The sequence below is a fragment of the Dermacentor silvarum genome, chromosome 4, assembly GCF_013339745.2.
Source record: "Dermacentor silvarum isolate Dsil-2018 chromosome 4, BIME_Dsil_1.4, whole genome shotgun sequence".
Classification (NCBI taxonomy): domain Eukaryota; kingdom Metazoa; phylum Arthropoda; class Arachnida; order Ixodida; family Ixodidae; genus Dermacentor; species Dermacentor silvarum.
In genome coordinates this window covers 54,232,134-54,376,312 of record NC_051157.2, presented here as the reverse complement: position 1 = coordinate 54,376,312, position 144,179 = coordinate 54,232,134, and the positions used below count along the sequence as shown (strand labels likewise).

The 144,179-nt window shown below is 43.6% G+C and overlaps 4 protein-coding genes across 10 annotated transcripts in view; 2 read left to right on the top strand and 2 right to left on the bottom strand.

The window, feature by feature from the left end:
* LOC119450065 (X-ray repair cross-complementing protein 5-like) overlaps window positions 1-15,941 on the bottom strand; it is a 37,411-nt gene extending 21,470 nt beyond the window's left edge. The window contains exons 1-10 of one of the 4 annotated variants that reach the window (XM_049665619.1): window positions 15,693-15,941; window positions 12,416-12,489; window positions 9,773-9,886; window positions 8,875-9,055; window positions 7,633-7,804; window positions 7,016-7,138; window positions 6,437-6,551; window positions 2,745-2,996; window positions 1,979-2,041; window positions 988-1,125 (exon numbers count right to left, since the gene is read on the bottom strand). In XM_049665619.1, coding sequence (XP_049521576.1) covers window positions 988-1,125; window positions 1,979-2,041; window positions 2,745-2,996; window positions 6,437-6,551; window positions 7,016-7,138; window positions 7,633-7,804; window positions 8,875-9,055; window positions 9,773-9,886; window positions 12,416-12,475 — 1,218 coding nt within the window. In that variant the 5' untranslated portion in view covers window positions 12,476-12,489; window positions 15,693-15,941. Of the gene's footprint in view, window positions 1-987; window positions 1,126-1,978; window positions 2,042-2,744; window positions 2,997-6,436; window positions 6,552-7,015; window positions 7,139-7,632; window positions 7,805-8,874; window positions 9,056-9,772; window positions 9,887-10,595; window positions 10,660-12,415; window positions 12,491-15,692 lie in introns of those variants that run through there. The other 3 variants (XM_049665622.1, XM_049665620.1, XM_037713422.2) reach the window with 3 other exon arrangements.
* LOC119450066 (cytosolic non-specific dipeptidase) lies at window positions 11,073-43,713 on the top strand. 3 transcript variants are annotated; one of them, XM_037713425.2, is made up of 13 exons: window positions 11,073-11,211; window positions 19,928-20,020; window positions 20,833-20,956; window positions 23,316-23,486; window positions 24,211-24,366; window positions 24,746-24,903; window positions 25,423-25,497; window positions 29,163-29,307; window positions 29,786-29,885; window positions 33,183-33,354; window positions 35,724-35,809; window positions 41,209-41,375; window positions 43,325-43,713. In XM_037713425.2, exons 2-13 carry the CDS (start codon window positions 19,977-19,979, stop codon window positions 43,370-43,372), a joined length of 1,446 nt encoding a protein of 481 aa, XP_037569353.1. In that variant the 5' UTR covers window positions 11,073-11,211; window positions 19,928-19,976; the 3' UTR covers window positions 43,373-43,713. The 3 variants fall into 3 exon arrangements, with proteins under 3 accessions (XP_037569353.1, XP_037569352.1, XP_049521580.1); XM_037713424.1 differs by lacking the exon at window positions 11,073-11,211 and adding an exon at window positions 16,344-16,486; XM_049665623.1 differs by lacking the exon at window positions 11,073-11,211 and adding an exon at window positions 16,462-16,486 and having other exon boundaries at window positions 19,912-20,020.
* A 10,702-nt stretch (window positions 43,714-54,415) lies between these two features.
* LOC119450064 (WD repeat-containing protein 48) lies at window positions 54,416-116,577 on the bottom strand. 2 transcript variants are annotated; one of them, XM_037713419.2, is made up of 20 exons: window positions 116,368-116,572; window positions 112,589-112,729; window positions 111,652-111,727; window positions 109,464-109,546; window positions 108,313-108,442; window positions 94,971-95,161; window positions 93,529-93,633; window positions 92,822-92,941; window positions 89,418-89,483; window positions 87,079-87,166; window positions 85,846-85,943; window positions 84,940-85,047; window positions 83,827-83,923; window positions 81,073-81,153; window positions 78,625-78,718; window positions 77,973-78,087; window positions 77,374-77,450; window positions 64,769-64,822; window positions 59,966-60,167; window positions 54,416-59,320 (listed from the first exon to the last, which is right to left on the bottom strand). In XM_037713419.2, exons 1-20 carry the CDS (start codon window positions 116,428-116,430, stop codon window positions 59,228-59,230), a joined length of 2,082 nt encoding a protein of 693 aa, XP_037569347.1. In that variant the 5' UTR covers window positions 116,431-116,572; the 3' UTR covers window positions 54,416-59,227. The 2 variants fall into 2 exon arrangements, with proteins under 2 accessions (XP_037569347.1, XP_037569348.1); XM_037713420.2 differs by lacking the exon at window positions 64,769-64,822 and having other exon boundaries at window positions 116,368-116,577.
* A 5,534-nt stretch (window positions 116,578-122,111) lies between these two features.
* LOC119448610 (uncharacterized) lies at window positions 122,112-135,735 on the top strand. Its single transcript, XM_049666431.1, has 7 exons — window positions 122,112-122,456; window positions 133,802-134,290; window positions 134,343-134,627; window positions 134,676-134,849; window positions 134,910-135,029; window positions 135,066-135,119; window positions 135,156-135,735. The coding sequence occupies exons 1-7, from the start codon at window positions 122,112-122,114 to the stop codon at window positions 135,465-135,467; spliced, it is 1,779 nt and encodes a 592-aa protein (XP_049522388.1). The 3' UTR covers window positions 135,468-135,735.
* Window positions 135,736-144,179: the final 8,444 nt, after the last annotated feature.

Below are 144,179 nucleotides of genomic sequence, written 5' to 3'. Positions count from 1 at the left end.
TTAATGCAATCATGGTAGTGCACACTATTACAGTGGCAATATTGTATCCTTGAAGAACAAGTAAAAACAAAATTCTTGAGAAGAACTCAGCACTGCCATTCATACAAGATTAATAAGAACTATAACTTCTAGAATAGTGCACAGTCGAAAAACGATGTTCCGAACCCCAAAAATGTTGACAGGCTTGATTATTCAAACATCATAGTGGCACCGAAACTAGTCCCTGAGATGTAACACAGAATTATGACCGAAATTATCCATGCCTTACAGTGTGCAGCACAATTTTTCGTATTCTTATTGCATAATGGTCTTCAAACTCAGCAGCTGCAATCATCAGGAGTAACATTTTTGTTCCTATACATTTCCAGCTCCTTATGGAAACAGAGTTGAGAAAGGATGCTCTACCACAGCCCAGATTGTATGTTTTGGCCTAGCCAATCCAATAGTAACCAACTGCTAGTTGCAAACAAACTCTAGGACAAGCCAACCAAGCTGCCAAGCTTGCACACGTAACGTACAAAGTTGATTTTGTTTGCGTTTATTGTTTACCGTGTGTGTCCAGTTATTTTTGCTTATAGTGTGAGACACTCCTGGGGCAAATTTAAAGTATTTTTTGCAGTAATGAAGCTTTGTTGCTCAGTCAACAGGGAGATTGACGGCAAAGTGCTGAAGCCGGTGCATGCAAACTAGGATGAAGTTGTGCTGTCGACAACGCAGCCACTGAATGCAATTTAATGCAGGCATAAAGAGTACTTTTGTCTCGACAGCCAAAATACTGGCTAACTTGTCATGAACAAGCATAGGTGTGTACAGCAACGGATCAACGACTTTTCCCAGTCACTCATAGAATAAAAGCATTTGTTTTTTGGTGAATCTGCTTTTTGAAATCTCGATTACTCAGACTTTTTGTCAATTTCTGCTAAGTTTATAGTTTGTTGGTGATTGGTGTAAATCATTCCCCAAAGAGCAGAGTACAAGCACTCCCACCTCATAGCGTTCCTTGATCCGTGGGCTTAGAAAGCCCATGCGAGGTGCACTTTTGTCAGAGAAGGCGTACCGGACGATAGCCACCATCTTGGACTTCTTGAGGGCTTGGATCAGTGCAGATAGGGCAGCACCAGCAGACTGCACATTTAAACTCCTATTGTCTATGCAAATATGCAAAATAAACAGTGTGGGTGGCTTGCACTTTAGTGAAATGCAAGGAAATAAAAAATTGGCTTCAACACTTCTTTTTTTTATTGGAAGCCTGTTTTTTTTAGCTGGCACAACTTATCCTGTAGCATGGTAGTTCTAAGCCACCACACTCTTACGTTTAGCCACTTTTGGCCACAAACAAAGCTGTGTTTATTGGATAGTAGACTGCATAAGTAAACAAATAAGCTGAATTAAGCAGATTCAGCATATCTACTGAAAACACTTAGGCAAATGATGTTTTAAAATTTGGTTTAAATAATTGGCAATACAAAATATTTAAGGTCTGAATGATTGCGTGCCTACTGTATTATGTGCCATACCAAGCCACATGCAACAATGAACTGCTGTATGTGCCAAACGAATATATAAGTACTCTTACCTAATCAATATTTATTGTTAAGCAAATAATTTTTTTTTATATTTTCTTAACTGCATGGTTAAGAATCAAAACAATTTTCTCAGCTTAGTGAGAGCAAGCTTACATTATTTAAAACAAGGGGCATGCCTAGACCACTTGAATTTCAACTCAAGAACACTTGAATTTTTGGAACTGGAAGCAACAATAATCGTGTGCCAAAACTTCCAGACATTCTGACCGCTTGTGTCAAAAATACGCCAGTACTAAAATATGCATTACTTAACACCTAATTTTGTACAAGAAAACACTTCATTGCTAGCATTTTCCCTACAATATCTTCTAGAGATATTTACACTTCAGAATTTTCTGATACAATGCGTAACATATTGCCTTTTAAGAATGATTTGCAAAAGTATAACACACCTCATCTCCTTTTCTGGCAACCACATAAGAAGTCTTGTCACCCATATAGTAGTGTCTCTTGATCTGAACAGAAAAGTGAACAAGCTGTCACACCATACCTATTCAACATTGTCTTCGTACTCACATACTATAACTTGTACAACTCTTTACCACATTGTACACCAGGTGTTTCAGCAAAGACTCAATAACAGTGCAGAAGAAACAAGGTTATCTTTTTGCTATGGGTATGCACATAATAATTTATGTGACCAAATTGAATACGAATCAAACAGTGCAGTATTGAATAGTTTTTTTAATAATGAGCAACTGTTTCATGAAACGACGTTGACATCCTAGTATGACCACAACCTAAGCGAGCTTCTGTCATTACATTGCCACATTATGAAGCATCGTTAATTAAAAGCACAAAGGAAGCATTAGGAACAAGGTAGTAAGCAGTTTGATTTCACACTCTGGACTCACTGGTGAGCATAACTGGAAATGTGTGGTTCCCGAGCAACATATATATAGCAAGCGCCACAATGCAACTTCTCATGTTTTATGTCTACTATGGCAGATGGGATTAAATTAGTCTCACTATTGCTCTAATTTTATGTTTCACTGCGCACAGTTGAGAGTTTAAAATATTGGAAATCCACTAGAGAAATATTCGTGTTTACGAATACTTTACGCAGATGGGGAGGGAGTTGGGGCACTTGATTGCTGTGCCCCCCCCCCCCCCCGGCTACGCCCCTTGATAAAAGAACAAACAAGAATAAAAACTCACATTGGCCTCATCGGTGAATCCGAGTACCTGGAGGCCCCGGCCGGAGCTTGCCTTGCTTCCCTCCATGGCTTGCCGGTTTTCGTCGGTGAAAGGCACCAGAGTGGAGCCGTACCGGTATGCAGGTATGGTGCCATCTCTCTCCACCTCCGTTTCCTTCTCATCGTTTCGGTAGTAGACGGTGTCACAGCGCACGGGGACCGCAGTGCGCCTGGCAGTACACTGTTTCCATGGCTTGGGCTTGACCTCTACTACCTGTGCATGACAAACAATATCAGTTAAAACGAGTTAATATGACTTGTACTTGCCCTGAGGAAGCCACAATGGAGAAACCCCACGTGGCCTTAGCACTGGTGACGGGAGGGATACCTTTATTACAAATGCTGCAATATTAGCCTGAGAAAATACAGGCCAGACATGATGCTTATTATAACAGTGCTTTAAATTATAATAAGGACCTCGAGCAATATCCTGTATCCATGCCCTGAAGTTAGGTCAGTGGACGAGATTAAAGCCCCTCCATACACATTTCCATCGATCAATTTAAGTACCACCAACCTACCCTCCTCCTCTCTCACTTATCCCTTGAGTTTCCTGCGTCCAGCGTAACTTACGCTGTTTCAGCTTCTGGTTCCAAGTGGAAGCGACGTTACCTGCCATCTGCTACTGTGGCACAGAGCTGCGAGTTCGCAACAGCAGTGATGTTTCTTGGTGTGTTCACCTTGCAACCATTATTTGCATCTTTCCCCCCTCTGTAACATCCCCCCTGCAGCAATGCCTTTGGGCAAATTGTAGTATCATAATAAATAATTTTTTTTTAAAAACGAGAAATTCAGTAAGTGGAAATCCCAGAAGCACAACTGGTGCAAAGGATTACTTGTGGAATAATGGCGCATGTCAAGGCTTGGCACTACTTATCAAAAGTGTCAGCGACGCGTGGATGGAAGGGTTTTAGGTAAGATGCACCCTAAAGGAAGGTTCATTCTTCAGACTTTAGCATGAAGGAAAAAAATATGTCACAGTTTCGCCCTAAGGGCGAAGCAATGAATGCGATAGCAACACAGCAATGTCATACGAAGTAAGGTGAGCGGCTTTGGTAGCAATATGAATTGTAGTAAACATGAGCTGATTAAGTAAGCAGGTGTGCTGCGGCGTAAGTAGACCGACATGAAGCGAGACTTAATGACCACGAGAAGGCGCGTGCGAAACGGTGGTGTTGATGAGAAGCGCTTCCTGTGGGCAGCGCATGCGAAGGGACACACCTGTAGCGCTGCACTGCCGATCCGGGCAGCATTGCATGTGTAGCGTGCGTTGGAAAATGTGGCCCGACTATTACTAACTGAATGAACAAGCGTGGTGTGAGCGCGCACAAACAAACACGAGTAGATCACACTGAATGACTGCAGACAACGACTGTCAAAACGCTGGCAGCGAGCCCATACGCCGCAGCGGGCGAAGGTACGTGCGGTCTATCGCTTCAACGGAAACTGAGCGGCGAATGCACGGCGCATAAAGGTCAGAGCCGTGTGGAGATAAGAGACGGTGCGGGAGAGCGAGCGACGAGCGCGGTTGTTGGCAGAGTAGAAGTGTGCCACCCCCCCCCCCCCCCGCTCCCTCCGGCGCTGGCTTCCTGCTTCCTTGCTTGCACGTGGGAGATGAGTGCGTTCGCTCTCCGTGATAGCGCGCGTCCCCGCACCGCTCGGGAATACGGCGCGCGGTGGAGATTTTATCTATAGGGAACCTCACGGCGACGGCGATGGCGACGCCGACGGCAGAAATCCGGTTGAAGTGTCCGTATAATTGCTATCGCAATAAAAGAACTCAGTCTATGATTAAAACAGCACCAAATGAAAATTATTCATAAATGGAAGTACACTCATTTTGCACAGCAATTCCAAAACTTGGTTTTGAGGATGGTTCTCTTACTCTACAAGTACTCCAAATTTATTATTTTTATAACACAAAGCAACAATAACTAATAACTACAAGTTCGTTATTGTCTGACTGAGTGGTTTATGAGTTGCTTCCTTAAACATTCCTAAAAGCAGGCATTCTGCATGCTAGCCTAGACAAAAAGTATGGGGAACAAACAAGTAGACAAAGCAGCTGATTCGATACTGGCTCAAAGTTCCATTGATCTGCACATTAATTTTCCTTAAAGGAAAATGGGCACACTTTTTGAAGTGACATTAGTGCTCTTTTAACTCACGTGTTACTTTTTAAAGGGGCCCTGAATCCACTTCTAAGAAATAAGCAGAATATGTCTGATAATAAAGAGCACCACGCCACTAACCTTTTCCAACAAGTTTATGAACATTTCTTGAATGAAAAAGTTATCAGCAACCAAATGTTGCCTTTGCCATGTCGGACAAAACCCCCACCTCATCCCAAGCTCATCCAAGGGACAAGAAGTCACCTGGCGCCGACTCTAAACGCACTCCTTTCCCAGCCCACAAAATATACGCACACTTTTACCCTGACTTTACAGACCCACACTGCTCATTATGTGGGTCCATAGCCTCCTTAAATCATATTCTCTGGGACTGCAGAGAAGATCCCCCCCCCCCACCAGATCTCCTGGCCACTCCCTCGCCTGAAGCGTGGGAAGCGATACTTATGAACCCGAACCTGGAGTTTCAACTTCGGGCCATCAAAAGAGCCGAGGAGGTGGCAAAATAAAGTTGTTTCCTCCTCCTTTGCCATGTCTCTGCAAATTCTCCCTCCATTTTGCAATCCCAAGTATGCTGGAAGCTGTGTTCCAAACGTTGCCTTTGCCATGGCTTTGCAGCTTCTCCCTCCATTTTGTAATTCCTAGTGTGCTGGAAGCTGTGTTAAGAGAGAGGAATGCCAGTGATGCTTCAAATAACTACATGTCGGTCAACTCAGCTTTGGTACAAGTGCAATGGTATCATTCCCAATGGTGGCTCCACTACATCAGTGATGAAATATGATTTTGTTTTGCAATCTCTTGCTAATAACACATTTTCGTTCATTTTGAATAAAGCCCAGATTTATTGTTGCTAGTCAAAACAAAACATTCCCAACTTTTAAGCTGTGTTACACTCAACGACCAATGAGGGTGCCACCGCCAGCATCTATGTCTGCGCAGATGAGGGCGGAGATTAAGTGAGGAAAATTACTAACAATGACTGTTGTGAAGAAACCCATGATCATTGAGCTATAACAGCACTGTCGACTTCTATTATGTTATCAAGGAATGGAGATTTCGTTGCATGCACTGACTCTACTTTCGTCTATCTGTAACGAAAGCATGACAATGGCCGAAATACAGACTCACCAGGTCACAGGCAGGTGTATGTTTGCTTGGATGATGCATTCACCTAAGCCTTCCAAAACAGATGGTACAGCTTTTACCATGCGTGCATTCTGGATGCAAATGAGCTAAAGTTTTCTCCAAGAGTAACCACTGACACAAGTGCTTCTTTTTTTTTTTTTGTTACTTGTGAAATAAAGTCACTTATTTTCTGGCAAATCTAATATTTCGGACTCAAAAATTATTACGAATTTTTGGCGGTTCCCGTCAAGTCTGAATTATCAGGCAGTGCAGGTGTAGGGCAACAATCAACTGACTGCCCTGACAAAATCCCCTTTTCGAAACTTTAGCTCCAGAAACATCCCTTGTTCGCCCACTTTTGATCAAAGCTTGGGTGCATGCGTCATCTGTGTCGCTTTACCTTGATGTATGACGAGATTGGTATCGAGATGTCAGGTCCGATTTCAAGGTTGGCATTCCAAGGTGTAGGGCGGGTGCGTTTCTTCTCATACGACATAAGGGCTGGCATGGCCTGGCTAGGATCCAGAAAAAGAAAGGGAAAGTGGATAGAGAAACAACTTTTCTTGACAGCAATTCAAATTGGCAACCTAACACCTATCTAGAACACAACACACAAGTAAAACTCCTTATTTAACTGCATGCCCACCGTGGATATGGCTTGAGGGTAGCCTTATATTTTTCGTTGAAATTTCGAGAAGTTGACTTTCCAAAGCAAACTTTTCTTTGGCTAATATGAACATTTTTTTACATAAATGTTTCAGATTACCATTGCTCTCATCTCACCATAGCGCACTTTGGTTTGCTTAGTCCAGTTGGAGCAGCCATGCCAGTGACACAAGATGTGAACAGGGATGATTGGCCCTTGCTAGAAATGTACAATAGGTGACTGGCTGTAGTATGTTTCGAGGTTGTTTTGTGCTGTGTTCCAGCACAAGATAGTGGCCCTCAATCTTTATAGGACAGACTTCTTAAGGCATACCTAAATGTGTACGAGTCACCGTTGACTGCTTCCAGGATTTTGCCAACATATTTAACTGCTTTCTGCTGGCCTGCAGACAGCTTCTCCAAATCAACTCCAACATTCTGAACATCGAATGGGCAGCTGAAAAGTGAATGGTAAGAACAATGCAGTTACCAAGAGCATCTGTCAGCAAAACTAATGGTATTCATATGTCAACAATCTTTTTTTGTATGAAGTAATTTAGAACAGTCACATATCCCCCTGGTACTTCAGTCAAGTTTCAATTACAAAAATCAGCCAGTAGATTTGACAAAGAAACAGCAGGAAAAATGCTACCGGTAAGAAAGTACTTATTCTAAAAATGGAATGCTAGTCATTCAACTATCAACTTTTGTCTTAGTCAGTAACCAAGGCACAGGCTAATGAACCGTTTCCTGCACCAAATGGTCTGATGACAACACAAAATAATCTGTCATGCCTGCAACACTTGACCTTGATAACAATGTAAGAAGTGCTTGGTTTCTTACTATAGATGTCCTTTAACATAGAGGCATGCGAATAAAATATATTCAGCAACCAATGTTTCAATTCTGCTATCTACTTAAAACAATTACAACAGCATACTAATTACTTACACGATGGTCAGAGACAAATCAGAGTTCTTCATTCCTTCAGCAATGATGTTTTGCTGGCTGTCATTGAAGGTCCCACCGAGATTTGACAAAAGCACCACTCGCCGGCTGCTGAACTTGAGGTTCTTTGTCTTGTCCACAATTACATCGAGAGCGACTACGATGGCATCAACAACTTGGGACATGTGAAGTCAAGGAAACTGCAGACAAATCTACACCTTTCACTAATGAACATAATGTGACTATGCAATATTTCTCTATTAGAATGACAAAAGTAGCTTTTGAATCAATGCATACAACAGTTGCTTCTTACTGACTTGCATACTTCAAATGAATGGTTAGTGCAGCATTAACCCAAGCCTTCCAAAATAGATGGTACAGCTTTTACCATGCGTGCATTCTGGGTGCTAATGAGCTAAAATTTTCTGCAGGGATAACTGTTAACATTTTTAGTGAGACGGTATATGCAACATTAGAAAAATTATGGTTACACGTCACTAATGGTGGCAGTGCTTGTCATGCTAATCCCATTTCCTTTCTTCCCCGATATCATTGGGTTTTTTTTCTCGCTCCGAATGATCATGTTTAAGCTTTATAAACCTGCCCATATACTGTAAAACTCTATAATTTTGCAGCCCCAATTTTTGGCAAATCGGAAACCTCGGGCATAAACCTTGCAGCTATTAAACTTCATGATTTTGGGCGTGTGCTATATGGCTCACCTGGGCCTCAAATATTCCTTTGCGTTTTTTTTTAACCATTTTCATACAATCTTGATGCAGCTGAAACAAGGCGAAGATGACAAAGTGCCTCTAACAGCCTCACTGCTGAAGCCACTGCACGCTGCTTGGATTGTCAAAGTGCGGCACCCCCTCTCTCTGCAAGACCGGAGATTTCCCATACAGCGTTTGACAGGACTGGCATAGCACAAGCTTGCGGAGCCAATTAAATCAAGTGTACCACATTTCAGGGAGTACAGCCAGCAGAACTAGCTGGTAAAGTAAATTTCAATTTTTAACATAGTTTTCACCACACTCTGTCACTTTCAAGCCCGAGACAATGTTAAGCAAAGTACAATGTACCAGAAGAGACAGGCAGGATAGAGTGCCAATTTAAACTCTGTCTGTTTCTGGTCTGTTGTATTTCTTGCACTTAATTTTGTCTCAGCCTTCAAAACTGCACCAACTAGCCCAATAGTCTCCGGCAACTATGTCACTTTCAAGCCGAAATTATTGACAAGGATACAGTCACAAACATGCTGCGTGGCCTTAACCTCGGCTAGCTTATCCAGCATGTCAAAGCTAACTGGCTGCAGGCCACACAAGACATCAATATGCTGGTACTCGTCGTCGCTCGACAGGCTGTTGTTTGTGCGCTGGCTACCGCAGATTACCACGGCAACCTCGTCCTTAGACTCCGAGAAGATCTGTGCATAAACATGAAAGTGATTCTGACGTGATGCAATTATTTCGTTGAGACAGTATTGGTCCTTTTGATAATGCAGACTTTAACCTCTTACCACAAGATCTATACTTTCGCCAAGTTTTTTAGACAGTGTGTCTAGCTCATCAAGGTTTACAAGGTCCTGAAGGCATTTGTTGCTCATCCATATCTCTGCACTTGTTGCAACTGCTATAGTTGGTGACAACCAAAGGATGCATAGGCAAATACACTGCTGCCCAACTCATGAAATTTGTGTAGATGCGCCAGCAAATTATGTTCAGGTTATTGCCATGATGCCACAGAGGAGACAAGCTACTTTCAATATTGGCATCTCTCGGGAAGTATTTTTGGAGTGTCGAGGCAGAAAAGGCGGATGCAGCGCAGCTTTGTGGCCGGACCTTGTACAAAATTTTTACGTTGTCACCAAGTACTGTACTATGGTTGTATACTATGAAGTTACTGTGATTCGTTCATCTACCACTGCATGTCCTCTGCTCCAATTTCACCTCACCCTCTACACTTCTATTTTACAAATCAACTGGCCAATAAAAAGATCTGAAGGATTGAATGGCTCATTTTGGAACCTTCGGAACCTTCTTCCCAGTGCAAACCAACGATAACAGTTCAATGGTACTGAATTTTAGGCTATGAAACTGGATCTGCCATACTATCTAATAGGTAATCAAATTCCTTTCCTTACCCTGCGCTGTATCATAAGCTCGGCGCAGGTTTTGGCCTCATGAAGGTCTGTCGGTCCATCAGGAGGGCCTTGGTTCATGTGGGGGCCAACATCCAGGATGATGGCGACAGCTTCCTAGAAAATGTCAGGCAGCACAGAATTATCAATGGAATTGTGCAGTCGACAGAGATAACTGACCGCGACTACTTTATTATTCTTTCCAACCCTTAACAGCCGAAGGTAATCGAGTAAAGGACGTTACGAAAGACGTAACAACTGAAGTGCGGTTTAATCGCACAGGTCAATAACTACTGCACCGTGGTTCACATAGCCGTGGCAGCCACTCTAGACGGCATAATTCGTGCAATATTATAATCGTGACGAAAATGTAACTGCTGCAACAACTAAAGCTTTGACAGCAACTCCCGTGGACAACCACCGGTCCCGTCACCAGGCGTTGTTAAGCCGACTGAAATGCATCCTCTGCCAACCGTCTCATTTGTGGCGCCAATTCCCACTGCCTTCGCTGCGATGAGTTGCGATGAGTTGTTGGTATAGCGTTTCTGCAACTGCTGAGAGCATACTTTTCGTCGCCGTGTGCATGCCTTGAGCAGCCATTTTTAAAGGCAAGCATGGAGCGTTTGTCAACAAGAGCGCGTAGTAAGCGCGCGCCGGTGACTTTCACGGCGTAGAGAGAAAAAATAATAATAATAACAGTAGATATATGCCATCGATTTGAGCTATGTTCTTGCGAATGAAAACCATGCTATGTTGTTTAATATAACATCAGTAACGCAACAGCATGCCGAAAGAAACAATTGGCAAGCTCAATCCGATAGCCCACCTTATTTGCCGCCATTGCGATTGCGCCAGTCTATGTAGAGAAATGGAGCGATGATTGACCCTTCTTTGGCAACATCTTTATTGGCTCTTTTTTTTTTTTTTTTTTTGCCGCAGGAAGTTATAAGACGACAATTTGCAATTTTAAAAATAAATGTTGCCTACAAGTGCAAAATTAAAATAATGTGCAAATTAACTAAATAATTGAGCTGGTATCTGATAACAACCCAATTTCACTGAGAAAAATAGGTGGCAGCAGCCACTCTACTGCACCAATGTGCACCAGGCCAACAAATTGTAGCTTTCAGGTCCAGTACATTCCAGCATAAGCGAAACAAACGGAACAAAAGCTACTTTATGACTTTACACTTTATGGCTATGTTTTACAGCATGGCCAGTATGGCGAAGAGCCGCAGCCGAGCCGCGACAGCAGCGATCAACAGCTGCTATAATTTGACTGTTGCCGAGCGCAAGTCTGTCCATAACATGATCCATAGGTTATCTAATGTGCCGTGTGCAATGAACCGGTGTGGCAAGCGCGGGACGCGGGGGGCGGTGCCAGTGCTCTCTGCGCTCGTTGCTCCCTGAGCATCGTCGGCATCGTCCCGTGGCCCGTCTTGGTAAGCACCATGCAGACCGCTGTGCTGCGTTCTTGCTGGGCACGGTATAGTTGTTTCCATAAATATGCCGTATACCTTTCGTGCTTTTCTCTAAGCAGAAAGACGCATCGGTTACTCGTTCCGCGGCCTTACATGCATTGCCTCCTACGGAGTGGTGCGGCGATCGCATTTTGCACTGGCATAACCCGTGTTTTATTCTTTTTGATGCGGTTATGTAATCGTCAGTATTTTCTGCGGCTGGAAATTATTTCAAGGCTTGAGTTTTTCCATAACATTTCTATAAAATAATTAAAATAGTGCAAGCATATATAAGTGCATGGCCTCATTTCTGTACTTATATTCGGTATAGCTTGATGACATTATTGTGCCGCGAACCGTAAAACCGGAAACTGACGCTCTGCCTAAACGAACGGAACGATATGACGCTATCATAAAGGTGCAGTAGATCTCGCTCTGAACTGAGCGCGTTGTAAAGAGCGTGCACGTCTGTCGCGCTTAGCAAAGCGAGTGACTCCTTTATTGCCGCAATCGTGAGTCTGGCACCTAGGTAGCCTAGGTCTTGAGCGCTGAATCGCGTTTCGTCTGTCATCGTAACGACCGCGGTCAATTGCTTACGCGCGTGCAATCTCGATCTGCGCATACGTGGCATGCTTTGTCGTTTCCGTGTGGTAAATGAGTCAGTATATACCTCAGTATGAGATAAATAGCAGCGACAGCATTGGTTCCTGCTTTCATAATAAAGCAGTTATCATGAAAATTCTGCAGGGGCTGCAGAATGGGCACCCGACGTCGTACCAAATACTGGATAGTTTTATATAACTTAATTTACTTGAATAACAACCAGGAGACCTCACAAATTTCAAGTGTACGCTCAAGCTAATTAATGTGCGTTCAAGTGAAGCATATATATATATATATACACACACATGTGCACACACACACTAATACACATTGAGGAACCGCTCTTTGTGCTTACGTGTTCGTTTACCTTCCGATCTGCTAGTTCGATAAGTGGTACATTCACCATATATATTGAACAACACATGAAGTGCAAGAAAAAAAATCTGAAAATTGCTAACATATATGTCCTGCGGTTCCACCCCTAAACCATATTTTTTAATACACATTTTGCGTGCATGCACTGGCCTATGTAATAGTTCAGGAGCTATAAACTCCTGAACATGTCCTGAATGAGTTAAGTTACATGCGGGGATGATCGACTCCACTTCATCAGATTGAGTATCCACGAGCATCTAGTGTCCATTGGAACCAGTAGACCTGAGGGAGAACATATAAATAGAAATTTAAGGTACGTCACCCTCTTTTCATAAAAACACTTCAGATCGTAAAATTATGTCATGCCCGTCTTCTAAAGTGCACTTTCACAGGCTCTTGAAATGTGCTAAACGATGAAAAACCTAAGTTTACCTAGATATACCTGTTATGCAACAGTCATAACTCTCAACTGGACTGTAAGAATGAAAAACAATTTGGTGCTAACAGCAAAAAAAAGCAAGCTGCCCGATTGTTGTAGCCAAAAACAACACAAAAATCTGCCATGTTAGATTGCGACTTAATAATTGAACTGTATATTGTAACATAAGAAATTGTTTTAAATAATCAAATTTCATTGATTCTCCTATATTGTGTAAGGAAGTAGTGTAAGAAGCTTCATTAAAAAAAAAATTAAATTCTGGAGGAATACGTGCCAAAACCACAATCTGATTATGCACGCCATAGTGGGCAGCTCTGGATTAATTTTGACCAATTGGGGTTCCTTAACGTGCACTACAACGCAAGCACACGGGCATTTTTGCATTTCGCATCCATCGAAATGTGGCCGCCGCGGCTGCTCTGAGATACAGACATTCATTCATTTTTAGACATTCATTCAGCAATAAATTTTATGACATTTTTTTGAGAAAATTAACAAGGAAAAGGTTTTTAATCACCAAACAGATGCATTTGCCAGTATTTCGAAAATTACTATTAACTACACAGCTCCTGCTGTAGCACACTTTCAACTGCTTGGAGGTGCCTAAAATTGAAGAAAAAAAAATCAATGGTAGTCATATATTTTAATGGACTTGGTAATCAAATTTCAAAAGTCAAGTAACAGGATGTATAGTAAATGTTGTAAGCCTGACTTGTACTCCGGTTGGCATTGAATGCACATCATATACTACGCCTTGGGAGGCCAGGTTTTTCTGTTTCATAGATATCGAGCAAGCAAACCTACCTTATTTCACCACTGAGTATTTGTCAGTAAAGAAAACAAGCTTCTTCCCTCCGACAACACAAATACACACACAAAAATCGAGCTGCATTGGATCTTTGGGGAGCTTTTCTGGCTATGTTAACCAATCTTCATCGTTCACAACATTGCCTTCGAACTACTTTTAGGAGAGCCTCAGACGCAGAAGCCAGCTGAAACAAGGGGGGAACCTGCAAGTAAAAACTTGCCTGCATAGCATGACAGCAAGATATTGCAAAATCATATTTCAAACATATAGAAGCCGTCGCTGTTCTTACTGTTTTACAATGGACTGAGTCGAAGGGCAAGAAATTGTTTACAGCACACTGGGATGGTACATCCAACAGAGACAGCGTTGTCAGAAACATGCAAGTGTGGACAAGTGTAATCTTACCTCAACAGGGATCTTGTGTGGTAAATTAAGACCTTTGGGTGTTCTTTAAAGACATTTAGATCGTCAGATACACTCTGGTAAAACGACATAGTAGCCTCTTTCCTTAAAGCAATTATAGAATCAATTATATAAGCAATTATATATAGAATCTGCCATTATCTAAGACATTAATTCTGTGTTGATGCTGGCAAACAAAATTTTACTCTGCACTGGCACCATACTTGTTCTGATACAAATACTGTACTTCTGCATGAACAACTAATTCCTAAAAGATGCACCAAGTTAGAATCCTGGAAAAGCTAAAAAAAACTTTCTAGTGGAATAGCAGCACCATTTTGGAATAACTGTAGTCACCTTGCACGGGAAGCTTTGTGAGATGTAGACTTCCTCCTCAAATATTGAATATAGATGCCAATTGAGCAATTATTCTGGAGAAAAGATACTATAGCAAAATAGTTACTTGGTAAAAATGAGTCAGTCAGTTAAAATGAATTCAGCTTCTTCAAGGGCTTTTCGCTTGGAAGTCTTTACAATAAAAAAAAAAAAAAGAAAACAGTAAGGGCTATGGCCTGTGCAGTTGTCCTTTCATACCATGCACCCAATGTCATCACAAAACAACCCTGTTTATCAGCCACCAAGCGAAGACCACTATATGCTTTAAAGAAGTTGCCACAATTTCAACAGGCTTTCTTTCTTTTTTTTTTTTTTGTGAGCAGGTCTCTGTTATCCTCATGAGGCTGTGCACTCCCTCCAGCAGGCATTTTCATTGGTCCTCTGGCTCAGCCTTGCTGGATTCACTTCATTTAAAACAAAAGCAGCTTGTTTGTAGCAATCCTTGGCGGTGTCCTAAACTTTGGCCACTTGTTTGAGGACCTCTCCTGCATTCTGAAGAACCTGGACATCACGAAAAATTATCCTCAAGCCCTTAGGCAGCTATGTTAGCAGTAGTCATTGCCACTGGAATTCCGTGCACTGTGTAGTCAATTTCTTCAAGGAATGAAATTTTGCCTCTGTCAACTCAACTGGGATTTGAGTTAGCAAAGCATTTTAACCAGCTCTGCAGTAACTGCACTTCTTGACACAACTTCGAATGAAGAATCTTAGAGCATATAGTGCCATCTATGGCTTTACACTTTGGATCAACATGAATACATCACAAGGCCATTCTTCAAAAAATAAGCAGATAGCCTTGCCTTTCTGTATATGAAAGAAATATAGCTTCTCAAAACATTCAAGTCGGGAATAGATGAAACACGCACAAAAGGATCAACTGTTTATGAAAGGTAACCTAATAGAACACGTTTATGCCATAGATGATGCGGTTTTATATTTGAAAGATGTGGAATATGCGAAGTAGACAGTGATGACAAATACAGTGTTGGCAATGTTCTTTTGTTGTGTAACTTTTTAAGCCATCACAATTGAGGCACTACACAAGTATCTCAAGTAATCACTTCAGTCCACACATCTCTATAATTCTGCAACATTAAAAGTGCATGCTATCAGTGGTTGCTGTACAGTGATAACATTTATTTTTGATTAGAAAAGAAAATATGTTTGTTTGAGTTAACAACAGATTCAAAGAAAGCAACATGAAGCCAAAACGACCATCGTTGACGAGCATTACAGCCATATCTGTGCTTCAAGAAACTTCACTTGCTTGCAAGGTTGACAACAATACACTCGCACCTCTGTGATTTGCTGGAATGTGGCCATTTATGCATCAGCAGTACATGCGTTGGCTCCTCACCCACTTGTTTATAGCACTGCTACTGCAAATAAACAACATTCTTACTGTTCCCTCTTACTTTGTCTGCCCCCAAGCCAGCTTACCATGGTGTTCAGGTTTTGTGGGTGTACAGTCTCATACGGTCACCTTCTCAAGGGGCCTTAGAGCCCCGGAGGCATCCAGCTGCAGTCGGTGGCACCAAGTGTGAAGCGCTGCCAGTGGGGCAAAAGTCGGTCAGGCTGTCGGGGCTGTTTTAGCTTGATGATGATGACTCTAGTTCCAAGCATCTTCGCAGGGTTTTTCGCAATTTTCACTCGTATATTTGTTCAGCTTGTGCTGCACAATCTTCGTTGCCCACCTGTGTTTCTGCTAACAACGGCAGGAGTTCTTGATTGCGCCGTTAGCGCTCTTATGACACAAGCTCGCATTTTGCTTTGTTGCATTGTTCTGCATATTCGGGGGCTGCTTTTTTGGAACACTGTCTCTCCTGTGATAATGGAGAGGCGTTGTTACAAGTACCTTTCTATTCCATATATTGTCATAGTTGCTCTAGAGCAATGACGTTTCACTTTTTCTTGTCTGTTATAATGTTCTGTATCTTTATCATAAAAGATCAAAAAAGAAGGCAAAAGAAAACCTTCAGACTGAAAGGGAAAAGCACATATGCTGCGAAGAACTTCCCTTGCTAGCAAGATCAACAACGTTGTGCCATGAATTTGCGCACTGTTCTTTATTAGCTGTGACAAATGGGAAATAAGCCAAGCGGGCGGATGCAGCGACCAGCTAAGTGCCAAAGACCGTTTCCAGCTGTGGCTGGTGCCGCCCACAGTGTGACAGACAGATGCCAAGTTCCCAGGTCCACTGGCAGCCTTGCGCCAAGTGTGAATTATGGCCAAAGGTAAACAGGAACTACGTAAAACCGCTGCTCCTTCACGCTGTTGCTCCTTGCGACCTCAGAGTTTCTTTTGTTTACCCCTCACTTTTTTATTTTGTACATGAAGGTCTGTACTGCATTTATTTCCTGCCTCAAGGGCGTATTTGTGACTTTCTCCATCTGTACTTGAACAGGCTCCTCATTTTCCGGCATTGGTGTGCGGACGACAAAAATTTTAATTGAGTCTTTTGTTCCTTCTTTTTTGTCTCGCAGCGAGACTCCTCTCTCTGTAAAGGTTTCTCAGGCAGCTCTGTGATCTGAAGGAGTGTGGCCATTTGTGTATCTCTGCATACTAAAGAACAACAAATTTAACCATGTCGCCAATAACCCAAACCACCTCTTAGGATGAGTTTGCCTGCTTGTAGCGGCACAAAATGAATTAATGAGCAGTGCACAGTGGTGCTCAAGGGAAGACCAATCTTGAGCATGTGCTTATGCAAGCATTCGTTGGGTTGTTTGATGAATAGCTAGGTCATGTGAAGGGGGTACATTGTAGTGGAGCTGCTTTGCACAGTCCTTGGCTCAAGGTTTCTAATTCTGTCTTAATTTTTTCTCTCTGTGAAGCTGTTTGTTTTTACACATTTACATAATTAGTCAAAAATCGTTATAACGAAATGGTATGTAACGAAATAACGAATATAATACTGTAAGTGAAATTCCCCTTGAAATCCCCACAGATTCATAGTGCAGTACATGCAATAATTGATCATCATCATCATCAGACTATATTTATGTCCACTGCAGGACTTCGTTATAACGAGGTTTTACTGTATTCCAGGAGAGTACTCTATCCATATAGCTTCCCTCATTATTAACATTTCATCTCCCTTCAATTTGTTGCTTAACAACTACTGAAGCTCTAAAGTGATGCCATTTCATTGTTATTATAGTGATTTATAATGAATTACAATTATTTCTGTGAGAGACCCATAAGTGGCATGCTGTTTATATGAACAGGGAGGAAATAAATTGATGTAGAAGCTCTCTACATTGGTGTCTCTCGTAGAGCAGTGTGCGGCGTTAAGCAAGAGTACGGAGAATCGAGGGGCAAATCTTTTTGGTTACAGCCACATAAACCCGCCGTGGTGGCATAGCGGCTATAGCATTGCGCTACTAATCCCGAGGGTGCGATATCGAATAGCGGCCGTGGTGACTGCATTTTGATGGGGATGAAATGCAAAAACGCTTGTGTACTGTTCATTGGGTGCACGTTAAAGGACCCCAGGTGGTCAAAATTAATCCAGAGTCCCTCACTACGGCATGCCTCGTAATCAAATCATGGTTTTGGCTCGTGAAACTCCAGAATTAAATTTTTAAGAGTCACATAGAGCCAACAGACAATGAGAGGTGCAGCGGAGAGGTGCAGATCATTATCAGAAAACTTGGAGCACTATGAACGCATAGGACGTAGAAAAGGAACACACACCACACATGCTTCGGTATGTCTTCCTTTTCTACATCCTGTGTGTTTATAGCGCTCCAAGTTTTCTAATAATGCATTACCAACTAGTCCACCTATCCACCCTATTGCAGGTGCAGATCAGTTTTTTAACCTGTTTTCTTAAATCAAAGCAACCCCTTGAAACGTGGGCGGCTGCTGCCTAGGCCTGCGTTGTAGTCTTTCTAGAGGGCAGCTTCACAAGTGCGTTCACTAGGACAAAGGGCAATGCGTTATGGGATACAGACAGTAGCAAAAACAGCTTGTGCCGCAGCACGTAACTCCATGTCAAATGAAAGCACAAATGTGTGGCTGTTAAATGAATGGCAGAGAAATAAATTCTGTGGCTGATTTTCTTCCTATTTACATGGTGAAATGAGGGCATTTTATATTAACATTTAGTATATCTATAAATGTATTTCTTGCTCGTACTTTACAATAAAATGTTTTATTTGCTTTGAATCTGAAAGTCCTTTTCCACTTTGACCACCACAGGGGCATGAAAAAAAATGAGGCTGCTTAGATGTCATGCTTGCTGCTTAGATGGCAGTGCTGTTGTTTTCCAGTGTTGCACAACTGTAAATGAGGGGCGGCTGTAGACGTAGCTGACTTCTTGACAATGGTTATCTTGAAAACTGTGCAGCCTGCTGGTTTGCGATTTCTTATCACTCTGACGTGGCGCTTTGAAATGCTTCTTTTTATCTTGAATTCTCGGTGCTGCTTTGTCCTCTGGCTACATAACTGCTTTGAGATAACGACTGCAAAAATATTGCTATGAGACAGCTGAGCATTTACAAAGAGAAGAGCCTTTGTTCTCTAGAACACTTAGCTTTTACTTCAATAATCTCTGTTTAAACTTGATGATCCTTAAGTATAGTCATTGTTTTCTGATATCATTTTCTGATATCATTTTCTGATATTTCTGATATCATTTTCTGATAGTGTAGTGTTGTAGTTCCTTGTTTTCCAGGACAAGTAGCTCTTACTTCTATAATCTCTTGTTTAAACTTGCTATCACTGTTGTCACTATTTACCCTTGTGACAGCATGGCGCAGACAAATTCTTTTGCTGTTTTTTTAGCTTAAGAATTTATAGCAATATGTGTGCCTGATGTCCATTTGACTCCCACAGTGTTTTTTATTCAAGCCATCCTGCCACATTTTTCATAGCACAAATAGCATAGGGGCAACTTTGATTGGTATAGGGTATGTCTGCTAGGTAAAGAAGGCTCTTAGAGTTTGTTTTTTCGCATTCATTGAGCTTCTTACAGTAAGAAATCAAACTACGGCATCTATGATTTCGTACACTGAGCTGCCACCCTTGCCCCTTGCCCCGATATCCAAAAAAAACATCATACATAACGAATTTCTTTCCCACGTTTGAGTAAGTTGGTTGCCCTGGAGAAGAAAAAAAAAAAACTTGTCTCAGATTTCTGACTTTTCCCATTTCTGATCAAAAGCAATCGAGAATGTCATTAGAGCAATAGAGAATGTCCATAAGCCACTTCGTAGTTTCAGTGCTTTTAGTTCTGAGCAGTTATTGGTAGTGCAATTTATGGAATACTTTACAGAAATGGGGAAAGACGTAGCAGCAGAATCAGACAAATTGACAGTGGCAGCATGCGTTTCCACGAGCATTCTGTATTTGAAGTAGGAATACACTCTGTGAACAACAGCTTTTGTGGATGCAGACCTGTGCAGGGCAGCCAACCTGAAGAAATATAAGAAGTGTCCCTTTCATAGGTGTCCAAATTAAAAAGTTGACAGTTATAAAAGGTCAGCTGTGGCTGATCCTTGCCATTGCCAATATTGCACAGAACAGGTTGTCCTAATTTTTAAGAAAGGGAAGATTGTTGCATATGACAACACAGGGAAGCTTGACAACTTGCAGTAGAGCTTTTCTGTAAGGTGCAGGTGGGCACTAGGCAGGTTGCTATTATTGCTGTAATTAGGAAATTTTTCTTTCAGCTTTGTCTCTCCAGTGCAACACAGAGTAGCTCAAGGGAACTGTACCAAGATGGCTCAGCAAAAAGTCCCTGAAGTCCTAAATAAGGTGTTCAGGTGAGCATTTACTAGCAGAGTATTATATTGTTATAAACATATACTTCTTGTAGCCTTTCAAAAGTTCACACATCATTTTCAGCCATGCACAACAGCCTGCATAAATATGAAGCTTTTGTGAATAATTGAAAAGGTGGGCTTAGGACTTGAAATCATCACAGAAAATGTGATCTGTGCAAATATCATGTTTGTGCATTGAATTGTGGCTGTAATGAAAACAAATGACATTAGTTATTACTTGTGGCAGAACATTGTTGTAAGATTAACGACTGATGAGTTTTTTTTTTACTCCTGGCGAATTTGTACAGCACATCTTGACACTGCACCTCACACCTCTCATATTTTGCAAGTTGTATTCATTGCAAAATTTTTGCAATGAATTGCAAACCTTGAGCATATTGTCATGTAATATTACTGTTGCTAGCAATGGGATATGGCTAGTAACAATTAAAAAAAGAAAAGCTCATTAGTTTTCAGAGCAGTGTACCCTCAATATTTCATTCCCGGGTTTTCCGCACGTAATGGGAGAAATTGGCCACCTAATCTGTTCATCAATTGCAGGCCTTTATATCAAATTTAAGGTGCTGCAAGTGCTAGGATACAAATGAGGCATTCTCCCAAACAGTTTATGACCCTGTAGAACATGGCTGGGTCATTTACATTGTGACACTCTTTTAAAGCTGAAACAATGTGTGTTATACTTCTTTAGAATTATAAATCTCCATAATTCTGGAAAGATCTGAATATGAGGACACCAATCGACAAGACATGTTCATCATTGTCATTCACATTCTCTTTTCTGTCTTGCCCAGCATTGTGGACAAGAGGAAGACGGAGCTGATTGACATTTTGCGTGAGGCAGTGGCCATCAAAAGTGTGTCCGGCTGGCCTGATGCACGAAATGAGGTTGTCCGGATGATCAATTGGATGAAAGAGGTGAGTGCCACCTGCGGGTTTAGATGAATTATCTGTTTTTCATAGTTGAACGCCTTCATACCGAAGTGCTTGGGGATTCTGAAATCATTCGTTGTAAAAATTGCGCATTGCACAGCTCACAATAGAACCGGGACAAAATTATTCCTTCTTTATTAAGTCATTTAGTTGTAGAGGTATTTGTTGTAGAGGCACTTGACTGTACTTCACAGTCCCAAATCTTTTATTACATAGCTCGCATTCAATCTCAGGCCTGTGCTGACATTATTTTTATTAACTTTACTATTCCGTTACAGACCACCCTTCTGCTTATGCGCGCGCAGCAGCCAACCTGCATTCCACAGTGTTAAAATCTCATCCCGTGGTTGCCCTTCTTGGTCCTTGAAATTCACTGAAGGCTGTTGAGATCTTCTGTTATCCACTGCATCGATTCTAAAATAGAAGTGTGTTAAGGCACCCTTTGTGCTTCACCGAAAATGATGTAGCAAGTGCAGGAAAATAAATTTAAGTGTGAATTGGGCATCCTATGTAAGGAATCGGCCAGCTCATCTAGCATTAGTTGGTATATATGTACTGCTGGGGTGCACCGTAAAGGTTGGTTTATGATAGAATTGCCAGATTCCAGTGGTTCTCTTGGTCTCGATTTAACACTTGCAAACATCAGTTATATAGGCTCCCTACAGCAGGGTACGTTTAGCGACTCCCATGTGATCTTGAGAAGAATCTCTCGCACTCCTAGAAGCCTACAGAAAAAGCCTGCAGCTTGCATGCTGAAACAAATGTGTGCTGTGTGCAGCATCATCCATCTTCAAGCAGGACATATGAGACATGCCCATTTACCGAGTCCACCACAAGGTGTCTTTTATTGAGTGCCATCCGATTCATTGCCAATCCTTCATAATGTGTGTGCAGCACTCTTAGGGGAAAATCAAACCACATCACAGCATCTTGGTCAAGGTGAAGTGCTTATTTTGTACACAGCTGGACGTTGTCGGCAATTCTCTTATCGCTGGCTGATGATGGCGTCAGAGGATCGAGCTGACTGGCAAACAAAGGAAACGTGTGCACCGTGTGAAGTGGGGTGAGCAGAAATGTAGATGCAGGCAAAGAACGGAGCAAGAACTCATTTTAATATCACTTCGGGGAGTATATATAAGGAGCAAGGAGATGTAACGCACACTTTCTACATATGGGCACTTAGGGGCACCCCATACCACCTTAAATCGAAACCCACGATAATCAGAGATTCATGACACTACAAATTCCGTGTCAGATATCTTTTTTACATGAAATTAAGCTGTGCCTGAGCCAAAGTGTGATGAACAAACACTGTCAGCCTATTTTCTAGCTCATAAATGTTATCTGCAAAAAAAACTTTTTTTTCTCAGAACTTATGTAAGTGTTAAAAAATGTGAATCTCTTTATTAGAGTAATGCTAGAGTAACATGAAATTAGCGCAAGCTTGCCCTCCCCTAGGTTCGGAGAATGTGTAGGGTGAGTTGAAAAGAGGGCTTTCACTTGGCTTCACATCACAATTCAAAGTGACCACAAAAATTTCGAGGTTTTTAAAAATTGATAGGAGTCCCTTGCATGCATTGTGGTGCTTGCTCGTAATGTTGTTGTATGTTGAAAAACTAGTGATTCAATTTGGCCTCTCCATCCGGCCAGAAAAAGTAGGGAGTTTCAATAAAGGACAAAGGCTTTACACAGAAATCGTGGTGCTCACAGACCACCATTTGTGAACTGCTCTTGCTCTACTGCGTTGTGGTATAATTTTCTGCTCCTGGAAAACCAAATACTTCGGCTGTGTGCCTCGTGATGCTTTTATGCATGGTGTAAAACAGTTCTGAAAAGAGATAGACAGCACAAAAAGGAACAAAGACAAGCGCTGTCATCAGCTGACACTTTAGTAGGTGAAGAAAACGGGATAGTGTAAATCACACATTTACGGCGCAGTTCACTGTACACCCCACAGAACAAACGTAAGACAGCTCTCTTAATTTTTTTTTTTTTTTTGTTATCCCCGTCCCACACATGCGTGCACACACAAATGCCCACACATACTTTTCACATGGTTCATTGATTTGCTACTTATTTACAGAAAGTGTTACTGATGACATAATAATGCATTTTCCACCCCTTACTTCTACGGAAAGTGCGTCATAAATTTTCCCATGGACTCTGGCTTGGATTCCCTGATGTAGGAAATAAGACCAACCTGGGCACAGAAGCCAGTACTATTTGAATTTTAAATAGATATTTTTGCCACCACCGCTAGCCTGCTCACTGCTTCATTCGTTCCAGTGAGATTGAACCAGTAACATGTATGTTGTCTTCTGAGCAGTCACCATCTTCTTTGCAGAAACTAGAGAAGGAGGGTGCCAAATGTGAGCTTAAGGAGCTTGGCGAGCAGACATTGGCCGATGGAACCAAGCTCAAGCTACCTCCTGTCCTGCTCGGCCACCTGGGTGCCGATCCTGCCAAGAAAACTCTCCTTGTATATGGGCATCTCGATGTTCAACCTGCATTACTGGTACATTCATTCGTCTCCTTCGCTGTGTTTCTTTAGGTGTGGTTCAGAAGGAAAGAGTGACATATGCTATGAGGACCAGCCTGCATTGGCACAGGCGGCACATTGAAAGTGATAGTGTAGTTCAGCACTGCACTGAAGGCTTCTCAGAAAGCTGGCGTGATGAGGAGCACCGCCAATGGCGTTGTAGGCATTTCATCGCAATGGTGCACAATATGAGACTGAAGGAATGCTATCTGCATTGTCTGATGCCCAAAGAAAGGATTAGATAGATATGCGTACCTTGATAATTAGGCTACTGTCCATTCCCAGTGTATTCCCCATGGCGCGGTTTGCCCCAGCTGCTCAACAGGAGCGCTAATGTGTGTGCGCAGAGTGCTCATACCAGCAGCAGGAGCCAGAACGCTACCCTGGCTCTGGTAGAGTCGATTGAGCACAGCATGATGATGTGTCCACTTGGCAACATCACTTTTGCGACCATATGCACTGTGAGTCTCTATGAAGACCTTCTGACCCTCCACGCGCAGGCCGCGCATGCACCTCGATACCGTGATAGCACAAGAATGTCGACAGCGGAGCAAATGGTGACGGCGCAAATGTGCCTCCAACATTCGTATAATTGCTACTGCAATAGAAAAATTAAGTATGTCAGCCTGTACGTTATATTAGTTAGCTTTCATTATGTACCGACACTATGTGCCTGGCTGCATGCAACGAATTTGTGCAGGAGGATGGCTGGGACTCTGATCCTTTTGTGCTGACGGAAAGAAATGGCAAGCTCTATGGACGTGGTGCTTCAGACGACAAGGGTCCAGTGCTGGGCTGGTTGCATGCCATTCGTGCATACAAGGAAGCTGACGTTGATATTCCAGTGAACCTGAAGGTACGTGCTTAATTTCCATTGTAAATTTCTACTGGAGCATTTGTGGCAGCATGGTTGGAAATATTTTTCAACTAGTGGTAAATTTGACTTAGGACATTTTTCCCAGGCTAATATTGTGGAATTATTCACACTTGTCTGAAATGTTTTGTCGGCCTGAAGCTACGCCTGTCTGGAGAGAACATTTATTTTTTGTTATTCTCTTCGCTTAGTTTATTAGAACACTGCTTTGGTGAGATAGGTTGTTGAAGACAACACTGTTTAGATGAGTGCATAACAGACCCTGTCCTGTGAATTATTCTGCTCCGATGAGCTGTGTCCTATCAGGACAGTATGGCAGTATGGTATTTCAACACTTTTTCTTTATGTGGATAATTTGCAGTTCGTTTTTGAGGGCATGGAGGAGTCTGGCTCAGTTGGGTTGGATGAGCTGCTGTACAGCCTCAAGGACACTGAATTCTTCAAAAAGGTGGACTATGTCTGTATTTCTGACAACTACTGGCTCGGAAAGGACAAACCGTGCCTCACCTATGGACTAAGGTAAATTGCAAAAACGGGTTGTTTTGGGGCTATGAGATTCACATTCTTTGTTTTGTGAGTACTATGTGTATTTATTTTTACTGCGCTGATTTAACTAAACCAATTGGAACAATTTGAGTTGGCTGTGTGCCAAAGATTATTTATAGTTTGGGTAATTAAGCAGATGCAGTGAAACACTAAAACGTTCTGAGTAAAATGTATTATCTGGGAAAACTACCCCTTCATCATTTTTGTGATAGCATGGTATGGTGAAACAGCATTGAATTAAGGAGCAATAATTTGTTTCCAGGTAAGCCATGTCAGAGCATGACAAATGTGAAGGTGTTGTCTAGTTGGTTTTGCATCTTAACTGGAAGAGCACTGAAAGGGTTTGCAGGAAGAAAGACAGCACACATCACTGACAAACAACTAATTTGAATGTTAAAATAATGAAATGTACATTACAATCAAAATGGCACCTGTATGTACTAGTATATGTAATGCGTGTTGCATGCATATTTTTGTTTTATTCCATTTCAGAGGCCTGTGCTACTTTGCTGTTGAAGTTGAGTGTGCCAGCAAGGACCTCCATTCAGGTGTCTTTGGAGGCTCTGTGTGAGTGTCTTGTTTGAGACAGTATTCAACTGATTTTTACTTGAGCCGTTATCATTTAGTAGAACTTGTTGGCCAGCAGTGGGTGCGAACCCACTGTCGTCCAACAACACTGCAAACCCGCTGTCAACATTGTAGTTTCGGCAGCCCTTTGTTGCAACATGCAACAATTGTTGAAAAGTATGGCTTTCATTTGCTGCCGACAAGCGGCCACGACATAACCAGTGACAGTCCAGATGTTAAAGAACATGTTTTAATTACATCAGCAGCCTGGCTTCCACATTGGCAATTACCAGAAAAGCTTTTGATGCGTTAAAGGCACCGCCGAGTTGCAGTGTCGGAATATCTGGCGTGGTACTATACTGCCTTGCTGTTAGTTGTGATGATTAGTTTTATTGACCTCCTTAATTTTTTTTTGTAAACATGTTCAATCAAGCCTTAAAACCTTATCAAGGTGTCAGTGAGTTGCAAGTTACAGACATTCTTGAGGAGCCCCAGGATATGCCTTAAACATAATTTTTTAGTCTTCTACGAACCTAACAGTTGTTGAACTGAGCTAGTTTGTACATAATATAAAAGGAAGAAAATTCTAAAAAATGGGACGAGCACGGGATTCAGTTGAGTGCAGACTGTCAACTGGTTTTATAATAATAAACAATCAACATGACCACTGAAATGTGTAGTTGTAGGCTAGCCCCACTACGTCATCTCTTTTGTCTTGTTGGTGATCATGTTCTTTATCACTCTTGTGGCATCGTGACAATATTAAGTATAATGTGTGTACACTGTGTGCAGGAGCTACTTGACAACATAGATTTGGATTGATGTAGACAATAATGAATTTTTATTTATAAGAAAGGCAGAAAGGTCAACCTGAGCTGGTGCACTCTAGTCTGATACTCTGCACTGGAGAAGAGGAAAGGGAGTGAAAATATATTGAGATAGATGATGATGAGGAGAAGAGGAATGAATGCTTATGTACAGTAAAGCCCTGCTAACTAGAAGTTGTAAAAAACTGGAAAAAAATTTCGGGATAACGAAGTTCCAAGATAAGCAAAATCACGAAAATAGAAGCCTGCTGGCCACACATAGATCACATGGAGCCTTTCCCAAATGCTGCCAGTAATATTCTCGGTGACTTTCGCATGCATCAGCACCGGACACGCCAGCGTCTACGGGCAACAGCATTAATGGCACTGTGCCAAGCACGCTGTCTTGGCGCTAAGTTAAGAGGATTGACCCTAATGCGCCATTTGAAGCCAGTCACCCGAGCATAACCAATTCCAGACATCTAAAAACTCGACGCTCTTACTCTCTGCATCGTAATGTACTACGGACAATTGTACTTCGACAACGAAAAATGAGGTGCAAAAGAGCCCTTTGCACCTTTAGCAGACGCCCACGAGTGACGTGGCATTTACACCTCGAGAGGAGAAAAAAAATCTGCCTTCATTCCACCCTGTGAAAGTGGATGGACAGAGAAGCTGTTTCTGACGCCTAACGTCGCACCGCCACCACAAGCGATGTACGTCACGCGCGAACACACGTGTGCGGAAGTGCTGCATACATTCTCATTCTTCTAGGCCCTCTGCAAAGCCCAAGTGCCTCAATTGAAGTAATTGAATTTTTCAAGGTAAATTGCGTCAGACAATTCGTAAAGTATGACTTACACACAAGCTGCAGACATGATAGCTTTGGATTGCGATTCGAATATACGACAAAACAACATATTTGTTACGTGGAGACTCTAAGACAAAGCCCTTTTCCAGCTGCCATTTGAGGTATGTCTGAGTGAGATGACATCATGAGTGACAACCCAGGAAAGCCAATGATGACCATTTACGAGCAGCTACAGGTGGCAGAGTCGACAGTCAGGCTTTATGTGTGCTAGGATATTAGTTACCATCCCACACCCATGTGATTGGTTTACTTTCTGCCACATAAACTTGCGTAATCTAAGAGCAGTTGGCTGTCAACCTCTACAGCCGTGACACCTTCAGTGTGGTGTCCTAATTCCAAAGATTTAAGCTTGTTACACTACTGTTGTTTCATGGATTTTTACCATTCTTGGTTTCAATGTGTCATTTGTGTGGTGTCCCTAGCACTCATCCTCTGTAACACCTTGTGACTCTCGGCGACACTACTACTATGTATGGGTGTCTTTCTTGAAAGGGAGACTAATAATTAAACAGATGCAGAATTCTCTGACAGTGGCGAACATCATCAAGCACCATTCGATTTGAGCATGCAGCTGTTTTCAAAGCCACATTCAAAAAATTCTTTATGCTGAAGATTCTTTTATTGAACAATCTTTGAATCTTTGAAAACACCAAAGAAAGAAACACTAAAAAAATTTGGCACAAATATATGTCTAATTTTATTCGAAAGATTACTGCTCTTCCTGAAGTCGTCATTACGTTCTCAAATACTTTGCGCATGTGGTACCTCGTGTTAAGTAACACAGCGTATGTTTGTGCTATTTATTGTGATGTTCGTTCCTTTCATCCAAGACTCAGTGTATATTTACTACAGATCACAAAATATAAAGGCACCAGGCCCTTGGACAGGGTACTGCATCTGTTCTTGTGAAGCTCTGCCCATAGTCAGTTGTGTGTTTTCCAGACATGCCAGAAGAAATGGCACAGAATAAAAATTGTTCAGAGCGTTGAGCAAGCTAAAACTAATACACATTGTCTGTGTTGTATTCTCGTGTAGTACTGCAAATGTTTAACTGTGTGTGTGCCAGAGTTGGCAACTGCACAGCTTTGTTTTCTTGTTAGACCTCCTTTGAAACAGTTATCTTACACTGTGAGGAACTGACCAGAAGCATCATAAACATAAAATTCTATAACGCTCCCTTGCTACATGTTTTTTTCTCGGATAGAGCTTAGTGTATGAAGAAAGTTTAGTGGTAGAAAATATCATGAGCAGTTTTCTTGTAATAGTTGTATAACTGGCTTTTTGATCATGCTATATACAGTGTCATGTCACATTTTGATCTTAATATTGCATCTTTTTATTTCCTAGACTTAAAAAATGTCTACCTTCATCATTATATTTGTGGTTATTCCATGTAGGGGATATAAAAGTTCACTGCATATTTTATAATTTACATGTAGTGTTATGCATTTCAATGTGCTCACAGACTCAGAGTGCGGGAACCCAGTTAAGAGGCTATATGCATTAACCACATCGCAGATGTGACTTGCACTCCATTATTGCCCTATGCTAGGTAACTACTGTATTTTCCGGTGTACAAGTCACACCCTTGTATAAGTTGCCCCCCCCCCCCCTTCCCCCCAAGAACAGCCACTTTTGCAGGAAAGTTAATATATAAGTCACACCGTATAAGATGCACCGACGAAAATTTTGAGAGAAAACCGCGTCTTCTACAATGGAAAATATGGTAGTCATATTGGGCAAACTTTGCCTGTACAGCTGTTTTACACTTCTTGAGTGTGCAACTGTCTCACTTCTTCGTAGCTGTGTTACAGCTCATATCCATAAACATAGAAAAACCTAGAACTTTCAACTGAAATTGTTGAACATCTGCGCTCTGCCCTGTGCATTCTTGGCGTTCCTACATTTATATGTGCTGTAACACTGCTACAAAGAATGCATCACCAACTAGCCCACCAGCAATCATTATTGATGTCCCGCTTCCCTAGACACGAAGCCATGTATGACCTGACGCATCTGATGAGCAAACTGGTCGACCGCACTGGCAAGATTCTGATCCCAGGAATTATGAATGACGTGGCCCCTATCACTGACAAGGAGCGTGACCTCTACAAGAGCATCGACTTTGACATGGTGCGAACAGTTGTCGATGAGAAATGCATTTTGTCTCCTACTTTGTTTTTGCCTTTAGAACCTTGCATGGTTGTCCAGAGCTTGGTGCATGATGACAGTGGGGGAGTATCTGTTGTCTAGTTTCATTCAATGTGGCATTGCTCACCCTAGCATGGTGAAGTGGGTATAGCAGTTTACGTAGCTGCTTCATCATGCCCAATCAGATATTTTTTGTCCACTCATGTTAGCACTTCTGATGGTACTCTTGGATTACTAAATGTATAATTAATACAAGGTAGACCATGTCACCTGTTAAGTTCACTTTAGCACACATGTACCAGCTGTTCGCATGCTCTGCATTGGCTGAAGTTCAGGACCTTGTATTTGGGATTGCATGCTATAGCAGTTATTGTTACTTATGGTATCCTCTCATCGTTACTTATTCTATGGTAGCCTCTCAGTATCCCCAGCCCAGTTATTGTCAAATGTACTTGTGCAGGATGGATACTGCAAGGACTTAGGTGCTTGTGGACTCCTACACCCAACAAAGGAGGAAGTTCTAATGCACCGCTGGAGATTCCCATCACTTTCTCTTCATGGTGGGTACAGGCTTATTTTTTCCTGTGTAAAATGCTTATACACTATGTTTAGCAAAGGCCCAGACTTATTTGCCTTCAAACTAATCATGCTGCTGCTTTTTTGATGCACTTGAACCTCGATTTGACAAATTTCAGCATAATAACCTTTTAAGTTTAAGGAAACGATTGATGCACTAGTATCGTGCTTATAGAGGACCACACAGTATTTCATTCATATAGCAAAGTACTTTTACGATACATTCTTTATTTGTCATTATATTTGCACACTGCTTAAGCACCTTGTCAGCCTTTACAAATGATGACCAGAATAACGCCAACTACAGTGGCACCGTAAAGACAGTGTGTGCCATGCAGCGCAGTTTAGCTTGACCCTGGCATTGGCGAGACTATATAGTCGTGGTTATACTGTGTCCCGACAGATTTGGTGAACCCGAACTTTAAACTCGCACCTTGCATTCAGCCTCACTGCTCACCACCTGTCATTATGTCCATTTATGGCTTGAAAGGTTAGGCCTACAGAAGATAGACGTGAGAGAAACAAGGAGGACAACACATATTTCAACTATGAGTTGGAAGGTCGCACAGCAGCAGAAAGTAAGGAAGACACAAAAAAAGTTGTCGCAGTTTCACCCGAAAGGCGAAGCATCAATTGCGATAGCAAATTTGTAGAGAGCTATACGGAGTAATGATAGTAGCTTTATCAGCTGTGTAAACTTGGACATGCAGCAGCACCGGCAACACGCAGAACTGTTGTCGACGCCGTCGGCGTTATGCCCGCGTTCGCACAAAATGCGTGCGGCGTTGGTAACTGTTGCCGGAGCCTCTGGGGGCGGCTCGGTTTTCGACTACATCAGAACGGGACACTCGTCGAGATGCGTCGGAAGTCTTTACCACCTTCTCGCCTCACAACGTTTTTACATAAATACGCACTTGGTGCCGCAGCTAAACGCCGCCTCCCTCCCCCCCCCCCCCCCTCCCCGCCTTTCGCGCGTCGGAAGAAGGTGCGTATGCGCTATTGTAAGGAGGAAAGAGACGCCTACTTCTGCAGCCCTTCAGGGAGCACTGGCGCAGAACGCGCATTTGCTGTCCGACGTGCGTTCGCTCCCCGTGAAAGCGCGCGTACCTCGCACCCTTTCACTCGCACATACAGCGTCCGAAGCGCGGTGACGATTTCATCGCCGCTGACGTCATACGGAACCTCACGGCGACGGCGACGCTGACGGCAGAAATCTGCTTTGGAGTGTCCATATAATTGCTATCGCAATAAAACTGTCCATGCAAGCTCAGGGTAAGACAGCACCAACTTGTCAATCGTGGACATCTGTGCCCTCCCGACAGATAGGATCGAAAGATGGACGAGTTGGTACGGGGGGTAACATAATCTTGTTGCAGCGTGAAAGGACGAGTGCTGATCGACAGCGCTTGATATTTATCTCATCTACGTCTTCGTCCTTTTGCACTGCAACAAAATTATGCTCCCGACAAATTCAGGCACGAGAATTCCATGGCCACTATTGATGTCAATGCTACTCCTCTTCATCCACGAGGTTGGCCTTGGTATGGGATTCTGCTTGCCCAGCAGTTGTGGGGTGCCAGAATGTTTCAATGCTGCCATATTGGCCCCTAAACCTTTGCTGCTGGTCTACCCAACTTGAGGCCCAATTTAAAGTCCAGTGCATCACCAGTGAAAAAATGGAAGTTTCTTCACACATTTTCTTCTCCTTGCTGCCTATGGGTGCAGGTACATTTTGTGGACATTGTAAATGACCGCCCATGAACTGTGAAACGTTCCGATCATCTGAAGGGGCAGTGATAATGAGCTACAAGGCCAAATCGGAGCACAGGCAGGTGCAACATTTCCTCGGGATGGAAGAACTCTGTGATCAGAGATGGTGTGAATTAGTACTTCATAGCATGCAACAGCTGCTCGAAAACCAGTCCACTGGCACAAATGACCAAATTCTGTGAGAGCTGGTCCTATGTCTCCTACCAGGCCTGGTTCTAGCTGCAATAGACATAGCCCTTCCTGAAAAGCTTGTCGAATTCTATTCCAAGTCCCCCCACATTGGTGCAGTGGCTGATGGGCTGCCTTACTGCACACGAAGAGATTGCTCTGCCTTGAGGAGCACATTGACGCATTTGGCAGTCAGTTAGCTGCTCTGGCACACGTTTATCAACCACATCACTGCTGCTCGTAATCAGTCCCACTCTTTCCAAGAGCACCAGACTCCTCACACCTCCGAGGTTAGTGCACCAAATGTTTGCTGGTATTATTAGTGTACCCTTGCTAACAATGCCTGGTTGTGCACCCACCTTGCTTTTGGTCAGGAAACTAGCATTCTGGGCACTCGCAGAAACAAGTGGCTCTGGTCAACCCAACAGCCGCCTCCTTTATGTCACCAATAGGATCGCAGGCCGTAACTTCCTGTTCAACGCAGGATCTGAGGTCAGTGTCCTTCTGTCGTCACTTTAGGACCGACAGCCAGATAACTGGGGTCGTGTGGAGTGTTCGGTGCATTGCACTGAGGGTCAACGAGCTCTCATCGATGGCTCCAGAATTTGACTGCTCCATGCCCTCGTCGTGCGTCATTAAAGGCGCACAACGTACCTGGGCCACAACCTCCAGCGGCAGTGATGCTTAAAGTTGCTGTCTCCCTGCTTCAGAGCTCGATACTTACAAGATGGGAATTGATTGCAAAATTACCTGCCTGCTCCAGGCCATCCACAACACCCATATTTTGGCCTGTCCTATTTGGACTGTGCTGTATCTTCCACTGGCTCTCCACAACACCCTTATGGTGACTAGAGCAGCACCAACCAGTGACGCTATAAAAAATCTACACCCCAAGCAGCATGGTCAGCTCGAAGTTGCGTGACTGTGCGCTCCAAGCTTGGAATGCGCACATCACTAATAATTTTTTATCTTAACTCTGCAGAGTCTGATCAGTCACACAGAATCTTGACAGGCCCACATGAAAAGAGTATGCATTGTTGTACCCTTTGTTCACTGACACTCCAACCCTTGACTATGTAATTTGCAGTGTGGTAGCCAGTGGATCACTGTGGCTCTCACTCTGCTAATGTAACTGAGCACTGCAGTACAGCAGTTAGTATGACAGTGCAGGCACTTATGTGGGCGTCACACTTCTTTGAGGTTTAAGAATCAACCTGCGTGCTGGAAGTATGACAGTTTTAACTTGTAGGGTTAACTGTTAGCATGAAAATATTTTAGAACGAACTGATTCTTACCTTCAGACTGTTCTTGTTCCTTGACTCTGAATTTGTTCCATCCTGCAGGTGTGGAGGGTGCCTTTTACGGAGCAGGCGAAAAGACTGTGATACCTCGCAGGGTAGTTGGAAAGTTTTCAATTCGCATTGTGCCTAATCAAGAGCCAGCCAAGGTGGAGGTCCAGGTCAAAAAGTACATTGAGGAACTGTGGAAGCAACATGGAAGCCCCAACAGGATCAAGCAAGTTTTCACTGAATGTGTTTTCGTGTATATATGCTGCTGCAAACTAAAGTCCTCGGGGCACATGTTGTGACTGGTGCTCGTTTCTGGAAGCAGGACCATCTGCTGTCTTTCCTGGTTTGCTGTACGTCTTTTCCATTGTCACAAGGCACGCAAAATACAGCTACTCACTGTTTATTGAAAGCAAGGTGTAGGAACAGTACATATGGGGTTCTTTATACATGCACAAAACACAGAAAACTGTGTCCATCGTGGTCTTTCTCTTTATTTCTTTCATCCTTCTAGGTTTTCAAAATGTGAAAAAGGGTGAGGGATGAAAGAAGGAAGGTGACTGAGTTGTCTGCTTATGCTTGGATGCACGAATATGCTCTGTTCCTGCACCTTTCTTTTGTAAGATATTTTGTAGTGGTGCTTGTGTGTCCGTGTTTTCTTTCTTGCCTGTTTCAAACTGTTAAAACGAATGTGCAGCAATTAAACTGCACAATCTCATCTAGCAGAATGCATTTTTGAAAACTATACTATTGCATGATTTCATGACTGGACAAGCATGCTTGATTGTTTGACTATGTATATTCTTGTATTCTCTCTGTGTATATCTCGCATACGGGTGGAGGTAGAGCTACTGTTTCCTTTGTACAACTCTGTAAGCACTATTGCATGCATCCATGATGACTGGTTATTTCCGTAGAGCATCTGTCATCACCATGGCAACCAAAGTCAGACATGTCACCTGATTACAATGCAAGAGCTGTATGACAACGTAGCGCAATTACAGGGACGACAGAAGTTCACAGGAACATGGACACTCGGAAGAGATCAACAGAAGCGTCAGCCTGGAGCCAATGTTTTGATTCGGGGGAATAGTCATTCCCAGTTATCACCTCGACGAACGCTTGCTGATATGTTGGCTCCAGGCTAAGGCTTCCCTTGTTTGGCCACTATTGATCAAAATAGTGCGTGAGGGTGAGGGTAGCTTGTTAATAGTGCGTGAGGGTGAGGGTAGCGTGAGGGTAAGCTCATTAAGGCACAACACACATTCTTTGAAGTTTTCAAAACCAAAGAAACCATTGACAGATGATGCATCTGGTGTGTTCAGAGGATTTCTCAGTTATTCCACTAAACTGCTTTTCTTGATGGCACATTAGAGAGTTTTAGCTTGTCCGTATATGTATAATTACCATATGCAGAATGCTGGGTTACTGGGGCATAACTGAGAGCGGCCAGGTTGATGGCGCCATCTTGTGGCACAGGTTTTAACCAGACAGGACACAGCTATTATTACAGTAACCCAACCATGATCTACTTATCTGCTTGTGTAATGCATTGATAATGACACAGTCGACAACGTGCAGTCTCTTTAGTTTTATATTGCTTGCAAAATAGGGGGAAAGCTAAATGGTTATGTAATATGATTTTGGTGTACACTAAAGAACCCCTAGATTGCCACCCTTAAGCCCCATACACACTAGCGGAAAAAAGTGTGCGGCACGCCACCGGCGTTAAAACGCAGCTGCAGCAGCGCGGCCACACCAACTGGTGGCGAGCCGCTGCAGCAGTCACGTGAGAGCATGAAAATCTCGCCTTCTCTCTTACTCTGCGTGTAGGTGTGAGATGTCACAAGCTTTTTCCTTCGTCTGCTGACAGATCGGTGCTGTGTTTACGTTCTTCGTCCCTCATTCTTAACATGAGTCATGTCTTACGAAGATGACAACGTCGTTGCCCCTGATCATAATCATGTTGGTGTGCTCTGTTCTGTTGTGGCGACGGCACATTCAAAAGACAAGGAGAATGAGGTACTCGGTGTCGCCTGCGCTTCATTGTATTCAGGGTCTGTCTTGTCATACAGAATCGGATATGGCGCACTGTCTCCAAATGCCTTTCCATTGGGTCGTCTAGGTGTAGATTCATCATTGTAAAAAAACATTTGGAAACCATGACAATCAAAACAAGTGCGAACGAGACCAAAAACAAGCACGAGCGAGAGCTGACGCGAGCAGACGATAGAACGAAATGAGCAGTCCAGCTGACACCAGATATGAGTATGAATCGAGCGGTCGGGCGGGTACGCATGACACCAGCTTCCCGCGAGCACATCAATGAAGGGGCCGCTCTCATTGGTCTCTGGCGTTCGCGGCCTGCTTGCCGCCGCGGAAAGCCACAAAAAATCGGTCCAGTACTGATCCCTCCCGCGGCACGAAAAAGCTGCCACGAGACAGCTTCCACGGCATGCCAGGCGTACTTTTTCTACTAGTGTGTATGCGCCTTTAATCAGTAGCCATGTCCTACAGCTCCTCTTACAGTTTAAATGTAACTTTGGGACGTAAAACACAAATGCTTATTATTGCTTATTGTGATGGTCTTCCATGCAGGGTCCACATGGCTAGTGGTGGCCGGTGGTGGATCAGCGACCCTTTCTCTCCAAACTTTGAGGCCGGCAAGGCTGCCACCAAGCATGGTGAGCGGCATGTGTTCAGCCAACTTCTGGCTCCTTGGCACCTGTGTGTCCTGTCGTGTCTCTACCATTCAGCACAGTGTCAGCTTTTTGTAGTCAAGAAAGCTAGCATTGCTTGATAGTGTGACTATTTGGCTTTGGGGAGTACAGTGTAGACCGCTTATAACGTAAAAGTCGCCGGAGTCGCGAATATCCGCACTATAAGCGATACCGCACTATAACCAAAGCAACAATTTTCAAGGCCCGCACATATGCAAAACATGTGCACCGAGCCACCACGCGTATGCGACAGTCGAGGAATGCGGCTAGAACGTTTGCATTCAATTTACAGTCGAATCTCGTTAATTCGAACCAAGTCACGCGGCGGCGCCTCCAATCGGCATTGCTCCGGCACCGCCATAGAGTAAAAGCTTAGGAGAGACCCCTCAATGTCACGCGCGAACAAAAATAAAAAGAAAGGAAAAAAAAATGCGGCGGAAATTTCACTCTCTGAAATGGCAAGGTCGCCGATTCTGTGTTGCACCGGAACATGCGTGTACGTACCGACGTCTCAGCCACGCTACCGTAGCCACGCATAGAAGATGGCAGTGAACCCTTCTTTCTCCTTTATGCTTCCTCTACTTTCTAGTCACGTGTTGGCCTTGCACGCTGCGGCTGCGGCGCAGAGGGAAGCAGTGGCGCTGTCCCAGGCTGGCCAACGAAACTGCCCACGCCAGCAAACGACCACTTCCCGATAACGGCAGAAAACGAAACTTCGGGGAGCTGGCGCCGGGCCGGCTGGAGCAGCGGCAGCCTGCAAGGCGGCGAGCGCGCACGATGACAGTCGAAAGTGAGGGAGCTACGAGGGAGGGCGAGGGGAGCCACCGAAGCGGCGGAGTTGCCGAGGCGAAATCCGCTTCCCTGCCGCCCTCCTCCCTCACATTCCGCGGTCTCCGCGTGCGCCCTTCGCCATGATGTGCCGGCGCCGCCCGCTCCCTGACGTTTCGTTTACTGCCCTTATCGTGAAGCGAGTGTTGGATGGCGATGGCAGTTTCGCAGCCCTCGCTCGCTATGCACGCCGTGATATTTCACGACTCGCACTCAAGATTCTGGTACGTGCCCTTCTCCTCCACTTCGTCTCTCATTCTTCCTTGAGCACTCCTTGGGGGGCGCCCGTTTGAGGGGAGCGTTCGCCGTCTCCGCTGACTTTCGTACTCCCAGGCAGCCGCACTGTAAGCGGTATTTCATTTCCCGCAACTGCACTATAAGCGATGCGTGTATACATGGAGTGCTATGGGAAAATTAACGGGAGTCTGAAAAGACCGCACTATATATCCGGTCCTGCACTATAAGCGGTTACGTTATAAGTGGTCTATACTGTATCTGCTTTCTCCACTCGTAATCTTGATCATATCAGGGCATCACACTTCTAGGTATTTACGCTGACACGTAATATGTTCTTGTGTTTTAGAATTGTCCTCTGCTAGACAGTCAAACGCATTTTCCATGTAGAATTTGTAGCCTCCATTTACATTAGTTTCACTGTGCTCCCTTGGCTATATCGTAGAATTGGCCCATAAAAGTATATAAAGAAAGGTTTCGCCTTTCCTTTTTCACTCTGTATGCCTGTGTTCATTATGAAGTGATGAACTAGACATTTAGAATCTATTTTTTATGTGGTGTGCTAAGGAGTGGACACAAGATGGTCAGGCTATCAGTCAAGTACTCAAAATTTGAATAATCGAATGTACAGCTACTGAAACGACTACCTATTCATTGACCAGGTACCTCAGTGGTGAAAGTTTTGTTTTTTTGCTTTTTTCCTATTGTCAGGGGCTCACTGCTAGAGAATTGTTGTTAGTTTGGCAACCACACCTCGCCAATGCTGTAATTCTTATTCACGTAAATTCGTGGCTTATGGACAATGCTTGTCCTGCCTTCACTTTGTCTTGTTTCTATTGCTTTGCACACAGTGCATAATGAATGTTTGCCATGTGTGTCTTTTTCTGCAACATGCAGTTGTGCTACGGCGATGGCCATCAATTCGTCCACTAACTTGGGTATTGCAATGCACGCGTAGTGCAACGCACGCTTAATGCAACACACGTGTAATGCAGAGGTTGCGGGTTCGGCTCCCGCCGGCGACAAGTTATGTTTTCATCCACGTTCCATTTCCCTTTTCTTCATTATTTTCTATATTTCAATTTCAACCACATTTAATTTCCCCGATGCTTTCTTTGGCTTCATTGTCTGTTGGCTTTATGTGGTTATGATTTACAAAATCGAGCCCCTCGGTTCCCCTTCTTCTTTCGTTTATATATATATATATAATATCGCTCTTTTCTTCTAAAATGCCAGTGAGGCAGTGACACTAACATATGTAAGCAAATAGAGACGGAACAACTTGCAGTTGCCATCGGTGTTGTGAATGTGTTTCCGTCCGCGGAATGCTTGTGTGAGACGCAGCACAGTGACATTATTTGGCTTGCCCAAAAATGTCGTTCTTCGAAACAACATAGTTCTGACGCTGCTTATTCGCATTCTACACCACTGCATTAGAAGTGTACTTTATGGGCTCTCTACATCTCACTGTTGGCAGTGCACGAAATTAAATATTTCTCCTTTAACAGGGTGCTCTTGACAAGCAAGTGCGCGGCAGGGTGGCTGCGTACGAGCAAATCGAAGGATGGTTTGGTAGCTGACAACGTTCGGCAGGCACAGGCCCTGCGTCACTGCGCCGCTTCCCGTACATAGCGCTGCGCGAAGCACGACCCATGCGCTTGCATGTTCCCTCTAACAGTGCTGCCTGTGCATCGAACTCCCATTCCCTGCCACATTCAATATATCAAACGCGGCACAGCGCAGAGCCCCTGCAAGTGCGCTTCTCCTAACAGGAAAGATCACTTCGATCGCATTGTGGGAAATATTTACTACCGACAAATTTGAAACTACAGTGTTACGATCGGCCAGCGGGGGCAGCAAACTTCAAGCCACTTCTGATTTCCTGCGATGAATCGCTTCAGCTTGGTGAAGCTAACAGTACATGCCATCGGGCAGACCAACTGCGACACCATGGCGAGACACGTTTAACAAAGAAGACATGATTGATGGATGCCACTTGGCTGCCGACCACGACACTGGGACCAAGAAACTCCGAGAAAAAGGCGTTTTACGCCGCTTCCTTACAGCCACTGCTAGCCGCCAGAGCCGATCGACAGACGAACCAGCTAATTGCTTGGCCATCCCAGGAGCCAAGACGCACCACTTGAGTGAAGTGTGAAACCTCCTGTCTACGAGCGTCCCCTCCTTTCTCTGGGGCAGTAAACCGTGTTCACCTGGGGATAGTTCTCCAATTGTGTTAAGTGAACAAAGGCGCCGGAGTGATTGTGCGCACACTCGCCTTCAAGGCGGAGCCTTTGGCGACTTTGGACCCTACGGTTAGAGGAAGGTGTCACTGCAGATTTCCCTGGCCCAGGGATCTAGGGTGGACAAGATGGATTTAAGTGGACTTTTTCGGCTCCTCTGGTGTGCTCTCCATGAAAGATGTAGTCTGCTCTGACATGTAGCTCGTGCTATGAGAACGATGTACCATGCTCTGCCCAGTACAAGTATCCCTTGGTCTGTAAATAAGTTTGCCTCTTCTACGTAAATAAACCCCCTGTTCTGTTTCCTCAACCTCTCGACCTCGTACTCATCATTAAAAAAGCAACCCTCGTCAAGAAAGCTTGGATGACAGCGTGGGCACACCGGTGGCGTAGCTTAGAAAGTGACCCTCATTGTGACACCAGACTCTGAGACCACGACCCCCGAATCCTACAGCAGATGCTGTCAAACGAGAGATTGAATCTGAAGGGCATTATGTGCCATGGTGGGAAAATGAGCAGGATGCTTTGTTTTGCTCGCTGCACATATGGATGGCTCATGCAAACTGCGGCCGTTCATTATCAGCAAGAGCAGATTGCCACTCTGCTTCAAGCACATGAAAAGGCTCCCAGTCTGATACTCATTCCACAAGAAAGCATGGATCGCACTAGATCTTTTAACTGAGTGGGGCCAGGCATGGGATGCCCAACTGGAAGTGCTGCAATGCCGGGTTTGTCTTGTATAGACAAGGGCTTTCTGCTAACGGCATTTTAGGATTCTGCGAGTGGCCAAGACAAATACAACCTCAACCTCCACTTGGACGAATCTTGACATTACAGTTTGAATTTAACAAATCACCCCACGCCACATCCGCACTTTGTAGAAACATGATTGTGGCAGCGACGTGCAAGACTCATCGCTGTGCGATTCTTGGATCTGCACTGAATGCATCTCATTAGTGCTCGCACAGTTACACATGAACAAGCATGGAGTCGGATATTCTGCAAGATGAAAGCCATTTTCGAAACAAACAGCGTGTGTTTAGTATTGGCAGTCACCCACAGCCACCCGCGCGAGGTGCCTGATCACTGAGCAGCACGCAAGAAGAGACGCACGGGCTTTTTAGGGTGCTCGAGAAGCGAGGACAACTGGCTCCAACAGGAAGTCGGTTCTGAAACCTGACGCAACCACCCGCCTGGCTTATTGCCCACATATGATTGGCCGTTTAAACGGCGTATTGTTGCGTGTTGTACGGACCGGCAGGGACGCCCTACTGTGTGTTGTACTTTTTTTCTTTGAGATTTGTCATCTCGCTCTTTCTTTCCTCTTTCCTCCCCTCCTTCCTATCTTTCATTTCTATGTTTGTCTCCTCCTTTCTGAAGAGTAGGCAGGCGTTGTGCCCCTTCTGGTGGCAGTTGCCAGCCTTGCTCCTTGCTTTCTCTTTCCTGTGTATATGTTTACAAATCAAATAAATAATAATGCGGCCGGGCACTTTCATGCACGATTCGCAGTCAAGTGCACTGATGGCAGCACAGTGTGTGCAGTATCTGTACAGGCTAGTTTACTTCCACAGTGTGCTCATTTTTTCTTTTTCTTGAAAAAAATATGCGCAGCAAGTACCTTCGTATAACACGAGTGAAGTGCACTGCAGTCTTGCATCTGGGCAATGCACACAGGCTTTTAGGGATAGCATTGCGGTCATTATATCTAAGACCATTCCACAGCTCGAGAGACTTGCAATCTTCACGAACAAAAAATAAGTCAACTTTCGAGCATTTGACGCGGCCTTGGACAAGCAAATTGGTAAGTTCCAGCTTTTCATGATCTCGGGAAGCTGACCGAGACATGCAAAGATAATGGATAAGCATCAGACAGCCATATTTTATATTTTGAATTATCTATATATCGGGCTATTTTACAATCCCCTTTGAGTTGGACATATCCGAGATCGGACTGTAGTATGTATTGCAATGCAGTTCCCTTGTGGAGATGGTGCAGATTTAATTTAATAAGAATTTGTGCAACATGTCACTTGACTTCATGCCTATGCCTTGATGCAGTTTATGGTGTGGAGCCCGACATGACAAGGGAAGGTGGCAGCATCCCAGTGACACTGACACTGCAGGAGGTGACCAAGAAGAGCGTCATCCTGCTTCCTATGGGGGCCAGTGATGATGGAGCCCACTCACAGAATGAGAAGATCGACGAGCGAAACTACATTGAGGGGGTGAGTCGCCTGCCACGCCTTGATCGTCGCGACCCGATAAATTTTGTATGCCCCAAAGCTCTGAATTATCCCTTTCCTCTACTAGCTGAATGAACTTCCTTTCATGAATTCTATCACTCTGTTCGGGCACTGTTGGCTCTTGACGTTCTCTTACTCTAACAGATCACTAGTCATCTCTTATGTGCTCTGCGTTTCCTGCGCACATCCACTTCTTCCTTTGTCTTCGAATGCTTCTACTTGTTTGCTTTCTACACTAAAAAACCCATCGTATGTTTTTCGTGGGAATATAACCTAGAACTAGTTGGCGAACGATATTGTGAACATGCTGACCACACTGTTAGTGTCACAGGGTCTTCACCAATCTTTTAGTTAGGCAAAACTGGTAAGAGAGGTATGTATTTGTCAGGTTCTGCTGTACTGATTTGTGATAGAAAACTGCTGTTCACTTCTGTTAATTTGACTCCTGAAGGCAGCATGACAATTGGCCTAATTATCCAGTGGGTTGAAATGAAATCAAAGGCAAGAAGGCCTGCATTTGTCATCACATTGTCTGCATAATAAATCTACTTTAAGGAAGTATGTCATTCAGCATATCATTGTGTTTAACTCTTTGACTGCTGTATTTTTTTCTTTTTTCTGACTACTCCTCAAGTCCTTGCCATGTTCTTTCCCTTTTCTTCACTCTCTCTCTTTTGCGTGTTGGTTTAGTGCGCATTTCATGCTGCGTAAAGCTGATCTGACGCTGGTCTTTCTCACTACTGCATGTAGATGCGCACAAGCAGTGGCTCACCATTGCACTTCTCCACTGACCTCTCTCTCTTGCATGTGCCTGGCTGCGCGGTGGTGTGAAAGATTAGTGCATTCACTTCTTTTGCGGGCCTGACTGTGTGGCGCGTCGCACAGGCAGTCGCAGCTGAGCGTGGCCTTAGAAATCACCCCGGTGCAATCTCGGGGGTCACGCACAAGCCTGCAGGAGTTGCGCCATGCTGCGCGGTTACGCGCGGTGGTGCGAAAGTATAGTGCATTCTCTTTTACTACGCGCCCTCCGCTATCTCCCCGGGGTTCACGAGCAAGCCTACGCGAATCGTGCCATGCACGGCGGTGCGAAAGATTAGTGCATTCACTTCTCCCTCTCCCTGCGGCATGCCACGCGGGCTGGCAGCTGGGCGTGGCCTCCGAGGTCGCATTGGCACCAGTGCAACCTCGGAGCCAACGAGCCGGCTGAGGCAAGCCAATGCGTCGAAGTTCCCCTGCCTCCTCGATCACATAGCAGAGCATTGTGTTGTATGCCACTTGCTGCTCGACCGTGACGGGCCATGTGAAAAGTGGAAGTGAAAGACCATCACAATAGAACAAAAGGCAGCTGGTCTAAAGGCTGTCGCGTCAGGTGCTAAGAATTTGTGCGTTACACACTGCGAATATTCTTTTGTTAGTTTATTGAAATTTCATTGCATGCTATTCTTATTTCCATGTTTACAATTGTGCACCCCATTGGGCATATATTGCAGTAAATGGTAATAATGGGTATGGCAAAGTTATTTCACCTCCTTCTTCAACTTCGTTATAACGAGTTTCAAGTTGGTGTCTCCGTCCAACTCTCTTCCAACTGCTGGCCTGCGGCAGCCGCTGCATTTCCATTACACTGCATAGCATTCCTGTCCGTCACATTTTACTTGGGCACAACATGAATTTTTCACCCAAGTTGTGCCTTCTAGTGCACTCCACACCTTTTACAATAATCTATCTCTGTGCACACTTATATTTATTTACGTTAGCTCACAGCATGACTCTATGGCATTTTGTTACTAGATGGAGTGGAAAAGTAAGCAAGCAGCAGGTTTCAGTGATTTTCAGACCGTGGCATCAGACATCTTTATACAATGTAATTGTTTTATGTGTTTATACAGTGTTTTAACTTATCTATAAATCTTTCTTTTCTTTTTTTCCAGTCCAAGCTACTGGCTGCCTACCTCTATGAACTTGCTCAGTTGAAGTGAAGCTTCCCCTTACCTGCCCTTTCTGCTGTGACCGTTTTATGAAATGAACTCTCTACAGGCATATTTTGCCTATTCACGTAGTTGTGGCTGCTTGCCATAGATGAGCGTATATTATTAGCACTTCAGGCCTGTTGAGAAATTATGCTTCTTAGTCTCGAAAATATTTTATTTACAAAATATGCATGTGGAAATAATAGTCGGGCGTTTTATACCATTTTTATACTCAAGCCTAATTTGTTTTAATTTTGACTCATTTGAGATTATTTTAGATGCACTCGTATTTTTATCCTAGACAATGAGATTGAGGTGTACTCGGTGAAATAAATATTTTTTATACAGTTCCCCTGAGTTTTCATTTATTTGCGGGACAAAACTCAACCTTTTTAGACACAATGTCGCAATTCTGTTACAGTTCTGTGATTCTACAGGAATTCCTCATAATGGAAATGGTGTCTGACAAGTTCAATGCTTCTGCAGCAGCTCATAATATTCTTGCTGTTTATCTATTGACATAGGTCTCTCAATGCCTGTAGACACTAAAGTGTGGTCTTTCCATGTATGTGAAAGCGAGTAATTTACTGGCGTGGTTGTGCAGTCCACTTGGGGACCTAGGACAAGGCATTTAGCTACTCGTCATGGCTGAACTGTGTGTGTGCGTGTGTGTATGTGTGTGTATTCTGCATGCGTAAGTTGCATGATTTTTGTCCCCATGTATGAGTTTCAGGGCACAGGTTGCGCTGTAGATTGAGAGATCTCCAGATGTGTTCCTAGCGCCAGGAGTCTCGATCTGGGAATTACACAGAAAAATGGCGCCACAGTTTTCTGCAAAACTGACAGAAAAACACCATCTGTTGCCAATTCCAAAATCTGGGTTGGTCAGCCCATGTATCTAGCCAGACATGGTCGTAGTGTCGAGAGTTCGAATTACATCGTCATTACGCATGAACCACTAAATAGCAACCTCCCACAATCCCGACCTTGAGTACTAGAGCATATAAAGTTTTTGTGCAAAGAAGGAAGTTTCATCAAGGAAATTCACCGTACAATAGTGATTGTGTATGACAGTGAATGTCCCTTGTATGCTACATTAACTTGTTGGTTCAATGAGTTTTGACGTGGCTGTGTGGATGGGAAAGAATACCGAAGGTCGGAACAACCCACCCTTTCACTTATTTGGATCATTCAGCCCAAGCCGATAGCATTATCGTAAACAGTAATCGAATTTAGGTGTCTGATTTCACCGTGGAATTCAACATTTCATGTTTGTGCAGATTCAAACTGTCACAAAGCAGTGGTTTGACAAACAAGTTGAAAGCATTTGCCTTCCAGGCAAATAAGAAAAGTGGATTAGTGTGAGGTCCGTTGAACATTTTATTGCGATAGTAGTTATATGGACCCTCCACGCGAATTTTTGGCATCGTCGTGATGTTCCATATACGGTTCAAGTGCGATAAGATCCTACCGTGTCGCGCATGCTGTATGCGGTGGGTGAGAGCCGAGAAGGCTGGTGGCTGCACGTGCGCTGTCTTCGTGCGGGCCTAGTGCTGGAGGTTGCGTAATCTGAAGTTTCGGAGACGATTTGACAGGAGAGGCAGCAGAAGCGTTCGCCCGTTTGCTACATACAGTTAGTATACTGACTCTAGAGGAAAAGCTGGGCGAAAAATGCGGTAACTGCAAAGGCGCCGCCATGAGTCATAGCACTAAAATATTCAAAATATTATGCAAAAGCAAGCACTTGCACATGGCACGGAGAACGTTTGAAGTTCCCGTATATTTTTCAGAAAGACCGGATGGCTATTTAGAAAATTTTTATGTAACATTTACGGTATCTAAAAGGCTGCGTTTGCAGGCGCCTTAACTAGATGATGCTACCATACTGACGGAGGTAGAGTTACTGTATGTGCTCCTACAGTAACTCTAGACAGAGGCTCGGGATCGCGTTGATTGCGCGTCTCGCCCGAATCGTATCTCGTCGTCTGCGCCCGTGCGCCTGCATAAGTTAGCAAGGTTCCCGATTTCAATACATGGGCGATATGGGGAGCTTTTCCGCTAGAGTTCGTTATATTAACTCTATGGTTCGCTCCCCTCTGTTTGCGCTCTTCATGGCTAGAGACTGTATGTTACCAAAGGTAGCATATACAGTAACTCTATTCATCGCGTCAGCATTGTGACACCGTGTGTGCGCGGTCATCTAGTGAGAACGGTTCATGTTTTCCTGTGTGAGCGTGACACCATGCTTGTTAATTTAATTAGTAAGCAAATGTTTACCACAATTATCCTGCCACTAAAACTACGAACCTAACTTCTTGCAGTTAAATGTGTAATACTTTGCTATCGCTATCAATGCTTCGCCTTTCGGGCGAAACTGCGACTTTTGTTTTATTGCGATAGCAATTATATGAACACTCCAGGCGCATTTCTGCCGTGGTCGTCGCCGTGAGGTTCCGTATGAAGTCCATGGGCGATAAAATCGTCACCGCGCGCTGTATGCTCTATGTGCGAGCGAAAGCGTACGAGGGTGAGCCGGCGATCGCGGCCGTCTCCTGCCCACAAGCAAAGGAAGCGCGTCGTCTTCCAGTCGCACGCTTCGGAGGGAGGTTAGGGTGGGGGGGTTACACTGCGCCACTCGAGCGACCGCCGGGCAGCACGGTACCGGGGAGAGGGCAGGGAGGCTTTAGAGGGCGCGTACTACGCCGCGGCGCTCGCGCCCGGGCGGCTTTATCTTCTGGAAAGCCATCTAGCTGCGGCGGGGGCAGAGTCCTTCCTCCCTGCACTGAGTTTTCGCGGCTTAGTTCGCGTTGATGCGAGCGGCGGGACGAAGGTCAATTCGCTCGCTGCTGCTCCTGCGCTTACTCACTACACCGTTTTGATCGCATCGTTTTGATCACTACATCGGTACTCACTACACGCATCTCACTCATCGAGTGTGATGCGTTCATGTTTGCTTGTGCGCGAATGACGCAATACTTGTGACTTTAGTTAGAATGCCTATGTTTACAAGTTTGTACGGCCGATCCACTAGTTCGCAAATCGCAATCGATGCTTCGCCTTTCGGGCGAAACTGCGACTTTTTCAAACCCCACGCAGTTTTCTTCGTATGTGGGTTGCAAAAGTTTCTGGTCGCCCCTCTTATGTCATTTCATTTAGTCATAGGCAGTTAAACCGCAACCAATGCTTTTTCTTATAATAAAAATTTTGGTTAATTTGCACAGTTGCAATTTCTACGCGAGGCTGGAAACGGAATGGTCCCTCTCCCCCCTCTTTTCCTCTGAACGAGTGAGCCAAATATTTAATACGGCGCCAATGTAGGCACACGCTTTGAATTCAGGCATCTAGTTCTAACGTTTGTTTCTATCGAGGCTTTCATAAATGGAGACAGGGTGCTTATGGGATACCTACAGCAGCCTCAGCAATGTAGGCCTTATAACTCCTTATGAGTACTGGTTTGAGTTTGATGGATTATACCTACTATGGCTGAGTGAGCTCTCAAGCGCGCGACCACTGCCACGGATCAACAAACATGCTACCAAGCTATGCCTCTATGAACGCCGAGCGAGGCTAAATTTAGCACCGATTGCGTCATTCGTGGCGCAACAACGGCGCCATCTGTGAATGCGACACACGCATGGTCGAGTAATGGCTTAATTCTTTCGTCTACACAATGACATCAAAGTAAGGTGCGTTGGTAGTACAGTTGCAAAGATATAAGCATAATGCTTATAACATGTTTTTGTTACATGCTGTTTTAGCAAGTGGCCCCCTCTGACCGGTTTTAAAGACATACGTTTCACGTCAAAATGTAGCTTGATTGGGCGAGTACAAGAGCGGCGATAGCGAGTAGTAATTTGCCTAGTTAGCGACGTGTGTATGTGCGTGTGTGTGTTAATTTTAAGTTACCCTGAGTTATTTGAATTTTCAATATTGCTTCATTTACTTTAAATCTATATAAGGCACTGCTTCCCATTTCGTCCCTTTTGGTTACCGAGGCCATGGATGTTGCACTAACATTGCTCTGCGTACGCCAATTTTTTTTTTTTTTCTTGTACCCTACGAAGGACGCTTACCCACTCTGCTCTCGCAGGCAGCTCTGGCGGTCGCTCACTGTAAAGGATGCACCACCGCACGTTTGTAAGTAGTGCGGGGGTGCATATCGTCTGCGGTTCTTGCACACAGGAGCAAATTGATTGCAGTTCTGGCATGGCACTTTAGCGAAACAGCAAATGTGTCGCGGAACAAGGTTATTCAGCACTGGCGCTGAACCAATGGCAAAGGACACTATCATCATCAGCAATGGCTCGAGCGTCGTTGTCTTCTTCCACAGCTGGCTCCGTTGCCGCTCATCATTCCAGCGTGGAATTTCACTTCTGTCGTCGTAATGGGAAGGCCGCGTTTACGAGGGTATGAGCTATTCGTTGTCACGCGGCGGACAGATTTAAATTTGAAGCAATTTAATTTTGAAAAATCACTATAGCTGCAATGGCGGGCGGATGCTGCTAACCACGCCGCCGAGCAAACTCGAGACGTCGAACGCAAGCATTTGTGGTTCGACAACAACTTGTCCCTCATCAGTGTGATCCGCTCCGACGAACAGCGACACAATGCCTCGGAAGTGTTGAATGAAGATTACGCTGCTATTGGAGAAGACCTTGGTGAATTTAGAGTTTGTGGTACGTGTAAGGGATCTTTAAAACTGCCTGCGTTCAGCACTAGCGGTGAACGGGCACGTGTACCCTCCATTTGTTGTGACGGTGATAAGCTCCATTTTCACAGAGTAGAAGGGCCGACGAATTTTTCCTCTATTCTTCCTTTTGTTTGCGCAAATCTTCCTAACATATAGTCATGGGACAAACATTTTGCGAATCCTTCAACTATAAGTGGAGTTATCGCACAGATACCAAGCTTTCTCGTTCCATTAGTCTCCGCTAGCGCGCTGGAAGCTACACAGCGGTAGAGTTACTGTATATGCTACCATATAGCATATACAGTAACTCTACACAGCGGAGAAGCCAAGTGAGCAAAGCCCCGGCCAAAAGTAGGGTGCCTCGATGCCAGCACGGCGGCGCTGGGCATCGAGGCACCCTAGCCAAAAGTTTAGCCAAAAGTTGAGTGTCGCGACACCGCGTGGCGGTCGCGGCAGACTGCGCTACGCAGCACGCCGCTGCCATGTCGGAGGCCACGTGCAGCAGGCGCAGCTACTCGAAATTATAACAATGATGTATTACCGAGACCGCGCTCTCACGATCACAAAATCAGCCAATACCGCGTTGGTGGGCCAGCTGCTTTCGATGACGCTGCATGACAACATTGCAGAAGCGAGAGCAAGTGATTTTTCGCTGTGTTTTACAGTAGATTCCTTGGCTGCATGCAGTGCTACAAAATTTGGCTCGCATGTTCACAGCAGCCTCTACGACAGATCGTCAACGTTTTCTTACTATGTTTAATAAGTGTTTCAGGGCCCCTTCGATATTATATGCAAAACATGATTTTGCCTGAGGGAAAAATGTTGCTTTCTTCAGAAAATGTATGTTTTTCAGAATTTTTAGTCGGCGCGTCTTATAGAACGGTACGACTTACATACGTTTTTTCCCCGGAAAAACTGCCGTCAAAATCAGATGATATGCTATGGCCACGCGAAGCGCGCTGTGTTTACCTCCTCTGCCACTTAATTGCTACGGTTTGTGTGCGCGCTATGGAGGTACCGGGTTCTTCTCGTGATCGAGTTCCCGAGCGCTGAGCGAGAAGGACGGAGCAACAACGGAAGCGGCGGCAGGCCGACCGCGAGTCGACCGATTACGAAGTCGACGCATCTGCAGATCGCTTTCAAGATACGGCGCGCGTCGCTACGCAAACTACGCAGTTGTTACCAGAGTACAAGCCCTCCCTCCCGCGTTGCCTTCATGCTTTCCTCCCATGTGCGCGATTCGGCTCACCATCGCACGCTTTCACTCGCACATACAGCATACGGCATGGGGGGACGATGTTATCGCCCTTGGAACATCGCGGCGACCATGACGGCAGAAATGCGCGTGGAGTGTCTGTATCACTGCTATCGCAATTATATAATGGCATCGATACGCTTACACGTTACCCGCGTTCAGGAAGTGAAACGTCACTGTAATTTTTGAAATCGCTTACCGAATGAACAGGTGCGTCTAAGGGCCCATTCACACTTACGACTTGGCGACGTCGCGCGACCAAGTTAGTCGCAAAGCGACCAGTCGCAAGTAGTCGCAAATGGTCGCTTTTCTCGAAATGAGACCGTTTCGGGCCAGTCACTCACTGCTCGATTTTTCAGTCGCGTGATCGCAGTCGCAGAACAGCTGAACCAATCAGATGCGAAGGAACAGGACGTCCGTATACGCTGACGCTTATTTTACGCTGCGATGTCATTGCAAGCAGACGTGAACGGCATATCGCGAGACATTCTGGTTTAGCGACCCGTCGGTCGCATTTGTAAGTGTGAACATCGTTCGTCTTGAGTAGCTTTCTGGTCGCCAGTCGCAAGTGTGAATGGGCCCTTATACACCGGTGCGACTTCTACAGTATACGTTTTTTTTTCTGCCGCTTTGAGGGGCGTGCGATTTATAGAAAGGTGCGACTTATAGACCGGAAAATACGGTGTGTATATATATATATATATATATATATATATATATAATCTTACACCTCTGTTACCGTAGCCCAGTGGCTATGCCTCCCCCCCACCCTATATATATATATATATATATATATAAGCGAAAAAAGAGAAAGAAAAAAGAAAAGCAGAAATGCTTACATTATACAACCGCTCAACGAATTTGAATAAAATTTACAGTATAGAAATACTCTAGGAAACAGAATTTCGATTTAGGGCCTAATTTCTTTTACAAATGTTGCAAAAAACCGTCAAGTAATTCAAAATTTGAAGCCCTACAAGTTAACAAATCCGTAATTCCGTACCAAAAACAGATATCCCAGTTATGTAAACTGTGCCTGTTAGAGCATCTGAAACGGACAAATTTGAAATATACGAGTTTTGGAAAAATCCTGCTCACAAATTAGTAGTGGGGTATATATAAATTTTATCCACTTTAGCATTGTGAAATGTTTTTTTGTTTATAGTCAAAGTTTCATGCTTCAGTTTTCTTAAGTTTTGCTGTTTGCAACAATTATTGTAAAAATGTTGGCCTAAATAAAAAAATCTGCTCCCATATTGCACAGACTAATACATTTAAATGTGACAAACCTGACCAAACTGAGAAACGATTTTTCCAATCCTATGTAGTATTTAGATAGTGATTTCTGGGCAGCCACTGCGTGGCACAAAATTTGAAAAGGGCAGGCCTCAAAGAGATTACAGTTAGGCTAAACAACACCTTATTTTTGTAAGCAAGCAGGAAGAATTCACCAGTTTAGCTGAACCATGAATGAAATGCAAAGTCACTACAGGGCAGCATAAAGGAATGGTTAGTATAGTTATGTTGCAGAAGTCACACATAAATATGTATATTTACAATATTTACAAGACAGGCAATCATGTACAAACAAAGGAGGTGAAATCGGTCTCGACAGCCATCTTGTTTGTACGTCGTTGCCTGTCTTGTAAATATTGTAAATATACATCTCTATATGTGACTTCCGCAGCGTAGCAATACGACTCCACCAATATGTGGATAATCCTTCATGCACTTAAGACTGAGCAATTTAGATTTAACGAAAATTTAATTATGTAATCGAAAAATGCTTATCACTTAGTGACAAGCAGCAGCAATGCTGTACAAGCTAAAGGAGGCCCCTGTGAAACAGATGAAGTGAGCACAGCAAGACGAGGCGAAAAAAATTAAAAATCTAATTTTATTTTCAAGCGAATACAGGTGCTGCTGGAAGTGACGGCACATGCACCGTCAGCACAAACAGCACAGTTCTCGCCATTCTGCACCCACTCTGACTAGTAACACGACATGATAAAGCTGTGACCAAACCCTCGACATGCCTCTGAATTACATGTGCGCACAAATTGGCGCAATATTTTCCATTCCGCAGATGGCTGCTGCACATGCACGCCATGCTATGGCACACACATACACACACACGTACACAGTCAACCAATATGAAAAGGAACACTTGATTTGGCTCTCAGTCTTTTTCTTGAAGTAAGATGAAGTGCCAGACATGTTATTTAACAGAACAACAACTTAGGCTGTATCAACAAGTCACATTGTCACAACTTGCACTTATGCAGTACTCATTCGAATATTGATAAGACCTTCCCTTTCATATTAGAGCCTCATGTACACAACATCCTTCTGGTAACATACTCCTCTGCCGCCTTTCACGCTATGTGCAGATGAGCTTCGCTCGCACATGTTAGGTACAGTTGCCATGCGTAGCTCTGCACTACCAGCAATACTGCAGCTGCAAGTTGCAAGAGCCTGCAACCTTCATGCCACTCTGCCATTCACCGCTGTTAGCATGTCCACAAGTGCATAAACCAGTCAATGCTAGGGAAGGTACAGTAAGAGAGATGATAGCTTGTAATCAAGGACTATTTTAAACCGGCCAATTCTGTGCTTTGAAGCTCTTGGTCACTGATGCTGGCCCTAGTGCTTCTCTGCAACTGATGCAAGAACTAGAGTGCTCAAGACTGTTTGATCCAAGAATTTGGCATTGGAATGCTGATGCCACTTGGCCAGCGACTGATTGCTGGACATTTGTGCACAAGAGAGGTTCCAGAATGTGTCATAGCCAAGTGGTGCATGACACCAGCATCTCAGATGCCAACTGTCAGACGCGGTGTATTTACTTTTCTAAATGTCTTGGAACCAAGCAGTGCCTTTAGGCAGGAGCTGAGTAACACCATTGGTGTGAAAGACTAAATCCAATATCAAATAAAAGGGTCAATCATTCTCCAGTATGAAGCACAAAGGCTATGCGCCGTCTGACGCCTCCTCCACAGGGTAGTAAAAAGCACGTTAGCTTCAAAAAATTTGAGCATAAAGCTCTCTGAAAAGTCAAATTTTGCAATTAATCCGTAATAAGTAGTGGTATTCTTCAGGACTGAGGCAAATCAATGTGCTTTATAATACTCACTGCTGCATGATTAATGCAACTGAGCTCAATTAACATGCACTTAGGTATAATACCTATGGCACAGGTTACCCGAGTGCAATGTGCTTGCACAAATTCAGTTTTAAAGCAAATAGCTTTCTATCCCACATTACCTGGCTTTGTGGAACATGGGAGCGTGACTACATCCACGACATCAGCCACATATTATTAAAATCTTGCCTTGTGCAGGACTGAAAATCTGTGTGCTACTGCATTGGAGACTAGTGTTTTATTGTGAAGCTATCCTTGCATTTTATAAAGCACTCCACAAATCAGTATAGCTAAACTAGTCGTGACATCGCCTCCACCACATTCAGTGTGGCACACTAACACGTACACACAGGAGGCACTATATGCATGTGCTCAGACCGCGCGTGCTAAATGTCACAATGTTGTTGCACATCAAACAACCAAGAAAAAAATGCTCAAGCCACACCTTGCTGTCACTGTCAAAATTTCAGTGATAGCTTTTAGAAATTGAGGAACCATCTAGAAGTTCAGGCATGACATAAGTAATGGAAGAGCACAGGATATTCGCTAAGATGCACATCCTCCCCCCCCCCCCCCAAGAAAAAAAAAAAAAAGCCTGGATGCTTGCTCATAACAATTAGCATCACATGATCGTAAAGAGACACCAATCCCTGCTAGTCTGCTAGTCATATGTTCACAACCAACATTTTGTTTTACAGCTCCTACAGCAAGTCATGGCCAAGACTGCAAAGTTCTATCTGCAAGTGTTATAGCTTGTAGCTAAAGAAAGAAAAACAAAGAAAAAAGCCTAAAAGGAAATAGAGCTCCAATGACACTACACCTATCATTCCTATATGACCCATGCACTTTGTAGAAAGGCAGCTTGCACATGGCCAAATGTGCAAGCCAAAAATAGCAGCATGCCCCCCCCCCCCCCCCCTCTTTTTTTTTTCTTTCTTTGCACAAAGCAAAAGCCATAAATATGTGTGGCCGGAGCCTGTGCAACTTCAATTAAAAATCAGCTGTACTTGCTTGAATGCCAAATAAGCCAGATTTCTTCCAAAGACCTAGTTCTGGAAAGCAGAGTGAGTATGCACTATATATATAGCATAAACCCTCTAAACCTTTTATAAGACTGCACGAATAGGACGCATTAGCCAATGAATGTATTGGGAGAACAAGCTGCTAGTGTCACAGGGGGACTAGGCTTATCAATGTTATAAAGCAGAGATGTGTTGGTGAGGAATGTGTTAGCTTCTGTGGCACTCTCATGCATGCATTTGCAGCGTCCTTATTCCATGCAAGTACAACATGGGCCTTATGAATTGCTTGTACAAGATGGCTGTGCTAGGGCTGTGCTATTGCCAGGGTAGTGCGAATAGTAATTTTTCAAAATTAATTAAATATGAATTTATTAGTACATCAAATGAATTGAATTGAATATACAGTACTTTTAGAATAGTTTTCAAATAATTAACAGCTGTTTTCACTGTTTATATAAAACAATATTCACATCCTTAGTGTTAATAACCTTAGCCAGTTTCTCTCACTACATTGCACATTATGAAGTCTTGCTCATTAAAAGCAATAATGGAGCATTAGGAACAAATATGTAGTTTGTTAGCATATCCAGCATACCTAGGACTTTTTGGAGAGTGTGAATGAACATGGTTTAGTCGTTCAAGTCTGGCTTCCTGAGCGACGTCACCTGGTCCCCTACGTAACTTCTCATGCTTTATGCCTATTATAGCTGTGGGGATAAAATTTATCATACTTTTACTCTGATCTTATGTTTCATTGAGCACAGTTGACGATTCTGAAATATTGAACTATTACAAAAATATTCATAGCTAGGAATAGAGGATATTCGATCTGAAGACAAATCGAATAGGACAATATTTCATTTGTTACTTGAAAGTTTTGAATATTCACACGCTCCTACTTATTGCTGCTGTGGGCAGATGCGGGTGAATGACTGAGCAGCATGATGACCACAGACTTTTGCTTTCACATTGCTGGGGATGCAGAATTACACATACAGGACAACACTACAGTGGCACACACCATTTGACCGCTAAATAGTGAATGAACACTGGAACCAAGGAATACTGAGTAACATAATTGTTGACCACCATGCACAAGAACGAGAATAACTGTGGCAACCCAAACAGTATTTCAGAAGTTTTGTCAATAAATGCAGAAGTTAGGTAGCACTTTGAGAAGAAAAATCTAGATGCACAGTTCAGAAAAATTGCAGAAAAAGACAAGCAACATTTGTATGCGCTAAAACAACTGTGTGGCTAACAAACTGCTATGATGCAACGCTTGGGTAACGCAGCACACATTGCACAATTCGGCTTTCACGCATATAGTACACATTGCATCATCCAGCTTTCATGCATAAAACAGGTTGCATGATTCGGCTTCCCCGCTCATGTTGGCAATAACACTTAATTCATCTGTCAAGTACACATGGCTCAGTTTTCATGTTACTCTGAAGATTCAACTTTCATGCACACTCCAAAGCTGTATGTTTACTGCAAAAGTGGCTCTCACAGGAACAATTACATCAAAAACTTCAGCTCAAATTGCAAGAGGTTCAACTCAAACCTGTACATGAAATTCGCACAACAAACTTTGGCAGTAAACCACAAACACCTAAAAAGCACTGCTACAACAAGTCTGCACTTAGCATACTGGTTGCCTGCGTGAGGTTGTTTCGGCTGCCATACGGCAGTTCTGCATATTGGATTTGGACACAAGTGAACTGTGCAAAGTGGAACCAGTGCGCAAGATGCTTTGGACTATGCATGTAAACTCTGTGCAAACACTCAGGCCCTCACATTCTCTCCACATATACTCCACAGGTTACATAAACAAACATGCAGGGGCAAATAAATAATGAAATGTGGAGTTCTATAAAGTGTTCCAATGTGCCAAAAGGCATTTTTATTCTCTCTACTGTTTAACCCGTCTAACTACAGCAACATTGAGTCACACTTCAAGGTGCTTGGAACTCTGTTCAGGACACATTTTCAATCAAACGTGTGCAGGGGCAAGCCCTGTGCTAACAACCAAAAATGGTCAGTATCTGCCTGGGGCATACTTTGCCTATAAAGCACTCCATATGACTGCAGTGGCTACACCAGTACTGCACTACCGACTGCTGTCGGTAACAGTGACTACCCCTGACACACTACTGTCATGTCTGACATTGCTGGGGCAGTGGGAGATTTATCCTGAATAGACGATATGCAAAACTGTGCAAGCAGCTTTTTAAACATAACTTTAATGGCACCACTAGAGAATTATGATGCTCACACTACTTGTTGTGCACAGATAAGCTTAGAAGAGGCTGACAGGAATATGAGGACCGTACTTTAAGAATAAAGCATGACCAAAAACTGTTGATGACAAATGGGTTTTATTGGCGCAAGGGCCAGGGATGACCAAAGAGTGCCAAGAATAACAAAAACTGTTACTATACCTCTTTGTATTTATAGAGTAGAAATAATTGCTTTGCAGCTTTGGTGCCCATGTACAAAGTGTATACAAAGCACGAAACCCACCCCCAAATGATACTCTCCTGTTCTCACTCCCAGCTTGTAAGTCCTCACTTCTTTCAAGTGCAAAAGTCCACGACCTCCTTAGCAGTGGCATTTCAGCCATGTGGAAAAGACAGCTTGTAGAGTTTTGCATAAGGTCTGGTGGTCGGTAAAGTGCTCTACCCGATTTGCACACATGATGCCAACCCAATTTTGACATTTGGTAGAGCATGTAGCAAGACTGACAACACACTGTGCTTACTTCTCAGTGAATTTGGGTAAAACGCCATAGGTGCCCTCGAGAATACAAGCATCAAATTTACATCCTCACCTTCAATCCGCTGATAAAAAATTTTTAAAAGGAGGTAAGAAAATCTGCCAGTCATGACCATTTACCAGGATGCGAGTGGAATGAGCAAACTTATTTGAAATAGCACGAGTAGGTTGGTAAGTTAGTTGTACATTCTTTGGGCTGCAGTGCAGAACAAAAAGGACACCAAAACAGAGAAACACGCAGACACAGCGAAGTGTGTTTCTGTGTTCTTATGTGCTCATCTGTTCATCCCAGATGGCAGCCATTTCCATTAACAATCAATGACATCAATGATGAATGCAATAATGACATCAGTGGCTACCAAACTCATGAAGCTCAGCAAAGATATCTTTAGTCCTGAAGCCAACAACACAATAACCACTGTGATGACACGTTGCACATCAATTAGATCGAACCGAGATGTTAAACCACTTGCTGTGTAAGATGATTGCAAGGGCCACTTTACCACTGGTGCCTTCAAAATCTATGCATATATAATTTTTTTCGTTGCATGACTGCTGGATAGCACCGGAACTTGCATCAAACCTTTGCTTGAAATACATTTGGCAATCGGTGATATGTTCGCCAAATGTTGAACCTCCTGACTGGACTTTTTGCTCTGTCTCATTTATAGGCAAGGCAAGCATGTTCCCGACAAGACTTGAGACTGAAGTATTAGTGAACAACACTGTCGTTTCATCAAGCTCGGATGCATCTCATATTGCAATAGCATGAAGGTGTGGGCGGCAACTTTTAAACACACTACATCTCAGGAGCTCTATACCTCAAAGCCCACCTCAGCAGGAAAACAAATGTATTAAAATGCATTCAATTAAAAGGTGTCATAAATAAGACTACCGAAATCAGCAACTATGCAATGTATAACATGCAAAATTCTCATAGATGGTCAATAAATTTTATGCTAATTGCTTTTTCTCGGCAAGTCAGACAGTCAATACATGCGATGATGTCTTGCAGTTTTCAGGCAAAACAAGAAAATAGAAGCACTTATAATGCAACTGCTATGGGGATCACAATCAGAATGAAAATGACTTTGTAGCTCACAAAGCTTGCAGAACTGCACCAGACTTATGTGATTGCACTTTGTGTAGTGCCATATGAATATTTTGTTGTTGTTCATGTTGTAAGCCTAGTTGCAAACAGCTCGTAGGATGTGGTCAGCTATTGAAGTGGTTTATCAGTCAGAGTTCCTGTTCCATTAAAAAAAAAAATGGCTTTATGATTAAAGCCCAATGTAAAAACCCACTTAGAGTGCGCTGCCTCTTAAGTGAGCCCCATTACCAACAAAAATAGTGCTCTTTCTTTCTTTCTTTTCCGAAGTCAAAGACTACAAGGAAGAGCAATAACATGTTGCACACTGCATCGTACCCCTATTGCTATCAATATAGGCTATTCAGGTCAAGAACACTGCATATCACAATGGTCCCATTCTTTCATGTCTTCAGCATAACAACCCTCTTGTAACTTTTCATTAATACAGTTAACACATCAAGGATAGGTTAGCCTTACAGCAATATATTTATTTCCAAATTGGCTGCTTGGCTATGGCGCTTTGGCTACTTTTCGAGTTACCAGCACTTTTGTAATATCATACAAATGCTAATACGACGTTTGCCACACATACCATCTACTTCCCAGTCAAACACAATGTCGATATTTGCTGATAGGCCTGTTCATGCTACACTGCTGTCAGTTGAGCTACACGAAGACTACTGACAGAGTAGCTTTCAAAGCTTAGACTTCTGCAGTAACGCACATGTGCTATACAGCACCAGGAAGCAGCAATTTAGAGATTACCACAATTGCAAGGACTCCTTGGCAGTAGGGGCTTGCATGGTATTTACAACTATGGTTCACTGCTAGGCAGATGCCACAGAAACACAAACAGCAATATATTGCAAAGCTAAAAAATGGTTGAATAAAATGAGTTTGCACTACATTTGTTCTAGGTAGGCGGCAAGACATATAAAACTTGTTTACAGCCCTGAAAGATTGAAAGGCAGTTTGCAGATTCCTTTTTTTTTTCTTACTTGTAGGCTAGATAATGTTAAAAGAAAGAAGCTTCATTTTTTTTTACTGACTTGTTGAAAGTCAAGTTTGTTGCAAATATTGCAAGAATTTACCAAGTACAGTTTATCAGAAGGACATTCAAATGAGGATCCCAATTCATTTATCAAAATATTTTTTTGTGAACAAAGCAGCTCACTTAATTTAACAACATCTGGCATAATGTAAAATGCCGGTTCAAAACTCCAAGGCCACACTATGCTGGACTGATCTTTACAGGTCATCCTTACCACTGATGAATGACTAGTAGCACAAAACATGCCACACATTGTGCAGGCACACCATGAAACACTGATGTTAGACAATAGTACTAAGTAAACGACCAGGCAGACTGCTTCCCTACTGCCAAAGATGAGGAAATGAGTGAGAGGCTTGCTTCCAGTGCTACCGACATCAATGTTTGAGCTACTGCAAAGGTACCTGCATTCCGTCAGGGTTCACTACTGCTCTCTCTGAACACAGTGCAAGACGCCAAGCCACACATTCGATGGGCATGCTTGGACGTTTCCAAGGCATCAAGAAAGAGTGAAAGAAAGCACAATGTCACTGTCTCTGTATACAACACAGCACCAAGCTGTCGTGGGAGCAGAAAGCGAAGATGAAGGCATGACGTTGATGGTGATGGGTGGCAGGGCACCTGGATAGGAGCAGACCACCACCTGTGAAGGAGCAGACCACCACCTCCCAGTGAGTGGGAAGAGGTTGTGTGCAGAAATGGTGGTGGAACAGGAAGGAGCCGGTGGCAACTAGGCCCCTGTGGTCCAAGCGAAGTGGTGGCTATCACAGAAATATGGTGCCGACGGCACGGTGGCAGCTCTTGCGAAGGAGAAGGCTCCACGCCATCGGCCGGTGTCACTTAATTGGCCGATAGTGAAGCACCAGGTCTGCACCACTTTTCCATATAAAGTGGCGAACCGTTCGCAGATCCATAGATGGATCGAGAACCTGCACATGGGCAAAGAATGATCAAATTGTTGACTTTGACATTTCATATCTACACCATGACTGCAAAGTAAACAGCAGTGGATGTCTGCATAGCAGTGGAGACAAGCTGGAGTGATTTAATATGCAACAAAATATGAGCACACAGGTGCTTTTGCATTCTTGCACCCTACCATATGCTTACTGGTAGTAGCAGCTATCACATCAACCATGCTTAAACCCTGACTACATGAACAACACTAAACAAAAATAGGCGACCATGCGAGATGTGCCTACAATACTAAGTCATCTCATGGCCCAAATATCCGCACATCTGTAGAAGTGCTCTTTCTGGAATCCACTGGTCAAGAGAGGATGGGGCAGGGGGAGGGGACAATATTTCAACATTACAAAGATCTGGTACCACAGTAAAATACCTTAAATTCCCCCCCCCACCCCCCTTGCCCTCGTGCAAGTGCCCCTCCCACTTTTTTTTTGCAAATCTCTCGTTGCTTTGCAATATCAATTAAGCGCCCTTCCTGTTCGCCCTTCCTGTTCCCGCTTCCTTCCTGTTCCTTCCTGTTCCTGAATGGGCCCTATCTCTGGTGTACAGGGAGAGGAGGCGGGAGGGGGCTTGCTCTGTTTCTACGTTAAGTGAATCCCACCCACCTGATCTTGGCACAACAGTTCAACCTTCTCCTCAGCAATAGAAGCTCGTTCATCGTCCGTGGCGGCGCCAGTAGTGCCGTTGGAGTCACCACTCCTGTCTTGAGTCTGTGAACTTGAGTCCGAGCCCGCTCCCATGATCTTCTCGTAGACATGCTCAATCACCTTTCGCACCTGTATCATGTCACTCGCTGACAGGCGCTCCCTGCACATTGCGCAAGAAGCCAACACAAAAGACATCATCCTTCTGCTCTTCCACTGTCTCCACACATCCACTTGTACAACAAGCAGCGAAAACAGCATCAGCATTGTGAGCATGCATGTTCCGAGGTCATGAGACTAGGGCTACTGCTGCTATAATGCTGGCGTCACACATGCGCTCCCAGTGGTCGTTCAGTGCTATCGTTGCTGTACTTATCAAGTCTGATTTGAGTATAACAATGTCCACAGCTGTGTCAAGATGCAAAGATATAACTGTCACTGCGTTGTTTCCAGAGCAAGTTACTCACTTTTTTCAGCTGTGCTGGCTTTTCATCTCCATCAGGCAGCTCGAAAAGTTCAATAAAGACAGCTTTCAATGACCATTTGAGCACATGTGCGACACAAGTTGCAACTCAGATGACAAAATGCCAAACAAAACTTGATTACGGGCCTTATGGTTGATAACAAAAATAATGGGAGTGAAAAATAGCAAAGCGTCAACTGAGTGTGCAGTGGAATATTAGCTCCCTGCATTATGATATACAGGGTGTCCCAACTATCATGCATCAAGATTTAAAAATATGCAAATGCAACGTAGCTGGACAGAACAAAGGTAATGTTGTTTGCGGTCGCTTGGAGATACTCAGAATATTTTTGCATTCCTGCCTAATTACATAATTAGTCTTTATTAATTAGTCAACTTCTTAAATATAATTAGATGAAAAGTGTCAATAAGAAAATTGTAGAGCAACATGAAAAACTTCCAATACAGCTTTCTGTTGCTCGAAACGTGCGGCATAAAAGTGCTTTTGCAAGCATGAAAGAAGCCCATGAATACACGCAAAATTGCCGCGCGACTGGCCAGCCACTTTGTGTGTATTCGCGGGCTTCTTTCACACTCGAAAAAACACTTTTATGCAGCATGTTTTGACCAACAGAAAGCTGTATCGGGTACTTTTCATGTTGCTCTACAATTTTCACATTGACAGTTTTCATCTAATTATAATATTTGAGAAGTTGATGAATTAAGACTAATTACGTAATTAGGCAGAATGAAAAAAATAATCTCAGTATATCCAAGCGACTGCGAACAACATTACCTTGGTTCTGTCCAGCTATGCGGCATTTGCATATTTTTAAATCTTGACGCATGATAGTTGGGACACCCTGTATGCTACTTCCTTTTTCTTCTATGCTGCTTGCTTTGCACTGTTGTAAGCCTCATTCATACAGCTGCTTTTTGCTCCATTCCACCTGCCATGAGGCCAATTTCAGTTATGTGAGAGGCTTTTTTTGTGTGGTTTCTCCTCAAAATGAACCACAGGTGACAGGCTACTATGCTTCTATCACTGTGCTCTTGAGAGCACCATCCTTTTAGAAAACATCAAATCAGAAAACATTTGCAGCGTTTCCAGCTGTTGTGGCAGAAATCTGTCTCGATTTCTCAACCTTCAGAACGCTAATTTTTATGGTAGCGAATATGCACAGTTATTTGCCTATGGAAATGTAAGCAGTGGTTACAGACAGACATTAATGTTTACATTCTTTGCTAAAGACACAGGCTGAGTAATTTGGTTCTAACCGAACCGAGGTTCAGTTGGTTAACAATTTAGCAAAATACGTGGATGCCACTACTGCACTGGCACGTCTTCACATTTTGTATTTTTCTTTTCTGCAATTTTTTTCTGATGATGGCAATCTTATGAGGCAATTGGCAGCTGCAAGAATAAGGCACTGCTATTTTAATGCATGAGGCCACCACTTGAAAGAGAACAAGGCTACTTTCCTCGGTATGAACAGATGTAGCACGTGGTTTAGTGCAATATGCACAGGACATTTGACATTTGGGCAGCAGTCTACAGAGGCACGCAAGGCTATTTATTCTTTACTGTTTGGTTTACTGGTGAGTTGAGAATGCATGCATGAAGCAGTGAAGCATGTGCAGGTGGTAAGAAGCGTCTTCAGCACATGGAAGCCAAGAGGAATTTGAATTTCGTTTTAGCCTAAGCATGCAGCAGGCAATGGAAAGGCACACAGAGCACTTTGTATGATGTGAACAGTGTACTCAGTTTCGAGCTTATAGCCAAGCGGAAGAGAAATTTCTACTTTGCTATGGTTCAGCTGCTTCAAAACATTTGACGCTCCACGCAACTGCAATACACTGCATTTTTGTGTCTCTAGCATGTTGACTGCTAAACACAGCGAACTGGAAAAGTTGGGCTAGTTAGTGCATTTTATGAGGGCTGAGATGTTATAATGGATGAGCTCTCAGTTGACTGAGTCAGTTGATCGATATTATAACTGGTGCAAGAAAAGATGGACACATAAGAGGATACGCAGGATGTGATGCTTAATGAGAACTAAGGACATAAAAGAAGAAACACACAGGAAAGAACACCAAGGACAAAGGATGTAGAAGAAGAAATGCACACGGCATGATGCACTGTGTGCCACGATTTGCTTCTTGTGTGTCCTTTGCATTGCACTAGTTATAATGTTAACAGGCGCTAAGCAACCATGCATGACATTCGATGCATGGCTCCCTCTGTCCAGAGACCTCTCTGTGTGTGTACGTCTGTTTGCTCCATTTAACACGGCAATGTCCTCCAGTTAGCATTATGGGAGGCAATGGGAAGGAGTCGGGAGTGCTGCCAGCCACACGTGCCCCCTTTACCTCTTCCCGAAATCTAGTGAGTGGGAGCACGTGTCGCACAACACAATCTGTGTGTGCTTCTCCGCACCCCAACCTTGGGCCTCTCTCTTTACAGCCTGCTGCAAGGCCAACTATTATTGCGCCACACATGGAAAGCACTACATCCATCTTAACTTCGCATGTGCAGGCTGTTGTCTGCAACATGCCTGTGAGTGTGTGAATGCTTGATAATGCCTTAGAGCGTGTAACTCTTTCCTTACTGCAGCAGATACATTGATTTTTCAGAAGCTCTGTAGCTTAATTTTCTATTTAAACATTATAGTTGCAACATCTGCAGCAATATATCAAATAGCAGCTTAATTGTTGACCATTTGTAAGAATTAACAGACATAATAAATTGATGCTTATTAGTGAAACTTTGAGGTTTTGAATAGAGAATAAAACACAGGCTAATTTTGTCGAAGGTTGTCGCATACCAAAAGCCTGGTATTTCACAAAAATATTTGTCATACCCATAGCTTCAACTTCTCTAAGCAAGAATATGGCAAAATTACTATGGCGGTTTTCCCCGGGAAATGAAGTACCAAGCATGTTGGCTCCTATGCTATGCAAAGAAACAGGTGCACTATAATGTTGAAGAGGAGGTGTGCATCACTAATCCATACCTGCCAACCTACAAACTTTAAAATTCGTAAAAATTCTGAGGACAGGAGTGAGGAGGGGGGAGGGGGGAGAGGTAGCGCGTTTGTGTTTACGCTTGCCCTGAGCATGGACTCTTGTGCTATAACGTAGCGCTTTATTAATAATGATTTGCCTTGAGACACAACACACGAGTCGCAGCAGCAAACTTGGAGTACCAGAGGCTGGCAAGGAACACATTGTTTTAGATCAGTGACTTCTTCAGCAACATTGCTGTTGTCAATTTTGCCTGCCTCAGGAACAAGGGTGTATAAACTTGGTCGAATCAAGCATCCCACTGGCGTCCTTTCACCATGAGAAGACTTCCAAGAGTACAGGGTTGGAAAGTGCCATGCTAAACTTTTTTGCAAACAGAATTTATTTTTCGTGAGACTTGGCAACACTCGTAAAATCGTAGAATGAGCTCAAATTCATAAACATTACTAAAATTTAGGGAGAGTTGACAGGTATGTTAATTGCACAAAAAATGTTTGCTGGGACTTTGATTTGACCAGCCCAAAACGTAGCTTCTGTTCATTCTGATCTGCTTATTTTATTAAAGGCTTTAGCAATGATGACGATGACAGAGAGACAAAAACATTTACTAAACAAAAACATATTGATGCAAAAACATCACCGGCCTTTCCCATCATTCGATGCTTGATTGATCAGCCTTTCTCTGAAAGTAACCTGGTCTAGTTTGGCAATGTTGTAAAGCTCTATAGGTTCCATTAGATACGTCCAGTTGATTTGATAAGCACAGCATATATCATAACTCACACAGCCCATGTCAATGCAGTAAAAGGTAACACTGTTAATCTTTTTTTTTCTTTTTTTTCTTTATTAAGTAAAAAAAAAAAGTTTTGCTGCTCTGTTTCTGGGGTTTTACGTGCCAAAACCACGATATGATTACTGAGGCACGCTGTAGTGGGGAACTCCGGATTAATTTGTCCACATGCACCAAATGCGCGGTACACGGGCGCTTTTGCATTTTGCCACCATCGAAATGCGGCCATGGCGGCCAGGATTTGATCCCGTGTCCTAGGGAAAAGGTAAAAAAGTGAAAAGTAACACTTCTATGCGAACCACTGCAGAAGGTCTGGGTGAGATCAGTGCAGTGCCTTTGTCCCACTGAAAGCTAGTATGAAGGGTAGCACTTGGCATAACATCTCCTACACGTGTTGGTGATAATATAGTAGCCAAAAGTAAACCATAGGGAGACATATATAAAATTGCTCTCAGTATCACTAGCAAATAAAAACGAAAACGCTCACCTCCGAGCATGTTGCGAAGTTTGAGGCCTCGGTAACGACGCATAGCAGTCGGAGCTGAAAAACAGGTCACCTGACACAATCTGCCATGACTCTGATGCTACTGCCACTAAAAAATATGATAGTCGAAGCGTAAATATTGCTCCATATATTTTAATGCTACAGGTGCTGAAGGCCATGTCCGACAATACTGCTGGTAGATCTTTTATCTTTTCAAGTCTCTGCTGAACTGCCAGCAATTAATAAATGTGACTGACGCTACAAGGATAGCTGTCAAGTTGTACAGTATGTGGTTTTGTGTATGGAAGAACACTGCAATGTTCAGTGTTCAATGAAAAACCATTAAACAAACTGATCACTTTTCATGGTGCAGTAAGGAAAGAGTTAATGTACAATTTATTTGATGTAAAATATGTAGTGGTGCTATCTCCTTATAGAATTACCTACCACCTTGAATTACCTACTGCACCAAGCTAAAATTCCTATAAAAATAATCATAATGAAAACCTCACTAGTCACGAGTTCTTACCTGTACAGGTTCAACAAACACAGTCTACCATATTATTTCACAGGTGACAAAACATGTTACTTATCTAAGCAAAAAAAAAAAAATTGTAGGACAGGTTGTTGTGTATCTACATTGTCATTAATCTTTGTGTTACACAGGCATTGCCTGTGTTTAAATGGAAGCTGCTGGATTGTAAAAAATGTGCTCTAATTAGGTGACCAATAGTTTAATGAAAGTGAAGTTAGGAACTTAGGCTGATATAACCACTGTGGCAGCTCTATGAAAAATATAGGGGTATATATTTGGCAGTAGTGTAGTCTATGCCAGAAGACATTCACAGCACTGTGAAAGCTACCATTTCCTTAACCATACAGCCCATTGCACAGGTGTTAACCTTGTCCTTCCACAAAGTTGGTCAGGCAGAATGTCTCAAATTCATAGGCCGTACACTTGAGCCGGGCTTTAACAAGTGTCCATTTTGAGTGTCCATTTTTTCTTCTTCTTAATTTTTTACAGTGTGCGATAAAAACGAGCCTTAGATACAACTGTAAAAACATTCACACACTGGCATCAGTTCTTTTTCTCATTCACATTTCTGATGATGTCGTGTACATATCTTCTAGTTGTGGGTATCTATATCAAGGGGAAACGACGTCAAAAGAAAATTCGAACAGGCATACTGGAAGGCTAGTTGATTGGACGTGATTACGCATGTTATATAATGGGTATGAAAGTGTTCTTGTCCTTCGTTCATATGCACTGTATAGCATACATAGTCATAACGAAGCTTGTTTCAAGGAACGCATCCCACGTTTTGTTTGACGAAATGTAGACTTTGCCTGGCTCCTTATTTTCATAGTACCCTAACTTCCTAAAAAATATAATCAGAAGTTCGAACAAAAATAAACCTGCTGAACAACGAAACCTTCCGATGATGCTCTAGCCAGAGCATGCTCATTGTGCATGGTTGACACTGCTGACAAGCAAAGTGAGGGCTGCCGAATGTAAGCTTCAGAACGAGCAGCAAGTGATGAGAGTTGTTGAGCAGAGAAACCCGAGCCTTAGAACTGAAGGCTACACAATGAGAGAAAAGTGCTGAAAGTCCTCAGGCTGAAAGAACAGCTGACAGCATGAAGAATCCACCACCCATCACAACCGGAAGCCAAATAAGAGGAGGATGTCAAGATTCTGTGTGTGAAAGGTCATTCAACAAAAGAAACGAAACACATAGACATGAACAATCGGCAATGTTTGTTAAGTGTTAAGCTATGCTATTTTATACGGCCACTAATATTTATCTTTTCATCACAATGTTGTGTTTTGAAAATAAAGGGTCTTTTGACATGTATCTCATACACGGTTCCACCTGTGCCATTTGTTTGACGGGCAACATACATCAAAGCAGCTTTGTTTTCACTGTCGAGTTCAATAAAGAAAAATCTAGTGCTGCTAAATTTAAGAGCTTTCATTGTTACTTGCATGGCATTACTGAAGGACATGGAAGGCAAATATTTTAATTGCAAGAAAACATATTGAAACATACAGAGCATCATATGCTAAATGCCGTCTACTTTCAAATAACACATATATTATAAGATTACCAAAAATAATAAAAATAAAAATAAAGTAAATTCAATTATGCATGTATGTTGTAAAGTACTTCGTATAGGTCACTAACGCCCCATTCCGCTAGGGTACAGAGCTCAAATTTATTTATAAAACTCAGAAAGAGAGGAGAAGGCATTAACTGCTGTGATCCACAACATGCAAACGGGTAGTTGACACTAGAGATCGGTTCATATTGACACTAGAGATCGGTTCATATTGTTGTTGAGTGTGCCAAAATTCAATGAAATTGTGTTTCATTCCATTTTCACAGAAAGCTTTTGTATTCCATCTGTGTCCACATCGGCACAGAGTTGAAGCAAGTCTAAAGTCCAGATACCGTGATGACAAAAATGGGGTTAAATATATCACTACTGATGCAGAAATGCATATTGGACATACACAATAGAGAAGACGCCAGCGATGGAACTATATCAAACATTAAAGAATGAAATCAGAAGATAAAAGTTGGATGATAATTTGAAAGGCAGTGCTCTACTGTTCGAAGCCAGATCAGGATGTCCGAGCAGATGGTGCTTTAGGAGAAAATTTGCCGATGATAATTATACATGTGTAGCATGCAGAAATAGTGCAAAAACCATGGGGCTTATTTTGTCAGCATGTCATAGCCTCCATCCAAAAGTCAAAAGGTAAATGTGGACGTACGAATAGTTAGACTGCCTGAAACTTCGAGCTTTAATGATAATAGAGAAATGATTGGTGAACCTACGGTGGGCCCTAGTGAAACGCGATTCGGGTCCTGGTGGCATAAATAATGGCAGGGAATGCACAGATGAAGAGACACTAGTTTTTAGGACAATGAACTTTCCTCAGTTTCAATGGCTTGCTAACATGAATCATGGGTCTTAAGGGCTGACAACAACTGCAGGAGAAAGGTCAAAATAATGAGCTTGGTAGCACCAGCCACCACAGTGCCTCAAAGGGGATGCTCATAATATCTGTACCCATTGGTAAGATTTCTTCAAAGCAATGTGCCAAGCTGCAGCATAGAGAGATCTGCATGGAAGCCTGCATTCATCACATGCGCTACACTGAAACTGCTTGTGCCATGTAGAAACGAGACTCCATTTCAGAGATCGGCTTTCTGTGTTACCTCACGAAAGATGAAACTTTGCTCAAGAAAAGAGGCACTCGGCAAGTGCTTCACGTGCACATGCCTCTTCTTGTTCACCTCCATTTTAGGTGATGCTAGCAAAATCAGCTGATGTAATGAAACTGGGCAAAGGCGAATATATTGCACAGCTCCGGTGTCAGCTGGAGTAAATAGAGACTTTTAGTATGTCCGGTATTCCGGTAAATGCAAGCTGACTGGGCGTTTTACTAAATGGGCAGAGGTGTAAACGTGAGCAGCTGGAGCAGTGCAGAGCTCAACCAGACAAACACAGAGCTAATATTGCAGTAAGTCGGTGTAATCAGTGTAATTATTAGTGTAATAATCAGTGTAAGGCAGTGGCGTAATCGTTTTACCGCCGAAAGTTTACACCAGCACTGAAATAGAATACACTTGTTAACTGCAATAATAGCTCTCTGTTTGTCTGGTTGAGCTTTGTGCCACCAGGTGGCACCACCTCACCAGCCGCTCAAATTTACGATCCTGCTCATTTTGTAATCTGCCCACGTTTGCCGGAATACTGGACATGCTAAACCTCTCTAATGTCACCAGCTATGTTGTGGGTGTTAATTTTTTCTGCGAGAAATTAATTATCATTGTTCATAAAGCTGTCACTATCCCTTTTGTTCCCAATATTATCCTACAACATGTATGCTCTTGCTGTCAGGAAACGAACAATGTGTTGTTCACTGCTGTTGCCATAGTTCCTTTTTCCAGCTTATTTCATGGCATTCAGTGTTCCTTATTCTATTCTCGAGTTTGCATGCTTTCGTGTTTCGCGTGTATGCGAGTATGTGAGTGTTTTTTCTTACTCTCTTTCATCCTTCATCTATTACACTTGAAGTCTCATGTCGAACCTGTTGCTAAACTAATCTCTCCGGTTATTATTAAAGGGACATTAAAAGAAAATATTAAGCCGAGTTAGACTGATAGATTATTCATCTAGAAAGCTACTACGCCGCACCTCAAATGCACGCCACGAGCGCGCAAGCAACCGCCTGTACAACGCGTATAGTTACAGTGATTCTGGCCACTGTAGCGTACTTTCTGTAACGTAGTCAGCTGCGCCGACACAGCGTTGCCGACAGCGTCACTCCGGCAGTACAGTCGCTAGCGCCAACACGCGGCGCTAGCTCGCAACGCACGGCAGCGTACCTCCAATGGCAAAGCAAGCGACGTCCCAGGCATTGTTTTTTTAGGAGGCATTGATCTAACACTCCTCCGTGTACCCGCGCTCTTGCTCGGGGCGGTGCCGCCGCCTACGAGCAGAAAAGAGAAGTACTGCATTATGACACTAACGCGCACCGACAGTGAACGCTTCGGTGGTCTCAGCACTACGACGCCTCGATGCCAGCATTCGAAGGGACGCTGGCATCAAGAAGCACTACCAACGCCACCTAGGTGGCGTTCACCGTACTCAGCACAGCGGAGCGTGGCCTCCGCAATTAGCTCTGAAAATGTTTCTGAAGTTGATCGCGGAGGCTGCAATTACGATGCGCTGTACGCGCTGATTTGACTCGGTGACGATTCAGTTACGTGCTTTGTCTTGCGCGTTGTATTAGTGTGTCAGTTACGTGCTTCGTCTTTCGCGTTGTGCTAGCGTTTTTCTTACTCTCTTTCATCCTTCATCTATTACACTTGAAGTCTCATGTCGAACCTGTTGCTAAACTAATCTCTCCGGTTATTATTAAAGGGACATTAAAAGAAAACATTAAGCCGAGTTAGACTGATAGATTATTCATCTAGAAAGCTATCATAATTTTCTGTGTACCAATACATATATCCATTTGTTGCAGAGCAAATGGGCACCGAAGGTCCCACTGCTGCTCTCAATTTGAATTGCCCACACCAACACAGATGAGTTGACGTAATCCTTACGTGACCTCTCTCTCTGCCACTCTCTGTGAATCAGTCAGTGCTGACTTCACATGAGAGGTCCCATAGTCCAAGATAGGTGGTGCCACTCCGATTTACCATTTTCGCAATTTCTTCACTTACCAAAGCTCTGTTCTTGCTATAAATGAAGAATTCATTATTACAGAAGCCTAATATTTCAATCTAGCTCGACTCAATATCTTCCTTTAGTTTCTTTCTAAACTTTCTGTCTCATGCACATTTTGTGTCATGCTGGTCTATGTATATGGTTTCCTTATGATTCATTGCAAGTTCTGTAGACAATGGGTAGGCTATGTACTGTGAATAAAGACGTAACTGTTGAAGATAGTATGGTTTGAGACTAACATTTTCTTTTTTAATGATGCAGCACCAGGTGCCTGGCCAGCCAAGCTCTGAAGATCTTTTTGTTCAACACTGTATATATATATATATATATATATATATATATATATATATATATATATATATATATATCATCAGGAGCGCAGGAAGTACAAATGAGCTTTTCATTTTTTTTTCTTCAACCCGAAATGCGTTGCATAAGGAATCTTTATTCAAAATTTTTTGGAAGCAAACACAAAAAGTATAAAATCGTCCTTTATGTACCTTTAATATGTGTGAAAGAGCCCATATTGCGGCAATAATTCCGTAAGGGAGCTGTTACAAGCAGAGATATATTCCATTTCACAATAATGTCGTCTGCACACCTTCTATGACTTGGGCTGTGCGGCGAGTGCCTTCTGAGATAGTGACATGCGTACAGTTGTTTCTTTTTCCAGTGACAGCTTTTCACCTGTTAACCACTGTTTCAATGTTGTCGCTCGGCGCAAGATGTGCCTTCATGAATCAAAACTTTCTCGAATGTTGTTGTCGATTCTATAGCGAAAGAAGCTTGTTTAATCAGACTGAGTGCGCAAACCAAATAGTGATGCACTATCGACCAAAAAAGCTTATGGACCAAGGGATCTGACAAAAAGCTGAATATCTCCGCAGCCTCAAAAAGCAGCCTGGTATTTCCATTTCCAGACTCTACTGGTATATATGAACAACATTGTGATGTACGGTTTTACTGGCTACTTTTAAAGGCTGCTCGGATATTTAGCGTTTTCCGAGATCCCGTGGTCCGTAAAGTTTTTTGGTTGAAAGTACATTTTAGAATGCACAGGAGCACCAACGATTACGCAGAAATGTATGATGAGTCATGCATAAATAGCCGACGCATTTGACCCATAAATCGGATTCCGACGACTGATGACTATGCTTTCCACTATCATCGTGCTTGAATGTTAGTACTACTTTTTCTGGGCACAAGTTCGCCCAATAAAGAGTTAGTTTTGTGACTCGCGGTAGCACCACTGTCTGGTTCTTGTGACAATACAGTATAGTCATTAGAAGTAAACTGATGTCTGTGGATACAAATAGGTTTGGCTTCTGAAAGCCATGTGTTGACACAGTTTTTCCAGTCATTCAGTGAATCTGAGTTACTCTTTTGTTCTGGTAACGCTCTTTAAAAAAAAAAAAGGGCCAGACTGTGAAAGAGGACAAAGCAAGTGACAACGTCATAACTGATATCTCTTACTTACACTGACACATTTAGCTCCCCAAAATGGCTGCTTAAGTTCTTTTTATTTCCGAGAGCCATTACACAATGCAATAGCCCTTCTGGTGATGCTGTGACCCGAGGTTCATGTTATCATTTGAAAAATACTTCGAATAACTTCTTTTCTCATGTTCACTTGCATTGTTAAGATGATACAAGAGTGCTTGAGAGGCACAAATCTTTTGAAAAGAATAAAATAAGCATATAGCACAACATATGCTGGCCACTCATGTTTGTTGCTACAGCTAGAGTTTAGTGTTTCCAGTTCTTATTTTATGCAATATGACTTACTTTTTAAAAATGTTTATAGAGATATATAGCTTCCTTATTTTTTTTTATTTCTTTATTACTTCTTTCTGGGTGCATATATACATAAAGCTTTCTTCAGGGCAGGCAAAATTCTACAGTATTTCTAGTCTGGGTGATATGCTATGGCCTGTCTGCATTTCTTCATTGGTGCAAGATTACCGAAGTACCAAATGATGCAAAGATACTGGGGTTCAGCTGCAGCTGCCATGGGACGAGTGCTGCTATGGTACTTGCTATATATTGGTCATGCATCTCAGTGAACACTCTCAAAATCTGGTGGCATGTGTTGCTAAGCAGCAGTGCATATATGAAGCATGCTAAGCTGTCATAGTATGAGCATAATGCATAATAAACACAATAAAAAGTTAGCATGTAAATTCACATCATCATGCTTTCACATTATTATGCTCATCCTACACAAACCACACACTACAGACTCGCCCAAGCCCCTTCGCTTCCAAACCTGCTCCTGCCCCTTCAGAAATGACTCCCCAGGCAAACAGTATACTGCATAATAAATATGGTACGCTTCTCTAATATTTTATAAAAAGGATCTTTTTAAAAAAGATATTGCACAATTAATTTATTTAATATCTAGGTCTTTGTCGGAAATTGGAATCAAGTCATACCAGCAGCTTTGTCATAGGTAGCAGTCAATTACAAGTAGAATTGGCATGCAATTAGCGTATCTATTGCATAACATGGACAATTGTGGCCCTCTTAGACACTCAAGGCAAACATTAAGCCATGCTAAAATGAGAGATTAGTGGTTCAAAATGTACAAACTGTTACTTAAAAAAAACAAAACAGGGCTTATGCCAGTGTGAAAAATTACATGAACGTAAAGAGAGAGAATCGGTGCACCACAATGATAGCATCATACCAGCCACTGATGATGTCTTGCTCCTCATAAGCAGTAACTAGTATTCAACCACTGATAGCAAAAACATATGAAATAAAAGAAATATATAACATATAAAATGAAAAAAAAAATTTGTATGGCCTACCTATATTGCTAGATTTTTTTTTCAGTTGCGCTTCTAGATGTTTTTTCACACCGCTCTGTCAGTGCTAATTGGTGGTATTGTGGTGCCCCCTGTGCAGCGTCTCGACTCTCAAAGGAAGGCAGCACCCCGCAGAGCATAGCCTCTAAGATCACCGACATGCTTGACATAAATGTTTACATATTACCACTACTTTTCTCTGGTGAGCTGCTGTTTCCAGGAGTCATTCCATCTTCCGTTAAAATTTTCTTACAGACTATCAGTTATTTCTTGGATCAGCTGGATGTTAGGGTCCAGCTCTTACTCCAGCTGGACCCTAACATTTGCCTTCGGTGCCCCAATTTGGCTGTACAGAACATGCAAATAGTTTAGTAATTATTCTGACAAAAGTGGCAGCTTTCCAACACAGGTGACAGTGAGCAGGTAAGTAAAGTCACAATATGTGCTTCACCACTAAAGACTCTGTAAAAACAAACAAAAGGTTCGATGAACACATTGCATGAAACTGCTAGGCATTTGAATGTGGAGTTAAGTTTCTTCTCTCTTTTTCTTACAAATCAAAACATCAATGGCTTTATTTGTTATCAGTCTGGAACACTGTTCCTAACAAAGCAGCCTTTGGAGCCAATTTAATGTCATGCCTACAAATCACAAACTACATTCGCATACAGTTGAACCTTGTTTTAACGAAACAAAAGATAACTAAACAATAAATATAAATAAAGAAAATGCAACTCCTCTTGCAAGCCTCATTGAAATACATGCATTAATTTCAACAAAATAGAATGTCCCCATCAATGGAATGCTTCAGCCCTTTCTGTTTTCATATTTAGAAAATCACGCACAGTTAAATGAGTTTTTATCTGATGACCTATCTTTTGCTTTTGTTAAGGAGGCTATTTCGTTCTTCTTTCTGGGGTTTAACGTGCCAAAACCACTTCTGATTATGAGGCATGCCGTAGTGGAGGGCTCCAGAATCATTTTGACCACCTGGGGTTCTTTAATGTGCACTACAACACAAGCACACAGGCATTTTTGATTTCGCCTCCATCGAAATGCTGCCGCCGCGGCTGGGATTAGATCCCGCGATCTCGTGCTCAGCAGCGCAACGCCTTAGCTGGAGGCTATTTCATTGATGTGAAGGCTTACTGGCATTGTTAGTCACTATTTTGTTTGCATGAGTGGTTAATAGTATTTTCTTGCCTTAAGCGTTGAACGCTATGCACATTCGAAGAACCGTGGGTGTCTGAAAAAATGTGTTTTCTTAGTTCTGCCGCTCGAAGGCCGAGATTTGGATAGAGATTTGGAGAGTTTTGCACAACTCCATCGACTCGACTATTCACTCAACAGCTGATGAAAGTGTCTGTGTAGCAGTGCCTATTTCGCCGTTTAGCCAGAAAGCTATTCATTTGAAGGCCTTCAAAATGCCCTTGTGACACCAGTATAAATTTAGGTACCTCACTGCCTTACCTGTGGTTAAATAAAAAATTTACTAAATATCCGAGCATACTTGCTAGTACCAGTTGTTCTTTAGCATGCCATATCAATCTTGAAGACTGGCGTTTTTTGGTTAAATGCAAATTTCTGAGCATACATACAGCTTCAATTTTAGCTACTTTTTCATTTTGAAGCAGAAACTCAGACTATATCCCAGTACAAAAAAAATAAAAAATAAAAAAGGTAAACACAACGGGCCATTCCGTGCATTGCATTCATTCCAAACGAAGCTGAATGTTGATAAGTTTTCATTCTATGTGGTATCTTAAAGCTCCCCCATATTACCTGCCATCTAGAAAAGTGTCAAACTTTTCTGGATATTCAACCGGCTCAACAATGTTATTCGGTATGTTGCGTTCTGTGCCTTGCGCTACTTTTCACCGAAGTCATATGGACTCCCCACCAACTACACACACAATGGATGACCTACCGTATTTACTCGATTGTAACGCGAGTTTGTTTCTACATTTCTGCTACCTGAAATCGATCCTCGCGTTACAATCGAATACCGAAATTCAAGTTGTCTAAAAAGTGCAATGATGCACCCAATTCTAATCAACGAGTGAAATGTGCAAGTGAAAGCGCGCGAGGGACGCGCGCTTTCACAGAGAGCGAACGCACAGCAGAGAGAAAACGCGACGCACGAAAGGAAGGCCGTGGTGGGGATGGGAGGGAGGGAGGGAGGGAGGGAGGGAGGGAGGAGAGGCAACGTTTAGCTGTGGCCCCAAATGCGTATCTTGCGACCGGGCGCAAGGGGAACTGGCGACTCAATCTCCCACGCGAAAGGAGGAAAGCGGGAAGGCAGCGCGGGAGGGAGGGGGCTTCTACTCTGCCAGCAACTACGTACTTGTACTTTGCGCGGCTAAGGGCTGTCGCCTTAAAGCGATCTCCACATGACTTTGACCTTTGTATGTGCTGTGCTTTTGCCGCTCAGTTTCCGTTGAAGCGATAGACCGCACGAGCCTTCGCTCGATGCTGCTGGTGCGCTTGCTCACGTCAGTGTTTTGACAGTGGTTGTCTGCGGTCATCGAGTGTGATCTATTCATGTTTACTTGTGCGCTAACACCATGCTTGTTAATTCAGTTAGTGAGCAAATGTGTCCAAGTTTATGAAGCCAATAAAGCTACTATCTGTACTCCGTATAGCTCTCCACTAATTTTCTATCGCAATTGATGCTTCGCCTTTCGGGTGAAACTGCGTACATTTTCCTGCATCCGGTCGTCTCGCGTTACTTTAGCATTTTTTTTTTTTTTTGCTGGATGCGCAACAAAAAGTCCCCCCTCATGTTACTTTCGTGGTTTTATTTTTTATTGATAGACACAATGAAAAGTCACCTCTCGCGTTACAATTGTGGTCGCATTACAATTGAGTAAATACGGTACATTGGTTGTCTGCATGCCAGTGGTCCTGGCCTTTTCTGTTTAACTGCCAAGACTAATAAATGGTTCCACACTGCTTCTAATGAAAAGCAGGATGGATAGATATTGTGGGCATGTTCATGACAATGAAGAATGGACAGTGAACTTGTCTGCATTATTGCCAAATTACTTCAGATACATGACAAAAAAAAAAAAAAAAAAGCCAAGAACAGTGAGATGCCACGTGTTGCACATCTGGCATACCGATGAAATCAAAGGCATTGGATGCTGTAGGCCAGCTGCAGTGCTTTTTTGGTTCGCATGGAAAGGGTGATGACATACGTGCATGTGCAGTGACAGTGGCAGAGCATTTTGTTTGCAGAAAGAGTTAATTTGTGTGACTCCTCATGTGAAGAATAACAGGTGCACTGTGAATCCAGTGATTATGTACTCCAGCTTTTCCACTACAACTTGCATCTTCATTTTTTGCTATTTGTGCTATAAATGTCTGCCAGGTTTTTAAAAATGGCACTGGCGTACCTGTTGTGAGCTATAGTTCTCGCAACAGCCAACGTTATGTATAGGTATTACAAGGTAGTGGTTATAAAAACAAAATCTTGGTGCCTCATTGTCTTCGTTATAACGAGGTTCAACTGTACAGCCGTCAGTAAAAATTTATGCACTTCTTGATTACCTAATTCGATGTAAATAGTTGGAAATACTTTGTTGCCATTGGTTATTGCTGAAAGCAAAGGGCACTTTCCGTTTCACCATCCCAGCCTTGCAGTTTATGAAAGGCGGCGCTACCACATAGTAAAACTTGGAGATGCCATTTACCAGCAGCTAACACTACTATACAGTCAAACCCACTTATAACAAACTACAGGATGCATGCAAATTAGTTGGATATATCCAGCATTTAAGTATATTCATACTTATGCAAAACGAATTCTTGTTGACTGCGAAGAATGAATTCGCTATACGAGAATTTGTCACAAAACGCCAGTTACTAAAAAATTACCAAGTGAGTAAAGGAGACAAACATACTCATTGTAACAGCATCGTTGCTGTCTAAGGTGGTTCTCATATTATTCTCATCATATAAGCTTCTGCTGCCACTTTTTTTTTTTAATTTAAAAGACAGATGGAATCACATCCGAATGTATAACTTCTTGATATTGATAGTACAGTTACGACAACACTTACTGCTGCCATCTGTAGGTGGATGGCATACAACTTCACGCCAAATTTAATTATGCTGTCTGTTGTTACTCCCTTTTCTGTGTGCTGGTCCTCTCATACTGCTCCAGTCATGAACAGATCTTACTGCTAGGAAACCACAACTGAATAAGAAATCTGCCTACAACCCTCGCCCCTCCCTTTGCACAAAAGTTTTTTTGGTGCAGGTTATATGCATGAAAATACGGCATTTTACACTGACAACACTCTCAAGAGTTCTGGTGGTTAGATGTAGGACACAATTTCCTATATTCAAGCTCATTATAACCAAGTTTCACTGTAGGCCTCAAGTGGGCAGGACGAGCACATCACCGGTGTGCCCCGCATACCATACGTCATCTTCTCTTCAGCACTGCATCGCAATGTGCCCACTGTTAAAAGCTACCAAAGGGGTGTGTGTTCGCACACTCATTCTAACACAAAATCAGAAAAAAAAAAAAAGCAGGAACAAGGCACACACCTTCGAAGTGGTTTCACACCCGACGTAATGTGTGGAAGCAGCGAAAATGGGATCTTGGGAAACCGGGGCACGTTTTTCTGGAAATGGTCAACGTGTTAAAGTAAACATTCTGTAAAACAAGTCAACAAGTGGTGGCCTGCATACTTTTGATCTTTCACAACCTTTTTTCTTTTCTCTGTCTCCTTTTTCAAGTAGCCCCATTACTCGTTTCAATGATAACAAAACTGCGTAGATTACACAACGGATAGGAGAAGAATATTGACAAACAATTCGAGTGGAAACACCTGAAGTGTTAATTGCCATTCTCAGGTATGAGCGCTCTACAGCTTTTTTGCCAACTTATTTCCATACAAAATTTAGGCGATACTACCGAGAAACTTATTTCAAAGATATGAACAGAAGAACAGTGCTTCAGCCACTGCTACCACACTGCATTGGGTTCGGTAAATTCACTTTTGAAAAGTGCACCTACAGAGAACACCTTCACTTTGATTACGTCCCAGCACCTAGGAATGGGCGCAGTGTCGTAGGGCAGTACTCTTCTGTTCTTCCATGTGCACAAAAATCAAAGAAGTGGTAAAACATCTGGCGGGACTCACAGACACCACAACATCATGCACCCACGATGGAATGGTCTCATTAATCAGCAGCTCCTCCGCATCACGTCCGGCATCCCCCACTAGAAACCTGAGCAGTGTTCGGCCTCCAACCTCACTGCAAGAGAAAATGCACAGTGATTAAAGCTATGCTTTCTTAAAAAGACCCTGCAGAACAGGCTTGAATATTTTCATTGAGTAAACGCACTGGGGTTGAGCATATTGTCAGGAGTGTTTAGACCAAATGTCTATTGCTCACGAGAAGCTAGAAAATTAAGCGTAAGTGCTAAGCCCATTCTTGTAAGTGGCAGCATCGATCATCTTGGTCAGTGCCTGGTGACATCACTGATGAGCCTGTTGACATCTACAGCAGTGGTGCCTTGCAGTTCATTGAAGGAACCTGTTAAGTCTGGTGAAGGCAATGTGCAAAAAAAGCAAGTCCATCAAGATGTCTGCAGGAGATTGCCAACAGCCAAGGTACCTTGCTAAACACATTAAAACTGCTTGCGCACTGGGCCTTGTAGGTAACGATTAGAGAAATCTGGTAAACTGTTTTTCTCCCCTCACTGTAACATTCGCTGCACAGTAAAACAGCAATGTTCAAGACACTTAGGTGCAAAATTTGCCGCTGATTTGACAGCTTGAAAGCACTGACCTGAAAGTCACTGGCGTATGATCTGGCATGCTGAAGTACATGTTGCCAGGTTTCTGCCTGTCGCCGCCATTCATGGTAGGGGCAACACCAGTGCCTGCACAATGATAGCCCCTCAGTTACTGGGCAAACAAATATCTACATAGCATACCTTTAGAAACAAGGCTACGAATGCACATATATACAGTAGAATCTCAATGATACGAATCTCTCGGGACGGCGTAAAAATTTGTATCACCTGAAATTAGTATCACCCAAGAACTCTAAAAAATCGGGAAATAAAGGGGGGGGGGGGACATAGCAATGAAATGGGCGACTTAATAAAAATTTCAGATTTAAAACTCTTTTTCCCTGCAATCTTAAGACCTTCTTTTATCTCATGGTGAAATATTTGGAAGGAATAAGCTGCAGAATTTGAAAAAATTGCACTTCTTTAGTGTGTTGTCTTCAAAATCGCGCTGAAAATTGAGCTTCGGGAGGTGCTATTGCACTGCTGATGGTGTGAGCATGGCTTTCTGTGGACGCAGCGCAGCCATCTTGGCATCGCCGTAAGCACGAGACATCAGATTCAGATAGCTGCAGCACTGCATTTCTCTATGGAGAAATAAAAGTAACAAAAGCGAGTGTGAAAAGGGAGAACTACATCGCGATTCGTTACGGCATTCACGTGGCCCGCAGGGAGCACTCTTTTTGGCTAAGGTGAATTTGAATCACTGATGCATTTGCTTCACACACACTTTAACAGCAGCGAGCTGCGAATTTCGCTTGTTTCGAGGCCAACATTTAAATCAAGATCTGCCTGGTTATCTTGAGTTTCTTTTTTTGCTGAATCCTAGTTGCTTGCTGCCTGATGGTGATAAGGACATGATGTGCGCAAGATAAAGGAATCTGTTTTCTTTGCAGCGGCGAAGCTACTTAGTATCCTGTCATATGATAGATGCAAAGGTAGAAAACATTTGAATTGCCATCGGGCGATGAAGACGATGGAAGGTGTGGAATACAGTGATAAAGCTACCCATGGAAGTGAATGCCGCTGATCTTGCCGACGTGGCAAGACTGGGTCGCATGTAATTGCCGGCTCTTTATAAAGTTGCATGATACTGCACAAAGCAATAGTTTTTCTTTTTAGAGCACAGTTGTTAGGCACCCGTTCCTGTGTTGAGCGTCAGCGTGCTTTGGCGTCCCTTTGCGTCGCCCCTTGGCGTAATCGAGTGAATGAGCACAGCGAGGGATGAAAAAGCGAGCGCGAAACGCAGTGGGGGATGAAAGACGGCAAAAGTGAAAAGATCGTGAAGAGGAAAGCAGAGGAGGATGGCATGCGACGAGCGTGTCCACCGATACCATATATCGAAACGAAGCGCTGCATGAGCGGAGGTCTGCCAGCGGCAACTGCTGTGAATTGCGCCCCACACGCTGCCTCTCACGATCTCCCGATTAGCGAAGCAGTCGCACCACACTTGGCTCCGTTTGCAATGTGCCGCACGAGACAGATTGTCTGCGCCGGCCAATATATTGTGAAATGAAAACATGTATAGAGCTGCGCTCAAATTCCACATTAGGGAGTATCGTAATCGTCGGTGAATTTTTCTTTCTTTTGAGGTAAGAAGCGGGGGGGGGGGGAGGCCCGGCAGTGAAGTCAAGGCGGAGTGACGTAGGTTACCCTGGCGACAGGAATGCAACCTGCGCATCGTCATCACTGCTCTGCCAGCCTGACAACAGTGCCTGGCACTACCAGTGCTGAGGCCTCCTTGCCAGCTCTGCCAGGTATCACACGGCGGTTCATTTGTTTGTATCATCTACAGCAGCGCGAAAAACGGTACGCGACATTAGAAGTTTAACACATTATAAGATAATGGACTAGGCAAGGGACTTTTGAAAATTCGTATCAGGCATGATCGTATCACTGAGATTCTACTGTATAGACATGCATGTCAAAATCTACCATGCACACATGCGTCGTGCAACGTTACTCTGCTGCTCATCTCCGTAAAAATGCACAACCATTTCAATGTAAATATTCTCCCCTTTTAGCAAGGCTTGAACCAGTGTAGGCTCTGGTTCATACCATATTTGATAAGAGTGCCAAAGCTGCAATTGGGCTACCTGGTTGTGATGGCTGTTGTTTTATGGAAGACCGAGTTTGCCAAATATGGCATTTGTTGTCCTGAACCTATGCATTTTCATGCCAGCTAGCACACGAGCAAATAATACCCTGTCATTTGAGAGTATTCTGCTGTGTCTGTCACTGTTTTGAGTGATAGCCAGTCAATGAAAATTCAGGAATTCTGGCCTCGGTGTAGCAGGCGGCAAATATGAGTACCCTCTCTGAATTCACTTGATCAATGTTTCCAGAGCTGCAATGATTTGCACTTGAGGCCACTGAGTGGCTCAAGTGCAACAATGGCCTCAATAATGGCCTCAATAATGGCTAAACAGGTGAAAGAGACATACCGTTCTCAGGTCGTTCTGGAGGCAGGTAAGATGGAGGCCAGTGCTCAAGTAATGCCTGAAGTACAAGAGCTCCAAGGTTGACTGGTTCCAAGCATTAGTGTTTGGGAAAAGAGGAAAAGCAGTGCGTAAAAAAAAAATGCAAGACATCTACCAGTCGCAAATTCTCGCAAGCACAAAAACTCAGACCGGCAGTGATGTGATCAGCAATGAAACCTCATCGAAGAGACACTAATTAGTATACTACATATATTTCCTGGTGTATAAGTAACATCTTTCGTTTTCGGGTTTTATATTTTTAGAAATTTGGAGGGTAAGAAATGGGGTGCTATTTTTTAAGAGGAAAATCGGGGGTTTGGTTGTCTGGCCGCCAAGAGTTTGAGGTCTTTCTGGTAATGTTTACAAACAAATAACACAAGCAATAATCTTCTGGACACGAACATTATAATAAACAAGCGAACTCACCCACCGAAACATGTAATGACAAAGAGAGCTGCTCACAAATCATGTGACGAACACATTTCTAGAAATCCTCGATATCAGGAATTATTCAGACATTGAAAAGAAACCATAATATACTAACAAACACAACAAATAAAGACGGGTTTGGTGACCCTTCCTTTTGTTCTCAGCATTCTTTTTTAACAAAGAACGAATAAGTACAAAAAGTAGTGCACAAGGGCATGCTTCCCAGGAGATGTGATGCTTTTCCTCATCTTACAAGGCCTTAATTGATGTACGTTATCATATGCATTGGGAGCATTTCTGTGTCCTTCCTAGACCTTTTGGGCCTTTAGCCATTGTCTGTGGTTTTTTACTTGTTCCTAATATATGCTCTTGCAACAAAATGAATGGACTCCCAATTGGACGAATCAGCCATCGTTCTTTGAATGTGACCTAGTAGGGAAAACATCCCTCTCAATGTCCCAGTTACCGTTTGCAATGCAGAGCAACGTCAGCACTGTGTCAATTCGCTTCCTAGCACATTACCGCCGTTTATATGTATGCGACGTGCAGAAAATGCGAGGCAATATATCAATGTCATATTCATGTCAAGGCAGCTACTAAAAAAAAGCAACTGACGACAGGCGCCAGAATATACCGCATTATACTTTGTATCATACTTTTATATATGCCTGTTTTCGCTTGTATGTGAAGCAAGAACGAGGCATAAAACATATTCATATATCAATAATATTAATAATATGTATCTGGACCACTTGCTCACAAAAGGTGGGCAGTGTCTATAGTCTTGTAACACCTGTATTCTTTATTATCCTGTATGAATGAGTAAACTTCGGGGAGAAATCGGGTTTAAACTGATTTTAATTAATTTTGTTCCGAGTGCAAAAATCATGAATTATTGGGTTTTACTTAAAAATGAAGAACCCTATGCATAAATAATGTAAAAAAAAAAAGAAAACAAAAACTTGTTGGTGTCTTTTGCAGTGATGCAACTTGTAGGGCTGCTTTTTTTTTTTTTCTCAACTAACTTCAATAAAACTGTATGACAGTATTCAGCCTTCATGAAAATTGATGCTATCATACACAGCTCCAGGCTCGACGTGCAAGCAATGAGCAATGCAGTGGTGCCGGTACCGGTAACGGCTGCCTGAACTGCCTTTGAGATTGCGGGCACAATAAAAATACCTTGAAGGCTACGTGCAGTTGAAAAAAAAAAAAAAAAAAGGAAAGAAAAAAGTGTGACATCAGTGACACTCATCATCTGTGCACTGTGCCCAATGTGATTGATTATTCTTTCGATTGCCACATGCACCAGTGTTTATCTGGTGCACGGGTGATCCAGTGTGAAGTGCGCTGTGCTGAAATGTACACCCTACAAGAACCCACACAGCTTTTACATCAAAAGTAAAGCTGCCCCTGTTGGGAATGCAGCCAAAAACGAGAACTGAGATGCAGCACTCCTACAACAGCAGCAAAAAAGGAGTAGAACAGTGCTACCACATAATATTGTCAAACTTTTGCATAATGCACCAGAGGACAATGCAATGCTTTCTATGGCTTAAATTAAAAGACTAGTTTTCTCCTGTGCTTATGCAGAGTGCTTTTTCTTGTTTATCACATTGCACTGGTGCATGTAATAAAAGGGTTTCGCATGATACACTCAAGCGCCTCTACAACAAGCACGTCTACAACGAAATGACCAGTATAACGAAGGAATAATTCTGTCCCACATTAATTGTGAGCGGTGCTGTGCGTGACATTTACAACGAATTGACCTGTATAGTGAATTATTTTGGAGGCCTCAGGAATTCGATTGTACACACTGACAAAGTATAGGTGTGCGCATGGCTTTACATTAGGACAGGCTAAACTATCACCTTGCACAGGTTAAACTATAATAATTTTTTACAGCTGCATCTCCCAGAGATACAAGCTAAACACAGTCAGCCTGGCTACTAAATGACAAAGAGGCTAAGCGGACGCACCATCACACTTCGCTCAATTGATCTTGCAGTGGAGCAGAGGCAACATTCTATCTTCCGCTGCTGGCACAGGTGTTGCGCGCACATGCACTAGCATTCTCACTGAAAAGCTAGCTGTACGCAGATTGTACGGATACAATGGTCTAAGCGGAACAGGCTGTAAAGGCAGAGCTAAAACTCCCCATTAACAGTAGCCCAATTCTTCCACGAAAATATGGACAAGCATTAATTACCAGAGAGACACCACACCAGAAAACTGTTGGTTCGAGAACTACACTTCTACCACAGGCTCAGGTCCCGCAACACTCACTTTTGGGGTCAGGACCTTCAGGAGGGCCCAAGCCGGCTTCCTTGGTGGAAACCCAAGCGGTAAAGCAGTCTGGGTCATCCAAGTGGAGGCACAACATCTGGTGAGAGAACAAACAAAATTCAGTTGTATGTGTATCTTCTGTCAATAAATCACGCGAAATTTTGGCAATAAATCCTTAGCAGAGGTGCCTGTGCATGCAGGTATCCACAATCCAGAATGTAATGAAAAAAAAATTCACAGTTTCGCCCAAAAGGGGAAGCATGGATTGTGATAGCAAACTAGTAGAGAGCCATACGAAGCAAGGATAGTAGTTTAATGGGCCGTATAAAGCTGTAAACATTCGCTTACTAACTAAATAAACAAGCACGGTGTCACAGGTAAACATGAACACATCTTGCTTGATGACCGAAAAACTCGCTGTGAAAATGCCGGAGGGAGTAAGCGCACACACAGCAGCGGGCAAATTGACCTTCGTGCTGTCTCTCGTCTCGCTTCAACGTGAACTAAACGCCGAAAGCACAGCGCATACAAAGCTACCGGCAATCAGCGCATGCACTTTGTCCCCATCGCAGATCGCTTTGAAGATGAGGCCAGTGCGGGTGCGCACTTCACCCACATCGCAGATCACTTTCAAGATATGACGCCTGCACAGCCGCGCTGTGAGCAGCAGCCGACGGAGCATAACGCACCTCCCCACCTCCCTCTCCGTCGCCTCGCCCCTACGCCTTGCGCACGAAAGACCATGCGCTTCCTTCCTCCCTCGCGTGCGCTACATTGGGCCGCCATTGCCGGCTCACCCTCGTACGCTTTCACCCGCACACATAGAGTGCGGGTGTTATTTTATTATCCCCGTTGGACTTTATACGGAACCTCACGGTGACGGCGAAGATGGCAGAAATGCGCTTGGAGTGCCCATATAATTGCTATCGCAATAATAAGGCCAAACCAGGGCTGGAAGCAGGCTCCAACGTATTGGAGCAGGATGGCGCAGGAAAAGCACATTGGCACAGAGTGGCGCAAATGGCACAGCACTTCCACCCCTGCCAAGCAAAACTCCTTTCAATTTCAGAAAGAGAAGAAGCAGGCATATATAACACAACACAGTGTACTTACGCCCATTTTGAGGTCAACAGAAAACCAGTTGGGAACAAAGACCATCTTGAACCGCTTCTTCACCTCCGACTCGAAGTCAGCCGTACCGAGATCTTCTACTTTACAGGCCTGTTGAGAGCAGCATTATTGTAAATAAAAGAAATTTAACTCTTAAATGAGGACAGCGGTAGCTAAACTTTATGTGTCATGAACATTATAAAGAGCATCAGCATTGAAACAATGACCCTAATTGTGAGAAGCGCTCATAATAACTGTACACTCGGCATTTCACGGTTATTCTTTAGTTGTTTGCATTGCTGTTGCCCATTTGTGCATTGCATGATAAAATTACACGATAAGTGTAGATCTGAGTGTAGATAAAATAAAAAAAAACACTAAACAGAGACTGAACTGGACTGAACTTGACACCAGTAGCCTTACTCCCAAAAGTACACCAATTATACAATGCAAATAACATCTACTTGCAGTCACAAACCTAAAATATAATAACATTAAAGCTTATTTTCAAGCTGGAAGTGTATATTTATTAACCCTTTAAATGTCAATGAGGAGTTAACTCGTCACGAAAAAGATTGCACTACCTTTTAAATTCTGACACAAATAACTAATGCACAATCTCTTTGGCTATTTCCTTTCGCCAAGAGCAGTAAAAGTACTATAGGCATACATGGTCTCATATTTTCTTATTAAAAAATAAAATGGCAATATAAATGTAGAATAAAAAAAAGCATTTTTAATAAATTTTCAGAAATTTTTCGTGGCAGTTAATGGGTTAAAATGTGTCTATTCATAAAAGGTCTGTGACAGCTGAAAGCTTGAGAACCATTGCTGCAAACACAACAAAGAAGTGCGCTCCTCAAACTACCGTCAGATTCACAAAAAGCAGGAAGCTTGTGCAGAACTTACATGGAGGACATCCCACACAGCTACATTGCCAGCTGTGTCCTTGGTGATTACATAGCGCTTGTCATTGAGGACTGCATAATGCCTGATGCTGGGATTGCCTGTGTGGGAGGCAGAGTGTGATCACCCACACACTCTGTGGCTGGCAGATCTTTACTATCTCACGTGCAAGCTTTCTTCAAACTTATACAGAAGTAATGCTTTATGTTTATGCATGCAATGACAATATTGACAAAAAGAAAAAGACGAAATAATACTTTGTACTGTCACAGTACAGAACAATGCTTTGCCGGTACACCTTGTCTCTCCAGAGAAACTTCAAAATGAAAACACCCAAAGTGCATGTTGCAATAGAGATGTAGAACCTCTTCCCTTGGCAACATGTTTTTCTTACTGGCAGACAGAATTGATTGATAATTAGTAATAAACAAATTCTTTTATGTGACTCACTAATTAATTTTTGTAATATATAAAGAAATCCTGATAATTCGAAATCTCTTAATTCGAACTGACGGATAACTTGAACTGCTCTGTTGGTACTTGTAAATTCCTATGTATTTGAATAGAGAAAGACTCCCGCAAATTTGAACTCCAAATCCGCACAACAGTTATTTCGAACAAAATTTATCACTCATATGGACCACTTTTCAGACAAACTTGAGCCAAAGGCAAAGGTTAGATGTGTCGCTAGCTATGGTCACGTGCCGAGGAAAGGCGTGCGGGAAGTTGGTCAAGACCGAACTGGAGCTAGCAAAGTGGTGCGGGTCCTCCTTTTCCATTCGGCTTAAAAGGAGCAGGAAGGATCCCCCAGTGCGCGCTTGATCACGTTACCTCGCACTCACCCCCCTAAAAGTGAATTTATCTGTCCAAGTTGGACATGTATGGGTGGGCACATATTAGCATTGTCCCCATGCACTCCATCCAAGGATTTTCTACAGTTCTGCGGCACACCACAGGATGCCAGTAGCTGTTGAAATTACAAGATGGAAAATTTATATATAGTAAACTTAAAAAAAAAAAAAACATTTCTGTTTCTTCATTATTCTCTCTCTTTCCCCAAAGAGAACATACTCTGCAATATTCAATTACCTTCTGCTATATTCAATTAGCTGACTAAATTATTGATTCCCAATAGTTTTCTAAACACTTTCAAATAATAGGTAATAATTGCAGCTACCGTGCAATTACAGTGTGTTCTTAATTAGTGGCCAGAGCTACATAACATTCCACTCTTGCCTTTAATGCTGGCCTGTGGTTTCTGGCTGAGAGGCACCAGTATGTCGGTGTCATAGTCGTCCAGCTGGGAGCACCGGTTGTTCACAGGCTGCATTTGATGCCCAAGGTTGTGTTAGGAAACAGAAAACATGCACGAAGGGGGCAAATTTAATTTTTTATTCTAAACACACCTTTTTCTCTGTAACATTATGGAAGCATTCTAGTGATAGCAATCCCAGGCTAAACAAAGCTAATCGTTGCCATATAGCAAATTTGCAATGACAAGCTGGCATCATGAAGGTTAATATACAGAATATGTTGAAAAGCCATAAGAACAAAGCTTAAACATATCCACGCATTGACCATTCATTCCATGCTGGCAGTGCCCAAAGGCAATAAATAGCCACTAGACTTCTCTCAAATAATGTTAGCGCTAAACTATAAAGTGGTTGCTATCTATGCGATCAAGGATGGCCACTAAGCAGCTTTTAGGGGCGAAGCACCTTAGGGCCGAGCCTTGTCCTTCGTAGTCCGTAGCTCTGGTTGGCATGGAGACCACTATATATGTATGTATATGCATATATACATATATATATGTATATGTATAGTATATGTACACCAAACTCCGGCTTCCGGAAGCCAGAACTGGAAGCCGACTTCCGCTTCCGCTTCCACTTCCGGTTCCGTTTCCCCTTCCGGTTCTGCTTCCGGAAGCCAGCTTCCGGCTTCCGGAGAACGCTTCCGGTGTTTTTCTCTCTCGTCCGTAGCTAGGGGTGCTGCGGTGCACAAGAGCGTTCGTTCCTGACGTGCGCTCTCTTTCTCGTCCGTAGCTAGGGGCGCTGCATTGCACAAGGGCGTTCGTTCCCGACGTGCGCTCTCTTTCTCTAGTCCCTAGCTGTGGTTTACTTGAATGATCCCCCGGTGCTTCACCCACTCATCATCATTCACTTTGTGGATATGCAGTGATTTTTTTTAGGCACGTGGCCGATGTGCGTATTGAGTCAAAACGAAACGACTTTTTGCCGCAACCGCTGCGGAGGAAACTGCGGCAGCTATCGACGCGATCATGGATGGTGACCATGAAATCCCGCGGCCAACGCGTTGTTATGTGCGGCGGTAAATGCAATAAAGGCACAAATAGACACGAAGCGTTCCGTCATTGCTGTCATTCACGTACGATTTCCGCTGATGACTATGGCGATGCGGACTCTGCCGCTTCGTTTCGGTTGTACGCTAGCACCGTTTCTGCTCTTTTGCGTAGCACATTTCCAGCTCTTTAATGCAAAAACGTATAGCCTTTGAAATTTATGGTTGATGTATGGCAGCCATGACGTGAAGCATAGCCTCCGAGATGTGTACTGGCCATCCGTGGCTTCAGGCTGCCTATTCGGGAGCGCGGAATAATTCGAAAATATTGAATACCTGAATTCGAATCGAAGTGAGGAACGAATGTAGAATTATTTGATCGAATATTCGACAATACCGAATATTTGCCCATCCCTACTATTAAGTATCTGTACACAACTGTAGGAAAGTGGCTAGAGACTCCTGGATGCGAAAAGCACTTCATTGTGCAGCAGTAAAGTGCACTTTGAAGAAGAAAGCATACACTAGCCAATTAAAAATAAAACATATATTGATGTTTTAGCACCTGTAGAGCCGCCGAAATGTCAATATATGGTTATTTTGAGCTGGCGAGTGTATGCTTTCTTTTACTATGACCTTCCCTTGTCAGACGATTTTTCGTCAAACCCTCGACTATTAACTGCAGTTTTTTCTTTTACTATGACCTTCCCTTGTCAGACGATTTTTCGTCAAACCCTTGACTATAAAGTGCAGTTTACTTCAGTACTTCCACTGCACTGGCACTGCCCAGCTTCATCATGAACCCTTCTTGTGCACAAAGATTAAAGGCTGGCCTTTTATGATGATATTCACGGATAGATCATGTGCATGTGGGTATTTCAATAATGGTCAAGCAGACGACAACTATGTCGTAAGAGGAGAGTTCACTACGCATTGAACCAATTCTCTTGCATTGCCATCGTCATTTTGTCCATTTTTGAAACACCTCAATGCATGACAACACTCCTACGTAGCTCACACACCTACCTAGCTTGGCTGTCTAGAACCAGCTTTGGGATGAGTAATTACGCACTGTTTTCTCACTCAACCCAAACATAACGACCAACACTGACATTTTTAGCATGAAATGGTAGCTTTTGTCACTGCTGAACAATGCAGCGACATGTTTTGATAGCCATCTTTATCAGCAGAGAATGGCGGGAGCCACAGGTATACAACATATATAACGACATGTTAAGTGGGGATGGGGTTAGCACAAAACAACTTGCGCTTACCCAGTTTCTGATGGTAGAGTCAGTAGTGGCAACCCACAAGGATGAAGTGTCATTGGAGAGAGTCATCTGTCGAGTGAAGCAGCAGAGAACAGTGTCTAACGGTTTTTTACCAACAAGAGAACAAACTCTCATAAACAAGGCATATGAAATTAAAGACAGTGAATTCTTCGCAAAGAAGCCAGAGGCAATAACAATCATTGCACAATTAGTTTGTAGCCAAAATGACAAACTACTGCAGCGTCAAATGTGTCTGTATGACGATGGGGAAACGTTATTAAATAATTAATATAATGAAATAATTGTGATTCTCTTTGAAATTCTCATATAAATTCCCAAGTATTACTTACAATGCTGTTCTAACAGACCAATATTTTCCTACAAATACAGCTAAACCTCGATATAACGAAGTATTTACCTTTTTATAACTTCTTGTCCATAGAACACCATGTATTTTGAACCTCAGTATAACCAACAGTGTTTATAAATCATTTCAATATAACGAAATTTCACTGCCACTGTGATGGAATACCGAGACAATAAATGAGAACTTCCACGGATGCAGATGGCCAAATGGTTAACTTACAAGTGGATGCTTCCAAATGCACCTCTCAAATCGTGCCCGCGACTGGAGCAGTGTCATGTTCCGTATAAAGTCCAAGTGCGATAAGATCCCATCGCGCCGAGCATGCTGTAATGCTTTAGGTGCGAGTGAAAGTATGTGAGGGTCAGCCAAGAAGGATGGTGGCTTGATGAGCGCCTTCTTCCCGCGCGAGCAAAGGGAAAGGGAGCGAGCTCACGGTAGTGCGATCAAGCGTGCACATGAGCGGAAAGTGGTGGTGAAGAGTGGGAGGCAGATTGGCGCGTGTCTCTTCTTCTGGCATGGCCGTGGTTGCGCATGGCAGTCAGTGTGGCTCAGCGCGTACGCAGCCCGCGCGCCCTGTTTTAGAGGTAATCTGCGACGTGTGCAAGGACTGGGCGAGCTGAGATGGCATGGCAGTGTGCACTGTTTTCCCGCACGTTTAGTGCTGTAGGTTGCGTTTACACTAGAGTTTCGGGGACGTGTTAAAGCGAGAGGCAGACGAGGCATTTGCTCCCCACTGCCGGCACTTTTCATGATAGTGTCGTTCCACTGCAGGTGACAATAAGCCGTGGCAGTGGAGTGGACGCAAAAGCGTAAATTATCAATCTCAAATTCAATCAATCTCATTTAAGATTGCTTTTTTTGATTGCCAGATAATTAGGATAATTTTGCGATCACTTCCGTGTAAAACAAAATCAATCGGCAACGGTACTTATTTGCATAAAAGATTGAATTTAAATAGAACGAAATTTCAATATAACACAGCAAATTGCTGATTTCACCAACTTCGTTACATCGAGGTTTATCTGTAGCATACATGCCAACCTTGGGACCTCAAAATTCGGGAGATTCGCCAAGCATGCGGGGGAAACTGGTAATTATGTTTCGCATATTAGACCTCTTTGCCTCTTGCACGCTCCTCAATGCATGCCTCAATCTGCAGCGAACTGAGTTAGGCACTCTGCCTACCCAGAAATGGCCTGGATTTCAATATAACTTCGGCTAACTACCTAAGCTCGATATGGCAATTACAATGAGACTGTTACATATGACGTCCCCCCCCCCCCCCCATTTCTTTTGCGGTGGGGCTGGAGCAGTTTTCGGGAGATTGATGGCCGTGCCCGTAGTCGGGAGGATCGGTCTGAATTACGGAGTCTCCCAGACAAATTGGGAAAAGTTGGCAGATATAAAAAAAAAAAAAACTATTTTTTTAGCTCATAATGAAAATTGATCGATAATGTTATGCAGATTAGGGCAATATCCTGGTGTTGGTTCACAAGTGGTTCCCAAGCAGTTCAAAAATCTGTTGTGCCTTTTCTTAAAACACCTTTACAGATGTTAAGCCTGCACTACTTATGCAAATCCTAATGTGTGCTGTGCAAGCTGGGCATATACAGTTGACTTCCGTTAATTCTACCTTGATGGAACCGACGAAATTGATAGAACTATCTGGCAGGCTGAATTAAACAAGATGCAGAAAAAATGTCAAAACACACCGCTGATTCATTTGGAAGTACTGCCAAATTCTAACAAACCCCCAAATCAAACGCTCGCTCGCTTTTTATGCGTCCATAGCAGAAAACTAATACAGAAATAATACTAAAGCTTTTGAACGAAGTAGAAACCTAATGCGCGGCCAATCTTTTACCAAGTAAAATAGGCAAGGGTCTAATATGTGCACCATGGTGGCCAGTTTCCTCAAGTCAGGCTTCACCACACAAATTTTTAAAGGGCGCCCCTCACCAAGTTTGGCTATTTAAAAAAAAAAAAAAAAAAACCGACCATAGCATATACATGACGCACTGATGATCGCGTTTCCAAGGTATTACAGTGCTGCACACAGCGAGAAAAACTTAAATTTCAAACCAAGGCCCTTTACTCTTGATGAAGCCTGCTCACAGCCAGAGAGTTATGGTCACAAGTACAAATGCCTCTTCGCAGCGCGTGTTTTGTCCCTCACCAGGACTAATCATTCAATGCAGAAGGCACAACACAGGAAAAAAAAAGGAAGAGAAGAAAGAAAACGAGGAGGAAGAAAAGAAACGAGAAAACGAGGTTCTGGTATAGGAGAAGACAGGGAAGGAACACCACTTGGGGAGAGTACTAGAGGCAGAGGGAGAGCGTGCCTGTGTAGGCAGTGATGCTCGCCTCCTAGCAGCATGGTAACTGGACAGTTAAAATTTCTTCTATCTCCTCCAATAATGAACTGATTTGAAAAATAATTTTGGCAGAGCACTCCTTAGAAGGCGTTTTACAGCTTCCAGTGTATATTGCAATGAGGACTTTAAACGTCAGCTTCGCCACAATACAGGCAAGTGATGCGATAAAGCATACAAATGCCGTGAAAGCAGTTTTTGGTTTTGTATCCGATTCCATCGCGCAGGCAATTCTCGACCCAATTCTCCTGGGAAAAAAATAAAGGCGCGTGTTAAGATCGAGTAAATATTGTAATTGGACACTGTGAGCTACAGTTAATGTTTGAAAGTCTCCCTAGGGCAGGCTGAAAATAGGTGTTTCCGACGGGAGATGGCGTGAGTTCACTATCCCCTAGAGCTCCCAAGACAAGCTGCCACTAAAGGGTCACCATATAGGTGTGAGGCCTATGCGTGCTGACTGGTCAAGGTCGAATTATCTGGCGAAACACCAATTTTAGGATTGAAATAACAAACGTTTTGGCCCATAGAAATGCATGGGCACTGGTCGGAAGCTTTGGTCGGGTTCAAGTTAACCAAAAAAATCGAATTTACCAGAGTCCAATTAACAGAAGTCTACTATACTCAATGTTTCTATTTAGTGTTCCATGCACTCCCCCTTCATCAACTACCTTGAGGACTGGTGCAGTCTCCTCGCAGACAAGCGCGCGATTGTCAGGGTTCCTCAGGTCAGTCATAAATATCTTGCGATCCCGGCCGCCAGAGAAGACTGTCGTGAAGCTTTCATTCACCTGTCAAAGATGGTACAGCGACCGTGTCGATATCCAAAATATTAGCACAGAAAATGCACAAATCTGCCCGCAGAAAAGGCTCTGTTGGTGAAAGGAAACGTCAAGATTGTAAATCACGCTAAACCGAATTCATCACAGAAACCTTCAGTTAGGAACAGAATTACTTAAAGATTGAAAACGGAAACATACCTGATGTAATTTTTTTCTGGTTAATTGATAGCGCATGTGATAAACTACACTGCAAGCAGTTTCATTTCAGCTATTTTTTTAAGCCAATAGCTATGGAGGTAAAACTCTCAAAAAGTGATGTCGTACTGCTCTGAATGTGCTAATTGTAGCATAGGATGGAGCTTTTTGTTGCAAAATTTTTTCTTACTGCCAGCTTCACGAAGTAGTACAAGCACAAATTTCATCTAGAAGGCTTTAAGCAAATGGATAATTCGAGTTATCCAGTACACCTGGACAAGGTAATAACACCGAGAAGAGTCAGAAATGACAAAACAAATGAAGCGTCTTATGACGAGGCAACAGCCACATGCTCACAAGAATAGACTAATCGCCCAGAAGCATTACAAACAGCAACTTACCTGCAGTGCCCAGACACCTTCATCATGAACTCGTATCGTGGCCACACACCGCTGCTGTCCCAGCGACCACAGCCGAATCGTCCCATCTGAGCTACCAGAAAGGCACTGCAAATAATATAAAGTTGGGTATATATAGGTGGTGTATAAAAAACAGAAAACTTGTCATTAATCACAAAAACTGAAGTACAAACTAGACATTTTGGCGTTAAATGACTCTACTAACAAAGAACACATGTTGAATTTGGCACTAAAGAAGCTTACAAATAAAATTAAAAGAAAAATGTCAGCCTATTAGCACGGCTTGTGAAAGTGTAGTTAAAATTCAAGTAGCTAAGTCTGTAGGCAATTCTTAAGGCTAGGGGCCCTCAAGCTTAGGATGTCCATAACTCAAACTGTCTAGCGCAGCAAGACCACAGCAAGTGCGGGATTTCGAGATTGCATTCACATTGTGCGCTTTCAGTGCTGTTACAGGTAAAGAACGAATACAAGTTACAGTTAAAAAAGAGAGAGAGAGAGAGAGAGAAAAAGGAAAAAAAAAGAAAAGAAAAAAAAAGGGAAAATAACAATTCTATAAGTTAAATCTATATGCATTTGTTACAGATTGCAAATAATTCAAAAATAATACATGATGGAAAGGATAGTACAGTTTAATGATTCCTGCCATTGTCAAATCAAACAACCTGCTTTACAGTTGAAGCAATTCAGTACATTTTCTGCTAGACTGGCACCTCTCTAGCTGGGTATCCATATATCGTGTGCGTCTCTCCGATCCAGATCTTTGTGAAGGGGCACTTAAGTTTGTCACGCAATTTGTTGGTGAGCAAGGCTCTCACGTGGTTGTCTTATAATTATTTGTGGTTGGACCTCCGGAGGCACTGTGAGAGCCCAACCGATCGCCCGGTTAGTGAGAGCTTGGGCAATGGAGTTCTCTTGTTACCTTCCACGCCCTCGTGATCTGGGCACCACACTATCTGGTGGTGGTGGGTGATTCGACTCCCTATGAGCCATCGGCTCGCAGTGGTTATTCTACCTTTTAGGAATAGGCTGCATGCCTCTCTTGAATCTGAGAGGATCACCGTGCTTTTCAGTGAAAGCCCCCTGCAGCATCCATTTAGTATCGCTGTGTCTCACAATGTGAAATGAAGGCTTACTTATTGTAACGCGGCTGGATCATGGGGAAAAGTCACATTCCTCAATGTTAAGCAACTTTGACTTAATTAAGTTCAAGGTTATTAACAACAGTTTGAGGTAACCACTATACATACTCCTAGTTCGAGTAATCGTATTACTATAATACCACTCCATGCAATAAAGAAAATAAATAAATAAATAAACAAATAAATAAATAAATTAGAAGATGACTGTTTTTAGCACATTTTTAATGTTACCACAGATTGCAGATAAGGTTGCAGTGAAAAAAAAAAAAAGAACTGCTTCCATACCTGTGTGCCCTCCCGGTTGAGAACAAGCGCTTTGACATTGTCTGTATGACCCTTGAGCTTCGGCATCTTCTGGCATGTCCTGGGGTCCCAAACACGGATCACTTTCTCGGTGGATCCCGAAACAATCACCGTGCCTGGTGGGTTCATTGCCAGGCTGTAGATGCTGTCCTTATTGTCTGTCAGTGAAGATGCTGTACCAACGAAGCAGAAAATGCAGCAGACATGGACAAAATCAGAAGCCAGTCACAAACAGAACATACGACAGACATCAGGGCAATGACACAAGTGACAAGCACAAGTGACGAAGGGCCATGTTCTTGGACAACCACTTTCAAAGACATCACTTTTATTGCATTGTGGCTGTCTAAGAAAAAAGGAGTGGATGTGAACTTCCACTGGCATTATTTTAATGTTGCATAGATTTCAAAGGTGTCAAGAGGATGCCTGTCACTCTAGAGAGGTGTCACGCTGCATGTTGCATTGTGCAACAGTGGAATGATGCCCAAAGCTGACAGATAGATGACATGGCCCAAGATCTGACTATGCTGGTGAGGCTTTGAACAGGGCTAGGTTGTTTTGCATTAATGATGCAATACCGTGCAGTTGCAAACGGTCGAAATGTGAACCTGGACACTTTATGCGCAAGTGGACACACACTGCACACCACAGGTTCATTTCTTAGTTTTGAATTAAACTATAGGGTTTTACGGGTATAAACCATGATCGATTCTTAGTTTTAAATTAAACTATAGGGTTATACAGGGTTTTACGGGTATAAACCATGATCGATTATGAGGCAGTTATAGTGGCGGACTTGGGATTAATTTTGGCTACCTCGGGTTCTTTCACGTGCTTCTAAATTTAAGTACACAAGTGTTTTTGTATTCTGTCCTCATCGGAATGTGGCCGCCGCCGCCGAGACCGAACCCGCAACCTAGAGCCAAGTGGCGCAATGCCATGGCCACTGAGCTACTGCAACGGGTCCTGTTCTGCTTTCTGCCTTCCAAGCATTTCATGAACACGACCTAAAGGTGTGCGAAACACTTGATTATGTGCATTGCGTCTTATAAAGATAGACAGTTGTGCATCACACATTGACTTTCAGTCCCATGCAAGTAAATGTTACTTCAAAGAAGTACAGACACTGTAGTGACATGCCTCCTGCATTCAATTTTGCTAAATTTAATTTTTCTGATCAGCTGTAATCCAGCTGTCCTCTGCAGTGCCGGAGCACTGCTCTACTACCAATTTGGTAGGCTACTATTGCTCACACACAGGCACTTGCACAACCTCGTGAATCTGCGCATCATCTTTCTTTTAAAAATGTGCAATCCGCTAAAACATCTTGACAAGTATGAAAAATCTTTCAGAGTTATGTTTTAGTGAAAGTCGTGCAAAAATGCAATGCACAAGAATAGCTGTGATTGCTTGGGTAAAAAAAGAAAAAGAGAAAGGGACTTCACAGGCAAGCAGCAAACATTACATATATGTTGAACATTAAGGCAGCAATTAACTGCTTAACTTAGGGATGCAGTAACAGAAAGCCGAAAAGTGAAGTCCGCGATGGTTCTCACCCAAAGTGAGGCAGTGGAGTCAGCGTAGTGGGGAGGGGGCCAGTATCCAGGGCAAGGCAGGGAAAGAGAGATACCACAATGAAATGAAATAAAGAAAACTGTGCAGCCCGAGATAAGAAAATAATGAGGGAGGATATGATAAGGAAAGGGAACAAGACCCAAATGAAGAAAGCGCAAACCACTCCAAGGACCAGAGAAAGACAAGGCAGTCCCTAAAGCTGAATGAGATGCAGTATCAGGTGTTTCAATACAAATTCAGCAAAATCGAAGCAAATATGATAACTACTTCGCAAGCAGTAAATTTGAGTAACCCAAGTGAGGAGTTTCCAGTATGGCAGGACGGTGTAGGGGCATCACGCCAGCAAGACGGATATCTAGACCTAAAGCAAGCAAAAACTATAATGATAAAAGCAAATGAGAGCTCCATAAAAAATCCTGGTGAAACAAAGCAACCAAGTACATGTCGAAGATTCAGCATGGCAGCGAAGATGTAAGAAAGGACACGAGATAACAGCTGCTGCAATCACTGATGTCAGAACAGCAGGGTTAGCAAGGAGAATACTAGGTATGCAGAATGCAGGTATTTAAGAACATAATGATGATTTTGGACAAACCAATGATGTTTCACACAAAATTATATATATTTACACCAAATGATGTAGAATGTTGTACATTAAAACCACCAAAGCAGTGGACTGAATGGCAGCTTCGAAAGTGACTATGTGCCCTAATCAGGTGATGGACATTGATGTTATTTCTTCCACTACAGCAGCATTTGAGGAGTTTTTCATATCGCGTGGCTGTTTGCTAGTACATACCCCTATCAGTGATGCTGCAAACTAGGTTGTATAGTGAGTAACTGGTAAGTGGGAGGCCGTGAAGGGCGTAATGTGGTCGTAGAACTTCACAGCTAGCCACTCTAGGACTGCACAGGCAATATGGGAGGATGCAAGTTCAACATGTAAGGCTGGTATCTGATGCCCTCATGCACAGAAAGCCTAAATATTGACACGCGCACCTGGAGCTTCTTGGCAATGGCCAACACTAAATTTCTAGGTTTGTTACTAACAATGGCATGCAACTGCTGGACAATCTCAACCACCAGGATGATGTGTGACAGCTGGAAATGCTTTTTTGTCTTTGCCACAGCATTGATACATCACCATTAGAAGCCATGAGCTCTTTTCTAACCTTGAAAGCAAAGAATCTTGTCACATTCCGGAAGGCCGTGATCTTCGAGTCATTGTGGCCAGTAGCTAAAGCAACTGGTATAAAACTGGTATAAAATAAAAGCTGGTATCATTAAACAAATATGCTATACAGGTAAGAGTGGAGCAAACATGAAGTTAAGCAACTAGACAGGTTCTTAACTATATAATGAGCATGCTCGTTTCTATGTTGCTCGAAAGCCGTGCTCTCAAATACTTCATGCACCCGGTATTAGAAAACAAAACAGAACTATTTAAATAAGAAATCAAAATAGGAGAGTATATTGAAAAGCTAGTAAGTATCCATATCAAAATTCAAAGCGCATATGCGAAGCTGAAACAGGGTGTGTTTCAGAGTGCACAAAAATTGGACTGCAAGCAGGCTAAGTTCAAACTATCTAGCAGTTAGCCAAGTATGTGCCTCAGTAAGGTAAGAACACCAAGACAAAAGAACAACATGAAGAGAGGAGCAGGATAATGAGATGCACTGTTGTAGTCCAATCTTATGTCTTATAAAAGAAAGAAATGGCACGAATGATAATAGCAGAAGTAGATCCCAGACATGGGGTTAAGGGTACTGCAGGAATGATGATAATTTATGCCATAAAGAACGGTCTCAAGAAATGTAGAGAACTTATTCATGAAAAAGACGTCATTAAGCAAAAGGATGAATGTAGAAAAAATCAGACAAATGCAGAAAGTAATAAAAATTATTGGGCTCAAGGCGGACGTGGAAGATGATGTGATGGTACTAAGGATCACCAAGCAGAACAACACCCACTGAACAGAACAGATGAATATAAAACATGAGGTTTCGGCTTTATGTTACCAAACTTGAAGGGCACAGCTATGTCAACCTTTCCTAGATCGAGGGTCCTTTCCATGACAATACTTACATTCTTTGAAGTGCTAGGTGTGCAAAATATGGACACTTGGAAAGAGGTGTCCCAAAACTGAATCAATATGTGCACTGTGGGAGACCATCCCCGTGAGAAATGCAAAAGTCGTATGCTCAGCTGCATGAACTGTCATCAGAATGAGGCAAGTAGGTACACACTGGTGGAAAATCATTCCTTGATTTATTACAGCTTCCTTTTCTCAGCTGCAGCTACAAGCACAAACTTTTGAAAATCCATGACCTGTTAATCTTATCTGTTTCATGTGCTACCAAGCACTTTTAACAAGCACTTAACATCTTTTGTTATGGCATTAAAATACTTTCATCTCCACAAGATCACATTAGCAAGGAAAACAGATGAAAGTATCTCGTACTCTTCCATTTTAATATACTTTTTATCTCAACTGCCCAGTCAGTCACTTAGTTATAAAGTCACTTGTGTGTGAAACATTGAGCCTGTTCTTCAGAACAAGGCAGGGCCATGAATTTCTGTTAAAAACCTTAAAAGTGACATTTTGTCCTATGTGTTATCAGCTTCTTGATGAAATCTTATGCAGTTTGTGCAATGCTTGAAAACCCCTCTTGCTTTTATCAATGCCATTTGGTTCAGCTTCATTTGCGGAGGTGACTTGAACACGACCACACTGCAAAATTATTTTTATAAACTTAAAGATAATAGTTTTAAGAACAAACAGTTGCTGGAATGCAGTCAATCTAGTGACAAAAGTGACAGATGCATTCGTTACCACCAACATTTCTGCATACGACTTAGGTGACCTGTTTGCCGATATTTCTATATCTAACAAAAAAATTACATTTTAACTCCAAATGTTTTTCATTGGTTACCATACAAAACAACCGCTTCAACATACTTTTCCGCTTTGAAATGTAGCAAATTTTCATTTTTCAACACTACACTTCCAAACATGCTAAAACCTAACCCAAAAAGCTTTTGGAATGAGGTACAAAAACAATGGTGACCACAAGTTAGCTTTACCCTATCCATCTGGTGATCCGGTGTCGACACATATCTGTGCCTCTGTATTGAATGACACTTTTGTTCAGTCATTTTCATCAGCAGCACCTTATCACATACGTAACCTTCCACAGTTGTTTAACTACTTTCCCATGGATCTGATAGTTTTTGATTCGGATGGAATAGCAACACTAATAGACAAACTAAAACAAAGTTGCACTTGTGGAGTAGATAAAATTAACATGAAGTCAATAAAAAACACAATGAAGTGCTGCTCAATTATTTTAGAGTAGTATTATTTCACATTCATCTATCTGACTGAGATTCTTTACAGAAGTAAAATTGTGCCAATTTTTAGGTCAGGATAAAGAAGTAACCCGTTAAATATTTGACCTACTTATTTTCCTTGCCTGACGTTCCATGTCATATTTTTCAGCATACCATTTTTACACATCTTGTCAATTTTAGACGATAGCAGTTTTTTCTAGACATTGCAACATAGTGTCTGCAAGTATTTCTAGTGCAATACTGGACTTATAACTTCCCCAAATGACTTACATGTGTATATTGACTCTGGCTTTATTGTGGACTATTTTGTAATGTTTTTTTCAAGGCTTTTGATAAAGTGAATCACTCTTCGTTGACACATAAACTAAGAGCGTTAAATCTTGACCAGCAAGTACTTTATTGTATTTGATTGGATCAGTGAACTACTTTCCTGCTGTGTCCAGTATGTTACAGCTAACTCTGACTCTCCTCCAGCTCCAGTTGGCTGTGGTGTACTTCAAGGATCAGTCCTTGGTTCCCTTTTATTTCTACTTGCCTAATACCGAGTTTGTTTGTTCGCAGATGATTGTGTTATTTATTTACCGGAAAATAAAGATTCGAACATGACATTACTTCAGAATGATTTAGATAATGTAACTGAGTGGTGCTGCACATGGCACTAAATACTAATAAATGCAAAACTATGCACGTAACTATGCGTGATGTTATCTCTCCATCCTACTTCTTTAACAATAACTCCTGCAAACCACAGCATCATATCGCTACCTTGGTGTTTACATATGTAATGACTTGTCCTGGAAACAACATGTCGATCACTTCATAGGTAAAGCAAACCAAACCTTAGGCTGCCTGGAAAAAAACTACTTTGCCCCGCTAAAGTTGTTACATTATACTACCTACGTTCGACTCCAGCTAGAATATGCCTCGTCTGTATGGAACCCATATAACACTACACTAGTACAGGCTATTGAGGCAGTACAATATCATTCCATCTGCTTCATTTTAGCTATCATTGCACTGCTAGCATTACAGAAATGAAAACTACTCTTAGTCTTCTCTCCCTAGCTAGTCGTAGAAAGCAGTCAGGCATTTGTCTTTTTCATAAAGTGTATTTCCACAACCCTGCTCTTTGTTCCTTATACTTCCAGCACCATTTCACTGACACCAGCTTGATCATTCCCATAAGGTTAGCATATAATATTTTTCAACGACTGCAGGCTCACAATCATTTGTTCCCAGAACAGCAAGGGATTGGAATCACAGCAAGGGATTGGAATCACTTACCCGCCTCCATAACAAGCATAGCTGGCCCAATTGTTTTTAAAAATGTGCTATCAAACCTACTGTAAGCATACTGTACAAATAGTTATTTTTTTTGTTCTTTTTTCTTGAAATGTGTAACCTGCTCTGTATTATGCTTTTTTCTTTCTGCTATACTTTTTTCTGTTCTGTTTTGCTATGTATGGCCCTCCCCTCTGTAATGTATTTATAACCTGAGGGCACTGAAAGTAAGTTTAAAAAAAGGAAAGAGAGAGAGAATAAATAAATAAATAAATAAATAAATAAATAAATAAATAAATAAATAAATCACACCATCATTGAAACTGATCAAGCTAAATTTTAAGAACTTATGTGCATTGACAACCCCTGATCTTTCTTTTGACATGGCTTCTGCCGCCACTCTTTTGTAATGTTTCCACTGTTTTAATGTATTCTTTCTCTATCAATGCTCCGGATGTGCGTATGTGTTTTTTTTTTTTCTCCTGGTCTTTTGGCTTTGCAATTTAATGCTCCTGATGTGTTCTTTCTTTATTGTTATTTTGATGTTACAATTCAAGATTCAATTGCAAGATTGTTCCATGAAAGTGCTGTGTGACCTTCCCCACCTCTTCCTCCTCCTATGTAATGCTGTCATGTTAATCGCCTGTTACGGGTACATTGAATGAATGAATGAATGAATGAATGATTAAATAATAAATAAATAAATAAATAAATAAATAAATAAATAAATAAATAAATAAACAAACAAACAAACAAACTGTGTTGAAGAATGCATACAAATAACAAACCCCATCTAACAGATTGGGCACCACTAATTACAAAACACAACGTTTCCATCTTTCAAAAAACATCATCCTGGGACATAAGGGGAATGCTCATCAAGGCTTTTGTGGAGTGTTGAAATCGATCTACAATGCAATTTTCCAGCCACACATATTAAAAGATAAGTGCACAAGTTTTGACTTGCTGCTCTACTTGCAAGAATGAAATAAAACATGCTTTGTATAAAGAAGTCATTAAACCAAGCCCTGAGAAAGATTTCTATTGCTAAAAATATTTAACAAACAACTCTAATAGAGGCAAACAAGAGTTATGTTAATGATTGTTTCAGAGCGGCTGCTTTGTCTACAAAAACATCAGCATTGAACGATCTATTAAACTACGGCGCTCCAGCAGAAAAATACCTACGATCTAGAAATAAAACGGCATCAAATTAAAAACACCTACACAAATGTTTTCAAATGTAAACTTTGCTGACATCAAATTTGCATGTAGGCCAAAAAATTACTTTGAATTAGCTTTTATATTTACACTATCACTAAAGGCAGTTTCAAAATAAAGCACTTAAGGTATGCTGTCGAATTTACCACATGCATTGTACAAACATTTAAGCACAAGTCAAGCTGCTCTTTCTCAAATAATCTAGAGAGCACAAGTAACTGCTCTCTTCAAGAAAAGTGATAGGAATGATGTTGGGAAACATTGGCCATTACATATACAACTAATTTGTTCTAAGGCATTAGAAAACATTATTCTAAAGTGAGTTATCAATTCAATTGTGTGGCTGTCATGTTAGTGCATCGTGTCTTGCGTCTTCCTCTTGTTCATCTTTTGCCCGAATGATTTGGCACTCTGATTCCATAGATCACGACCTCATTAAAATACTTTTAATGACAAATTTTTTATCGCAAAGCCACTTCTCTTATACTGCTTTACCGGTCGTAATGTAGACAAATGGTCAAAATGCCTCTCCGTTTCTCGTGACCTGCTTTGTCAGGTGTGCTATGGGACAGCATTGCAGTGCAGAAAACATGTAATACTACTAAACCATAGAAAGTTGAAACCTGTGAGACAATGTACGGCTTACAAGCCACTGCAGAATAAACTTATAAGGTTGCTGAACAGCTAAAAAGCAAAAGCAGTCTGCGAAAAAAAAAAAAAAAAACTTTCAAAAGGCTCTTTGCCTTTAGGCTGTCTTAACTCACATTTCGTTTGCTTTTCCTTTTTTTTTGTGCATTTGGTTTATCCCATGACAAATTTTATATTATCCATAAGACAATGTGTACCCGCTGTTTTACTTTGGCTTCCATGCATTATTTAGCATACTTTGTCATAATTTCTACATTAAGATTCTCAGTGATGTATATTAGTCTTTCATACTGTAACTGCAATTGAATTTCACAAAAGGAAATGAGATTCTTTGAAGTTGTGATGTTTCTAACATGTAACAAGCGCTTATTTTTTTTTTTAAAGGGTGCAGTAGTATGCATGCATTCAGTGTCACAAATAGGACACCTCAGGAAGGCACAGGGTGCATTTTGCAAGACTTGAGCAAAACTATGCAATATACACTAACATAGGTAACACAAATCAGATTCATGGTAGGCTGTCAAGAGTCAAATCAAAGGAACCTAAGGCAGCTTTATTCCTTAACCTGAGGATCCCTGCAAAAGTGCCGGCATAAAAATAACAGAATAAACAACACACAAAACACAAAAATTTTGGTACAAATGAAAATGTAATGCTGCACATCATATTGGGAACTGCTAAGACAAAATGCTGATTACGTTGAGCTATTACAAGCAAATGTTTATGATGACATCTAATCACTGGCTTGTGACTAGAGGACTGCCCACCACTGCAGAATTCCACCACTGCACAGCTGCTCAACTCAAATGCTTACACAGAGACGGCATCACACGTTAGTGTCCAACAGAAGCATGGTCAACGAGAATTAAGTCTGTGGGTTCTTGGACCTTTCAACGATGGCCCAACACAGTGCTTCAGGAAAAGAGAAGGTGTCGCACCATTCTACACCAAAGAAGGACTGCTTTCAGAGCTTGCGTGCTTTGAGCCCGGGCTCTGCATCAATGGTGCAGCGGCTGTAAACCGCACAAGTCAAGAAACATGGGACACTTCCTTTGAAAATATTAAAATCTGTCAAAGAGTAAGAAAATTTGCTGAAAAGCCAAATGTGCCTTTCAGAAGAAAAAGGCTTACTCTTCAGAACAGGCCATGGAAAGACAAACAGTTGCCCAACGCTTCAGCTCTGACCAAACACAAAAAAGTGAAATAAAGAAAGCGACCAAAAAGAAAAAGAAAACCAAACCTAGCGTCTCCCTAGAAAAGCAGATGGTGTCTGAAAGACACTTTTGAAACTGCAAACCTTGCTAACTGCCTTCCAGCTGGCTAAAGTTATCAATGAACAGAACATAACAAAAAGGAGAACGGCTATATAAATGTGTGTCTACGACACTGCAGAGTGGCCAGTCTGAGGTAGAGGTCACCACCCGAGCCTACTTCTTCCGTTTGGCAAAAGCTCAAGCTTAACCGCAGGTATGTAGGCCAAAATCTTGCTTTCAAGGTTAGCAACTTAATGAACAAAACTTAAAGAACAAAATCTACAGCATTGCTGCCACTAGTACACACCAAATCTAACACTAGTGGGAAGAACTTGGTGCAGCAGCCAGAATGGAAACCTACAAAGTATCACGACCATCTCTTGTGTTTTCTTATCACAACTGTCTCAACTGATAGCATCTGTGCTTACAAATGTCCATATGCTGCAAGTAAAAAACAGACAGGAAAGCCGCTCTATCTTAGAGATAACATTTTAAAAGTTCCTGTGTAATCTCCTATACTTGCTAAGGTGCAAGTGCTCCAGTGCCACTCAGATCAAAAGAAATCTTTACCAGACGACTTGCTTCATTGCTTTTTGTTTTATCAAGTATCTTTCTGACGCTGTCCGCTAAGTGTCCATTTTTGTATAGGGTCACCATGTTTTTTAAGATGAACTTCTTCTGCTCTACCCAATTGCGTTTCATATTTCCTTCACACTTTCTTGTCTTCAATATCTTCAATAGTGCCTTCCCATCTTTCTTAGGTGACCAACATTTTTTAAAATAAATACCAAAGCCAATACATAAATGGCAACAGTGTTTCTAACATTGTCACCACAATTGGAGAGCTCTTTGGTTTTGGGTGACTACTGCCTCATATACAGTAACCCTGCTTTTAGGAGATAATACGGTCGACTCAATTCGAGACAACCACAGACCTTAAAAATCTGTTCATCTGGTGAAAAGTTCAGATTAAAAAAGGTGCACTGAATTTACGGGAAATAACCTACTAATACAGGTCCTCAATGTTTCCATCTTATCTAATAATATGGCATAACAGAAGTTGTTTTAATGGGCGCTTCACCAAATATGAGCATTGCAAACAAACAAGCGGAGCACGCAGGTTACGCAGGGGTGATCATGCTTTCAAAGTACAGGGCTGGGACTGCTCAAAGTCATTTCAGAGCAATTTTTGGAACAAGTAAAACTGTGTTTTGGTGCAGTTTGGAGCAGAAGAAATTGCATTTTGAAGCAGTTTGGAGCAGGCACATCTCAATTTTGGTGGAATATTGGAATATGGCAGTGCACTTCGAAACCACGGCGAAACACATAATAAACCAACACAAAGTGCATAGTAGAAGCGCGCTTTTTAGCTATAGCGTACTAGAATATGAAAAAGTAGGTTGAGCGGTGGCACGGCACGTGCTTTTCTGCAAAGCTGCAAAAATCGGGTGGCACTACGATCGAACTATATATTCCCGCAACGACGCTCAACATGATAGCGGAAAATATTCTCAAATTATGCAGTCCAATCGCCGTGGCAAAATAATTTCTGGGCCACCATATGTCATCGCAGACCGAGATAGCCACAATATAACGTAAAACTATACCAAACTATTTTTATTGCGATAGCAAATTTATGGACATCCAGGCGCACTTTTGCCGTCGCCGTGATGTTCCGTATAAAGTCCAGGGGTGATAACACCGTCGCCGCGTGCCGTATGCTGTATGTGCGAGTGAAAGCACGCGAGGGAGGAAAGCGGAGAGCAAACGCGCCATCTTCCATCGCGCTAAAGGCCGTGGGGGGATGGGAGAGAGGGAGGGAGGGAGGGACGGTGGCGTTATGCTCCGGCAGCAACTGCAGATTTCGCGACCGGGTGCAAGGGAAACTGACGATCGTGGCTCAATCTTGCACGTGAAAGGGAGGAAAGCGGGGAAGCAGCACGGGAGGGAGGGGCGGCGGCTTCTACTCCGCCAGCAACTGCGTACTTAGCGCGGTCACGCATGCTGTATCTTGAAAGCGATCTCCAGACGGATCATACCTCTATGCGTGCTGTGTTCTCGCCGCTCAGTTAACGTTGAAGCGATAGACAGCACGAAGGTCACTTCCCTTGCTGCTGCTATCGCGCTTTCTCACGCTAGCGTTTTGACAGCGAGCGTCCGCGGAAACAGAGTGGGATGTGTTCATGTTTGCTTGTGCGGGTTGACACCATGCTAGTTAATTCAGTTAGTAAGCGAATGTTTCCAATTTTATGGGGCCATATAAAACTACTATCCTTACTTGAAAAAGCTGTCTACTAATTTGCTATCGCAATCGATGCTTTGCCTTTCGGGCAAAACTGCAACATTTTATTCCAAATCCGCTATTAGCCTTTTGTGATAGATCAAATGGCTGCGGCCTCGCTCATATGGGCATAAACACAGACTAGAATAGCTTTAGGCTATACCGGCCCTGGATACAGAAATGCTCGCCCACTGCGGCGCACGCTTCCCTATTGTCTAGTTCGCTCGCAGCGCCCCTCAGCCTATTTTTCGCCGCTCGGCCTACTCTACCATATTCTAGTACACTCTAAATACAGCCGCCCTGGCCGTTCTGACAGCAGCAACAACAGCTGGTAGTGGCCGCGTGCACGCTGGCCACGTGCCGGAAGCGCCGATAAGTCCAGTTTTATGAGCGCGAAAATTACGGGAAACTGTGGCGGGAGGCGCCGTCGTGCGATGTGCAGAATGCGAACGGCTGCAATCTTTTCGGAGACCGAATACGCTCGTTGCTCGCGGCCACTGGTGGAGCACACATGCCAGAGCCATTCTGGCACAGCATGGCACAATTTTGGTGAATTTTCTGTGTTTGGCGCAGTTTTGTACAGGAATTCGCGTTTATATCAAAATGGCGCAATTGGCGCAGAAGTCCCACCCCTGAAAGTATGAAGCAGCTGCATGGCCCGAAACAGTGGAAATTTCAAACAGGAGGCCACGCGCCCTCGATCTCAGGGAAGTTGGTGTCACACGCACGAATGCCTCTATACAAGATGCACTGCTTGCAATGTCACCCACCATGGCACTGTGACTTTGGTTAGTCATCTAATGAGGAACACGCAATGCCGCCACTGGAAATGCGCCGCACAGCAAAAAAGAGAGAGAGAGAGAGAAAAAAAAGGAGGCAGGGACTTGTCACGTGAATGTGGGGCAGTCCGTAGCTCTGGTTCGGGGGAAGGCAGGGAAGGAATGTCGCTTGCAGACGTTAGTTGAGACAAAGGGGGAGAAGGTGTCTTGACAGTAACGCTCACCTCCTGGCGGCATGGTAACAGTCTTTAATCTCCTCCAATAATGAACCAACTTGAAAAAATTATTAAATTATTTGGTAAAACACTCCCTACACTGTGCCTTGCAAGTTCCAGCGTATAACCAAAATTTGCAAGTGGGGCATGGTGAAGGGTCCCTTAAAAAGGGTGTAGAATGTATGTCACACAAGGTTTGCTCAAAATTTATGGTAAAGAGTCCCTTGCGTAAGGGACCATGTAAGGGACAATTTGTTGTATTTATAGCAATAAGATGGTGGCTGACCGTAACATAGGTGGTCACATGACCTACTGCAAGAACAAGAGAAACTGTCATGAAACAACAGGAATTGAAGCCTAGTCCTGTAGGTCAGAACAGCAATGTCATAACCATTAGGCGATGCACAAAGGCACAGCACCAGTCTCTCATCAATCTAATGACTGCTACAACTAATCAACAGTTTACAAAAAGAAAAAAAGATTGAATGCATGACCATAAGGCCAACTAATCTAATAATGATCGATACCAACAGCACCGTTTGAAGCATAGAGTGGAACAGAGGATAAGATAGATGAAGAATCACAAGCAGCAGTTCTCCAGAATTGTGCTAGCTTATTGCCGTCACTATAGGCAAAACTGCTCCCCACAATGCACGACACTTTTTTATGCTAGAAAGCTCAAAATAATAATGATAGAGAAGTAAGAAGAGAAAGGCTTACTGGTCACCGTGTTGTTGGACGCTGTTAGGGCGGTCAGGACATTGACATCCCAGAGGAAGATCACTCGATCGAGACCTGCTGAAGCAACTCGCTCTCTGTCTTTCGCATAGGCTAGGGCTTTCACATAGTCCTGAAAGGGGATTTTGCATGGCTCATAACTTTGTGGGGAAATCCTTAGCTATGACTGGTGATTGTAAAACGGAATTGGCATGTCAACGATCCTTATGCGGTAAAATGAGCTTTATGATATAAATATATATATAATTACAGATTGACATTTAATGCTAGGTGCTGCACAAGAAAATGTTTAAGAGCATCTTACATATCTATGACTACTACAATTATTCTTAGTAAACACACCACTTTTCAAAATGCTTTTCTTGTATTGTTGATGTATCAACTAACTGTTACAAATGTTTCAAAACAAAATTGCACACTATTAAACAGATAAAGCAACATACTGGGCTGAATTGGCCGATCAATGAAAATAAAGGCGTGCATCAAACACTGTTCAATGCAGTGAAGGACAACGCACAATTCCAAGCAGCAGACTAAATGCTCAAATAATTTTTTTTTATTATAACAACATTTACTTCGTTAATACTCACTCAATCAAGTAATAATGAAATGCCCTGTGATATGCATCATTCACCGCATTTTTACTCTGAAACCTTCAGCACCTAATTTATACTTTAATAGAAGACTAAACTCACTTTAATTTTTGTTTGTTTTGTTTTACCAGAAAACGCTCGCTTCATTTGGTCTTTAAAAACATTTTTCAATTCGTTGTGCTACAAAAAGATGCTTTTCACCCAAAATAAGTTAAGGCTATTGTTTAAAATCTCAAATATACTGCAGTTTGGAACTCCTCTTGAGAGGCCATTAACAAGGAAAAAAAGGCAATAAATTTCATTGAACTGCAGCAGAATAAACACTGTTTATTCAGTCAAAACATTCAAAGCCTACGTTTTACAATATATCGCTATTATGTTGGAAAACTTCTATATTTATTTATTTATTTATTTATTTACTTACTTATTTACAATTTCAATATAAGTAAGTTAACATTATTACTAAAGTCAGCAATACTAACTCTAATTACGACACTACTAAACCTATAATTAAGAGTACAGAGCAGTGTACGAGCATACCCTGTGTGTCCGAAGCGTGGACATGCAGAAACCTTTGTATGCGTTCCAAACCTTGACAGTTGTGTCACTAGAGGCGGATATCACTGCGGGCGTCATAACAAAGAAAGATACAGAAGATTAGAACGATATCCTGTGAAAGGTCGGATAAGTTGTGTTGAACCTCCATGTGTGAAATTAATTTTTCACTGACAACTGCGCCTGGCAGATTCATTGAATATTTTCTCTCAGGAAAACATGCGCATGAGCTCCCAAATTACTTGCATGGCAATGCCCATAAAATATATTCAAACATAACAACCAGGATTGTGTCCCCAGACACCCCTTTAGACAGCTCATACTAATTAGCCAGCATAGCATTATTAAATGTCTTGAATTCTGAAAGATGGTCCAAAATTTTATCGAAAAGTGCTGAGTCGCTACCAAACCCTGCTGGAACAACCATTTGTTCTTCATTGAGACCTGACAATCAGAACCAGATAACTTTTTCCAACATGGTTGTGCTACAATCGCCACGAATAATATGAAAATTTTAACTGCCCAAACCTCCTCAAGCTTGCTCAATACGTTTCTCTTTTTGCAAGCATTGTCCTAACAGGGAGTCCTCTGTCACAAAACGTTTGCCCAGATGGGACAGGAGTGATCACAGAGCATCTTAAAGGAAGGGTCTGCCGCAGGATCTTTTATCTAAATACATGAAAACATAGAAATTGTTTCACTTGACATTCACTGCACCAAATTCGCTGAAGTTTGCAGCAACTAAAGAAAAAAGCTGTCAGAAAAGGGTGGTGTCCGGAACCCAACGTCTATGACGTGTTTCCGACTTCCGCAATCACTTCGCTGCATGCAACCAGCACAGCCTTCAAGATCTGTATCTTCATCTAGAGGGTGCCAACACTATGGCGTGGATTTGGACAGCACCTAATATATTGTAAGAATTTCATATAAGCTGCAGACTCATACATCAACATTTAACAGTTTTATACGTTCTAACAGATGCCGTTTACAGATATGCAACATCTGTTTCTGGTGCAGAGTTATGGACTTATCAACTTTGTGCTTCCATTGTAAAGATTGTTCTAAAGAGGGGTTGTGAATTAAGGCAATCCAGTCTGCGTACAGGCAGGTCATGGCAAGACAAGGAACAATATTTCAACCTATATTTTAAGACTTCCTGAGTAAGTGCCCGCAACTGAAGTTGGCATTCTTACACCAACATAATCCAACATAATAGTATATAGCAAAAGCATATTTCCCAACTGCTTCCAGCAATTTTCGTAAAAGGCTTGAGGCTCTACATTAAAAGTTTGCTTCCGACATGTTGGTAGAATTCAGCTTTCTCTCTTAAATGCAACACATTTCTTTCACATCCATTAAGCAGTTGTATAACGGCAGTTTCACGTGTATATAAATAGGGAAACAGTAGTTGGCCTAGAGGTAAAGGTTCCTCTTAATAATATGTAGTTTACAATTGATGCGAGCTTATGCCTGGAAACGTGGAAAATTTCGTTATGTTCTACAGAGGGGTTGTGAATTAAGGCGATGCAGTCTGCATACAGGCAGGACAAGGAACAACCATATTTCACCCCATTTTTTATGACTTCCTAAGCAAGTGCTTGCAAATGAAAGCTGGCAGCCTTATACAACCACAAACATATTTCACTACTGCTGTGTCAGCTTTTAAGTACAAGCATGACTGCCAAGCAGTACAATGCCCCTTGGTACACATGCTAGTGAAAAATTTATGCTGTATTTTCACACATTTTCATGGTGAAGTACTAAGCAGCTCTGCAAAGTTCTGCACAGCAAGCCACAACACAAGCCACAACAACATTTAGACAATTAGGAGAGTAGCTGTAAAGGTAGCAAGCTACAATTAGGTGAACGTTAAGATGGTAAATATTTATTTCGCTACATACTTGTGAATGTGTTCCAAACTTATCATTTCGCATACCATACTCAGAACTCATCATGCATTTATGTAAACTATATTTTTTGGATATCTGGAAGAGCTGAAAAGAATTCACCTTATGATAGCTTTACATGACATCGGTATTATTCAGTTGCAAACTTACAATAATATTTATTCGATTTGCAAGAAAAGTAGAAGAGCTTAAATTTTCAAAACAGGCACACACAGGCTATCAGTAGGAAAGAGAGCTTCTGTAAAATGAGGATTAGCAAGACTTACAGTTCTTGCCACCGCAACAGAGCACAATATCATTGACCCAATCTGTATGATGCTCCATGGACTGAACGTAAGGGTCCTGCACACAGAAAAATGTGCACCACAAAGTGGTGCAAGAAAATGTAGAACTGATAAAGCTAAGCTAATCACAGACACCAATTAGAATTAAACCAAATTTCTTCCATTCTGCAGCTGGCTCTAATGACATCAAAATGTCCAAGAAGGTATTTGTTCCTTCTTGAAATGCATTCAAATTGCAAACGGCACGAGAGGTATGTGAGGGTCAAACACATAATTAAGCAATTAATCAAACTGAACCTTCAAGCAAAAGAAAAGAACAGCAACAAACACCAACATGTGCTACAACATACAAAATTAATTGGGACACAAAGCTAAGAGTTCAGGCATATCCCCCCCCCCCCTGCCACCCCCCTTTTATATGCCAATACCTTCATTTCCTATCACAGTGCCACAAATCAAACACACATAGTGAATTTGAAGTACTATCAACACTGCCTGAATGGCTACACAGCATTGCATAGGCTGCATAAGACATGCCGTATAATGCTCTTGTGTTGCATCCTTCCAGTCCTGTCTCTCTGCTCTTGAGCTCTAAACTTATGAATATGTCACACCAACAGGGCCGGACCTCCACCCTTATCAAGTTAATTCTTGAAAGGATTTTAGGGAACACTTTACATTCCTTTTATCTCAGTGGAATTCGCAACACTGGCTTCAGTGCTCAGCACAAGCAAACAAGCTTCGGGAGCCTACCAGCTAACTAAATAAAGCCTCAAAACAATTATACAAGTATAAATTAAGTTGGCACTTTGCATCAAAACTTATGTTGCCGCCACTGCAGTAAAATACTGGTCGTTCTCCAGAACAACCTGAGAGTGTAGGAGCATGCGGACTCGGGCGCTTCAAAGCCTACACGTACCTCAAGATTGCGCGTGTTCCAGATGCGGATGACCGAGTCACGGCCTGCAGAGTACAGCCGGTTGAGGTAGGGGTCATACTGGAGAGAGTTGACACCAGATCGGTGCTGCCTCTCAACCACATCTCGGATGACGTAGGACACCTGGCAATAATAAAAGACAAAACCCACTGATTCAGGCCTTAGTTATAGGCAGAGAGAAAGCCCCTTGATTGCAATGAATGTGTCCTGTAAAGTAAACTTGCAGCGTGTTGAACAATTCTCAGTGTGGTGGGTGAATAGATATCAGTTTGCAAAGCCTTACATAAGCAAGCTTCTCAAGTAGCACAAAAAGCATAATTTAATGGAACCAGAATTTACAGCAGGGGTGCCTACAAGGCAAGGTATTTACATGTACCACCAGCCAAACTGTAATGTGAACAAGTAATAATTGATTAAAATGTGTGTTACATGTAATTACACAAAAGTTTGGCTTGTAATCGCTCTGTAGCCGGTTTTTAAGCATGGAGTAGTCCCAAGTGTAGGTTTTCGAGTCTGAATCAAGCCCCTGTTACAAATGCAGGTGAACCTAGAAATGGGAAACAGAACAACACATTGGGTATATCAGAATTTTTTTGCGTTTGAATTTATGCTGATACACAAGTATACCTCTATGCATCATGAAATCAGTCCTGCAGCAATACACAAGGTAGAGAAAATTTCATGTAAATTAATTCAGCCTCACTGTGCATTAGCTCAGACAGTACACAGTGACTGCCCTGGAAAGGCATTGGTTCCAGGTTCGATCCCTGGACTAGCTTTGCATTACTGTTAGGTGATGACCATTTTTTTCCTTTGAAGCCATCTGTTATGTGAACTTGTGCTCATCAAACATGACACCTGGTGGTAGCGAGCCTGGCAAGTACAGCTGGCACTTTTAAAACAGAATGTACCAAATTAACGTTTATCCTTACTTACAGGCACGAATGCAGGCGTGCCCACAGAAGCTTTCAGAATTCAGAAGCTGCAAAAAGGCCAAATTCCTTTGCAGTTCAATAATTCTATATTGATCTACACAATGTGTCTCCAATTCTAGTTTTTCATACTATTTCAGTTACAAAAACTACTGCAGTAATATGTACTATGCAGCTGTGTGATCAATTATCAGGGCAGGTAAAAAATGCTTCCAGCCCCACATTGAGTTTTCAATCTGACAGCCATGAGCACGGTTCCGTAACTTAACTCGTATTGCTCACCTGCAACAAAAACAAAAGAGGATGGGGTGCTTTAGAATTAGAGTACGCAAGTGGCTCAATGTGCAGAAAATCCACAAGTTCACCTGGTTTTTTTTGTACCCTTTTGTACCCACGTCCGATAGTACCCCATAACCTTGGGTCCCCTATTTCTAAAATTCCCTAATAAAGACAATATATGTGGCAATACTCCATTAGCTGCTATTACAATATAGTTGAACCATTGTGCTTACTCCACTATAATAATGGTATAATCATGCCCCCTATCTATTGTAGATGGAAAATACAACAGTGGTTATGAAAGGACAGATGGATTGCTTTAAGTGTTTAGAAATTGTCTATCCAGTTGACATACTATAGGACCCACACATTCAATTTAACTGTTTGTTCTGAGAGTTAGCAAGCAAATAACTACTAATAGACAGGTGCTCATTGGTACACTATGTGCTCCACAAACAGAGCCAGTACTGGAGTTTCTATAGACATGCAATGTTGATGAAAACAAGCCCCCTCGCTGAAACATTAGCTCCAGTGAAATTCCTTGTTGCTCCACTGTTCCATACAAAATAGCAGCAGTTTGTGGAACTGAGTGTCTGCACCTCTGTGAAGTTGGCTGAATCTTTAACACATTGAAAGAAAATGCAACAATGTTATCGATATAAAGCTGCCTTCTAAGCAAGGCTATTGCTGCACACATTTTATAACCATCACTATAACGACTACACCACATTTGCTCCATCTGGCAGGCTGCACCACCAATCAACCACACTCTTTTGTTGCATCAGGTCCACAGCTCATAGAACATCTTGTGCTGCATTTGGTAACGTGCAAGCACAGAATTGGCCACAACACATTAGCATAATGAAGGCACAAGAAGGTTGGAATCTGCTATGATGCCTCACCATAGGGCACACATAACAATCAAGGGGCGGGGCAAGGCCAGGAATTGCAATCCCTTGAATATATCATGAACCAACCACCTAGGTCAAAGCAGTAAGAGCAACCTTCAGATGATCCAACTTAACAGGTTTTTATGAGCACTGCTTTCCCATACTACCAAAACACAGTATAAAAAAAGTCACCAATATTCAAAGAATAAATGTTGCTCATAGAAATTACACATATGGTAATACGGAGAACACATTTTCAATTGAACAATGCCCAAACAATAAAAAATAAAGAGCTCGTCCAAATATAGAGCTCACAAGCTATTTACGCCGAGACGAAGCACAACAATTCGGAGTGTTCGTCTAAAAAAACACAAGCATTTATTTTTCTGCCTCTGCCTTCTTTGATGCGATTTTAAGATTAAAAAAAAAAAAAATACTACTGTACTCGGTAAAATAAAAGGACAACATGACCACTGCAGAGCTATTAGCCAAAAGTCTGTAACCCTGCTATTACCACGGTTTTCGCCTATGTCAAAAACTGCTGGAATTTTAAAAACGCAAACAAAACAAATGTGAAAGATCACTTTGTCACTGAAGTGATGCGTAAAATCACTAATGCTCAGCATAGGAGCCGTTAACACCAGCTACAGTGCCTACGAGGGGGGTGATCCACAGCAACTCTAAGAACATTACGCAGGTTATTCTGTCGAAATGTTTAGCTTCAAGTCTAAACGTTCAGACTTCGGACAAGAGGCAGTGCAACTAAGCGAGAACTCCGACCGGCAATTACAATGCTGTGGCTTAAGGTGTGGCACTGTTATCACGTAGAGAAACATCACTACATTACTTCATTAAACAATGTTCATGGAACGAGAAAGAAAGAAAGAGTAGCGACGCTAGTCGTAAATTAATACAGGCAGGTCAGCGACATCTCGAAATCAATGAGAGATGCGCTTCGTTGCTCGATTTTGTCAAGGTGGAAATGCACGGCAGCGGTCGCGCAGGGCCGCACAGGGCGAAGCTGTTCACTCCACAGAAGAGTCCAGTTATTGCAACAGTCGTTATATTACAGCTCACGAACATTTATTATGACCGGTCTTTCCCAGCGTGCGCGAGCTGATAGTGAAATGCGCAAAGCCAAGAAATGAGATCCGGCCCCGTGGGACGCCTCGGTGTTCACGCTCAAGACGGACGTGGTCAAGGGAGGCGCGTTTGAGACCGCAAACACCGCATCGCCTCTTTTTGGGCCGACTGAAGCTCCGCTGGCAATAAACGCGTTAAGCTTTGCGGAACTGAGCTGTATCAAGGCGGAGCAAGCCGCGATGCAGCAGTTCACGTTGGAAGCGACGTAACGTTGGTTGGAAGCGTACAAACAAAAACAAATAAACAAACAATTAGTGATGCCGCCGGTTTCGCCTACCATACTGTTTGAGAGAGAAACATCACGGCGAGAACGGGCAAAACGACCGAGGCAAGCATTACAGCAATAACAACCAACAAAAACGGCCACCCGATCTGCCCGTCCAAAATGACGCGCTAGGATCATCCTTTTCGCGAGAATAACTGCGTCGGGATTCCTTGAAACGTAATCGCACGTGACAGCAATGCTCGCGCTTTCAAACCATCAGCCACCGAGTAACAGAAAGGTTCGTTAGCATACCTGAACTTTCTTTCGAGGTGTATGACCGCCGCCGCTGCTGGTCTGCTTCTGGTGAGCAGCCATGTTTGTTTACTGAAACACCGTCGATTCTCAAGCTTTACTTTCGCATACGGCTCAACATCTCAGAACCGCATTCTTCGCTATTACGCGTTCGAGTAAACTATAATCCTTTCGCTTGTGGAATTTTTACAGCTTTCTAAACATGAGAAACGCAGCAAGCTTTGTCTGCGGATTTTTGATCATTCGGAAAGGGCGCAGGGCGTGTCGACAGTAGTGTCGACGCGCGGCATTTTTCTTTCTTTCTTTTCTTTTTTCTTTTTTTTTTTTTGTATTCGGGAGCACAGAGGCAGGGAAGCGCGTGTGGCGCGCTACAATATGAGCATCTGAACTGAATAAATAGCAATTTATGCTGTGTTGTACGCGCCGCAGCATGACTGACATGATGCGCGACATTTCGCGCCATGGTCAAAAATTTTAAATAGTGAATTTTAACGGGTTTAATTAATGTCCCAACAAGTCAACGCAGCTTATGTGGTGGGAGGGAAGGGGGGGCTTGGATTGACCTAATTTAGACCAGCTGGGGTTCTTGCGGTGTACCTAAATCTAAGTAGCTCTATAGTGAAGAGTACGAAAATATGCAAGTAATTCACATATGCACCCAGTGGCGCACCGACGGGGCTCTACCCCCCCCCCCCCCCCCCCTCCCCCTCCGAGGCCGAGTTAGCCCAACCTTTTGTTTAATCCCTTTTCTTTCCTTGCGCCTTTGAGTACTGCAACTAAGATGTACGTAAGACGCGCAATCGTGTGCACACTCGCAAACTTGCACAAAAAGCGCATTTTTTGACAATGTCCCGTGAATAAATTGAAATTAGTGCTGTTCAGATGGTACTTAGAGAGCCTTAGCAGCCACGTGCAGCTTTATTTTACTTACTCCTAATTGGATGCTAGGCCTCGACCATGAGGATCGATATAACGAACGAGGCAGAGGCACAACGGGAGCGTAACCCGATCGCACCGCAGGTTCAGAACCTTATGGTTTCCTTATCCCTCGAGGCTCCGGCCGGACGCCCCCTATACCGCGTATTTCACTTAACTTGAACCAAGCTTTAAAGCTCTAATGGCACACATTGACTAGACGAACGAGACCAACGGTGTCCGCTCCGATTATGTTTTGAAGTGCGATTACAGTTAGCTAATGAGTTTACCCCAGAAATAAAATATGCGTTCAGGTGCTAAGTCCTACTCGAAAAGAACTATGCTCAGAAACGCCATATGAAGTTCTTTTTTTATTTTTCTGTTATCTTTTCTGTGGTTATGTTTTCCGGGCTCTAATAAAAACCAGCGAAGTACGTACGGGGAAAAAAAAAAGAAAGAAAGAAAGGGGAGATGTCACTTCGCTTTCGCGCTTCTGGATATGTACACAGCCATGATACATACAACACGTGAAAAATTCAGAACTGTTCTTTCTTTTTTTATAATTGTCTGTCCTGTAAGTACCACAGTAAAGTTCACTTCATTTTTTTTTTTCATATAGTCTACCTATATGAACATCTCATATACATCTGCCTCATTTCATATAGTGTAGATGTAGAAGAGCTTCTGTGCATAATGATATGGTTGAAATACGAGTAGATGCGTCCCGAAAAGCTCGCAAGAGTAGTCGTTTTTGATGTCGAGGGTGATACTACTATAGTGTACTAGACTCCAGTACACTATAGTCTACTAAATCTCGGAGACGACGTGCTGGAACTTACGTCATATGTGCTAGCTCACCACCAGGCGCCACGTCATCTGCTTAGGTGCTATTTAAAAGCTTATAATAAGAAAATGGGGGACCCTGATTATGAGAAAGAAATTTACAAAAGAATAAAATTGGGTTGGAATGCATACGGCAGGCATTGCCAAATCCTGACTGGGAGCTTACCACTGTCGTTGAAAAGAAAAGTGTACAATCATTGCATTCTAGCGGTGCTAACATATGGGGCAGAAACTTGGAGGTTAACAAAGAAGCTCGAGAACAAGTTAAGGACCGCACAAAGAGCGATGGAACGAAAAATCTTAGGAGTAACGTTAAGAGACAGGAAGAGAGCGGTGTGGATCAGAGAACAAACGGGGATAGACGATATTCTAGTTGACATTAAGCGGAAGAAATGGAGCTGGGCAGGCCATGTAATGCGTAGGATGGATAACCGGTGGACCATGAGGGTTACAGAATGGATACCAAGAGAAGGGAAGCGCAGTCGAGGACGGAAGAAATCCAGGTGGGATGATGAAGTTAGGAAATTCGCAGGCGCAAGTTGGAATACGCTAGCGCAAGACAGGGGAAGGGTAATTGGAGATCGCAGGGAGAGGCCTTCGTCCTGCAGTGGACATAAATATAGGATGATGATGATGATGATGATGATGATGATGATGAATAAAAAATGAGACAATAACTAGGCCTGCAGCTTTGTCATGATTGCTTCAATAGTATACACCAATTAATCCATTTCGACAAAGGGAAATTTCGTTGCAAATGACCTTTAGAGACTATATATAGAGGTATTACATAATACATTACAAAAGACGCAGGGAAATTCCGGCGCGCAGATGGTCTGCCTACGCTCTCTCCGACCGGTCCTCACGAGCCTTTAGCAGCGCATACTTGGACGAGGAGAAAATTTCCATCTCTTTCGCCAGAATTTCGGAGTTACATGGATTATTTGTAAGAACAAAGGGAGTTGCGGCAACTCGTTTTGAAACGGTAACAGCTTGTCTGGTAATTCCCGATGCCGATGGAGTACTTTCAATATGCACGTGTTCAAGTATGATGTGAACGCAATTATGGACACAAGCAGTTGCTTCCACAGGAAGAGTTGCTGCATCACGCATTTTGTTCTTGGAGTGCTGAAGTTCTTGACAAGGTCTGTATTTCGCCTGCGATCACGGTGTGCGCTTTGCACGTATACCGTCAGTGTAAAACCAAAAAAAAAAAAAAAAAAAAAAAGAAAAAAAAAAACATAGTTTAAGGAAACACCTTGTGCCGCTGATCCCCAACTGGTGACATGCATTCTGGGACGTTCCCTTACGGTGATAGTTTCGCTTTCTCGAGGTTTCGCGAGACTCAACGTAGCCTCAGCCCACGAGAGCCAGTGAGAGCTTCTTTCGCGCGTTTGCTCGACCCTTGTGCACACGCGTCCAGTGCCGATTCTCGCGAAATCTCGCGAAAGTGAAACTATCACCGAAAGTCATCATTCAAGAATACGTCCCCGGATGTTGGGACGTGCAGTGGACATGTCTATAGCATTGGAGGCTGCCCGAGGCTCTTGACAGTAAGGGCAACTATCCTTAATTTCTGCGTGTTTCGAACACCAACCGCTCTGCAAAGACTTAATAATAGGGTTATTTGAGAGAGAGAAAGAAATGTTTATTGATGAAACAGTGTCCCGAGCGAGGCCCGGTATCACCTTGAGGTGGGAAGGTTCCTTAGTCTAGGAACCCTCTGGCTTCGACTGCCCTCTTGGCCCTGGCGACGAGTTGGCGTTGGTCTTCCAGGTCCCCGAGGGCGAGCTTGGCCTCTCACGTTTCAAATAGGTGGTCTTCGTTTGCTTGTGGTGCTCGGTTCGCATCCATTTGCGGCTTCATTTCGCTGTCTTCATGCCATGGGAATTCCAGGAGCAAGTGTGCCAGGGTGTCGGGTACGTTGCAGAGTGGGCGGAGGTAGCCGTGGAGTGTCGGGTAGAGGCGGTGCATTATCGTTCCTTGAGTGCACGTGTTGCTTTGTAGGCGCCTTAGGATCACGCTTTCTTCTCTGCCGAGTTTTGGGTGCGATGGAGGGGACACCCAGCGCTCGAGCCTGTAGCGTTGTAATATCACCGAATAGTTGGTGGGTATGGCCTGCGCCTCAGGCCATACCCACCAGGGATACTTTGATTGCCCAGGGATACTTTAACATGATGTTGATCTTTTCTATTTATGCGTTCTTTAAAGCCAGGTACGGCATGTCGTATGTGATGCGGCTGGTGAGCAGTGCTTGTATTATTCTTAGCGTGTCTTACTCCTTGAGCCCGCTTCTTTGGCTTGGTATCCTCTTGACGAGGTGCGTGAGTTGCGAAACGGTGCGTTGTAGTCTTGGTAGGCTGACCGCTCCCGATCCATCCTTGTGGATGAGGAGTCCAAGTATGCGTAGAGTATCGACTTTTGGGATTGGTGTCCCGTTGAGGGCGACGCAGGGGTCGGGTTCTTCGTAGCTGGGTGGCCTGCCTCTTGTTTTTGCTGTCAGGAAGATGTGCTCAGAATATAAAAATTTTCGAATCAAATCTAATACGAGCATTCTAGAAAAATGACCTTCAATAATTAAATGGAGTACTGAATGTCTAAAATTCTAATTAAGTCAAATCTAAAGGTTGCATGGAGTCCCTTTGAAGAAAGAAAAGACGCATTTACGCTATTTCATACACTTCATGCCGTTACAATTAGGTACCAGGTCACCTAAGGGGCTTGTAAATGAGAAACAACTGAAAAATGGCCATATCTGAGGCATCATAGCAATGACAGTAACGGAACAAAAGAGCAGCACATCACCGGATGCACGTAGTACAGTGTTGTGCTCATTAAAGAAGCCAAGTGTAATACTACAGCAGTGACAGCACCACACGTTGGTTTGATGAAATCAAACACCGTGAGGTTGGCCAAATAATCAAGTACTTTGCCTAAGTAGGGACGAACTCATAATCTGCATAAGGTGAGGCCGGCTTATTTAACGTCTGGAAGCTGCCGTCAAAAAAAAAAAAAAAAAAAAATCTTCATGCGTTCGCTCAGGAACTGGTTCACCTGTGCAACAACCGCAGTCCTCATGCAGCAAAATCATCCGGAAGCCTGCACTTGAGTCGATATTTCTACCTGTATCCCTTATAGTATTTGCACAGAGACGAATATCTGACATATTTTAGTAGTGAATTGTAGAAATGAATACGAATAGAAATAGCGAAAATTATTCGATTCGTATTCGAAATGTCGAATATTCACACACACCCCTTTTTAATACGCGCTACATGCTATATAAACATCGCTGTTGACATGCGGAGCAGTCTTTAAAATTGACCGCGCAGCTACGGGGCACGTTATGAGGTTAGGGCAGCCCGACAAAGACAATGGAAGGAAGCTTCACCAGAAGCACGTGCCCCCACAAGGGGCGCGCTCTTTATCCAATGCCTTCACTCTTTTCTCTGCATCGTGTGCATAAATTGAATTCATAGTGTCGTCGTAATTTTAGAGCTCGTCTGTTTCTTTTTTGCAGCAGCCGGACATGGTCGCTGCCCGTGCACTGCTCCTGGTCGTGTTCTGCGCCTCCCTCTTGCCATTGCTGCAAACTAGGGCCATCGGCGATTCGACTGGCAGAGCCCGCGGGTCATCGTCGAGCGTGTCGCCGGGAAAATCCGATGCAGACGACTCGGTCTCACATGGCCATTCTTCCGCAAACGCCACCGTTGCCTCGTATTCGCGGAGACGCGCTTATGACGAGTCAGACAACGTGGGGCACTCCTCCAACGGAGGAGTTGCCGTCCAAGGCGACAAGAGGCACGGCAGTGGTTTGCGCGGAGGAAGTGACAGTCGCGGAGGCAGAAGGCGGTATGGCGGAAGAGACGACGGCTTGAACAAAGTGTGGCATGGAGGAAGTGACGACCGCGGAGGAAGTGACGACCGCGCTGGAAGTGATGACCGGGGAGGGAGTGACGACGGCGGAGGAGATGACGATTGGAGAGATGACGACAGCGGAGGAAGTGACGACTGTGAAGGAGGAGGTGGAGATGATGACTGGGGAGGAAGTGACGACTGCAGACACAATGGGTGGCACGGGGGAAGTGACGACAAAGGGGACGAAGGGTGGCATGGAGGAAGTGACGACCAAAGGGTCGAAGGGTGGCACGGAGGAAGTGACGACCGTGGGGACAAAGGGTGGCACGGAGGAAGTGACGACCAAAGGGTCGAAGGGTGGCACGGAGGAAGTGACGACCGTGGGGACAAAGGGTGGCACGGAGGAAGTGACGACCAAAGGGTCGAAGGGTGGCACGGAGGCAGCGGCTCGGACGGAGGAGGTTATAGGGCAGGTAAGAAGGCCGGTAATCAGCGTGCAGCAAACGACAGACACAGCAGCAAGTTGCAGAGGGGAAATGAAGACGGCGGCGGCCAGAAAGGCAAAGGAAAAAAGCGCGGGAAGAAGCACGTCGGAAATCGCGCGCGCAAAAGCAGAGCACAGTCTTAAAGGGATGACGGGAACGGCAGTGGCGGTGCATGAAAAGCAAAATCGACGCTGTCGCACTCAGACGTCATATGAAACGAAGGGAGACAACCAGGCAGTGGCGAAGGCAAGAGGAAACATCACGTAAAAAAAAAAGGAAAAAAAATATGAGCACTCATTTGCTCGAGGTGGTTCAGCCTAATTGTCTGCTCACATCAACTAATGGCCATTTCTCAATACGAACACCGTCGCGTTGTGGACACTGTTGACGACAACGAAGAGCATAACACGCCTAATTGAAACAGTATTCTACGATTCTAAGCTACGAAGAAAGCCCTCGTGTACTCAGTTTTCAAGAAATACATGTGCACTAGTTCCGTTTGCGTATGTCTTACAGTGTGAAACGTTTATCCGCGACCTGTTGTGGGACTCCAAAAACACCGTCACGTAAATTTAGAACGTCAGGAGCAGCACGGGAGTCTCACTACGCGGGTTCGGATTAGCTTTCGTCAAGCACGAATTCTTTTGTGTATGCTTGCCGATTGTGGGCCTGCATCTACACCGCAAAATTATTGCCATTGACAAGATTTTGATTAATATAAGTGATACATATGCTGGATTTCATGGGCATAGCCAGCTGCACATGAGGGGATCCTCAATAGCGCTAAAAATACAGAGAAAACATAAAAACGACAACACACTACAACACACGTAGCGCCGTGTGTTGTTGTTTCTATGTCTGTCCCTGTCTTTTTAGCGATATTGAGGTTCCTAGCATGACAGACCAACTAGAATGACATACCCAGTATGACAGAATCAATGCCTTGGTCATGCACGTGTAGACTTCTTCAAATTTTTGGAAGCTACCACCACTATGACCGGACCTGTCATCAGATCACATATGCATGGTGTACATGTGCACGCGTACAAAGCACAGACACAAGGAAAACGAAATGAACGACACAAACTTTATTTTTGCGTTCCAAAAAACTTGTTCTTGGGCAAGTTGGTTGATACTTAAACCATCGTAGTGCAAGTAAAAAAAAAAAAAAAAAAAAGAACAATGAATAGCAACCCAGACGCTCGAGCCGTGTCTGTTCTTCTGCGTGCCGCCTTCTCTGCTTCGTGTTTGCTTTATTTGAGCCACAATGGCTTCACCAAGCCTTCTGCGTAGCCATTTACATTCATCTTCTGTTTGTATTTCTTACGGGTGTCTTCTTAAACTTGCATGTAAAGTGTAGATCATGCGGTGACAGTGGTGCCTGCAAAGTGTTGCACTGCTGCATACCACGAAAAGAGATGAACAATTCATCCGAAGAGTCCGCGCTCTCTTTTCCTCGGAGGAGCTACTCTCCCCGCCAGCACAGACAGCGGTCACACGTGTGCCACCTGCAAACAGCCGGCAGAAACGTGAACTCTGCGATTCCCGTGAAATGCAGGGAGCGAAAAAGCGCCTCTGCAGACGGGCCCAAAGACGAGCCTCAAAATAAAGAAGAAATAACGGTAGGAGGAGGTGCTCGTAAACGTCACGTGGGCCCTCGAGTCCAAATATGGGAGGATGCCGAGGGTAAGTGTATGAAGCCTACGCATGAAGGCAGAAACCAAGTGGTATACAGTCTATATGCGCGTGATAGACCAACATCACGCAATAAGACTGTTGTATCATTGCACGGCTGCGCTAGAAGAAATTTTATGATTTCCCTGATGCTGTGGTCTCTAGAATTTTGCTCTCGACTGTGCAATATTTGTGTCGTGTCGGGTACGTTATCTGTATATTTGGGGAGGGGGGGGGGGGGGAGGATTAGAAAAGAGAGCGAATCATGGGTTTATAGTGAAGCCTCTACACTCAGTAACCGTCCCAGATCAACATTCTTTATTGAAGGTGGCACCTCCGCAACTGTACTTCAGGTGAAGACGTTCTTTTTCTCTCAGGTTGTATATAGAGAAATTGCACAGGCTCTGGCAGTCAATAAGTGTTGTTACAGGTTGGCATTGGGGAATACGCTGGCTACAACACAGAAAGAAGGACGAAAAGAAAAGAAGGGGAACAAAAAGGCAGGTGGATGGTGGACCGCTGCTTTTAAAATTTTCCCACAGTTCATTATGACGTCATGAATGTTCGTAGCGCTTGACCGGGGCTACTTAATCGTTAATCAGAAAAAAAAAACAGTATACGCGTGCATTTCGCTGAAAGCTCTCAAATGCACCAAAAGGAAGTCAAATTCCTGACGTCATATGAACGTAAAATGCGCTGCACATTGGGGGATAAATTCAAAGAACGAAACTTTAGCTTTTATTTTCTGCACATATGAATAATCAGTTCTTTTCAGGCAATGAAATGCGGAAATAGCATTGGAAGCAGTCTAAACTTCCAAACGTCTTACTTTATATAGACTCTTAACTAGAATATGCAACACTTATGCCGCATATTTTAAACGATACTCATTGCATAACCATATTTTTGGAGAGTCTACTAAACTGGAAGGACAGAGACTCCAAGTCTGAGCCAGCTCTGCCAGGATGATAAGCTGTGCTTGTAATAGTTTAAATGTGGTGACCTGGAGAAGAGGTATTAGGTGGGATTAAGAAGATAAAATAGATTAACTAAATGTTGATAAGGACCAGGGTTTATATCTTTGATTTCAAGGGAGAAAAAGGAAAACTTACAAGAAAAAAAAGAAGGCATGTCAACCTAGAAGTATTGAAGTATGAAAGTGTAGTCAGCAGAAAAACAGACATTCAATCAGGCTGCTGCTCGCGAACAAATATGAAGCTTCAGAACAAGAGGATTAGGATAGCACAGACGCGATGGATGAAAACCTCACGAAAATAAAAATAACTTCAGAGGTCTTGGTTGAAGTCGGGTGTAGCGCACTAGGACAGGAAGAAGACACGCTTTCCAAAGCAACGACGGATATAGTAGTAAAGAAATGAGAGAGCATGAAATACTTAAGCCTTAGGGATAGGTAGAACTCGCCTGAACTCTCGAAATTTATTTGCACGCGTAATATTAGAAACGGGAAGATTGAAATGATTTAGAAGGAAGGAACGATAGGGGGATGTATGGAAGGAATAAGAAGATTTGACACTGGCAGGATCAAGATGTTCGCAGTCCAAGATAAATAGGGCAGTGTCATAAGCAGCTTCGTTTATATAATGTAGGCCGCAGAAGTACTTTATAGACTTCCCAACCTGGGCAAGGCAGCGCTACGGACGCCGCTGAGCAGTGCCCTCAGCGGGAGCAAATGAAAAAGTGGTCAGACAGCGCGGTCCGTGTTGTTTACGGGAGGACGGGCTACGAGATTGTGTCTCGCGTGCATTTGTCTCACGTGCATTTGTCCGCACAAGCCCGCCGATCAGTGCCACAAGAGTCTCGAAAACACGAAGGGCCGAAAGCCGCCCGTGAAATTCTGCATATTTCCGGACAAGAGAGAGAGAAAGGCAAAGGAAAGACAGGGAGGTTAACCAGAGATTATCTCCGGTTGGCTACCCTGTACTGGGGGAGGGTTAAATGGATGCGAGAGGTGAGAGAGCGGACACGAATAAAAAAGTGAAAAAAAAGGAAACCGTGCACACACACACACAAACGCGCGCACACACACACACACACACACACACACACACACACACACACACACACACACACACACACACACACACACACACACACACACACACACACACACACACACACACACACACACACACACACCACACACACACACACACACACACACACACACACACACACACACACACACACACACACACACACACACACACACACACACACACACCACACACACACACACACACACACACACACACACCACACCACACACACACACACACACACACACACACACACACAACACACACACACCCACACACACACACACACACACACCACACACACACACACACACACACACACACACACACACACACACACACACACACACACACACACACACACACACACACACACCACACACACACACACACACACACACACACACCACACACACACCACACACACCATAACTCTTTCTGTGGGCACTGTCACGCAGTCTGCGAATGCTTTCTAGTGTTACACAGTGTCAACGTCCCATCCTACGTCACACAGTGTTGAGTCCCATTTTGTCACTGAGTCCGGTGTCCTTTAAATAACGCAGCAGTGCGTTCAGGGCGGTTCGCGCTGTTGTTCGTGTAGGTCAGTTTTCAAGGATGTAGTTTTCTGTTGTTGTTGTGCAAGAAAGAGAGGAGACAAGCGTGCACTACTGCTATTGTTAACAGAGTCAAGTAAGTCGCGCTTGTTAGCTTTCAGATGCGACATTTTTATCCGTGTCGCGCAATCAGTCGAGGGGGCTCTCGCGTGTTAGTGGGGTTCAATATTAAAGTGTACACTGGGGCTGGTAGCCACAGCTGGGCGCCACTGCTGAGCACCCGCAGCAGCGGGGAGCTTCGTGCAGGTGCAGCGAGTGGCGTGACGTGGTGCGACATTACTGCATGTTAAAAACAAAAATGAAGAAAGAGGCAAAGGATTCTTCGCCAAGGACAAAAAAGCGTAAAGAAACTCACGTGGAAAGCAGCCTTACAAGTACCAATTAAGAGAGACGCTTTTACCATTGCTTCGCGCGACACAACGACTGTGACGTCCCTGAAGACCTGAAACCCATGACGAATTTAACCGCTGTCACACAGGCACTTTAAATCGCGATCGAGTCCGATCCGGAACGGGTGCTTCTACACGGGCACTTTCGACCACGATTTTGCGCGATCCGAATCCAGTAGATCGCGATTGTAGGCTGTCGTCTGCACCGTCGTGCACGCAGAGTGAGTTCAACCAACACGATCTGGAATGTTGGACCATGCAGCAGGGACCATTCTTGATCGCAATAAAAAAAAATTGATTCGGATCGCGATCGAAAGAACCCGTGTTGCACCGTGTTGCACCAGTATATAAGCCAAAGCGATTCAAACCACCGCCTTCCCTCCTCTCGCAACACAACTAGAGGAGTCATGATGTTACACAGTACAGTCCGCAATCTTTTGGGCAACCTAATCAGACCACCTACTAATGTCAGTAACTGCCGCACGCGCGAGGAGAACTGTTCTAACGTCTTCCGGAAAGGACCGGAGACAGTGCGAGAGAAATTGTTGCACATTCTTCTAGCATTTCTGCCTGAGACTGAATTGATGGACTCATGGTGGACGTGCACGTATTCATGAAACGGAAAGGACGCCCAGGCGGAAGAGTTGCCAGTCAAGTCTTACGGGCTACAACTTGCCTACAGCAGCATTACTATACCGCCACCACCATCACTTTAGAGCGAGATTGCTTGGCAGTGCCGATGGCTCCACCTGACTGGAGAGGCTACATGGAACCCGCATGCTTCCGGCTAGTCATTTCACTTATCAGGACCTTAAAATACAATAAACAAAACAACCAGATAAGTTACTAGGTGACATAAGTTAAAGGGACATTTACGTTTTCTGTGGCCACTTTCCAGGCACGGGAATCCGGAAAGAAAAGAAAACAACTGAACATGATGAAGCTATCAAGACGTCAATGTACTTGAGAATACAGGAACCAAATTTTGGCGCCCTTTAGCCGCTTCTATTATTCACAAGTGCTCTACATGTGCAACGTGTATTACTAAATATTAAATACATTTTGTATCTTATACGTTTCCTTGTGTTTTGTCGTTAATCATTGATTTTTATTATATCATCTGTATTATTTCCTTACACACCGAACAAAACACGCGCCACGGGGCAACACTTGTAATTTATCTTCATCTTAATGAACATGAACGCCAAGAAAGTTACTTTACTTTCTATGAATGAAACTAGACAATGCATGTTCCCGTTTCCCAATGTACACAACACTACAAGACCTCTATGCCACGCCGCCTTTAAAACGAATGAAACCGCTAGAAAGTATGTCAAACCACAAAGTTATCGATATGTTTCTGGAAATGCGTTTGTCAACCGCGGTGAAAATGCAAGCTATAGTTTTTTTTTTTAGTAGCCACACAACCACGCCCTTAACATTTCAACCTTTTTTCGCTCGCAATGACCTCTTCAAATACAGCTTTTTTCCGTCAACAGCTGAAGCTTGGAACTCGTTGCCGGGAATTGCGTCCGTTCACTACCATTGAAAGAATTCTTGGAAGCCTATTCATGTTTATTAATGTTTATATTTTTGTCCATCCCACTCCTGCAACAGCCTCATTGAGGCTGCAGTATGTATAAATAAAAAATGTCACAGTTTCGCCCTAAGGGCGAAGCAATGAATGCGATAGCAACACAGCAATGTCATACGAAGTAAGGTGAGCGGCTTTGGTAGAAATATGAATTGTAGTAAACATGAGCTGATTAAGTAAGCAGGTGTGCTGCGGCGTAAGTAGACCGACATGAAGAGAGACTCGATGAGCCCGAGAAGGCGCGTGTGAAACGGTGATGTTGATGAGAAGCGCTTCCCGTGGGCAGCGCGTGTGAAGGGACACACCTGTAGCGCTGCACTGCCGATCCGGGCAGCATTGCATGTGTAGCGTGCGTTAGAAAATGTGGCCCGACTATTACTAACTGAATGAACAAGCGTGGTGTGAGCGCGCACAAACACACATGAATAGATCACACTGAATGACTGCAGACAACGACCATCAAAACTCTGGCAGCAAGCGGATACGCCGCAGCTGCGAAGGTACGTGCGGTCTATCGCTTCAACGGAAACTGAGCGGCGAATGCACGGCGCATAAAGGTCAGAGCCGTGTGGAGATAAGAGACGGTGCGGACGAGCGACGAGCGCGGTTGTTGGCAGAGTGGAAGTGCGCCCCCCCCCCCCCCCCCCGCTCTTTCCGCGCTGGCTTCCCGCTTCCTTGCTTGCGCGTGGGAGATTGAGTGCGTTCGCTCTCCGTGATAGCGCGCGTCCCCGCACGCTTCCGCTCGGGCATACGGCACGCGGCGAAGATTTTATCTATAGGGAACCTCACGGCGACGGCGACGGCGACGGCGACGCCGACGGCAGAAATCCGGTTGAAGTGTCTATATAATTGCTATCGCAATAATAAAAAAATAATATAGATTACCCCACTGCTTCTTTCCTACCTTCTTAATCCTATGGGAAGTGTCATGAACATATATGACAAAACAGCAACCCTTTTTACTGTTTCCTTGTTTCTGGATCCCTTTGCTGAAGGTCAAGGATATCACACTTCACCGAGCGAATATATTTTAATGTGCGATAGATACGTGCTATAGGCATTAAAAAAACAAGAAAAAAAAACATGCCCAGTCAAGCCGGTCGAGAAGCAGAGCCACATTTCGCTTTGTGAGGGCCGAACAATTTAGATAGGGAAGATTGGGGCCCCTACACCATTGTTTAACCACTTTGGAGTGAGTGGATGAAAAAAATCAGGAGCCGAATTCATAATGATTTTCTTTAGTAAGTGATGTTTGCTAATGGCCAGCCACTTTAGCTAATATAATGCCCAGCGCCACGATCAGCTGACACATCTGCTCTTACGAACAATTCTAGCGTAAGAACTTTCTTGCGAAAACGGGGCCAGAATTGGTTTTGTCGATCTTGGCGTATATAGTGCCAACAGACGTTAGCTTAATGCTGGTGTCAAAAAAAAAAAAAAAAAAAAAATCTGCAGCTTATAGCGCAATAGTATAATGCGAAATAAAAACTAAGTTCTTTCCTGTTTTCCTTAAATACTTTCAAAATGTCTGCGACATGGTAGTCAGTGGCCGTGTGTTGTCAAGGCCTCAAAACATAGGTCAGACTATTGGAACGCTTTGACTGCTAATGAACCTAGACTTTTTTTTTTTTTTAGAAATTAGTTGTTAGAAGAGGAGCGAAATTTGACAACACACAGAGAACAGAGACCGGATGAGCGCATTTACAAATCACGATCCACTCTTGCCAGAAATACGTCACTTAGATGCCCTACAGAGCAAATCCAAATTTCCTACTTTTGTACGTGTTACCCGACCATTCAACAAATGTAGATTCTAAATTTAAAAACAATATGCAGATCCAACGCACATGTTGGGATCTAGCGAAGCTTTCATGAAGCGGCTAATCAAATGCTATAAGTTTGCCCATTTATTCCCTGCGTTTTTGATGTAAAGGAAACAGGCGCGCGCGCATGTGCACTCGTTCACCCGCGCTATACGCCACGTGACAGTCGCGACGATCATCTCAAACAGCTAGTTGGCGTTAATTGGCACGATTGAAGTATACGCAGTATACGTGCGATTGTAGCCTAATAGCATCGGGCTGCGCTGCTGGAGGTTAGATCCCACCATAGGGCCCGTGATTCAATTCTTTAGCGCGAAGCATTCTTTGCCTCATGTGGTCGATGGTGGAATAAAACCTCTGCGTGGAGCACAGCGGCTCGGGTGCTCTAACTACTATATGCGTGCGATTGTGGCCTATATAGGAAACAATGGCAAGCATATTTCTCTCTTTCCAAAGGCGGCCAGATCGCGCTTTGAGGCGCCGTGTTACACTGCACTATCTGCGAGACCGGCCCACTATCCCTAGCACTTTCCTCGTAAAGCTTACGCTATACTGTGCCAAATTGCGCGAATTTCTGCCTACTTCATGATCGCCCCAGTTAATCGTGTTTTAACATTTCTTCGCTGAAGTACAAATGCCATCGTCGTTTCGACATACATCACATTACATAGCCATTGGCACGGAGGAATGTATAACGCGTAGTCGCTGATGACGTCACAATCAGTGTATCCCTCGCTTCCGCGTGTCCACTGTACCCGTGTAGTACCCGAGAATCGTCATGTCGTAGGCTCGCGCACGCACGCACGCACGCACGCACGCACGCACGCACGCACGCACGCACGCACGCACGCACGCACGCACGCACGCACGCACGCACGCACGCACGCGCGCCGCACACACACACACACACACACACACACACACACACACACACACACACACACACACACACACACCACACACACACACACACACACACACACACCACACACACACACACACACACACACACACACACACACAGGCGCGCGTGCGTGTTTACGTCATCAATTGTTGATGACGTAAATGTTTTCAGACTGTGTTATCCTTGAAGGAGTTTGCTGTCAGCTCTGCCTGACTCACACTAACGTATACACGTAAATAACTTTCAGTAATATACAGCAAACCTCTCAGCTTCCGCATACTGCATAGTATTAGGAAGTATGAAGGGCGTTCAAGAAGTTCGCATTCTCGGTACCATAAATTTGAAATAGACGCACCCGATTGGCATCAAAGTGAGCGCACGTCACTCTAATTTCAGTGGAATATAAAATTGTCGTTCTATATAGATAGCACCGCGGAACCCCCCCCCCTCCCCCCTCCCCCAATAGGAATTACGCCTAAACAAAAATTACCGCGGCCATCAGAACAGTTGGTTGAAGCACAAGGAGTGATCCGCTTTTTGGATTTGAAGGAACACAATGCCAGAGAGATTCATGCCAAGCTGGTGACGGTGTGGTTTTCTCGAGAGAAACGAGATGGCGCTTTCGGCGGCGTGCCTCACGCTGCCTCGGCAAAAGCGCACGAATACGAAACAATTACCGCTTTCCGCCAAGCTGCTGTGCGATCAGCTGTCGGAAATGCAACTCGGTGTTCGCTAACGCACTGTGCTTCGTTCATGCTTCAATATGTTGAACGGTAGAGGGAAGATATGTGCAGCAGTTGGCTTCAAGAACGGGGACTGGCACATTAGGGCGTCATAAGCTTCGGAAGCGCTCACGTGGCCTCTGAAACTGTGGCCAAAGCTTCGTGCCATCCACCTAATCTCAGTCTACGATATCCACCGATACAGATGTTTTCTGAGCCTCACCGGCGTCATGCACTTTCATTGTAAAGACGGAGGCAATGGAGGCAGCTGAGGCAAGCAATGGAAGTGTCACCCTGTGATATAAGGGTCAATACGGGGACAATGACCCAGCGTACGACACTATTGTGCAATGACGCAGGCGATTCCATTGCGCTCGAAGAAGCCACGACGGCGAAGAACGGAGATGCTGACCGTCGCTCGATGGTGAACCACAAATTGATGCGCAAGAGGTTTTAGTGTTTGCTGACCGATGGATAACTCGCAAAGAGAAAATGGCGTCCTTGTGTTCCCACACTTTACGAATCACCTGTCATCATGGCGCTTCGAATTATGTGATATAGAATTTAGTGCAATCTATGCGTGTGTCTCAGAATGGCGCTTTCGTCTCTGAAGAAATGGAATAACAAACGCTCGAAAAAAAAAAAAAAGAACACGTATCAAGTGTCCCCACTCTCAGTTTTCTTGTCGTGACAAATCCTCGGCCAAATCGCTCCATTGTTGCACGTGCCATAGTATACGTATATGCAGCGATAGCATAGCTGCTTACCAAGTTATCTATCGGTGACATGCTTTCTGTTTCTTTTTAGCTTATCAAGACGTGTCTGAGTTTTCGCTTCGTAAACCTGTTCATGACTTCATATAAAAAAATTATGAAACTTCGTTTTCTTTCGTCAACACAGCGACCTCTGGTTTTCTTCTCCCTTTCTCTCTCTTCCTCTTGCTGTTCAGCGCGAACGTATAAAAGCTTGCTTTCTGTCAACGCTCATCAATTGCCGCTCGACAAGGAAAGCATCTGGAGACAGCAGCGTAAGTAACCGTTCGTATCGTATTGGTAGCTGTGAAGGCCCGCACTTTTCGCTGGCTAGGCAGTGTCATCATGAAGTGCTAGCTGGTAATGTAGATCGACAGGACGCCTTTGACTCTGTTCGAGTAATGTGCTACGTTAGCAGTGTAACCCGCTGTACAGGTGACACAATCCAACTTAATCTATTGTACAGCTGTGCCGTTGAGCAGTTAAGCGGGTCTGTACGTTGCTGGTCGTACAGTGTTGTGCAAAGTCGGTTGACTTCTGGTGTCAGGTTTTCTTTCGCACTAGCATGATTAAAGTGTGCATTCGTCTTAACAATTAACAGATGCGCTTCATCATTTGTATACTTTCTTGGATTCCTGTGCATTTTTATTCTCCGATGTAAATATTGCTCATGTTTTGTGAATACATAGCCTAAATGATTTCCAACTGTGTCAACATGAGCCCTTGATCTCGGCAAAACGTGTCACATTCGTCGCAGTCACATTACTGATCTTCACATGCTTTCCTTTCTTTCGTCTGGTTCAGGCTATGGCCATCGTCAACATGCTGCTGGCACTCGTGTGCTGCGCCCTTGCGTGGCCGCAGACGGCACACTGCCTGGCTCTGCACAAAACAAAGCGGCCGGCCACCGAGCCAGCACTCGCAAGACTCACGGTTGCGGTGCCTGGCACGCCTCTCGTCAACAGCACTGTTACGGAAGACGAACCGCAAACAAGGATACCACTAAAGGGCCCGCGGACAGCGAGCGGCCACAAATCTTGGCATGTGCCCGGTCCCGTACCGAGGGCGTCCAATGATAGTGGAAGCAACGAAAGTGAACCGCTGCGAGGGCCCTGGAGCGGCAGCGGCGAGAGCTCTTGGCAAGTCTCCGGCTCCGGCCTGAGTGGCTCGGGCTGGTCGAGTTCAGCTAACGACACCGCTGGAAGCGGATCTGGCTGGGGCTGGGGTTCCAGCGGCGACGGTGGCCTCAAGAACAGCAAGGCTTCGGGAAACGGGAGCGGGTCTGGTTGGGGTGTAGGTCACGGATCGGGATTCGGACAGGTTAACAAATTGAGCGCTGTGAAAGGACAACGAAAAATCGGTGGATGGAGTGGCGGAAGCGGCCAAGGCTCCGGACAAGGCGGCGGCTTTGGGTGTTGTGGCGGCCAACAAGGAAGTGGTCAAGGTTCTGGCTGGGGAGGTGGACAGGGCTCCGGACAAGGTGGCGGCCCTAGCGGCGGCCAGGGTTCGGGTCAAGGTTCCGGCTGGGGAGCTGGCGGCGGTCAAGGTTCCGGACAAGGTGGCGGCTTTGGCGGCGGCCAAGGTAGCGGTCAAGGTACTGGATGGGGAGCTGGCCAAGGCTCTGGGCAAGGTGGCGGCATTGGCGGAGGACAAGGCTCGGGTCAAGGTTCCGGACAAGGCGGCGGCTTTGGCGGCGGTCAAGGTAGCGGTCAAGGTACCGGATGGGGAGCTGGCCAAGGCTCTGGGCAAGGTGGCGGCATTGGCGGAGGACAAGGCTCGGGTCAAGGTTCCGGACAAGGTGGCGGCTTCGGCGGAGGTCAAGGATCTGGCTCGGGTCAAGGTAGCGGTCAAGGTACCGGATGGGGAGCTGGCCAAGGCTCTGGACAAGGTCGCGGCTTTGGCGGCGGTCAAGGTACCGGATGGGGAGCTGGACAAGGTGGCGGCTTTGGCGGCGGCCAAGGTAGCGGTCAAGGTACCGGATGGGGAGCTGGCCAAGGCTCTGGACAAGGTGGCGGCTTTGGCGGCGGCCAAGGTAGCGGTCAAGGTACCGGATGGGGAGCTGGCCAAGGCTCTGGCTCGGGTCAAGGTTCCGGACAAGGTGGCGGCTTTGGCGGCGGCCAAGGTAGCGGTCAAGGTACCGGATGGGGAGCTGGCCAAGGCTCTGGCTCGGGTCAAGGTTCCGGACAAGGTGGCGGCTTCGGCGGAGGACAAGGTAGCGGTCAAGGTTCCGGCTGGGGAGCTGGCGGTGGTCAAGGCTCGGGACAAGGTGGTGGCTTTGGCGGAGGCCAAGGTAGCGGTCAGGGTTCCGGCTGGGGAAGTGGACAAGGATCCGGCTCTGGACAAGGTGGTGCCTGGGGAAGATGAGGTTGTGACAGTTACGAAGGACGTCAAGGCCTCGACACCTGGAACCGCCAGGTCAACTTGGAATTATCCGGCTGGGACGTTTGATCTGTCTGACTTGCCGCAGTAGGTGCTGTCCATCGAGTGACTACACCTTGCTGCATACCCTACCTGCCGAGCGGTATGCGACAATTTAGTGGCAGCTGGTACGACATTCTACGACTGCGTCATGTGCCTCTTTTACAGTCATGCATCGAGAAGTTTGTGGCAACTACATTTTTAAACGCGTGAAATTGAATTCCTTGTGTGCCTGAATGGCTGCTTTTAAATACCATGTACATGTTGCTGCTCTCTCGGCGACAAATGCAGAAATAAAAATCTGGTACATATGACAGAAACCCTTTAGCATTCTGTCCAGTCACTGCTCATGTCTCAATGCTCCGGAATGTAATGCTAACTACGGCAATCTTTGATCCATAATAAGCGCAAGAACATCATTGCTATCTTCTTCCGCATGCATGCCTTTTGTACTTCCAGAGAGCAGGCTATCCAGTCCTAGTAGTAAGACTAAGTCTCACTATTCGGGGTTTTCAATAGATTATCATGTCCACGGTACCACACACCGTCAATTCTCCAGTGTTTCTTCTATAACCTCACATGCATTTCGTTTGCCGGACAACCTACAAACGCGAGTGTAAGACCTGCTGCCTTGTATTTTATGTATCGATTTCTTTTATGCATCCAGACTGTGGCATTTCCAACTTGCTGGTTCCGCCAGTTCGGACACTTCCTTTGACGAAGCGCTGCGAACTCTATATGCTGTGTTCGTCTTGAACATCGCATGCGCACAGGAGCGTGATTTTAGTGTCTTCATGCGGCCACTACAACCAACATTTCGTAGCGCCCATTTTATCTGTGTTCAAAATCACCTATTTAGATCGTTAAACTTGTGCCATGGCATAATTATTGCACTGTATGCTTTACCTAAAACGCGCTATGGACTATACATGTGCCGTTTCCAGGAGCACTGATAATATTCCAGAGCGCAACACCTGCGACCTGCGAGACAACGCAGTTTAAAGCTCTGGAATAAGTTTGACCACTTGTTCTTTAACGTGCACTGTAATCTAAGCGCAATGAAAATATTGAAAAGCCAGTTTTGTGGCCTTCCTCGGCCGAATTAGTTGCGACTGTCACGAGGAAAAAAAAACGTTGACAGTCACTTTAGATTACGCTAAAGAGGATGAAGGCGAAAACCTGCGCGTTCTCGAGACATTCACTAAATTGCTTTGACATTCTCATTCGAATGCGTTCTTACTTCCTATTACTTGTTTTCTCGTTACTTTTCTCTTGTCCATGTCTTTCGATCACCTAGACATAACCACTGGTTCTGCGTGGTTGACTAGTTAGAACGGTCTTGGCTTTCTTTTTCGTTCATCTACTTTCTTGTTCGTAGCTTGCGTAGTCATTCTGAACTTGCTTCTGCTCATAAGTTCCTTAGACGTCACTTGCATTTTGGTGCCATAACGCCGGGCGGCCGTCTGATTTTTCGACCCATGAGACATCTAAGGCTTTCGCCTTAAGCATGTGTGTAAGCATGAAACGCTGATCGTATGGATCACAAAACCACACGTTTATTACCCAGTCTTCATAAATCGATGCTACCACTCTGTGGAAAGACGCCAGTGACAATTTGCTCCGACGAGGATACTGGCTATTTGGGAGGGAGGAATATCGGCTCCTCCTCAAATATCTTCCACGATACAGAGCTGGAGTGTGAATGACGAGCTGCGCGAGTTGCGACACACGGATCTGTGTGCGAGACATTCAGACTTCATATCTTGGATTGTCACAAACAAACGAACAGTGCGGGGTCAGGTGTTGTCCTGTTGTAACAATACACCTCAAGTCGGAAGTCCTCGTCGCTTAATTCTGATAGCTGGGCGCAGTGGCGCACCGACGGGTGGGATTCGGGGGTTGTAACCCCCCCCCCCCCCCCTTTTGTTTAACCCCTTTTCTTTCCTTACGCATTTGAGTACTGCAACTAAGATGAAAGACGCGCAATCGTCTGCACACTCGCAAAAAGCGCATTTTTTGACAATTTACCGTCAATAAATCGAAATTAGTGCTGTTTAGATGGTATTGGCAAACTGTCAAACCCCCCCTGGCAGAGATCCTGGGTGCGCTACTGTATAGCCGACCGTTTATTTCTAAAAGTGGTTTCCATATACCCAGATAAGCCAAACCCATCAGAAGTCGTCTAACACCTTGTATTCCAAAACTAGCAAAGCTGTTTTGGTTTTTAAGAGCAAGAGTGCAGATTGGCGAAGGCACGTGCAATTTTTCTTTCCATACGTGGGGCGCTTGACAGTGTTCGTGCTCGAAAACTAAGGTATTGTCAATACAGCTAACACAGCAGCAAGCACTTGTCCAATTGACCTGCGATGAGCGTCGAGGTTGTCCCTTCGGCGTAACCGAGAGCACGAGCCCAGCGAAGGATGGAAGCGAACCCGGAGCGCAGCGGGAGATGAAAGACGGCGATAGCGAAGAGAGCGCAAGAAGGAAACGATGGCTACGACGACGATGGCTACGAGATGGCGCCATAGTAGCGCGCGTCGTTTGTACGGAAACAAAGTTCTGCATGAGCGGAGGTGCTACTGTCAATCGCCCCAACGCGTCATTCACGCGCTGCTTGTCGTGATCTCCCGATTATCGAGGAAGTCGAGCTACACTTCGCTCTGTTTGCAACGCGCCGCACGAGCCAGATTGTCCGCACCAGCCGATATATGCCGAAATGAAAAGAAGTATAGATATTCGCTCAAATTTCGCATTAGGAAGTATCGTAATAGTCAGTGAATTTTTTCTCTCTAGTGTTTAGGAAATTTCCATGGGGACTGGGAGTTTGTTACACATTGATATGGAAGTAAATTGCTTGGGTTGTTCGGTATAGTTTGTATGGACAGATGGTAAAATATTGAATTCATATCAACCTTTACTATAAAATATAAAATAAAAGCCTTCAACGAAGATAGGTTCTTCTAACCAAAACGTTGGCCAGCCTTTTTGAGGCACCTTATCCATGCTTGTAATTTTTGTACCACAGTGTGCTACTCCATCTGTCAGCCACCTTCTTGATTTTGGATTATTATAACATTAGGAGTTAAGATGCTAACGTATGCGGTAGTAAATGTTGCTGAAAATGCATGACGAGGCAAACAGACAAGCACACATGGCAGGATCAAATACAAATGTTGAGGAAAATTGGCTTTCTGTACACTTTGCCATCACTACAGTAACAAGATAACCAGAAATAAAATAAAAGCATAGTAGGTGCAAGAAAATGGAGGATGCAAAGTAGACTTAGAATGTACACGAACGATAAAGAATCTTTAAAAGCTAACATCCTCGTTAATGCTCAACACGTCTAAAAATTTATACGTACGAGATCAGCTCGGGGTCTCACTTAGAGAATAATTATGAGAGAACAGAGTAGTTCGGCCTGATAATCCGACTTGGTGACGCATCATGACTCACAGCATTTTCCTTCCATGATTTCTTCGCGGAACAGGGATATCCCACCGTTCAGCGTAGCGTGTCTTACGTTAGCTCACATTACGTACGCAATGGGCGAATATTTCGCAAGAAACAGTAGTTGGCTGAAACGGAAGGGCCGCGGTTATCTTATTCAGATTGCACTTGCATGCAGCGTATGAAGGGCGCAGCATTAGCAACAGATGCCAGTCCCGCGACATGAATGACTGATCCTGATATGACAGTTACCGACGATGTGAAACAGTAGGTTCAATATGCGCGCTTTCGCACTGAAAATGATATTTCTCTTCACGACTCTAACCACCCCAAAAAGGTCGAACCCAATTTCAAACCACAGAAAATGAAGCAAGTTGGTTGCTCACATTTATTAATCTGAAAGTGTCGAATTTGAGCAAAAAAGCTGGCGTCGGTTGTCTGTGGCAGTAAACTTCCATTGGCTGGGACGCTACGTCACGAGCGCGCCTCGGCGGAGCAGAGCGAGCGAAAGGGGACATCTGCTCCCCTTCAGCGCGTCAAGAGTTGCATGATGTGAGAGGCCATCACCGCGATGGTACGTCACCGTCGCTCTCGGAAGCCTGTGCTGTCCGCGCATTCCTTGTCCGCGCAAGCTCTCACGTGCGTTCTAACTGCTGGTAAGGCCTAATCAAAACGCGCCAACCTCCTCAACGCGCCCGCTCGCCCGCGAGGAGTACAGACTTGAAGAACCGCTCAGCGCAGCTTAATTGGACAGTAATGCTTTTTCCCCCCACTCACTCAATCAATGACTGAGTGTGAATGAGTTTATTTCTCCTGTTTACAACAGAAAGGAAGCAGAAGCTAAAGGCCGTGTGGCCTGGCAAAGGCTTGCGCTCCTAGAGCAAGGCGGCACCTAGGCCGTACACAGCAACATGAATCATACAGACATACCTAAACACGCTGGGCGTTAATGTGGGCTCAGTAGAAAGATTACACAGAATGGGGCGTCGCCAGACGAACAAACCGCGCCCTGTGATACTGAAATTGTTCGACCATCGGGAAAAAATAAGCATACTTAAAAACTGCTTCAAACTAAAAGGAAAGCGCATATCTGTGTCTGAAGACTTTTCCGCTGCCACTAGGCAACTACGAAAACAGCTCTGGGATAGTACAGCTAAGCTACGTGAATCGGGAAAGAAAGTCAGGCTCGTGTACGATAAAATTAGGGTTGATAACGAATTGTTCGAATGGGATGACGCACAAATGGCAAGAGTTCCAGTCTACGAGGAACCACGGTATATAGGACGAGGCGGAGAGATGAATGACCAAACAGAAGCACAGGAAGTTTCACTTGCCTTAACATAAACTGTCGCAGCATTGTTAAAAAACCCACTGACTTGGAGAGTATAGTCATCGCGCATAATCCAGAAATTATAGTGCTCACCGAAACATGGTTAAATAGTGACATTAATGAGTTTGAAATTGTGCCCCCGGGTTAAGCATCCACAGAAATGACAGAGATTCGCGCGGTGGTGGAGTTGCGATTATGTTCAAAGACTCGTTACAGGTATTGAGACTGCCTGACATTGTAGGAATAGAATGTGTGGTCGTCAAAATGATCTTAAAAGAATGTGTTTTGATAATTGGATGTTTCTATAGGCCCCCGAGCCCCGAGAAAACCTTCTACGAAGAACTTAATAACTTCTTATTGTCTTATAGAAATCACTGCTATAATTTAATGCTTGTCGGAGACTTTAATGTACCCCATGTTGCCTGGGACAACGATTTTCCTTATGCGCTCTCAAGTGAGGCTGTACCTTTTCTAGACGTTATGCTGTTTCATGATTTAACGCAACTGGTTAAAGTACCCACTCGTGTTCAAAGTACTAAACAATCAATCCTAGATCTTTTCTTAGTCAACCACAAGGTGTTACAGCGTAATCCTACTATCCTCGAGGGAATATCAGACCATAAGATTGTATGCCTCAGAATGCAATTAAATTATGATTGTAAAATCATAAAACGGGAATCATATGTGTCTGTATTCTCTCGCGCAAGCAATGTTGGCGTACTGGATGTACTAGACAGTTCATTCTCGCACTCTGTCTCCTTCTATGAGTCAGATAGGCATTCAGTTGATCACTTGTGGAAATTTTTTAAGAACCTTGTGATAAGATGTATTGAAACTTTGTGCCACATAAGCGGAAAGTAACTCGGAACATAAACCCCTGGATGACCAAAGAAATATTACGCATGGGACAAAGACTAAAAAAAAGCAAAACAAAAATTCAAGCGACTTAAAGTAGCATCCGCAAGCAGCCAGATTTGTGCGCTGAGATTACAGCTGAAAAATTGTATTGCTAGCGCCAAAGCTTACTACCAAAATGTGCAACTAAAGAATTTTCTTTCTTCGTCCCCGGCGAAATTTTGGAGGTATCTTTCAACAAAGAAAAAATCAGCACCTAACCTTGTTATAAACAATACTGCTGTGACTGATAGCTCTGAAATTGCATGCGTACTTAATGAATACTTCCACTCGGATTTTACTAGTGATAACGGTTCAGACGATGAGTTTTTTTCATTCAGTGAATTGCCGCCAATTGACGATATACACATAGAAGAGGAGGGCGTGTTTTCCCTTTTGCTTAAGTTAGATGATAAGAAATCCAGTGGAATCGACAACATACCAACCGCCTTTTTAGTAAGATACGCAGAATGGTGTTCTAAGTACTTGAATCTAATATTTCACAAATCCCTTGCTCAGTGGCGCACCGACGGGCGGGGGGGGGGGGGGGGGGATTCGGGGGTTGTAACCCCCCTTCCCCCCTGAGGCCGACTTAACCCCCCCCCCCCCTTTTTGTTTAACCCCTTTTCTTTCCTTACGCATTTGAGTACTGCAACTAAGATGTAAGACGCGCAATCGTCTGCACACTCGCAAAAAGCGCATTTTTTGACAATTTCCCGTGAAGAAATCGAAATTAGTGCTATTTAGATGGTCTCGGCAAACTGTCAACCCCCCCCCCCCCCCCCCCCCTCTCCCTGGCAGGAAACTACTGGAGCAATGCCACATAAATCTGCCCAATGCCAAATAAATCTTACAAATTTTACGAATTTTATTTCACTTTTAAGATTTTCATATAAATCACCCTCTTAGATAGGCGACATACTTGTCAATTTAATCTGTCACAATTTCTACTTCTCTGTCCATAACAACACTTGTTATCGCAATTTCATAATTCCGTCCTGTCCGCCTTAGCACTCTTTACTTGTCTGCATTAATGCCCCTGGATCTTCGAAAAGTATCGAAAGCGTTTGATCTCGCCGCCGAGCTACGTGATTGGTGATGATGATGATGATGATTTATTGGCATCCCCTTTGAAACGGGGCGGCGACAAATAGTCACCTAGCCTGCTTAATTTAATCAGGTATATTATACATGTTCTTTATCCATCATTTTTGTATACCTCTCATTATTTTTATTTTTCAAAAATTTACCTTGTACCGCTGCCTATGATTTTAAGAGATCAGGTCGTATCCATGTTTTCCCTGCTTTTTTTCCACCAGTACTCTAATCGTCTCTTGCTGATCTCTACGGCTGATCTGTTTATGTTTCCTTCCACTTTAAACTCAAGCGCTTGTGGGAATTGCACGTTACCTACGGTTCTCGCTGGGTGGATCCCGTCGCATTCCATTAGGATGTGCTGAGTGGTCTCTGGATCTTTACTGCAGCATACACATGTCTCATCCAGTTCCGAATATTTGTTCCAATATGTTTTCGTCCTTAGGCAACCGACTCGAGCCTCAAATAGCAAGGCACTGCCCTTTGTGTTATCGTACAAATTTTCCCTTCTAATTTCTTTCTTCTCATTCTTGTAAATCTCCATTGTCCTTTTTGTTTCCATTCTTTGCATCCAATTCACGGTCTCTATTTCTCTCACTTTCTTTCTGATGACCCCTGGTTGTCTATTTACAGTTTCGATTATCCTGTACTTGGTTGCCAACTTCCTTGACCTCTTCCTCCATTCTGTGTCCACGCCATTGGACGATAACCTTAGCGCGCCCCCTGGTGTGGGCCAGGAGCAGCTAACGGGCCACGCGCGCTGCGCATGTAGTTGTTCTCCGTTCACAACCAATCCGCAAACGTCCATACACAGCTTCCACAATCGCAAAGGTAGTGCATAGATCGGAACGTGGCGATCCGCCCTTTCTCAGTTGCCGGGCTCTTCGCTTGTTCACCCCCCCCCCCCCCAAAAAAAAAAAAAAAAAAAAAAAGCTAGGAGCGAACCAGAGAGTGGAGCGAATATATTTAAGCTCTTGGCCATTCGAGATGAAATACCCATCACTTGTCCGCTCCTTTTGCCGTCTGTTCGGCACATTGACATCATCATCGATTCCTCAGCCACCATCCGTAATCTGCGGCGTGTTCTGAATTCCGACGTTTTGGCACATGAGATTCAGGACACACTTGAGCACTTCTCTGTTACAGTAAGTGTACATTGGATACGGCGAAATGCCCATCCAACAGAAGCCTTGGTAGTTGAAGCAAGTCGTAACTAAACTCCTCGTCCCCTTCAATCGGCCCCCACCTCTCCGGAGACAAGTCTCCTCGCAGAAAAAGAAAACCTTTGGCGTGCCATGCGAGCACTTGTCCCGCCGTGTGGCCCCGACCTCCCTGGCGGACTAGCACGCTGGGAAGAGGTCTTGCTACGAAGGTTACGCCTCCGTGTCTCCCTTACGTACCCCTGCGGTAACCTGGTCGTGGCCGGCACAGTACCATATATGTCACCGACTCCTGCGCCTTCTGTCTCGCTCATGTCTGTGAGGTGGACATTGGGCACCTCCTCTGGACTTTCCCCGCTCTAGACGCCCTCCGGCAGAAGTACCTGCTTCGATGTGGACCACCCCCAGGTCGGCCGCCGGATATATAGGTAATTGGATCACGGGGCCCCGGGGCCCCATCACCGGACCCTGCTGGACTTCCTCTCGGGAATCCGGCGTGTATCTATATTTGTAAATATTTTTATGCCAGAAGGCACGCTATCGCAATAAAAAAAAAAAAGAACATATTTGAGACGCCGAAATAGCAGATTTTCCGCCTAATATGACACGACCGCTTAATGTAACCGGCGCATCAGGCGCGCCCAATTCAAACATTTCACTCATGGCACAAACCACGAGGCGCTGCCGGCAGTTGTCGCTACCTTTCCAAGATCCAGCGGTTTTAGTCTACGTGCAGTTTTTTTTCAACCTGCCGGCCTCTGTACTTGTCAGGGATTATCGCTCTTTGTAAAACAGACCGAAACTCCTGTCAGTGTTCGCTATAACCTTCAGTAAA

What these genes read in the sequence shown, in the direction of transcription:
- LOC119450066 (XM_037713424.1), top strand. Translation starts at nt 16,359, where the DNA reads ATGCAGCGACCAGCTAAGTGCCAAAGACCGTTTCCAGCTGTGGCTGGT. An exon ending in GGTGTCTTTGGAGGCTCTGT is followed by an intron (nt 25,498 to 29,162) that starts GTGAGTGTCTTG and finishes CCGCTTCCCTAG; the next exon opens with ACACGAAGCCATGTATGACC. An exon ending in GGAAGCCCCAACAGGATCAA is followed by an intron (nt 33,355 to 35,723) that starts GCAAGTTTTCAC and finishes TCTTCCATGCAG; the next exon opens with GGTCCACATGGCTAGTGGTG.
- LOC119450064 (XM_037713419.2), bottom strand. Translation starts at nt 116,430, where the DNA reads ATGGCTGCTCACCAGAAGCAGACCAGCAGCGGCGGCGGTCATACACCT. An exon ending in TCAACCGGGAGGGCACACAG is followed by an intron (nt 93,634 to 94,970) that starts GTATGGAAGCAG and finishes TATTATTTGCAG; the next exon opens with TGCCTTTCTGGTAGCTCAGA. An exon ending in AAGGTGTCTGGGCACTGCAG is followed by an intron (nt 92,942 to 93,528) that starts GTAAGTTGCTGT and finishes CATCTTTGACAG; the next exon opens with GTGAATGAAAGCTTCACGAC.
- LOC119448610 (XM_049666431.1), top strand. Translation starts at nt 122,112, where the DNA reads ATGACGACAGCGGAGGAAGTGACGACTGTGAAGGAGGAGGTGGAGATG. An exon ending in CGGCTTTGGCGGCGGCCAAG is followed by an intron (nt 135,030 to 135,065) that starts GTAGCGGTCAAG and finishes GAGCTGGCCAAG; the next exon opens with GCTCTGGCTCGGGTCAAGGT. An exon ending in CGGCTTTGGCGGCGGCCAAG is followed by an intron (nt 135,120 to 135,155) that starts GTAGCGGTCAAG and finishes GAGCTGGCCAAG; the next exon opens with GCTCTGGCTCGGGTCAAGGT.